Consider the following 137,117-nt stretch of genomic DNA (forward strand, 5'->3'; position numbering starts at 1 on the left):
TGGTGTGTTCTCCCTGTGTCTGCATGGGTTTCCTCCGGGTGACTGTCTGTGAGGAGTGTGTGAGTGACAGGGTGACTGGGGGATTGTGTGTGCGAGTGACGGGGTGAATGTGTGTAAATGGTCACTGATGTGTGCTAGTGACTGGGTGACTGGGTGACTGTGTGAATGACTGGGTGAGTGTGTGTGTGAGGTGATGTGATGGACTGGTGCCCTGTCTAAGGTGGGTTACAGCCTTGCGCCCTATGTCCCAGCGACTCTGATCAGGATGAGGCACTTACCGAAGATGAATGAATGAATGGATGAATGAATGAATGAGGAAACAAGTCTCTCTAGGATGGTACATTTTACACCAGATGTTTAATGACTTTGTTGTCATCACAGTATTGATTTTTCTATCATTGTTATTTGCATACATGCTGTTTGTTATTGTCTCCACAGATCGGTGGAAGTGCTTGTGTGTTAGTGCTGCTGTTTTCTGGCCTTGTGACCGGTTCTGGTGTGTTTGGAAGCCCTATGACAGACGATGTTGACATTTTGGACAAGCTGGTGAGTCTTAGTTTCACTGTCACTCCTTCACTGATGTTAGAAAATGCATTTTGATTTTTTCACAAACCTCTCTGCATTTCTTTTTGTCCGACAGAGTGAGAACCTTCCAGAGGACTACAATATTTCTGTCTGCTACATTTCCAAAGAGGTGGTGAGTCCCACGACTGAGATCTGATGTACTGAACTAGTGTATTAAATTCCACTTGGCTTCACAGCTAGAATGATAGTATGGGCTTGTTTGCTGGGGCCAGACTGTGGTAACAATGGGAGTACTGTATGTACCCTCAGATGTTTGTGCTAAATGCCAGCGTTACCGCAAAATTGCTTCTTATGGTGCCCTTCAGATGCCTTCACATGTATTCTCTGCTCCTGCTGTTGAAGGGAGGCGCATGCTGGCTTCACCTGAACCTGTTCCCTGTAGAGGAAAGCTTAAAGACCTTGGCCAGCAAATTTGGCAACCACTCCTTAAACAGAGAGAACATCTCCATCTTCATCACCATGCTGCAAGGGCTTCGCTCCACCTTCGACCATGAGGAGCTGGTGACTTGCATTTATTTCTTGCTTAACACATTTGGCTTGGACTTTACCATTTACTTTTCTTGTGGGCAGTGGTGCATATGGTGTAATTTATTGCTGTAGTTATTCATTCACTATCCACTCTGTGAGACACTCCTCCCTCGTTGGTCCACCTTATAGATGTAAAGTCAGAGACAGTAGCTCATCTGTCGCTGCACAGTGTGTGTCGCTCGTCCTCTAGTCCTTCATCAGTGACACAGGACGCTGTCGGCTGGATTTTCCACTGTATGGCACCTACTGTGCTCAGCTCTGATCGGCTCCACTCACTGTTTTGTCATTGGTACGGGTTCATTTACCACTACCACAGCTCCCCCCAGAAATGTGTCCGGTGTCGTCTCTAACCCCGTCTCTAAGGGGAACAGTGGTCTTTGGAAACCACAACAACGGCGGTGGTAACGTTAAGCGGTGTTAACTCATGGTGTATCGGCGTGTTGTTGTTGTTTGGGACTGAACACAGCTCCGTCATCAGTTCAGACAGATCAGTAGAGTTTGTTCTTTCCTTGTTGCAGCGTCCAGCTCTCGCTGGATTCTTTCGTCGGCCACCGATCCAAGGAGCGTTTGAACCTCTTCAAAAGACCACGGCGTCATTTTACGAGCTGCCGTCGTGAGTCGGATAAAAACGAACGTGATCTCTGCTGCAGCTGGAGATTTTACAGATGGAGAGTTGGTGCTGGTCGTCTGCGTCGCGTGGCGTAGAGTGACGACTCTCTCTGGACGATCAGCGCTCTGCAAGGTTTACACCCCACGGTTTAGTCCCTACTCGACTCGCTCTGAACCACGAGAGAACAGCCACTAAACAAGAACCCGCTTCCAGAACCAGGACCTGATTCACCTGGTGGAGGACCAGCAAAAACTGAGTGCAGTTGAAGCAAGTCGAGCACAGACCGTACAGTGGAAAAGCTGAATAACACAATACCGCCATATCAGTGTCACTGCAGCACTGAGGATGACCCAACACCCAAATCATAACTGCTCTATCATTCCTTCAAAGGACAGAATGCTCCTGTGTGCTCAGTGGAGCTGAGAGAATGGACAGTGAATGTAGAAACAAGGAGGTGTCTTGGTGCTGTGAATGTTTTGCTAAACAAAGGATTTCTTCTTCTTCTTCACAGGAGGCGATCATGCAGGTTTTCAAGTGTCATTACCGCAATGTGAGCTGGACCAGCAGACGCTATTTTGACCATGTGAAAGAGGTGCTCAAGAGGTCATTTTCTCCAGCGCCTCCCCAGTTTCACTGCACCCTTCCTCCCTGCCCCACGGTCCCGCCCACCACACCGGGTGAGTCCTGCGTGTAGGCACGCAAACACTTCGCAGAAATCATTTACAATGTACACCAGGGCCTCAGTGGCAAACACACCCAGTTGTGTGACAGTCATGTAAACGCCACCGCAGAGTGCAGACCTCATGTCTATACTTGAACACACTGTGACGAAAATGGGTGGTATGCTGTTGTGTTTTGACAGGTCAGGGTAGTCAGAAGCATGCGATTGACAGCGTGATTCCCAGCCTGCTGGCACTGCTCATCATACCCTGCGTTGCCACGCTGGCACTCCTGCTCAGAACAGTTAAGCTTCCCTCTCTGTGCTCCTGCATGTTGCAGTGTTGTGGAGGATGAGTTTCATGCTCCATGTATTTGTACCTCAGGGTTTCAGTCCTGGTTTTCTCATCCCTGTAGGTCCTTCGTCGTGGAGGGTGTCGCCTGAGGAGGAGATGTGTAACAGACGTGCACAGATTTCCCGCAGCCGACGGCTCCGGCTCCCAAAGTGACCCTGAGGACGGTAGCGGAGCCGCCAACAATGACACTGAGACTTCTTCCCTAAACAAACAGTGCAGGTATTGTCTCTTTTAGATACACAGCCGCGGAAGCCTGTGCTTTCACTAACAACAAACCAAGTATTTGATGTCTGTGTTGTAAAGCAAGACGTGACAGATGCCTCCTTTTGATCCTTATTGCTTCTCCTCAGGGCGCAGCAGGATACGTTGGGGTCGGAAGAGACAGCGGTTTAATCCGGCGCACCTGCTGTGTGGAGCTGAAGCATTAAATGGAAATCTCTGGTCGTAGGAAGGACATAAAGAAGGCACTCTAATGACCCTCTAATGACTGTACATGGCTCTGGCTGTTCAGCAGTGGACCTACCATACTTTCATAAAGCTGTTAGCCATAACGTGAGAACCCCAGTGAATATCCTCACTTGTGAGACCCTAACATCTCCAGCCCCCAGCGACGGACGGCACGGCTATAAAGTGAACGAGAAAAGAATGCATCTTTCCGAAGCGTGCGTACACAGGACGGCGTCGTTGAAAACAGACTGGTTCAGCGCCGTGGAACGCTTTGGAGATCTTCTTTGAGACAGGAAACGCAGGGCTTTTTGAAGGCGGCGCTGGTGGCAGAGGCACTTCCGCTGCAGTGCCCGCGGCAGGTCCGTCCCTTTGAGGCCCGCTGCCGGAGCTGCAGGCCACTGCTCAGAGGATAAATGGATTTTTTGTGTGTGCTTGGCCACGGTGGCTCGGGGCCTACTGCATGGTGAAGCAAAACACTGCTGTAGAACAGAGAGCGTTCTTGTCCTGAGGTATGTGCGGTCGAGCCAGTGGACAGCGGTGCCATGCTCTGCTGGGGGATTTCAGCTCATTCATTAAGCTTTAGGCATGGTTTCCGTGCGGACGCCGCTGATGAACGGCGGTTTGAGAGACGGAGGGAGGAGATGGTGACTTTCTCTTTACAGAACGGAGGGAGAGGGAGGGGGAGGGATGGAGAGGTAACTACACACGAGATGATAAACACAGCGCGTGTCTGTCTTCTGAGGAGGACGTAGTGCTTTTAGGACGCAGGACGATCGCTTAGATCTAGGCTCCGCACGTGCAACGTCAACAACAGCAACAACGACATGTCGCAAACCTCGGCTCCAGAAAAGACAGAGGAGTACAAAGAGAAAACACAAAGCAGAAACTTGTAAACCCACTTTAACAGAAACAAGACACAGAAATGTAATGTTTACATCGTAAACAAACTCAGTCACACTCCTGTTTATGATATCATCCGTAAACGAGAGTGTGTTTTGCGATGTAGTTGCAGATCTGTGATTTATTTTGTGGCAGTTTCATTGTGACATTAATTCCTCTACCTTGCAGTTCCCTTTAAATCTGTTGTGCTTTAGATGAGGCCCACAAGGACATGTGTGTTTCTCTGTCACCCACCAGCGCTCAGACCTCTCTATTGGACACTCACTCTCTTTGCGTCCAAAGGGAGAGAACAGGAAATGACATTTCTCCTGCCTTCAGCTCTGTTAGCTTCATGAGTTAAAAATGTTTTTATCACCTCAAGTTTCCAGAGAACAGCACTGATATAAAGAGGTGTATTTTAATATCGAGACTATGTCACACAACGCATTCTTTCATTTAATTTATGTGACTATATCACAGACCTGTTGCTTTATTATTCGAGTGTATGAACACAGACTGTGGCTCTGATGATTGTAAAACATTGGGTTAAATAAAACACTGCACTAATTTAATGCAAGGAGTGCTGTGAAACGTCCAGAAAAGAAAGGGCCTTCACATGTAAAAATGACCAGGCCCTAAATACAGAGCAGCAGAACGGATGGGAACTCTGTTTCCTGTCGCACTGTCAGTTAGCGCTGAGCGCTGAGCTCTGTTTGAGTCTGTAACGAACAACAAAATTACAAACTTTCTGAAAATAACTTTTGAACGACGAGATATTGTGAATCTGAATCTATTTCTGAGACATTTCTGGTGTTCTGTGATATTCTACATGACCACCTTCCCATTGGAAACGCTCACCCTTGATCCAAGATGGCGGCCATGTTTTGAACACAGTCTAAAAGACAGGCCCCTCCCCCGTGACTCACTGGGGTATTCAGATCGGTCATTTTCCCTTTCGTTCTGAAATAAAAGTGTGTCCTGTGACGTTTGACTCACTCTGAACACCAGAAGAACCTTTCGAATGATTGAAGGGTTCTTTGCATCATGAAGGGGTTCTTCAGATTGAGGGTAGAGGGTTCTATACAGCACCTTTTAGAAAAGAGTTCTGTACGGCACCAAAAAACGGTTCCTCTGCTGAAACAAGCTGGACATGGTGCTGTAGAAAACCCATTTCTAAAGGTGCTACATAGAACCATCTACAGCACATTCTCCATCAGTCTGAAGAACCCCTTCATGATGCAAAGATCTTCATTCCCTTTAATCACGCAGAAGGTTCTCCAAGTGTTCAGGGTTCTATACAGAACCATTTTCTTTGCTAAAGAACCCTTGGAGAACCATCATTTTAAAGTGTGAGCAGGTTAAGTTCACCTTCCGCTGCGTAGCGTTATCCAGACTCTTCCCAATGACGTGTCTTTCAGACGGAGAGGCACTAAAAAAACAAGTGTGCTCTGTGATGGATGTCACTACTTCAGATAAACTGATGTCTAAATGTGTTCATTGCTGTAAATTCTACCACTGTTGGCTCTGCCCCTGTGCTAGGAGTGACAATATTGCACGATTGCACTTCAGGAGGCGCCCTTGCATTCAAACAATGTCGACGTGTCTTCCTCGCTGCTCTAAAAGAGCTGGCTCCGTCTGATTATTTTGCCTCAATATGCCTCAGCAATGTTGAATCTCCGAAATAAACCAGATCATAGCTCTCTGACTGAAGCGCTTTAAATATCTCTGGCTCTTGGATAAAACAGACAGCATCCGCCCTATAATCTCACTTCGTACACTGTGAACCAAACTTTGAAGCAGAAAAGAAATATATACTGATGTTTTATTAGTGTCTAGTACTCGTTCAGACTTTTCCCAAACACACCACAACAGGCTCAAACTTCCTTACTGTTCCCTTCCACCTTTAATTACTTCCCAGTGCTAAGACGAGTTCTTCGAGGTGTCAGTTCCACCTTAAACGCTGTAGCTGTTACAGAATCAGCCGAAAAGAGGGAGAATACTAGTGAAGAGTCACGCGGTCACATTTTGGTTCAGGGAGGAGGGCCCCAGGAAGTCTGAACCAGTTCTGGTTCCTATCAAAACTGAACGGAACTAATTCCAGGTCAAGAGTTCATGGTCAAAAAGGCTATGATGACATTTTTTCTGTGCTCATTATTTTAAAACGTAACAATAAACGATGTTAAGTGTGATATAATCACAGTAACACACTCGAGGTTCACGCTCCCATTGTTCTACGACTGCAGACACCAGAGGTAATATCTCCCCTGAATCTTAAGTGTGTTATTGCTTAAATAGAGCTGAAAGATTAATCCTCTTTATACCGAAATCTCAATTTGAAAGAATGTTTCCACAAATATTAAATGGGGATAATTCATCTCACAAAGGTAAAGGCGACGTTCACGATTGTGTTCAAAACACTTTTTATAAAATTCAGATGTTTCCTCATCATTAATGTGTTTACAAAACCCCAGTGACTGTAAATGAGTAAAAACAACAAAGAGGCTCAGTCCGGTATGATAGGTCTCTCGCTCTCTCTCTCTCTCTCTCATTTTCTCTCTCTCTCTCATTTTCTCTCTCTCTCTCTCTCTCTCTCTCTCTCATTTTCTCTCTCTCTCTCTCTCATTTTCTCTCTCTCTTGCTCTCTCTCGCGCTTTCTCTCGCTCTCTCTCTCTCTTGCTCTCTCGCGCTCTCTCTCTCGCTCTCTCTCTCATTTTCTCTCTCTCTTGCTCTCTCTCTGTCTCTCGCTCTCTCTCTCTCTGTCTCTCGTTCTCTCTCTCTCTCTCTCTCTCTCTCTCTCTCTCTCTCTCTTTCTCTCTCTCTCACACGTTCTTGCCCTCTCTCTTGCTCTCTCTCTCTCTCTCTCTCTCTCTCTCTCTCTCTCTCTCTCTCTTGCTCTCTCTCTCTCTCTGCTCATGGCCAAGAGATACCTCCAAACATTAAAAACCATTAGAAGAGATTATAAAGAGGATGTTGCTTTATTCCTGCTCCAAAAGTGGGCACTGGCTTTTCTTTGTTTTTTCAGAATATTTATGTAGGAACCCCACCTAAACCTTGTAAGACGCACAGCTTCTGAACATAAACAAACCAGTGATAACTGCTGTTCCCTACAATCATAGAGGTTCCCTTTAATTTGTGAAAAAAAAAAACATTTTAACATCATTCTGTGAATTAGGCGAAGTGTCGGAAAGTGTAGGAATATTATTTTGTTTTATTTGTGGTTAGCTAACAAACCGTCTAACTTCCCAACCACTGTAATTATTATACACCCTGTAGTACAGCCTCCCCACTCTCTCTGAGTGGTTTCACCTTTATGTTCCATTTCATAATCAGCCTGGATTGTGTCATGTAAAACATGCTAACACATAGCTACTATTAGCATTCCCCTGTAAGAGACCAGCTCCAGGCCACTAGGGGGAGACACAGAGCAGCCACAAAGTAATCAGAGGAAATTTGCAGCACCTGTGTCTGCCTTTTAAAAGCCAAGCTCTCCCACAGCCTCCTGCTCAGTCCTGGTGTTTCAGAGCAGACTGGCTGGTAATTCTGGTAGAGGCTCTCTGAGAGTTTACTCTCAGGCCTCCCCTTCTCTAGACGTCTTTCTGGTGCACAGTCTGTGCTCAGAACTCTATTTCTCACTGATACTTTGTTTGCTCTCATGTTTTAGTTGGTAATAAAAGCAAATGTAAACAAACAAAACAAAATGGACCCTTTGTTCAGTCTTTAAAGGCAACGTCTACAATTGTGGGGAACTACAGTTCTCTCTGGTTTGTTTACGTTTAGAAGCTACTCATCTTTTAAGGTGAAATGGTGTGTTTGAGGAAAAAAAAACAATAGTTTGAAAGTGTTACTTGTCTCTACGCTTTAATTCACTGTTTAAATTACACAAAAACTCATGTGTAACTCGAGCTGTTTGTTTTTTTTTGTAGCGCTTTCAATCTGTGTTTACTTTCATGCAGTTAGTGCTCTCCTGGACTTAGAGTGGGTTCCTACCTAAATCTGTAACAGCAAAAATAGTCAATTCTACTCATCTGTGGAGCAGGAATAAATAATATCCTCATCTCTTTTCATGACTTTCAGCTTTTGGAGTGCTTCTCTTTGCCGTGTTTCTCCATGAGCAGACGGAGGGGAAGCCTAGCACGTCTAAACAAGCCACTTTTTTTTTTCTTAATTATAGCCATTTTCTGACACAGGGCTTGTTAAACACAAGACAAGTTTCCTGCGCGGACTAGTGTACAGTAAACGTGGAGGAAACATCTGAACATCATACAAAGTGTTTTTTTTTCTTTTATTACAGTCATGACTGCCGCCTTTTTAAGTCTGTTTCCACCGCTCTGGTTCCCCTCGTTTCCTCCTTTTGAGTTTTTCACACTAGGTCCGTTCACCTCTGCCCTTGCCCTCCGAGAGAGGCCTTGCTGAGTAAATTCTGGTTTCCCGAGCACAGAGACCTGGGTTCAGTTCCCTTGATGAGTGAGTCGGCACCATACATCCTCGGTTTTAGATCTTCTGGTTACTGCGCTATTGTTTGAAGATGTGAAACGAAAGTTGAACTTGGCATGAAGTCTTGTTCATGAAAGGCACAGACCCCTGGAATCTGCAGCTTCCTGTTCGTGTCGAATCGCGACGAATTCCATTGAAATAAACAGGTTATCTTTCAAAATTGTGCTGACTCATATCGAGGGTGGCCACAGATTTAGACCAATCACAGAGAGCTTTACAATGTGTTGTGTACTTGGCCACAGCCACAGATCAATGACCATCTGGCGTTCAGCACTCTATTAAACCTGGGGTGGGGTTTCAACAAAGCAGGAGTTCTCATTTAGACAATGTGTCCCTCAGCTCTGTTCCTACTACACAAGCTTGGCTTTGGGCTTAACGTATCTCTCTAAACTGAGGCTGTCCCACAAAGTACGATTTCTCAAGTCCAGGACCATGGTTTATAGAATAAATCACAATTTAAGTTTAAATACCCCACAATATACTCCTCACCCTGTTCAGTCTTAATGTAAACTGCAAATTAAGAAACAGAAGAAGCTCTGAGATTGAGCTGAAACAGTGGAATATTGTGATGAGTTTTTCTGTTTGTGGAAACGATGACATGGGGAAGCTGTGGTGTGTAGGATGAAGCAGAAAAGGACTGTCCAGTGTTGTTAAAGTTCACTTCTCTGAGTGCTCATGCTTTGAGAAGGGGTGGGTAGAGGGGGGGGGCAGAGCAGTCGTATACCATCAACACGGCTTTGTAAACAGTAAAATGTGGCACATGTTTGAAGTGTAAAACTATGAGCAGGACAGGTGTATGAATCAGGTGTTTACATACTTCTACAAACACCGTAAAGTGATGTCCAGCTCAGTGATGATATGGAGAGTGTCCATTTAAAACGCTGTAGGTGCATTTCCAATAATCACTTGGATGTAAGGAGCTTTTGGAAAGAGTTACTGTTGAAATATAATGGGAAATTATTATTTTATTTCTGTAATAAAGTGGCATTAATCACAATACAGTGCTGGTGTTTGTTTGTGTACATCCCACTCACAGCTGTTTTTAACATGTACCAAAAAACGGGAGAGGAGACTCAAAGTAGAGATGAGCAGAAGTTTACGGGTCTCTTCCTAAACAAGTCTAAAGTCCCAGTTCGAGTTAAGAACCGTAAGGTGTTCAGGTGAGAAGCTGGTAGCCGCCCAAAGCAGACGGAGTGGTCTTGTCGTCATCAAAGGATTGGGAAAATACACGACCCCCAACACATCATACGTTTCAAAGGGTCGTTTCAACACAAACGAGGGGGAGACGAGCAGAGGGTTCAGAGCAGACTGGCTGGTAATTCTGGTAGAGGCTCTGAGTTTACTCTCAGGCCTCCCCTTCTCTAGACGTCTTTCTGGTGCACAGTCTGTGCTCAGAACTTTTATTTCTCACTGATACTTTTTGCTCTCATATTTTAGTTGGTAATAAAAGCAAATTTAAGCAAACAAAACAAAATGGACCCTTTGTTCTTCTAAGGCTTTAAAGGCAACGTCTACAATTGTGGGGAACTACAGTTCTCTCTGGTTTGTTTACGTTTAGAAGCTACTCATCTTTTAAGGTGAAATGGTGTGTTTGAGGGAAAAAAAAAACAATAGTTTGAAAGTGTAACTTGTCTCTACGCTTTTATTCGCTGTTTAAATTACACAAACTAGTAACTCGAGCTGTTTAGTTTTGTAGCGCATTCGATCTGCGTTTACTTTCATGCAGTTAGCGCTCTCCTGGACTTAGAGTGGGTTCCTACCTAAATCTGTAACAGCAAAGATAAGTCAATTCTACTGTAACTAAGGTCAGTAGTGACAGGGCGATAAGGAAAGTAATACACAAGGGGGAGATATCAAAGGTTACAAGAATGTAAAGTAAAACTCTAAAAAAAATATATATAAATACACCCTCCCACTCTTTTCATTCTACAGTGACTGTGTCATATTAGAAAAACACTATTGTCAATTTAATCAACATAAAAACAACCTAAAAGTGAAGAGTTTATTGGGCGCTGCGTTGGTTCTGAGCTCCATCAGGAAAAAGCTGCAGAAGACTGTGATGGGTTTGTTCTGTTCTTGGGGACAATACTGTGTCCAAACGTCCGTGTGATGATTAAATTAAACATTAAAGATCTGTTTTAGAATTAAAACAGAATTTAATAACGAGCCCCAAAAGTGAGAACTGAATAATAGACATAAGGCATGAAGACTTGGATTTTACAGCTGATGTTTAAAGGAACACTAGGCATTTTCGCTCCTGGACCCAACAGTCACTGGCGCTCACAGCACAGCCTCGAATCCACTGTGTTTCTCAGGCAAAGGGGAAACAGAGGTTAGATCTCACTGTGTCAGTGAAGTGGTCTGGCAGCCGCGGCCCCGGCCTACGTCTGATTAACTCTCGTGAACTAACGCACTTAACTAACTCCAGAAACAATCCCCCGGACATCTGTGGAGGGAAGAGAAAGAGCTGTTTGTTTTCATGACAATGCGCAGAGAGTCAGAGAGCCTGAGAGTGGAGGACACATGATAAAGATGTCATACCAACTTGAGTCATGTCCCATAATCGGATTCTCACTTTGTGCATCTCCCTCTGTCTCTGATGATGGTTTAACCCTCAGTGGCTGGACCAGGGCAGGGTCTGATGTGAGTGTCGTGGGACTTTACGAGGTGGATTTTGGGCCACACAGGGTTAATTCTGCCCATTAAACTGGTGTAAAATATTAGATGAAAATGCTTTAAAACCTTTGTAACACAGTTGTAATTAAACATTCAGCATTCTCCTGCTCTTTTATTTTATGGTAAGAATCACAAAACACTAAAATAAAAATGTAGCATTAATACGCAATAATATCTCTAACATCTCCATCTTTAAATCCCTATCACAGTCCTGTGCAGTGCTTTTTTCCTGATGGAGCTCATAACGAAAATCATTTTCACCCTACTTCATTTTTAGGTTGTAGACCCACGCAGACACAGAGAACACACCACACTCCTCACGGACAGTCACCCGGAGGAAACCCACGCAGACACAGAGAGAACACACCACACTCCTCACAGACAGTCACCCGGAGGAAACCCACGCAGACACAGAACACACCACACTCCTCAGACAGTCACCCGGAGGAAACCCACGCAGACACAGGGAGAACACACCACACTCCTCACGGACAGTCACCCGGAGGAAACCCACGCAGACACAGATAGAACACACCACACTCCTCACGGACAGTCACCCGGAGGAAACCCACGCAGACACAGGGAGAACACACCACGCTCCTCACAGACAGTCACCCGGAGGAAACCCACACAGACACAGAGAACACACCACACTCCTCAGACAGTCACCCGGAGGAAACCCACGCAGACACAGGGAGAACACACCACACTCCTCACGGACAGTCACCCGGAGGAAACCTTGCGCCCAGTGATTCCAGGTAGGCTCTGGACCCACTGTGTCTCTGAACTGGATAAGGGTTACAGACAATGAATGAATGAAAACATGTGCAAAAATCATATTGTTATTGAAACATTTTATATTGACATTTATTGGTATTGAATTATTGTAAAGCCCTACAATTTACCACTAAAAAGACAACAAATCATGCTTTAAAACGTTGTCCACCTAATACCAGAGCCCTCAAATAAAAAAAGCCCCTCCAACAGTGGTTTTCTTGGATGTTTGTAAAGCCCCCATCACGCATCCCATCGCTGTGCAGTCGCTCACTGAGTCAGACCTGGTGTTAGAAAACTGCATTTTCTGTTCAAGAATCATTCAGGTTTAGGAGGAGGAAGTCTGACGATTTTCCCTCATAACACTCTCTCTCTCTCTCTCTCTCTCTCTAAAGCGATCAATGCCAGTGCTGTCCTCTATTGTCGTAAAGCATGACCCTCAGCTCACAATATATGAGGTCAGTAATGGCAGACTGGATATCATCAACCGCAGCAAGGCTTCAACAAAGACTCTTCTCATCAGCGGAGACTTGCCGCTTTTTATGGTGGAGAGAGTGTCATTAGTCATACTTTAGGCTAAGCCCACTCTCCACACACCAACTCGGCTCTGAACAGCGAGACTACACACCAGAGAGAGAGAGAGACACAGAGACAAGGCCTGCACCCTCACACTCTACACAATCAAAACCGTATGATCTTAATCGTACCAGCGCCTCCTGAGTCAGACCCAGTTGCTGAGTAGGGGGGAATAACTCTGTGATTCATAAAGATACCAGTCTGACCTGCAGCATCATAACTCATGTCAAAGAGTCAGAGGATCTAAGGGCAAAAGGGCACGTGCTACAGAGCCGGGATTCCCAAAGTTTTTATGGCTGGGGATTGTGTGACACACCCTGGGTATTTTGCTGCTGTTGAGGGAAAGTATATTATTTTAAATCCAAAACAGGGAGCAGCTCAGATCTGTGCTGCTTGAGAAAGCGCTCGTATTCAGATTTTCACTGCAGCATCTCTTAAGTTCTCAGCCAATCAGAGAGGGTTACAGGTTCTGAGTAATGGTGATATATTTACTGCCGCTCATCCCTTTATTTACGCCCTTATCTCCTGCCTGACACATCTCTGATATCCGCCACAAGTTCTGAGGAGTGGAAGTGGAAACAAGAAATAACGGTGCTTCATGAACAGTGCTTTTACATTTAACACTAAAACCCTGCCATTAAGCTGAGGACGGAAAAGACAGCAGCGCCTTCGGGGCCACTGCGGCGTGTCAGGGTTCTGTCTTTAGTGTGACGTCCTGTGCTTCTGCTGCTCGTTCTCCATGCTTTAGTTGGCGGCAGTTGTGGCCTGGTACAGAACCACCCATGGCCTGGTACTGGTCTGTGATCTGGGGTTTGGGAACCTTTGCTTTAGAAAGTAATTTAGTTATTTTCCCCAGTGGAAGTGGAGAGAATGTATTGAAGGACATTTATTTTCACTAAAGCATTCATTTTCTACAGTTTTTATTCTGATAGTTGTTTAATGCGGTGTATCTACATGATTCGTTACATATTGAGCTCTCTGTTCAACTTGTCCCGTGGATGTTCACATTTAATGTGTGGATCTGGAGCCCACCAACACACACACTGTGAAACAAGACACACCCAGTCAATATTCTGTCAGAAAACACAGGATAAAACGAATCGTTCTGATTCTGCAACACTTCTGACGTCAAGTGCAGAGACTTTAGAATGGCCCCGCCCCCTCGTCTGAGTCTGTCCAATCACAGCGCTGGACCCGTGTTTATGTGAGAGCGCAAAGACGAGGTTAAACTCAGCAAAATAGACACAACGAGTGCGGAGAAATAAGAGCACTGAGTAAAAACGGAGAAGAAAGAGAACAGAGTGAAAACGGCTAAAAACCAGAGCTTCTGCTCCTCGCTCCTCACTGCTGTGCGCTCGGGGTCGGGGTGAACAGCGAGCGGCTCATTATCATTTAAAGAAACAGGTGCTGAAAGTGGGCTCCACATTTAATCCAGAAATATGACATCAGGAGCAACAACTAAGATCAGAAATATGTCCAAAAAATCAACTCAAAAACACAATCTCAGAATTTATTAACATCGCCACACTCCTAAAAAGCTACTGTCTAAACGACTAAAGCATTGACTTAGTTATTGGATATGGACTTAAATAAATGAATAATGAGGGAAGGGTGAAGCTGGTTCTCTCTGAGACAGTTGGCCTGTGCTCTGTGAGGCCTGAGAAAGCTCATCAGTGACGTTATCAGAATAAGCCCAGTGTGATTCAGCAGAATTCTGGTAAATGTTACACACACACTTTTTTATGCAAACAGAAGCTCTTACAAAAACAGAGTCGTCTTATCAAAGCACCAGCGCGATCCAAAAGCAGGGGCCAGAGAATGTGATAGTTTTAAACTTTCATTATCAGTTTGCCTTATTAACACCCGGGGCAAGCCCTGAGGCCGGAGATTATTTGATTAAAACCTGGTCGGAAAATAATAACCATTGTTAATGAAATAATAAATAATGCACACTCAGCAACCTAAAATCATCATGTCGTTTGGTGGTGATAATTTAAGGGGTGTGGTGTATTTGGGAAAAGAGGGAGAAGCCTGGTGTTAGGCAAGAGATTGTAAAGGCTGTAAAGGTGAGAAAAACAGAAACATAATTAATGTGAAGGAAAAGAGTGAAATGGCCCTGAGGATAGATAAACTTTTTCTAAAAAGCACGCAAACCTCCATCTGAAGAGCCAACAGGAAGCGGAAGTCCTTGTACGTGGGGAATAAGGTGCCTTTTGGTTGTAGTGGGATCCAGCTTGGTTTATGGAGTGTGTGTAAAAGTGGGGTGATATCCCTGAATCAGCCCTGAATACTGTGTAAAAATAAGAGCTTCACAAATGCTTTGTTTTTCAACAAAGAACGGACCCTGTTCTCTCTGAAACTGAAACCTGTGTCTGTGTCTTTTACAGGTGTTTTGTTGTTGTTGTTTTTAATTAAAGAGATAACTAAGTCAGTCGTTACTAAGGCAGATGTCCTGTTCGATCTGACACTATCTAAAATATATTAAATAATAGCTACTTCAGGGCGGAAGGGTGGAGTAGCGGGTCACACAGCTGCAGGGACCTGGAGGTTGTGGGTTTGAGTCCTGCTCCGGGTGACTGTCGGTGAGGAGTGTGGCGTGTTCTCCCTGTGTCTGCGTGGGTTTCCTCCGGGTGACTGTCTGTGAGGAGTGTGGCGTGTTCTCCCTGTGTCTGCGTGGGTTTCCTCCGGGTGACTGTCTGTGAGGAGTGTGGCGTGTTCTCTCTGTGTCTGTGTGGGTTTCCTCCGGGTGACTGTCTGTGAGGAGTGTGGCGTGTTCTCTCTGTGTCTGTGTGGGTTTCCTCCGGGTGACTGTCTGTGAGGAGTGTGGCGTGTTCTCCCTGTGTCTGCGTGGGTTTCCTCCGGGTGACTGTCTGTGAGGAGTGTGGTGTGTTCTCCCTGTGTCTGTGTGGGTTTCTTCTGGGTGACTGTCTGTGAGGAGACAGTCAGGAATCATTGGACACTCTCTCCCCTACCTGGAGGACCTCTACAGCACTCAGCACCTCAGGAGGGCTTACACTATTATCAAGGACTGTACACACCCAGGACACCAGATGTCTGAACTGCTGCCCCCAGGCAGATGTTACAGACACTTAAAACAAGGACAAACCGTTTGAGGGACAGTTTTCACAACAGGGCCATATCTTTGCTAAACAAATACCAAATAGTTCAGGTGTAAACAGTTCTGGTTTTGTTTAAACAGGTTTAGTGCAATAACTGATGCTGCTAAATGTTACACTGTGCAATAAGCGATGCTGCAGTTGTGGATTGTGTACATAGGAGAACTCATAGTTAATCATTTATGTTATGCTCTTAAATCTGTTTACTGCTTCCTTAAATAATGTTCTTTTAATTCTTTCTTGTTTTAACTCCTTTTTCTCTCTTAATTGCACCAAGGGGAGGGGGTCTGTAACCCAATTTCATTGTATAAGTAAAATGTACAGTGACAAAGGTTTCATCATCGGAGTGTGGTGTGTTCTCCCTGTGTCTGAGTGGGTATCCTCCGGGTGACTGTCTGTGAGGAGTGTGGTGTGTTCTCCGTGTCTGTGTGGGTTCCCTCTGGGTGACTGTCTGTGAGGAGTGTGGTGTGTTCTCCCTGTGTCTGCGTGGGTATCCTCCGGGTGACTGTCTGTGAGGAGTGTGGTGTGTTCCTGCCTTGCACCCAGTGATTCCAGGTAGGCTCTGGACCCACCGTCGCTCTGAACTGTATAAGGGTTACAGACAATGAACGAATTAATAATTGAATGCTCAAGAGTAAAACTTACAACTCTGTCAGCCACATTCAACCATCACCTTTACTCTGCTAGGAGACGTGTCGTCAGCAAATATGACAAAAAAGAAAGCCATAGAATGCTTCTCATAGCGCCAACCATCTTCAAGAAAACCATTCTCACGAAGTGGAAAACATAACAAAATCATTAATCACTGGGAAAAAAAAACAATGAATGGAAAATACGTCAATGAAAAAACTTTCACAATCCATCAATAACCAAAACAATAACCCAGAGTCGGCCTGGGCATTTCTGGTAAAAAGCCCTGAGGTTATCTCCAAAACATCCAGTCACAAGATAAAAACGCCCCCAAGCCACCCCCAGACTAGTCCCTCACCCACACACACCCACACACACTCACATATGTAAAGCTTGCAAAGGACAACGCTGTAAACTGAGATGTATTACTAGAAGTATGGTGTAGCTCCAAGTGTTGTTCTTGGATTTGTTCTTTTTGCTCGCTCTGTTCTCTGATCTGTTTTTATTTCCCTTCCCTCCACCTGTGACTGTACTTAGTCAAGTAAATAAGTGATATTTTTGTAATATTACAAAATAAATATTAAAGTTCTAAAGTTCTCTGAAGAGGGGTTAGGGGTGATTGACAGGAGCAGGGCTGTCGTGGGGGTTTGGACCGAAGCAGGTCACGGACGTTTCATTAAGAAACAGCACTGTGTTCCTCTGTGGAGACGAGAGGGAATATGTTGAAACAATGTTGGATTCCAAGGTCTTACCCCACGTCTAGAGGCTCGCTGCCAGCGAATGAAATAATGGGAAAAAAACGCAGTCTCTAAAGGCTTTTGAAATTCTTCAGAATTAATTCATCTCCCAGTTCTGTGGGTGTGTGTGTCCCTCTGAGTGAAATCAAACAAATCATAACTCAATAGAAAGATAAACTGCAGCCCAGGACCTTTTGGCCCTCTCCCAAGTAAAATAAAACATCACGAACCCGGGGTTAATGGAGATAAACGTTATAAAACCCTGCCCTCATCAGCTCCTTGGCACTCGACAAAACAATTCAATCAGAAATGTCTCTGGTGCACTATGTAAACCCAGGTCTAGGGCTAGTACTCATTGTAATTACGAACATATCCATGGTCATAGTGATAGTCTGGATCATTGCCGTGGTGGTTATACTGGTCCTGACTAACGTAGTCTTGATGGTAATCAGGATGCTGTTTGTGGTCATAGCTGTGAGTAGTGGGCTCGGGATGGGGGCGGTGCTGGTAATGTTGATACAGTGGCTGCTCCTGAGCGTACGCAGGGTTAAGTCGCTGCTCGTGGAGGTGACTGCTGGCCTCAAGGTCATAGTGGTACTGCTGACGTTGATCGTGCTGGTAATAGCTCTCCGCTGGGGATTCCTGGTCCTGGGTGCTTTGAGGCTGCTGGTCGTAGGTGTGATCGGGAGCTTGGTAATGCTCCTGATGGCTCTGCTGGAGCTCGGCTTCCAGAGCACCGTTCTCCTCCTCCATCGCGGGGAGGAGGCTCATGGAGTGGAGGTCTTTAATCTTAAGAGCGATGTTGCGGTAGATGTGAACTCCCAGGGCAAACTGCAGAATCTGTACCAGGAAGCAAAAAAAAAAAAAGACGTCTGTTAAGATTTGCCAGCCACATACACTCCCAGATAATCAGTCAGTGTTTACTTAACGCCCAAGTAGATATTGAGTATCTATAAAGCGCCATATAAATAACATTCATTATTATTATAACTGAAGGAACATGTGAGGTGTTCCATGTTTTCGAGTCCCGCTCCGGGTGACTGTCTGTGAGGAGTGTGGTGTGTTCTCCCTGTGTCTGCGTGGGTTTCCTCCGGGTGACTGTCTGTGAGGAGTGTGGTGTGTTCTCTCTGTGTCTGCGTGGGTTTCCTCCGGGTGCTCCGGTTTGCTCCCACGCCAAAAACACACGTTGGTAGGTGGATTGGAGACTCAAAAGTGTCCGTAGGTGCGAGTGTATGAGTGAATGTGTATCGCCCTGTGAAAGACTGGCGCCCCCTCCAGTGTGTGTTCCCACCTTGCTCACAATGTGGGACCCACCGCCGCTCTGAACTGGATAAGGGCTACAGACAATGAATGAATGAATTAGCTCTGCAGATGTGCACTTACTTCATCTAGTCAGTATTGTTGTGACGCATTCCCTTAAAGACGCTTTGGATTTTACCTGGATTTACAGTTTTATTTTTGTCACATTCTCTCTCTTTCTCTCTCTCAGTACCTGAATGGCTAGGAGTCCAAGGTCCATGCCCACAATCACCAGGAGATTCTCCTGAAACCAGTCGTTCAGTTTGGCCCCACAGCCCTGCACCGAAAACAACATCACGACGGTCAGCCGCTTTAGATCAGAGTTCAGTTTCCAAACATCATACATGATGTCACTGTGTCCATTTACACAACACCCATTTGAGCTTGTAACACAATCTGGTGATGTTCCTTCAACAGAGGAAGGTGGGAGATCATGTGATCACTCTTTACCACTGCGTAGACTTCTGAGCCCTTTCCAAACAGAGAGGTCTCACTGAAGACGGGGCAGCTGCCGTTGAAGCAGGAGCACGGGTAAACGTCCGTCATGTTCAGGGACCGGATGAGTTTATTCGTCTGCCAGTCGCTGGTGTTCATTCTGCCGCAGCACTGCGCCTGCACACAAACCCTCTCATAACACACTAGGAAAAGAGGAGGATAAAACCCGAGCCAGGCTTTTTATTTTATTACTGTGGGCTGCTTTATGTGGCTTCATTCATTAAAAGATTAAAATAGTTATGGTTAATTAGGTTAATCATTTCTTCTGTGTCCGTTACAATCAATATCACTCATGCTTACAGACTCCTGCGCGCTGTCCAGGAGCCTCGCGGACGTCCCTTGTGTGGTGTTGCTGCCATAGTCGGAGATGATGGTATCAATGCTGTTAGTCAGAGCCACCACAATCTGTGGAAAAGATGAGAGACACAGTCAGCTTTCGGCTCCTTTTTGGTTCAGACTGGTTTAACTGCTCTAACATCAAACAGAATGTAATGGAAACACACGCTGGACGCTGTGAGGGGGAGGGAGAAGTCAGTAGGGGAAGGTGGTGACACACAGGATTGTGCCAAATCTGGGAGAAGGGAGCAGTGGTTTAAGAACCATCCTTGTGAGTGTTTACCCCTGGCATTCAGCAGCAGTTAAATATTAACTCAAATACACACCTGGTTTCTTTTTATCACCAATAAGAAAGTGACGAAAAGTTGACCCAGGACTATGGTAATCAAAAGGCCCATGTACTGGAAGAGAGGAGAAAAGACCATGAGTTAAGGCTTAAAGTAAATAAAAAATACATTCTCAAAGTAGTTTTTTCACATTTGACATGGTCTGCCCCTGAACCAATAGGGTGGCTTTTCCACTGCATGGTCCCCACTCAACTCTCACTCCTCCACCAGGTGAATCAGGTTCTGGTTCTGGAAGCGGGTTCTTGTTTAGTGGCTGTTCTCTCGTGGTTCAGAGCGAGTCGAGTAGGGACTAAACCGTGGCTTGTAAACCTTGCAGAGCGCTGATCGTCCAGAGAGAGTCGTCACTCTACGCCACGCAACGCAGACGACCAGCACCAACTCTCCATCTGTAAAATCTCCAGCTGCAGCAGAGATCACGTTTGTTTTTATCCGACTCACGACGGCAGCTCGTAAAATGATGCCGTGGTCTTTTGAAGAGGTTCAAACGCTCCTCGGATCGGTGGCCGACGAAAGAATCCAGCGAGAGCTGGACGCTGCAACAAGGAAGGAACAAACTCTACTGATCTGTCTGAACTGATGACGGAGCTGTGTTCAGTCCCAAACAACAACAACACGCCGATACACCATGAGTAAACACCGCTTAAAGATACTGGATACATTTTGGGGGCGTCAGTTAATACCCACCCCAAATAAAGACACTGCCTCTAAAGCCCTGTTGGGAGAGGAGGAGCGTCTCAGGGGGGTGACAGTAATGAAGCATTGTCCACGTCTCCTCTGTGATGGACCTCCTGTATCCTGACACAGTTAATATAACCCTGCCCCACACTGATACAGCGTAGAACACCACTCGCCCAAGAGGGAAGAGAGTGTGTGTGAGTGTTCTAGATCATAGTCTACAGTTCTGTCTTAGTTCATCCACCGCAATGAAGCTAGCCTTGTGGGGGGGGGGGTGGGTGTGGGTGGACCTGGGGTCAATGACTTTCTTGCTAACGCTAGCACTCTCCTACTGACACTGTTAATTTTTTGTTGTCATGGCAATGCCACTGACAATCATTCACAAAAATTGGACCCACCCTCACAGCAACAGCACAGATGTTTGGAGTTAGAGGTAAATGTTTATTCTGAGGCATACGTTTTCGATTAAAACACAGCATTGTGTAAAGGTCTTGGGCACGTAAAACTATTATAGTTATTTTTTAAAAGTCATCATCTCATTATACGTGGGGTTTGTATAAAATGACATATAAATCCAATACAAAAACATAAACACTAAAAAGTAAAAGGTTATAATATCACACTCGAATAATCTTATTTAATTTAACTGTTCAGATAAATATCTTTTTAAATCTCGTTTTTTTAAACACAGAACTCTTTGGACAGTGGCAGTAGAGGAACCGGAAAGTGGGGCATATCTTGTTTCGATGCTTAGGATGTGGACATGGAGACCAGGCCTCTTAACATCTTTACTGGAGCACTTACATCACTGCTTACACCATTTAACACAATTTAGCCTCTAATGGATACCTCACGGAAAGCCATTACAAGAAATGTTTCTGAAAACAGTCTGAGGCCTGAGATAAATACACAATAGTTTAGAGATAAGCTTTGTGTTAAAACATTCGTTCAACCATCGCAGTTGTGTCTAGAAATACATCTTCTTGTATAGAGACTTTGCAACCCCTGGTTCTTGGACACATTTCTCTGCAGTAATCTGAGTTTCTGAAAAATCTGAGGACTGTCTAGTGTTGGTAGATTCTCCTTTCAAACATTCTAATACACAGTCTCCTCTCGCCCACTTTCTGTGAACCACTTTGGTCCAAACATTCCCCACAGCAGTGTTCTCCCCCTGTGTAAACAGCCCTGTTCAGAACGCCCGCTTTCAGCACCTGTTCCTTTAAATGATAATGAGCCGCTCGCTGTTCACCCCGACCCCGAGCGCACAGCAGTGAGGAGCGAGGAGCAGAAGCTCTGGTTTTTAGCCGTTTTCACTCTGTTCTCTTTCTTCTCCGTTTTTACTCAGTGCTCTTATTTCTCCGCGCTCGTTGTGTCTGTTCTGCTGCGTTTAACCTCGTCTTTGTGCTCTCACATAAACACGGGTCCAGCACTGTGATTGGACAGACTCAGACGAGGGGGCGGGGCCATTCTAAAGTCTCTGCACTTGACACCAGAAGTGTTGCAGAATCAGAACGGCTCGTTTTATCCCATGTTTTCAGACTGGGAGCACACAGAGAACAGGCTGGGTGGGTCTTGTTTCACAGTGTGTGGGTTGGTGGGCTCCAGACATTAAAGTAAACATGCACAGAACAAGGGATTTTATCATAATTTATCCTCTTTAATTCTGAATTTAAGACGGTGGGTAACGTAAAGAGAGATTAATATCAAGATTTCTGATTTTTTCTTCTTTTTTTTAGCGAACCCTTTCTTTCAATGACAAATCAAAAGTGGGAGAGGCTTAGACCAGAAATGGTTGTGCTTTGCTGGAAGTGGATGTATTTATTGACCTCAGCATATTGCCCTCTAAACAAAGAGCGCCGATGTCAATAACATGCATACGGAGTGTAATTTAGACGGACAATCGCCCGTGTAGACTTTACATCGAGCCTTCCTGCTGACTTACGGACACTCAGAGAAGCTACTTAGCTCCTGAAATTCAGTACTGAATGACAGAACTCAATACACAGGGTCAATTCCATCAAAATATTGAATTTCTCAGCCCCTCTGTATGCAGACCCTGTGTGTATGACCTTACATATGTTGTATTGAGTGGTTTAATACACCTTTGTAGTACTTACAAGTGCGATTAAACATCTGCTTTCCAAGTGGACTCCCATGCAGCCCAGTACAGAGACCCCCACCACCACCAGGCCGATCACAAAAAGCCCTCCAGCCACCACTTTCATATCATCTTCTGTAGGAGAGCAGGAAAATATCAATACGCCACATAACACACAATGGTTCAGTGAGGAGACAGAGGCCTCATACTCAACTCTGCTCGAATCTACCTTCAAAAGAAAAGCTTACCGCTGTTTAAAACAGATATGAAGTTGCTCTTGTCAAACAAGATCCACACAGAGCATCCGAAAATGCTGATGCCGAGAATCTGCAAAGAAATTAAACATCTGTTACGTGTGCAGTGAGTAGGTAATGTACACCGCTCAGCCATAACCTTCAAATGACCTCCTCGTTTCACTCATGCTCCATTCTCTCTGCTCTGTAATGGCTCAGGAGACATCAAGGTGATTCTCCTGGAATTAATTAAGAGCCAAAGAATGAGAGAAAAATATACATGAGACACAGACGATACATAAATGAGATAAAGGAGAGAGTTGGGTTTAGTGCATCTGGCAAATCTGAGCACAGTTTCTGACTTCACTGAAATCTCTCCGCTAAAGGAGGAGTGTGGTGTGTTCTCTCTGTGTCTGCGTGGGTTTCCTCCGGGTGACTGTCAGTGAACACAGTGTGGTGTGTTCTCTCTCTTAAGATCATTGTAAGTAAAATGCACTTGATGTTAAGTATTAACTGTTACATAAATAAAACAAGTATATTTTACTTACACTTTTCATATAATAAACTAAAGCATATCACCTCCATTCAACTTAGTTTCCTATATAATTTCTTAATTAATTCATTTTCGTAATCCTTGCTTAATTTAAATAATTAAATATTCAAAATAATTTCAATATTAACCACAAAATACAAAACTAATCTCAAACATTTATTTAACAAGCAGCAAAATGACTCAAAAACTAGGCACGGTTCAAGTAAAATGTCGCTTTTCCACCTGATGGGTCCGGCTCTAATCGAGTCGACTCCACGCGGCTCGGCTCGTTTAAAGTTGGTCGCTTTCCCACTGGCAGGGCTCCCCCCGCGAAATGGACCCAGTGACGTTGCAAAACCCTGTCTCTAACAGGAATCACTGGCTTTTCAAAAAACCACAACAACAACAGCAGCAAAGTTAGGCGCCGTTTACTCCTCATGTGTTGTGTGTTGTTTTTGTACTGAACACGGCTCCGCCCCCAGTTCTCACAGATCCGTTTTTACTTGTTGCACGTTCAGCTTTCACTGGAAACTTTTGTTGGCCACCGACCCAAATTTCTTAAGAAGCATTTAAATCTCTTCAAAACGCCTCGAGGTAAAGTCACGAGCTGCCGCTGCGAGTCCGATTAAAATAAATGTGAAAGCTGCTGTAATTTCAGAGATTTTAAAAGTGGCGGTTTGTGCTGGATCTGAATGAGCTCTGCATTTCGTGGTGATTGACATGGCTCTAGCCAATCAGAGCTCTGCAGGGTTTACACCTCACCATTCAATACCTACTTGGCTCGGTTAGAACCCAGAGCGAGCTGGGACTGAAAACTTACCCGGTTCCAGGGCCAGATTTGGTCGGTGGAAAAGCAAAAGAGCCACACCAAATCGAGTCGAGTCGAGTAGGTTATATGCAGTGGAAAAGCTCTAAAAGTTACTTAGGTTCCCCGTGTCTTTCTCAGTACGCGCAAAACCAGTGGCACTATAATCCAAATACTCAGGTAAAACATACCATTTGAATTTTTACTACTTCTTTCCAAGCATCTAATAACGTAAAACCCACAGGTATGTGTTAGTCATATTTACTGAACCACAATCGTTTTTCTGCTCAACATACAATCTTCCATCAGTCGTCCTTTACCTACAGGAAGCAGCAGTATGTTCTCAAGCTTTACTCGGACTGAACATGTAGCTACCGAAAAAGCTGCAGGTCCAACGGACTGAACTTAATGGACAACTTTATCTTGTTCTTTTAGGAAGAGAGAAAGTTTCAGGAGAAATGGACTGCACACAAACAAGAGGGCTGTTAAACGTCTGGCAGAAAACCTCATTTTCTCAGTGAGGAATTCAACACCAGGCCATCCTCCCCACACCGAGGATGACCTGAGGAAGTAGCTTTCACTGGACATGACTGGCAACAAACAACGATATAACTCTCACCACAGCTTCAACGCCACCCTCGTCTACTGCCACCACACTCCATCACCACCTGGAGCACCTCCAAGAAAGAGTCAAACCCCTCGACCCCCGGCAAGGCCCCATCACGAGCAGGAGCTCCACACCTCTCCATCAGGTGATAGGGGCAAGGTGAAGTGGTGTTTTTTGGATCATGACTGCTGCAGTGATGATGTCAGCAGTAACATATTTTCAAAACAAGCTTGGACCCTGGGTGTGTGTAATTGGACCCTGGGTGTAACCCATTCCCGTACTTGTCATAGGGAGAAAGAACAGGGAGTTGATGTCCGATACTGGAAATGCAGCTAATCTACAACGTATAAAATATAAGACAGAGATCCTATGGCAAAGTGCATGAGTTACTGAGTTCAGAATCAGAAACGTCTCACAAACAAATCACACTTCATTAATGATTATATTACAGCACCTGGGCTTGAGTTTTATACTTTTAACTGAGGCTTGGCGAAAAATGAATGTAGTGTTGCAACTGTGGTAATGAAGGCAGCTCTTCCTAACTTTCATTATTTAAATGTATCTCGTGCCAGTAGAAAAGCTGGAGGTCTAGCTGCTGTGCGGTTCACAAAGGGACACCTCAGATACAATTAGTACCTGTCCACGGGCCTCCGAAGTACAACGTTGATTTTATTTGATGAATTTACAGAGATTTCTACTGACTTTGACCATTTTGTAATCGCTGGTGACATTAACATATTGACAATCCCAAGGAACTACACGTCATATTGGACTCTTGGCCTTTCACAGCATGTTACAGGGAGTTCACACTGTGGATGTCGTCATCTCAAAGATTCACAACGTATCAGCGACTGTGAAGGATGTGCCTTTGTCAGATCACTACTGTGTGTTCTTTGAAATCACCAGTCATCACAGGCAGACGGGTTAGTGTCAAGAAAAGGATTATAAAAGAAATGCAGCCACAGTTTTCATGAGTAAAATGTGCACTACACCGTGTGAACAATCCGACTCTGTTAATGCTCTGCTGGATTGTTTTTAGTTGTGCCAGTTAGAGTCTTACAAACAGAAAACACCTTGGAGAAAGGCTTCTCTTGTTCAAATCCAAAAGAGGGAATGTCACGAGGCAAAAACCTTCAAAGAGAGGCTAGGTGCATACAACGTGATAATATTCAATACACGTGAACATTCCCAGAGTGTGGTTAATGACTCAGACAGATCTGACTATGACAGCTGTAACTAAAAGGAGAGAAACACTGGCATTCCTCCACTCCACCGTCGACAAACTTGAAGCGGCGGACGATACCAGCGACTCAGTTTTCTATAATTCCCTGTGTCCATGGACCCCCTGGATCTGCCGCCTTTATCTATGAGGGAGCATTAACTACCAAAAGATAAACTAAACTAATGTATTTTTAGCCTAGATTTGAAGATTGCGACTGTCCCGAACATTTTCTCACCCACACCAGTGGACCCTGAATTAGTATCAACTGAGAAAGGTAATGGTGTGTTCTCCCTGTGTCTGCGTGGGTTTCCTCCGGGTGACTGTCTGTGAGGAGTGTGGTGTGTTCTCTCTGTGTCTGTGTGGGTTTCCTCCGGGTGACTGTCTGTGAGGAGTGTGGTGTGTTCTCTCTGTGTCTGCGTGGGTTTCCTCCGGGTGACTGTCTGTGAGGAGTGTGGTGTGTTCTCTCTGTGTCTGCGTGGGTTTCCTCCGGGTGACTGTCTGGTGTGTTCTCCCTGTGTCTGTGTGGGTTTCCTCCGGGTGACTGTCGGTCAGGAGTGTGGTGTGTTCTCTCTGTGTCTGCAAGGGTTTCCTCCGGGTGACTGTCTGTGAGGAGTGTGGTGTGTTCTCCCTGTGTCTGCATGGGTTTCCTCTGGGTGCTCCGGTTTCCTCCCACGCTCCAAAAACACACGTTGGTAGGTGGATTGGAGACTCAAAAGTGTCCGTAGGTGTGAGTGAATGTGCGAGTGTGTTATTGTCGCCCTGTGAAGGACTGGCGCCCCCTCCAGGGTGTGTTCCCGCCTTGCGCCCAATGATTCAGATAATGAATGGATGAATGAATGAGAAAGGTAATGAGTTTTTAACATTAAAATCCAGGACATCAGACGGGTGATTAGTGCATCCACATCCAACAGTGAGTCTGTTTCCTCTCATAAAGACGTAAAGCTTAAAATGTCAGCTCAGTACTGTTAGCAATGGTATTTAAATTGACACAGAGATTCGTCTCAAACCATCCACTCGCAGTCTCCACCCACTACACCCACATATTTAAAGAATGTCAAGTGTATTTTATTGTCCGAGGGAATGGAATGTTAAGTGTAAGTTTCTCTCCTGGAGGTGAGATGTCAGAAAGCCCCTAACATTTTCTCTCTCCGTCCCAAAGCATGAAATTAACGTAAACCAAAACCATATGCTTCACAATATTTGGAAGGGAAAACTACCCATAAATATAGGGAGAGAAAAGAGGTGGAGGAGAGAGAAGAGAATTGGGTGAAACTCTTTTTTGTAATAAACATTTATTTACAAATTAAAACTTGTCTGAGGTGAGTCCTCTTCATTCATCATCATCCACACCACAGCACCACCGAGGAAAGACATGATAGAAATTTGGCGACCCCTATGGGACTTCAGGGCGGGGGTGGGTCTGGTGGGTGCAAGGCAGGGACACACCCTGGAGGGGGCGCCAGTCCTTCACAAGGCGACACACACTCACACAATCACACCTACGGACACTTTGGAGTCGCCAACCCACCTACCAACGTGTGTTTTTGGAGCGTGGGAGGAAACTGGAGCACCCGGAGGAAACCCACGCAGACACAGGAAGAACACACCACACTCCTCACAGACAGTCACCCGGAGGAAACCCACGCAGACACAGGAAGAACACACCACACTCCTCACAGACAGTCACCCGGAGGAAACCCACACAGACACAGGGAGAACACACCACACTCCTTACAGACAGTCACCTGGAGGAAACCCACGCAGACACAGGGAGAACACACCACACTCCTCACAGACAGTCACCCGGAGGAAACCCACGCAGACACAGGGAGAACACACCACACTCCTCACAGACAGTCACCCGGAGGAAACCCACGCAGACACAGAGAGAACACACCACACTCCTCACAGACAGTCACCCGGAGGAAACCCACGCAGACACAGAGAGAACACACCACACTCCTCACAGACAGTCACCTGGAGCGGGACTCGAACCTACAATGTCCTTAGTATATTATAGGGATCATGAGTTAAAATTAATAAACCACTAATTATGAGAACAGAGATGTAAGCATAGAAACATTGGACAGTGGTAAACAATTGCTATGTCACCCGCTATGTGTTTTAATAAGTTCACAATGAACAGGGAACAGAGCTGTTGGGGTGTTACAGAATAATGAAACCTGGTGTGTACTTGGCATGGAGCATAACATGACATTTGTTAAGAATTATGGCTCTGCAAATTGTTGAAAAAATAGCGTGCATCTAGTTATTGACAATTTGATCTTGCTTAGTGTGTTAAGTGTAACCAGATGTTGAAGTCAGCTTTGCTGGGGTTGTGTCATTTCTCCTTCATTTTTCTGTAACGTAAAGTACTGTGCAGAAGTCTTAGGCACCAAAGATAATGATAAATATAAGATAATGTTTCTCTATAAAGCAGTGGGTGAGAGTGAGACTGAAGAACAGTGTTTTGTTCAGATTCTCCTTCATCATTATTTAAAATCATTATTAATTCGCCACTAAAACTAGGCACTGGATGATCACCTCAAATAATACACACTCCACAAGGAGAGACTTGGACACATTCACACACAGAGGACACACTGGAGGAATGTGATTGGGGTTATTCATAAACACTTACTGCTCAGATCAATAGCTTTTTAAATCTCAATCTCTGGTGACTACAACTTTTGCACAGTGCTGTATATGGCTCCTATTTCACTCAGTCTTTACAGTTTGGAAAGGGGGGGGGGGGGGGGGTCTGGCCTCAAACCAATGAAAATGCTCTCTGGAGCTTATCTTTATCATGATTTTAAAATAATCTTACACTTTAAAACTGAAGATAAAACGTTATGGATGATCTAAAGTGTTGGCAGGTATTCACTGATCCTGTGTGTGTGTGTGTGTGTGTGTGTGAGAGAGAGAGAGAGAGAGAGAGAGAGAGAGAAATAGAGGGGAAGAAAGGGGTAGTGAAGACTGCAGAAAGAGGCACTGATGTCACCAGGGAGCAGCTGAATCCTCCCTCAGCAAAACCACAGTGTGTCCACAGCCCCTTCCACAAAATCCTGTATTTAAACACATGCACGAATAATCATTTATAGTTATTACCACTGAGCTGTAATAGCCAGGGGTCACCTGAAGGACAGCGTGAGACTATTACTCAAATTAAGGTTCATTTAATTGCTTCCCGTGTACAAGATACATGAGGGTTTTGTGTTTTTTTTTTTTGTTGTTTGTTTTTTTGTTTTAAACAAAAGCTTGGCAACGTGTTGTTGTCTGATGCAGTTTATTGATGAAGTCGATGCACTTATTTGGTTTATAATTCTATTAAGAGTGAGTTTAAAATGTGGGCAGGGGCTACACTGATTTACACGGAGATGGGAGTCTAGAGCTGAGATTCTTTGCTCCTTTGAAGCGGTGCGTGCACTTGGGAAATAAATCGTTGTCTTGCAACCATTCGGTGACAGTTATTTCTTGTGGGAGTGCATTCTTTTGAGACGTATATAGAACTGTATTTTTTACTTTTAGATAAGATCTTACTAATTAGATAAGCATATTTTTTTTGTTTAGTTACTAGAAAAGAGGGAGTCAGTCCTGGCGCTTCCAGCCCCTTAGTCTTAGTTGATTTGCCTTGTCCCCGGTGTCAGTGTCGTCGGTGGTTCTTGGTTTTCGGGTTCGTTTGGTCTCTTGTGGTTATATATTGATTCGTTCTCTTCTGTTTGACTCCTTTTATTTCAGTGTTTCTTGAGTTTTAATGAACTCTAAGTTACGTTTTGTTATTTGGTGCATGTCCTAGTTCTGTTTATTGTTGCTCTGTTGTGGTATTTCATGGTTTGTCTGTTTCCTTGTCCTAGGTTTTCTTCTGTGTGTGTGTGTTCCTCTAACTTTCTTGTCTTTAGCTTGGGTTTAGTTTGTCCATGTGGTAATCTCTGCCTTATATTTAGTCTGGTTTTCTTAGTCTGTTTATCTGCCTCCATCTTTGTTCCTGTGTTTACAGAAGTGTAGACCTGTGCCTGTCGTACCTGGGTAAAAATCACTGGAAAACAATTAAAGGAATTGCAGAGACAATGGGCATGTTATGGGCATGGATGTTTCTCTCGTATCTCTGTCCTGTCCTGTCCTGTCCATATGTTCTAGGATCCAGTCCTGGGTTCCTGACTGACTGCATGCCGGATGCCGGAATCTGTGTCCATGGTTTGGCTTCAACCATCAGCCATAAAAGAGAGAGTTACGTCACACCCAGGAGGAATGGTTCCTCACTCAATTGTCACCGTTTTCGCTGTTGAAACTAGATTCGTGTTTGAATTGTTAATTGTTGAATGTTTATTTGTGAGTGTTGCCTGTCTGTTGTACATATTTGTATCGTGTACCAGTTGTAGGGAGTGGCTGCCGTGTTGTTTTGGGAACTGGGGTTTGTCTCTGTTTATACACAGCAAGGGAGTAAGGTTAGCACATTGTCTTTGTTTTTGTCATCTTTCACAGGTTAGTTAGTGTACCACAAAGTAGTTAGTGTGGGGTTTGTTTGTTGTTTTGGCCTGGGTCACTCCTGAAGTCACTTTTCTGGTCACAAAACTGTATCAATCACCTCAATATACTTCACAAAACTGTCCTAAATTGTAGGTTTTTTTTGCACTCATCACACTCCGTTATTTCATTTTTTTGTGTTGCGGTCTGCCCTAGACCAGGTCGTAACATTTGGGGGCTCGTCCCTTTTCTTTTCTTGTTCTGGCTAGTGGTTTTCTCTTTTGTGGGTGGGCGGACGGTAGTGGTTGGAATGGCTAAATTTGACTTAGTTGCGTTTGCACTCGAGCCTACCTTAGAAACTTTTGATTTGTGTCGAAAAGACGACCTGCTTTTGGTGGCTGATTTTTTTTCTATTAATGTTTCTCGTTCTGCTCCAAAATATCACATAAAGCGTGTTTTGGAAATTGAACTCATTGGTAAGGGGATCTTACCTGAAAGGGACACTTCCCTGGGTGTTGCTTCAAGTGCTGTTCTGGGTGCGGAAGCGGCGGAGGTCGCCGACGTCCCAGACGCTCGGCCGTGCATGGATCCCAGCAGTTCCCCGTCTCCTGGATTAAATCCCCGCCTAGCCATCCGGCTGAAGGAGTTGGAGTTGGAAATTAAAATTCAAGAGCGTGAAGCAGAATCTCTTCGTCTGCGAGCGTTACAGATTGACGCCGATCGGGAGATGACCAAGTTAAGTTTGGCGGGCTTCAGGCCTGTCCCCCTCCCTCGGAGCACTGCAATCAGAGCTCACTCTGGTGGTCAGACAGCGATTGCTCCCCCGGTACCAATGCCCCGCTCTTCAGTACACTCTCCAACCCGCTCTACAGTCGTAAGTAACTCAGAACAATTTGATGTTACTCGGCAAATCAGCCTTGTTCCCGTATTTAGGGAGAATGAAGTTGATGCCTATTTCACTATTTTTGAGCGTATTGCCACCACGCTTAATTGGCCCAAAGACCTATGGTCATTGTTGTTACAATGTAAATTAGTGGGGAAAGCCCAAGAAGTTTGTTCTACCCTCTCATTAGAACAGAGTTTGGATTATGATGTTGTTAAAACCACTATTCTTAGAGCTTATGAGCTGGTCCCCGAGGCTTATCGACAGAATTTTAGGTCTGTAATGAAAACCCCCAGCCAGACGTTCATTGAATTTGCCCGAGAGAAAACTGTTTTATTTGAGAAATGGTGTACAGCTAGCAAGGTTACCACATTTGAACAACTCAAAGAACTAATTCTCTTAGAAGATTTTAAAAATATCCTTCCTGAGAAAATAGTGCTTTATCTTAACGAGCAGAAAGTGAACAGATTGTCTGACGCTGCTACGTTAGCAGACGAGTTTGTATTGACACATAAGACTGTTTTTACGTCGCCATCTAAACGTAATGTGATTTCTAGTCGCATTGCCCCAAGAACACCTGTTGATGACACTATATCCACGGCATCTGTCCCTGCTGATACTCGTGAGTGTTTTTACTGTCATGAACAAGGCCATCTTATTGCTGCATGCCCAGCGCTTCAGCGTAAAGGCTCTCGCTCTGTGTCACCTGTAAAAAAAGTTAGCGCCGTAAGCACGTTCCCTCATAACCACATACTGGATGAGTCTTATATTTCGGTCTCCTCTGCCATCGAGCCTGTATTCAAGCCTGTATTGAACTTGGAGTACTTAGGTTTCCCTTGCATTCAGTTCTTTTGAGTACAGGAAACTTTGAACGTTTTGTAAAGGTTGCCGTTCATTCTAAGCTGCCTGTTGATGGTGTTTCATTTATTTTGGGTAACGACCTCGCTGGTGGAGAAATATACACGCTACCGGAGGTAGTTAATGATCCGGTGGAGGATCACGCGCTCTCTACTCTTTTCCCCGCTTGTGTTTTAACTCGTGCTCAGGCTCGTAAATTTTCTGATATTAATCTATCAGAAACCTTTATGTGTAATATGGACTCTGATATTTGTTCCAAGTCTGCTGAGGACATTTTTCCGCCATCTGATTATGTGCACACAAATTCTGCTTCCTTTATAACAGGTGATTCTGACCCACTAACTCGAACTGCACTAATCGCCGCTCAAAAAGCAGACGGTACTTTAGATAAATGTTTTAGAACAATCACAGACCAAACATGCCGTTTAAATGGTAAAAATCTGTATTTTATTGAGGAAGGTGTATTGATGAGGTCCTGGGTTCCCTCTAGTTCCTATGGTGAATGTGATGAGGTTCATCAGATCGTAGTTCCCCATCCTTACCGGGCACACGTTTTATCATTAGCTCATGATCACCCCCTTGCTGGTCATCTAGGGATTAGGAAAACATTGCAGCGTATTTTAAAACATTTTTTTTGGCCCTCCATTAGATCAAACGTCACACATCATTGCCGGTCTTGTTATACCTGTCAGGTTGTTGGAAAACCAAACCAGGTGATCCCGGACGAGCCCCCAAATGTTACGACCTGGTCTAGGGCAGACCGCAACACAAAAAAATGAAATAACGGAGTGTGATGAGTGCAAAAAAAACCTACAATTTAGGACAGTTTTGTGAAGTATATTGAGGTGATTGATACAGTTTTGTGACCAGAAAAGTGACTTCAGGAGTGACCCAGGCCAAAACAACAAACAAACCCCACACTAACTACTTTGTGGTACACTAACTAACCTGTGAAAGATGACAAAAACAAAGACAATGTGCTAACCTGACTCCCTTGCTGTGTATAAACAGAGACAAACCCCAGTTCCCAAAACAACACGGCAGCCACTCCCTACAACTGGTACACGATACAAATATGTACAACAGACAGGCAACACTCACAAATAAACATTCAACAATTAACAATTCAAACACGAATCTAGTTTCAACAGCGAAAACGGTGACAATTGAGTGAGGAACCATTCCTCCTGGGTGTGACGTAACTCTCTCTTTTATGGCTGATGGTTGAAGCCAAACCATGGACACAGATTCCGGCATCCGGCATGCAGTCAGTCAGGAACCCAGGACTGGATCCTAGAACATATGGACAGGACAGGACAGGACAGAGATACGAGAGAAACATCCATGCCCATAACATAAGAAAGAACTGAGAAATGAGGGCTCTCCAGAATCACAGTAAATAGGAACTGCGCCCAAGACAAGGAAAGACACCTGAGAATGTGTGTCCAGTGGTGGTCCGAGGACAGGGTTTGGGGCACAGCCTTGGATTTCAAAGTTGAAGAAGAGCTTGTGGTGGGATCTCAGCCTGCTCCAGGAGACATAGAGAGACGTTTAGCAAATCTCCTGGAGGTCCCAGCCATGGACGAGATTCTACAGAAAGCAGGACTTGATCGATATGTAGGAACGGCTGTGTGTGTGAATGTGAGAGTGTGTGTGTCGCCCTGTGAAGGACTGGTGCCCCCTCCAGGGTGTGTTCCCACCTTGTGCCCAATGATTCCAGGTAGGCTCCGGACCCACCGCGACCCTGAACTGGATAAGGGTTACAGATAATGAATGAATGAATGAATGAATGAATGAATATTCAGATTTACTTGACTCTGTCCCCAAATGGCTCTTGTCCAGTGACTCCTGGTGTAAGTGCATTGAATACAACACTAACTTAATGGGACACAATTTTCTGCAGCTGAAGAACAATAAAACAGAGATTATTCTGTTTGGGAACAGCAGTGAGACACTGATCGGCTGCGTATCTGAACTCCAGAGCCCTCAAACCTAAATAACCACCTTGTCGTATTAATGGACTCAGATGGGCTTTAGTCTCATGTTAAAGCAGTTACTAGATCAGCATCTGTACCATCTTAAGAACATCAGTCAGATCAGAGCTCTTCTGACTAAACCACAGCTGGAGGAACGTATCCGTGCTTTTATTTCTAGCACTGATTACTGTAATGCCCTCTTAACTGGACTCCAAAAAAAAGACTTCAAAACACAGCCGCAAAAGGAGAGACACCTCCCGCCTGTTCTCACATCTTTACACTGGACTCCAGTCTGTTACAGACATTAACAGGGTGCTGTTACTGCTCTATAAATGTCTTAATGGTGTAGGGCCAGTGTATTTATCAGATCTGCTCCAGAGATATGAGCCCAGGGCCCTCAGGTCTTTAGGAGCTGGAGTTAGTCCTCCCTCTGGTGGAGAGTAAACACAGAGGAGTGGCGTTTAGCTCCTGAAACAGAACCAGACCGAGAACATTAGAGAAGAGAGTGTAACTGGAGAAGAGAATGTAATGAACCTTTAGGGAACCTTTAACACCACTGCTGTACCTTTTTAAAGGTGCATTACACTGTTTGTAGCTTTAGGAACAATAATGTACCTCTAACATAGCTTTATTTCTGAGTGTTTACATTTGTGAGTTCTAGAAACTAGCTTCAAATCAATGAAAAGTAAATGCCTTCAGAGTGTGGAGCAGGTAAAACCCCCTCAGGGCTGGGTCAGGGGCTGTAGGGTGGAGGCTAATATCCCGGAATCCAGTCACACACTGCGCCAGACTCCGGTTTCTTCATCACACTCGTGTTTCTCAGAATGATTTCGTTTTCAGTTTGACTGCAACAAAACTAATGATAGAAATGATCTGATGTTTTCTTTGAATCCCTCAGTGTCTCTGGGTAGAACTGTTATTAAAAGTCCTGCAGAACGAGGAGATTATAACAAAATCCAGAACCTACAAAAGACCCTCGTAATTCCATAGGCCTTCCTCCAGACGTTAGTGCAGTTTCTGCAGTGCTGAGCTCAGAGTAACAAAGACAGAGACCATGTTACAGCTCAGTGGAGCATCACGATGATTTTGAAGCTGTAATTTTAAGGGAAAAATGCAACCTAGCGTTCTTTTAAACACTTGTCCGTCAAAGGTTTTAAAGCGGTGTGTTTGAAGATGATCAGCGCTGGGTCTGAAAGGAAAAGGTCAGGAAATGTTTAAAGCAACACTAGGAGGAGGAGGAAGACAGGTGTGGTTTCCTACCCTCCTCCGAATGTTATATAGTGCAGTTTCTGCAGTGCTGAGGCCGGAGTAGCAGCTACAGAGGCTCTGTTCTCCCTGTTATAGCTCTGTCGAGCATCACGATGATTTTGAAGCTGTAATTTTAAGGTAAAAATGCAACCTAGCGTTCCTTTAAACACTTGTCCGTGAAAGGTTTTAAAGCGGTGTTTGTGAAGATGGTCGGTGCTGGACGGAAAGGCTCAGGAAAAGCTTAAAGACAGAGTGTATGACGCTGGTGAGTTCTGGATCTGAGAGGAAGAGGTTCATGGAATACTTTAAGGCAACATCTATGAAGCTGATCAGTGCTGAACTGAAAGTGAAAGGTCAGGAAATTTTTAAAGCAACACTAGGAGGGGGAGGAAGACAGGTGTGGTTTCCTACCCTCCTCCGAAAGTTACATAGTGCAGTTTCTACAGTCCTGAGGCCGGAGTAGCAACTACAGAGGCTCTATTCTCCCTGTCATAGCTCTGTGGAGCATCACAATAATTTTGAAGCTGTAATTTTAAGGCAAGAATATTACATAGTCCTTCTTTAAAGTGGTGCGAGTGAAGTCAGCCAGTGCTGTGGGTTAAATCTCTAGTGCCATTGTTTCTGTTCACTCTGATTAATAACAATTCTCCACAGGGTCTTAGTGGCGTCACACCGACTTTTTGGACTGGGATCTGCAGTAAGCTGCTAGAGAAAATATTCAGAGACAACACTTCCAGAAAGTGGTTGGGACAAAATCAGACGTTTCAGAAAGTGGTGGAGACGTGTCCCCAGCATCACTTACGCCTACGCTTTACTTTGACAAGTTAGCACCGCTTACAATAATGTGTCACCAAAACGCACATTAAAAAAAAGACCTAATAAATAAAACTAAATGTTTACTGCCATCGTAAGCTGTAAATGCTTTACTCATTCTGTCTTACCACAAAGAACGCATTGACCAGCATTAGCAGGAATTTCAGAATCTGCAGCTTGTCTTCTGCCCTCATGTTGTTGGAGACTGAAGGAGAACAATGGCTGGTCGCTAAGAAAAAACACAACAGTGGACCTGAGCAACTCCTAATCACAGGACTTTCCTAATGAACGAATAAAGCTTTAAAAGGACTGTTATTGTCACCTTTATTTAGATTTTTACCTGAAGTGGTAAGCTCTGATGTCTTTTTAATGTAAAACAATTCCCCTGAGGCAGGAGTTTTCACAAATTCTTCATTTGCATTCTTCTTTCTCCTTGTCAAGTCTTCACCCGTCCGTCAGAAGCCCTCCAGTCCAACCTTAGACTGAAGTTCACTTCCTCATAACAACACCAATCATTAACCTTTTCCCATCACTCACTGTGTGTGTGTGTGTGTGTGTGTGTGTGGGGGGGGGGGGTTGTGGACTTAAATCCATTGGTCTAAGTGGTTATTATCATCATGGTCATTATCGCCCTTGTGTAAAATGTCTGTAGTAAAGCCACATGAATTTAAATCGGATCACTCTAAGACTCTTATGGGAATTTTGGATTGTTGTTTACTGCAGGCCGCTAAAAAACTGCAATGTGATGGTGAGTAGATACTTAACTAAATACGTGTTTAGGAAAAGAGCTTTACAAATAAGTCAGTTGTATTATACTATTAAAAATACTAAAACCCACCTCAAAGTCCCCGCAGAGTCAAAGGGACGGGATATAAACGGATTTGCTCGGTCCGGAAGGCGCAGATCCAAACCCCTTTGGTATGTTGCTGGTGGTCCCTTGCGATTGCATAATCAGATTCCAGGATGTGAGGTTCTCCTCGCTTAAGGGCAAGCACGTGCTGTCTCTCCAGGTTGGAGCTCCCCTCCAGGGGCTGTGTCTGTGTGCAAAGTCAGGGCACGCGGACCAGTCGAACCACCTCTGGCAAACTACCTACCACCCTATTCCTAGATAAATGAAGACACTGTACAAAATATAAAAACTACAGCAGGGGCCTGGGAGAGGAGGCTGAAGAGTGGAATACAATCTGAGGTCACAATCTGGGTTTTTAGGTCTGAGGGTGCGGTTTACAAATCTGAGATTAAATTTTACTAATCTGAGGGTACACTTTAAAATTTATCTTTTGGATTTGTACAAATTTTACAAATCTAGTGTTAAATTTTACAAAACCAAGGGTAAATTTGACAAATCTGAGGGTAGAGTTTTGCTAAACCGAATGTACAGTATATAGAGCATGAATTCAAAACCGTGGGTACAGATTTTCCTCCTCAAATACTTAGTGACCCTTCCTGGGCTCCAAAATACCCCTTAAACAGTTGAAACTGGGAGATTTTATGGGTTTTGATTGTATTTTTTCATTTTAAATTTAATGCCAGCCTCACGTTTCAGAAGTGTTGGGTCAGGGGTGACAGTAATACCTTTATCTTGTGTAAATCTTAAAAACACCTGTACAAACATCTGACGGCTAATTATGTTAACAGACTAACAATTATGTTAATTGTGTTAATTATGTGAACAACAGGTAAATGTAGAAAATGATAGAATCTAAAAAAAAACATCTCTAAGAGGCTAATCCTCTAGATACAGATAAAGGTTCAGTCCTCTGTGAAAGACAAATGATACACAACAACATTTCTCAGTGTTAAACAGCAGAGTTTAGAAATCTCCACATTCAAGGAACAAGGTCCACAATCAATTTTGACTTTGCCATGACCTGTGCTTTCTTTTGCTGTTTTAAATTAAACGGTTTAAATGATTTGCACATCATTGCATTCTTCTTTTTATTACGTTTTGCACACCGTCTTAACTTTAGAACTTAACTTTGGAAAAGAGGCTGTGATACTTCTCTGTGGGGGTCCCGTGGAGGTCCTGATCATCAAAGAACAGGATTAAAAGGGGCTAATGGTGTATTCAGAGCAGTAGATGAGACTACAGTCTGTAAATGTAGAACAACAAAGTACGGTCAGTGGAGCTCCTAAAAGGGACAGTGAATTATAAATAAGGTGTTTTTAATCTTGTGGCTGATCTGTGTATACACCATTGTGTCTAACAGTTTCATAGCGCCCCCTGCTGTCACTGTCAACACTGCGCTCCATCAGAAACCCCGCTCTGCTCTCCATTACTACTGTCTTCTTCCTCCCTCACCCGCTCTATCTGATAATGTTTGAGGTTGCCAGATCAGGTTTTTTTTACCCCGATTTAGTAGTTACATGGAAAGAATTAAAACCCATAACGTTTTAAAAGTTTTAACTCTACATCTACGTCTTCATTCATTATGCACGGGTCTATGAATATTCATTTGGTCCCCACCACTATCCACACCCTCCTCTCCACCACTCGCATGCAGCTTGAAAACACCTTACTGTGAGTGGACGGGATTGGTTCATTAGGTGTGTGATGTATGAAACCCTGGCTGTTTAAATCCGCGTTTCCTAGACTGAGGGTAAACACTGGATTTACACTGGAGGGGGTTTGCATGTAGTTCCCTTGTTCCACAAAGTGATGAATTGATTCGCCACAGTTCAACAATTAAACCTTTGAAAGCAACATCGAGTTTATCATCTATAATTGGAGTTTATGTTGTTTGAAAGGCTTAATATTAAAATGTGTGGTTATAAAGCAGACCTGTTTTGGATTGGTTTTTGATAGTTATTGTCTGGGGAGTAGGAAGAAGCAATCTGGCAACCCAGGCCTGCTGAGGACCTCTGTGCGGCGGTGGTGAGTGTTTTGGAGCTGGGTTTGGAGCCGCGCAGATAGAGATGTCGACTGCTTTGGAGAGTTATATCAACCGTATCCTTTTATGCGTCTATATGTGGCTCGTTTGACTTTATCCGCTCGGTAAATAACGTTAGCTCCTGTTGCTTTCGCAGTGTATTACTTTCCATTCAGTCTCAGCGCCGGTTAGCTGCCAGTCGTTAGCTGCAGTTTCACTGTGAATTTATATATCACTAGCTAACTATCTAGATACTAAATCACTGGTGGATTTTCCAAAGTAATTTCGGTGTCAAAGAGTCCAGCAAATAATACACAACTTTAGATGGGCCTCCAATGATTTTAAACGTTTTTATATAAACGTTTAATTGACGATGTAAGTAACGTTAGCATCTTTAGCAGTGGCGCGAGTCACCGAGCTGAGTGTAAGCTCACGTACTCATGGATAAACGGCGTATTTCTATTACTTTTACTAAATATAAAATATCCCTTTCTGTAGATGAATATTCTGCAGAGTGAACACACTTACGTTAATCTCTTAATAACGTAATAACCTGAACAGAACTGATGAAGAGTCGACTGCCAAAGAGTCGATACTTCCACTCCGAAACGTTAGTGTGTCGGTGTAGAATCTTGAACAACGATTCTTAGAGTCGAAACGCATGGAGTCGACTCAGTGCCGGTTTTAATTTAGACAGGACATTATTGTATTTAAATATCCGTGTGATATATGGGTTTAATCTTGATCCTCATCTCTGGGTCTGAGAAGTTTCACTTAGATGAAAATGTAACTGAGGAATCGACTCCGGCCTTAGGAATCAATAGGAGCCGACTCTAGAAAACCCGGAGTTATTTATTTCTTGCTGTTTGGGCTAATAATAATCAATTTTCAATGTATTTCTTTACTGATAACCAAACAGACACGTCTCTTAACCGCCGTCTTCGTCCTGGAAGCTGGCTTTAAGCTGACTTCTGGCCTGATTATCAGTTTTAAGGAGATTTTGTTGAGATGTCTATATGAATTGGCTCATAAACCCTCTCCAAGTGAGAGAATGTGTAGATACCTGGACGGTGGTGTGTATATAAAGCAAGATTTCCTTCTTAACGGGAAGTCCCGAGTCAGGCTTCGCCAGTTTAAGGAGACGAGTGTGGTGTATTATTTGCTGTAAAAGTTATGTACTGTTTATTGTTAGTGAATGTCAGGTTTGTGAACTTCCAGCACCAAAAGTGGGTGATTGTGTACATTAGCGGTCTCCCGGCTTCTCTTTCTCAGATCATCACAGACCGCAAATGTAGTGTGTCCACAGCTGTGCTCTAAATGTTCATTGCTTAGTTGTTGTCAAATGTGGTTTGAGTTCGTGTTGAACCTTAACCACTCTCCAAAGGGACCGTGGCCATCATTACATCAGATGGACGAATGATTGTGGTGGGTATTGCAAGTTTTCTCAGACACATGTTTTGTTTAAATACGTTACTCTGCTAAACTACTGTATTTTCGAATGCAAAATTTCACCCCTTGCAAATGCTCACAAATTCATCAAATTTTAAAATGAATTACTTACATTAATAAAAGGGCGACACGGTGGCGAAGCAGGTAGGTGTCGCAGTCACATGGCGCCTGGAGGTTGTGGGTTCGATTCCCTCTCCGGGTGACTGTCTGTGAGGAGTGTGGTGTGTTCTCCCTGTGTCTGCGTGGGTTTCCTCCAGGTGACTGTCTGTGAGGAGTGTGGTGTGTTCTCTCTGTGTCTGCGTGGATTTCCTCCGGGTGACTGTCTGTGTGGAGTGTGGTGTGTTCTCTCTGTGTCTGCGTGGGTTTCCTCCAGGTGACTGTCTGTGAGGAGTGTGGTGTGTTCTCTCTGTGTCTGTGTGGGTTTCCTCCGGGTGACTGTCTGTGAGGAGTGTGGTGTGTTCTCTCTGTGTCTGCATGGGTTTCCTCCATGTGACTGTCTGTGAGGAGTGTGGTGTGTTCTCTCTGTGTCTGCGTGGGTTTCCTCCAGGTGACTGTCTGAGAGGAGTGTGGTGTGTTCTCTCTGTGTCTGCATGGGTTTCCTCCAGGTGACTGTCTGTGAGGAGTGTGGTGTGTTCTCTCTGTGTCTGCGTGGGTTTCCTCCAGGTGACTCTGTGAGGAGTGTGGTGTGTTCTCCGTGTCTGTGTGGGTTCCTTTGACTCTGTCGACTACTTGATATTTTGTGAACTAAATGTAAAGTCTTTATTCCAGGATGCAGTAACACAGTTGTTCCCCAAAACCAGCATTGACTCTGGATGCAGTGTCAGAGCCAGCTCTACGGTGACAAACAGCTGTGTGAACATCTGTCTACGATGCCAGTGTCATGATGAAAGCTTGTGTGGATATTTGCAGAACTATAAACCAGCCGTTTATCTGCACTCCATCCATTTGCGTGGCTCTGGTGCAGTTGTGTTCCAAATGAAGTGGAGTCTGTCTCTAGAAAGTCAGGCCCCCAGAGCGTCTGCCTCAAGAGTCATACCTCACTCCCTCACATCACCTTCCACTGTTTCATTGCTGAACACTTGCTTTTTTTATTACCCAGTGTTTTTGTGCTGGGGAATGAGGTCTTTTTTTTTTTACGTTTGAAGTTGTTGACCTCGTCCTGTCGGTGCGCTGTGTGTGTGTAGTTTGTAGTCTGTGTTTTCATAAAGTCTCAGGACAAATCATTCATCGCTCTCTTCCTTTTCAGGGCACGTTAAAGGGCTTTGACCAGACAATCAACCTCATCCTTGATGAAAGCCACGAGCGTGTGTTCAGCTCCTCCCAGGGAGTGGAGCAGGTCGTCCTGGGTCTCTACATTGTGAGAGGAGATAATGTGTAAGTGGACTCTCACAAAAGCGATGTCCTCGATGTTTACACAGTTCAGAACATCTGCAGTCGGTGTTGTTCGTCTAAAACCTGCGCAGAGACTTCCACAAAAGCTGTTCAGAAAGAAGTGAAAAGGGTTGCTGAATAATATACAAAGGTCATAGATTGCCCCTCCTTTCACTGTAGTTACAGCTTCTCTCTTCAGAGACTGTTTTTTTTACTAGATGTTGGAACATTGCTGTGAGGATTGGATTGCATTGCTTGGTTTATTTGGGAATGGTGACCTTCCAGGGATTGTTCTGTGTTGGAGCTCGAGTTAAAACCAGTGTGATGTCAGTTTTGACCAGTGTAGTGATCCATACACAACAGTCTGTGCAGCTGCAGCGGATTTTAACACCAGTTTTTTTGTCAGAAATGTGTGCATTTTACATTTTAAAAGAGAATTGAGTAAATTTATTAAATGTAGGGTCTTTTTGTACCTTTCTTTGGTTCCTGTAAATGAAACCATGCTAATGATCTCTTTAATTTTGGTTCCGGTTCCTCCTTTTGCAAGTGATCCTTATCTTAAGAACCCTGCTCTGTGTGTGTGTGTGTTACAGAGCTGTGATTGGTGAAATCGATGAAGAAACAGACTCCGCACTGGACCTTGGAAACATAAGAGCAGAACCACTCAACTCTGTGGTGCACTAGTGTTCCCCCGTGTGCACAAGGGAAAAAAAATTAAAAACAGACTCCTCCTCCTTGGGAAATCTTTCAAATTGAGTCCTCCACCCTCCGACTGAAACCAGTGGATCACGAGGGTTTTCCTTTTGCTTTGTTTAATTTTTTTATTATCTGTAGAGAATAGACTTTAGTGCTTCACTTTTTTATGCAGCTGGCAACAAGAGAAAATAAAATGTGAAAGTCTTTGGTGTAAATTCTTTGGAGTTGTTTCTTTTGTGACAAGCTTCTCATCAGTAACTGCTTTAAAATGAATCAGACACGAGGAGATATTTATAACAATAATAACAGAGCAGCGTTCTTCAGGATCAATAATTATCTATTAATTATAATAGAGTACTGTAATAAGAGTTGCGTGAGTCGCCTGTGGTGATAACTCCACACTGAGAGGTCTGGAGTGTTCTCCGTGTGTCTGTGTGGGTTTCTGATGGGTGCTTATGCTCCCCACACAGTCCAAACACATGTTGGTTGGACTCTGAAACTGACCACAGTGTGTGACTGATTGACTGACTCTTCCGGGTAGATTCTGGACCCATCGTGACCCTTAATAGGATGAAGAGGTGACAGAAAATGAATGAATGACTATGTTTAATCTCTTAGTTACTGTTTGTTTATTACCCCATCCAGGGTGTGTTCCTGCCCTGCCCCCTCTGATTCTGGATAGGCTCCTGACCCTGAACTGGAAAAGCAGTTATCGACAATGAATATCTATTTGTTAACTTTATGTAAAGGTCCTGCATGTATGAAAAGTGCAATATAAAGCATGTATTTTTGTTATTATTAATGTAACTCCGCCCTGTGAAGGACTGGCGCCCAATGATTCCAGGTAGGCTCTGGACCCACCGCGACCCTGAACTGGGTAATGGTTACAGATAATGAATGAATGATGTAACTCCATTGATCTGCCAGGTTTTAGAGCAGTCGTGATGTCAGTTGGCGCTCTGGTGGTGGGATGAAGTCTGCCACTCGGACACTGGCCTGGTAACTCTCCCTTCTGCCCAACACCAGGCTTCTCTGCAGGTCACGGTGCTGCTCCGGGCTCAGTTCTGGGCAGTCATGGTGTATTCTGATCCAGGGCCGACCTGTCAGTCAATCAACATGACATTATACCTGACCCTGCTCTAAACAATCACACACATCAGTGAGAGTCCTGAGGACGTCCAGTGGTCAGTGAATGAAAGACTTAGTATCACAGTCATGGGTGGGATTATAGAGACTGGGTGAGTGTGTGAAACAGTGACTGGTAACACAATGTGACTGAGTGATTGGAAGTGGAAACAGAGAAACTGGAGAGCCAATGTATTAATCAGCAGAGACACGACACGATTTAATTCTCACCTTTCCGTATCTGTTGCCCTAAGTCCGCTAGAAGCTCCGCCCCCACGCTGTGGTTGATTTGCTCCCCGACCTTGGTTCGTCCAGCCCCTAATCCGTGGAGCACTGTGGCTATGACCATGCCGTCTATGTCCAGAACTGTCCCTGAAAACCAAACACAGCCATTTTGGGTTTTTAAATGTTCACATCGTGGTCGTGGTGTATGCTAAAGGCTACGGTTTGTCCAGTTACCATTCCTATAAGACGTATGCATTCAATAAGCTCTCTTCTAATTGGCTGCATAAGATTATACACTTTTTCAGAAAACTTAACACCAAAGCTACAGCTGCTACTTTTCGCAGCATGGCGGCAGTGACACAGCGTAGAGCCAAAGGGTTGTGGACCCCTGCTCAACCACCAGCTTCTTCAGACATGGCAGTAAATAAATGACAAACAGCTGATTATTTTGGGTTTCTCTGTACATATATTTTTAAATCTATGTCCAGTTCTTTATGATTCATGTGTGTCTTTGTCCCAGCATCAGATTTCCGTATGATTACTGACTCTGGAATTACCGGCTTTAAAAAATTGAGTAAAGTTGACACTAGTAATGCACGAGGATAGGGGTTAGGCATTGGGCTGATTGTTTTAAGCAGGTATTACAAACTGATATTTGTTGATGCATTTATTTTATACTTGAACAATATTGGGCAGCTCATTAATTTATATTTAATTTACATTACTTTATAATTATTGCTATTTGAAATAGATCCGTTATTTTATTTAACTTTGTTTACATCCATCATCTGTAACCCGTGTCCAATTCAGGGTCACGGTGGGTCCAGAGCCTATCTGGAATCATTGGGCGCAAGGCAGGAATACACCCTGGAATACTTGCCAATCCACCTACCAACGTGTTTTTGGAACGTGGGAGGAAACCGGCGCACCTGGAGGAAACCCACGCAAACACAGGGAGAACACACCACACTCTTCACAGACAGTCACCCGGAGGAAACCCACGCAGACACAGAGAGAACACACCACACTCCTCACAGACAGTCACCCGAAGGAAACCCACACAGACACAGGGAGAACACACCACACTCCTCACAGACAGTCACCCGGAGGAAACCCACGCAGACACAGGGAGAACACACCACACTCTTCACAGACAGTCACTCGGAGGAAACCCACGCAGACACAGAGAGAACACACCACACTCCTCACAGACAGTCACCCGAAGGAAACCCACACAGACACAGGGAGAACACACCACACTCCTCACAGACAGTCACCTGGAGGAAACCCACGCAAACACAGGGAGAACACACCACACTCCTCACAGACAGTCACCCGAAGGAAACCCACACAGACACAGGGAGAACACACCACACTCCTCACAGACAGTCACCCGGAGGAAACCCACGCAGACACAGGGAGAACACACCACACTCCTCACAGACAGTCACCCGGAGGAAACCCACGCAGACACAGAGAGAACACACCACACTCCTCACAGACAGTCACACGGAGGAAACCCACGCCGACACAGGGAGAACACACCACACTCCTCACAGACAGTCACACGGAGGAAACCCACGCAGACACAGGGAGAACACACCACACTCCTCACAGACAGTCACCCGAAGGAAACCCACACAGACACAGGGAGAACACACCACACTCCTCACAGACAGTCACACGGAGGAAACCCACGCAAACACAGGGAGAACACACCACACTCCTCACAGACAGTCACCCGGAGGAAACCCACGCAGACACAGGGAGAACACACCACACTCCTCACAGACAGTCACCCGAAGGAAACCCACACAGACACAGGGAGAACACACCACACTCCTCACAGACAGTCACACGGAGGAAACCCACGCAGACACAGGGAGAACACACCACACTCCTCACAGACAGTCACCCGGAGGAAACCCACGCAGACACAGGGAGAACACACCACACTCCTCACAGACAGTCACCCGAAGGAAACCCACACAGACACAGGGAGAACACACCACACTCCTCACAGACAGTCACACGGAGGAAACCCACGCAGACACAGGGAGAACACACCACACTCCTCACAGACAGTCACTTTTAAAGGTTTTAAGGATCGTTTGAAGTCGTTTATTTAATGTGGAAGTCTAAATAAAATGGCAGTTTGTTTTAAGGCAGAATTTCTGTTAAGGATTGGTCAGTACATTTAGCAGGAAATTTAAGGTGGAAATAGGGCCAGTGAATTTAAGGTGCAATTTTTCTTAAATATGGCGGTCAAGATATTGGCAGTCTTTTCAAGCTGATACTATTTTAAGGGTAGTACCGAATTAATTGTTGTACAAATATTAACTCACAGCTGTTAATCAGTCTATAAGCTAACGTTGCAGCAATGTTAGAAATATGTGACGAGCCAAATTCAAAGTTTCCAGCTCTAGTTTTATTTAACAGTTTATTTGTTGCGCAAATAAATGTTTCATTCATTTAAATGTTAATCCGGCGTATCTTATGTGTCCGCATGTTGTAAATATCAGATATCGGCACTGGCCCAGAATTCCCATATCATTGCATTCCTAGTTCACACAGCTCCAAACTCTGTTTTCCAAAATTCAGTTCTCATTTCATGTCCCTTTCGGCACCAGTCAATGATCTAAACATTTACACAGTGCATCCTGCAGTTTTTACCATCATCTGAAGCCTGAAGCTCAGTCTGGTGGTCTGCGCGTCTGAGGTGTTTGAAGTAATCCGTCTTCTCTGAGCAGAGGGAGTGCGCAACATGTGCAGACACTCCCTGAGCCTCCAGCATGGCCTGGAACTTGCGCAGTGCTTCCCCATTGGTCAGAACCTCCGTAATCATCCTCTGTCCACTCTCTGGAGAAGGGGACTGATCACTCATCCACAGCAGGTAGCCACCTACACACAAGAGCACACTGTGAGTGATCTGTGCACAGCATCCTACCAGTAACCCAGAAGGTGGCGCCATTTCTCAAGTTATAGGCTCTTTTCAAGCACAGATGAGAGCACTTTGAGAGGTCGACCTGTCATGACATGAGGTGTCTGTGGTGTTTACGTACACACAGATTGTATAATCTCTGTAGTAAAGCACTGACCAGTAAAATAACCGCATATGACTCTGTGCGAGTGGATCAGACACAGCAGTGCTGCTGGAGTTTTTAAACCCCTCAGTGTCTGGACCGAGAACAGTCCACCGACCAAAAACATCCAGCCGACAGCGTCCTGTGTCACTGATGAAGGACTAGAGGACGAGCGACACACACTGTGCAGCGACAGATGAGCTACTGTCTCTGACTCTACATCTACAAGGTGGACCAACGAGGGAGGAGTGTCTCACAGAGTGGACAGAGAGTGGACACTGGGTTTAAAAACTCCAGCAGCACTGCTGTGTCTGATCCACTCTACACCAGCACAACACACACTAACACACCACCACCACGTCAGTGTCACTGCAGCGCTGAAAATGATCCACCACCACATCACACCTGCTCTGTGGGGGTCCTGAGCGCTGAAGAACAGGGGGAGAGGGGGGTAGCAAAGTATGCAGAGCCATAGCTGGACTATAGTCTGTAAGGACATTCTTTACCCAACACCACCACCAGGTCTTTCAGGTCATCAGGACCACGCCCCTTCAGGCATTCCAGGGCTTCATACACCTCCAAAGCATTTCCTACACAGCGTCCAATAGGAGCATCCATTCGGCTCAGCACCGCCCCTGTCCTTATTTCCAACCTGTTCCCCACTGTAACCTGCCGAGAGATGTTCAGGAACTGTGAGGACAGTGTTCCCCCTGAGCATCTCCCACACACACACTCGCATATACAGAGGTTTAGGTGTCTCACCAGTGACTGGGTGAGGGTCCGAGCGCTGTCCAGGTCTTTATACAGAGCAGCCCTCCCGAACTTCACATCTAACAGCAGCGCACGCAGACCCTCCGCTCCCTTCTTTGACAGGATAGAGGCTGTTCAGACACAAGAGCAAACACACACTTCAACTGGAGCTGCACATCACCAATGGAAATAAAGTGTTTCATGTAACATACAACTGTAATCCAAAATTCAAACATTCTCCCACTTTAGTAATATTACGGTAACTATTACACAATATTAAATATTCATTCATCCATTGTCTGTAACCCTTATCCAGTTCAGGGTCGCGGTGGGTCCAGAACCTACCAGGAATCACTGGGCACAAGGCAGGAACACACCCTGGAGGGGGCGCCAGTCCTTCACAGGGCGACACACACTCACACATTCACTCACACCTATGGACACTTTTGAGTCTCCAATCCACCTACCAACGTGTGTTTTTGGAGCGTGGGAGGAAACTGAAGCACCCAGAGGAAACCCACGCAGACACAGAGAGAACACACCACACTCCTCACAGACAGTCACCCGGAGGAAACCCACGCAGACACAGGGAGAACACACCACACTCCTCACAGACAGTCACCCGGAGCTGTGACAGAGACACTACCTGCTGCTCCACCATGACGCCCAGGTAATTCTTCATCCATCATGAGGATTGTCATTTTTAAAATGGCACACAGTTACTAGAAATATCAAAATTTTTGAAATTTAAAACATATTTTTACACCTAATAGCTGTAGACAAGTATGAGTAGAGGGCTATAAATCGTATATAAAATGTAAAGGACAGCTGCTGTGTTCATATGATTTAGTAATTTAAAAAAAAAAACTCAAAAAAGGAGACATTTTTTCACTAAACATTTTTTTCATTGGACAGCAATGATGATATACTAATTAGCCAAAAGAAATATGATATGGCTGGTGGTGTATAGTACTGGATCTGCTAAACCTGGTACTGGTTCTTTTCTAAGTACAGGGAGATACATTGTTGTTATGGTAACCGAACGTCCATGAGAGATGCAGACTGACCCGTGATGAGAGGGACGCTGTCCACAGTAGCCGTGGCGTCTCTGCGAGCATACAGCACTCTGTCTGCAGGCACCAGATCCTCCGTCTGACCCACAATGCAACAGCCCACATCCTGCAGAATCTGCTTCACCTACCCATGCACAAACACAAACCAATTATGAAGGAACACTGGGTAATGTTTATTTATTTCTTTATTTTTTGGCTTCTGAGATTTTTTGGCTCCCTCTAGTGTAATTCTTTTTAATCGGACTGTACTGGACTCAAATGGGGAGAGGGAGGGTGGGAAGGAGGCAGGTGTTTTCTTAACCTCTAACAATTACAGCTCAATGAAGCATCAAAAATGTATTTATAGCTGTAATTTTAAACTAGAAATATTTTGTAGCGTTCCTTTAAAGTTAGCAACAACTTTACTATGAGTAACAGCTTCTTTCGAGGCGTCTGATCTGTACCTGATCTACAGGCTGATGGACATTAAACCCAGGGATGGACTCCAGCTTGTCCAATGTGCCTCCAGTGTGGGCCAGTCCACGTCCACTTATCATAGGGACCTGCAGCAGGCGACAGATAATGACCATAGGATTAAACAAGCTGCTTATTACAGGAATAAAGAATAATGGGTAAACTGTTTCAGACCTTCACCCAGTCACTCACACTAACACGCATGTGCCTGTGTCTATGTGGGTTTCCTGTGTGGGTGCTCTGCTTTCCTCCAACCATCCAGACAGTAGATAGAGTAACAGACTGGACTGTTGGAGGAAAGTAGAGCACCCACACAGGAAACCCACACAGACACAGGGTGAACACACCACAGTCCTCTGACACAGAGACCTGGGGTGAGGACTGTGTGACTGGATCCACAACCCTTTGTTTTTTTAGATGATACGTGCAGTGTGCAGATTACCGCGGCCATTCAAATCACCAGAGCCCCATGTGGTAAGAGTGGGAATTACAGCCTGTGGACCTACAGGTCCCTACTCACCCAGAGAGTGTGAGGAACTCCAGACATGAATGTAATGGCATCATTGGTGGTTTAAATGTGTAAAGTTGTATATTTCTAACACTACAGTCATTAAAAAATAAAATACCCCACTCACCTTGCAGCCGCAGGCAGCCAAAGCAGGAGCCAGTGGCAGACTGACCTTGTCTCCCACTCCACCTGTTGAATGTTTGTCCACCACAAGCCCCGCCCACTCCTCAGGCCATTGGAAAACATGCCCGGACACCTTCATCTCTTTGGTTAATGCCAGGGTTTCCTCAGCCACCATTCCTTTCTGCCAGATGGCCATAAGCATGGCACCTAAAAACACGCCACAGCATTTGTGGAAAGGAAAACATCATTAGCAGGTCACGCACATCCATCCCCTCCGCCCTTGTTCATACAACATACACGTTTTCATTTTCATCCTCATAATAATTCATTCATTCATTGTCTGTAAGCATTATCCAGTTCAGGGCGGTGGTGAGCCCAGAGCCTACCCAGAATCACTGGGCGCAAGGTAGGAACACACCCTGGAGGGGGCGCTAGTCCTTCACAGGGTATCACACACTCACACCTATGGACACTGTTGAGTCACGAATCCACCTACCAACGTCTGTTTTTGGAGCATGGGAGAATACCGGAGCACTCGGAGAAAACCCACGCAGACACAGAGAGAACACGCCACACTCCTCACAGACAGTCACCTGGAGGAAACCCACGCAGACACAGGGAGAACACACCACACTCCTCACAGACAGTCACCCGGAGGAAACCCACGCAGACACAGGGAGAACACACCACACTCCTCACAGACAGTCACCCGGAGGAAACCCACGCAGACACAGGGAGAACACACCACACTCTTCACAGACAGTCACCCGGAGGAAACCCACGCAGACACAGGGAGAACACACCACACTCCTCACAGACAGTCACCCGGAGGAAACCCACAACCTCCAGGTCCCTGGAGCTTTGACAGAGACACTACCTGCTGCACCATGGTGCCGCTCTATGTTTATAATAATTTTAAGTCATTAAGGCGCTACTTCAATTGTATGTGTATATACATGTATATTTTTTATGTATTTAATTACAGTTACAGTTTGCCCTTTAGAGCAGCAGGCAGTGTCCCTCCAGGGACCTGGAGGTTGTGGGTTTGAGTCCTGCTCCAGGTTAATTGTCCACGAGGAGTATGGGTTGTTCTCCCCGTGTCCGCGTGACTTTCCTCCGGGTGCTCCGGTTTCCTCTCACAGCCCTAGTGCCCCCTCCAGGGTGTGTTCCCACCTTGCGCCCAGTGACTCCAGGTAGGCTTCGGCTCCACCGCCGCTCTGAACTAGATAAGGGTCACAGACAATGAATGAATTAAATATTGGGTTTACTGACCTTTAAAAAATGTTTCACACTGATCCAATATGTGACGTGGTTTTTGTTTTGTATTTTTGAGGTTAGATTTTTGAGACAGAAACAATGCTACTGTCTGGTTTGGCCCCTCACAGCAGGTAACGGCAGATCTGCCCCCTCAGGGCCCTCCTTGGTTGTGGGTGGGGCTCCAGTAGCCTCAGAAATAACGTTTTACTTTTTTTATCTCATTTTTTTAAATACTCCTTTACTATATAAAACATATACCACACCGAGTCATTCGTGATATGTGCTGTTTATCTGTCTATTCAGAGAGAAAAGAAAAAGGAAAGAGGAGGGCAGACATTTTCTGACCCATTTCCCTCCAACAACAGAAGAGCTTGAAGCGGCCCAAACAGTAGCTACGCTGTATTAATGTAAGCTAGCTCGCTAACTTGCTACATTTGTGGTCATCAAGCTATATAAAGGACTAGTTAACAGTTGAAAACACACAAACACACACACTGGCCAGCATTCCTGCCCCCTTTAGACCTTCTTTCTCGCCATCTTTGTCCACTCTGAACCCACCTATCTGAACTTCCTGAAGGGAGCCGGACTTCACTCCCTCTATAAAAGCAGAGATGTCCTCAGCGCTGAGCCGACCACCGTCTCGTTTGCGTCTGATCAGCTCCTGGAAGCGGACACCAGGCTTCCCTCGCTCTGTCTGTGCCATCCTTTCACTCCCGAAGCTGTTTATGACAAAAGCGAAGACGCGAGAGAAAATAAAACTTTCGAGGAGCGAGTTAAAGTTACGGAGCCCCTAAAACCCCATGCTGGAAAAAAAAAATATTTAGAGACGTTATCCGTTACCTCAGTTTGATTTTACTGATCATATGTACATCAAAATAGCCCATGAAAAATAACAGTATACGCCACGTTAAGCCGTTTCCTTATAATGGGTTTAAAAGAGAAGAAAAAAGCTTATTTTGTTTTACCGGCAGTTTGATTTACAGCTTAAATGTTCCGGCAGTAGTAGGGGGACCTGACCTGAGATGGTGAAGAGGGGGGCACACTCGTTGTATTCTTAGCTGAACCTATGTGTGCTTTTAGGTTCTTTACACCTTTATTTTCTACACAAAACAAATTCATCCGAGAACTTATATTTACGCTTCGGCATAGCTGCTCGAGATGAGCTTTGCCTGACGTAAACGAGGACTACTGACGTGCAGACTGACCAATTAAATGTTTATAGAGAAGGGTATTGACCAATAACGGTAGCTCTACAGTCAGACCGTCCAATCAGAAGATTTTAGGCTACCTCACCACGCCCCCTTCTCACTCAAGCGAACCAATCGGAGTAGGGGAGGGCGGGATTAGTTTGTGAACGAAACTTCTCGAAATTCTATGTAAGCTCTAGAAAAACAAAATGCCGGACGTTTGTGAAATTCCGCCCGGACATTTTTTTAAGTCTAAAATGGCGGATATGTCCGAGTAAAATCGGACGTCTGGTCACCCCTAGGCAGTAGAGAGCACTTATGATCGGTAGCAATTCAGGAAACATTTGGTGCTCCTAAGTCGTTGTTTTACTGCATTGAATCACATTAAACTTTTTAGACTCTCTTGTTTTGACTGCATTAAAAATACACAAGTGTTTAGCTCTCTGAAATACCTTTCCACATCACTACAGTTAACTGTGTAAAAAGAACACAAACTGACCAAAATAAAGCATGAATACATCTCTCGCATTTTGACAACAGTTTATAATGACAATGGATGACGTGTTTTGACGTGTGTTTATAGAGTAGATCAGCCATCATCTCATCTGTGCTATTTATTCCACTGTGCCGCCCCAATTCTCAGAATTATTCTGACTTTATTCTCTGAATCTTTTTTTATTTTCAACACCGTGGCCCTAAAACTCCGTCGTAGGGTTCTGTGCTGTCACTCCTGCTACAGTTTTATATAATAATTAAAGCACAAAGTAAAGGTTTTCAGTGTTGCTTCTAAACAACTTGTTTTATTAGTTATAAACACATTTAGAATCTGACACACGTAACATGCATCAAAAAGGCGTGGGACTGAGCTGAAATAAGGGCAAAGAGTTAATAGAATGTTAAATATTGAGGTAACACTGATGTGGAGGTGTATATCGAGATATTAGAGAGCCATGCGCTGCCATCATGGTCAGGAAGTGCCAGGCCTGATTCTGAATGTTCCAGATTCATCTCCCATGGTGTATCATGGAATATCAGACAATGTGAAAACAATATGGCAACAAGGGCGGCACAGTGGAGCAGCAGGTAGCATCTTTGTCACATCTCCAGGATGGTGTGTTCTCCCTGTGTCTGCGTGGGTTTTTTCAGGTTTCCTCCCATGGCCCAAAACACAATTTGGTAGGTGTATTGGAGACTGAAAAGTGTCCGTAGGAGTGAGAGTGAATGTGAGTGTGTGTCACCCTGTGAAGGACTGGCGCCCCCTCCAGGGTGCATTAGCACCTTGGGACTCCAGACCTTGACCTGGATTAGGATTACAGAAAATGAAAGAATGAAAGAATATTGCAACGATAAGTCTCTTCAGTTCCCAAATGCTTAAAAAGTGCCATTAAAAGGAAAGGTGATTGTAACCATGCCTCCGTCCTGACATTTCTGGCGTGTTGCAGGCGTCAGATTCTAAATGTGTTGAGAGACAACAATAGAAACCTTTGTGCTTTTTTTAGTTAAATAAAAATATTTATTATCGCAGTTTATAAAATGTCTGTCAAATCTGCCCAAGCTGGTTCTCCAAGCCACCAGAGGTCGCACTCACCAGAATAGTAGGGCACTTGCAACACCTGTATCTAATTAACAGCTCATTTATTCAGTTATTTAAGTTCAATGTTTTGTGTTTTAGGTTATTGTTTTGACCTCAGTCTGCAATTCTGAGCGTGATTTCTCTTCATGGTACTTCTGGCCTTCAACACTGTTTTGTCTTTGGTTTGTTTGTGACTTTGGAATATTTCCTTTTTATTACTTTTTCCCTTTGGACTTGATTTTGCTTCTGAAGAAACCTTCAACTGATTCCTATCCTCACTGGAAAAGTCATATCCCTGACCGTGTCCAACTCTTCCAGAAACAATGTGTGTACATCACTTTCCATCCACAGGGTTACCGTCTGTCTGCAGCAGACTGTGCTCAGTAAAACTGCGATATCCTCATTAAAGAAGCTGTCTGCTCAGGAACATTAAGTTAGTTTGAATAAAAGGATGAACACTCACCTTTTTTTTCCTTGAGAGGCAGAAATGAGCAGAAAAAAAAGCTGTGGATATGAAACCCAAAGTACTGTAAAATGTCAAGTTAATAACCCCAGTGGCTTGTTGTCCAATCGCTAGTGTCTCTGACACCCACCCATATGTCACACATTAACCATGATAACAACTGCTGTCCTTCCTGGGGTTACACATGTGGCTCCTACACAGTTCACAAAGCAAGTCGATTGCAGTCACGGCTTTCCGTTGTGACCTAACTGTGGTGTAGACCTAGTATCTGGACCTAGCCCTGGATTCTAAGCGTCAATGTAATTCTAATGAAGTATAATACACTACACACTCAAATCTCTGCCCCTGTTTGCTGCTGTAACACCTCCTACTGCTCCACACTAGGTGCTGAAACACTTCTGTGGGGATTTGATGGTGTTCATCCTCGATTAGTAAAGCCAGGCAGTGGGGCTGGATGATCAGTTGTGGATCATGGCTAAGTCATTCCAACGTGTCTTACATGGGGTAGGAACCAATGCACATGCTTTTGCAGCACTTTTCCTTTGACCAATACATTCTTCTCTCTTTATCATTCAGACGACATACAGACTATATTCAGACTTCTAACCTACTTCTTTAGGTTGTAAACTAATTTTTTGATGAATTTAATTTAAAATGCGGGTATTTTTTTGATGAATAAACCAATTTTGAAAAAATACTATTCAGCTGAGTTTTTTCTCGTAGTTTTCCTCTGAAAAAATGAAATACAAAATGGAACTGTGGCTCCAGCAGAAGCCATTAAAAATTTCAGAGGAGTTTTCTGTTTGTTTCTAAACTCAAAGAGTGTAATATTAATAATTCAATTAATAAAGCACCTTTCACGAACCCAAGGGCGATTAAATGGTGTAATGGCACTTTTCCACTGAAAGGAACCTGCTCGACTCGGCTCTGTTCTTCTGCTTTTCCACTGGTACCTGGATCGGGGACATTTTTACTCCCTCTTCATGCCTAGTCAGTATGGCATGCATTCGGGGCCAAAACTCCAAAAATTATTAAGTCTTAATTCTGATGTCTGTACACTTAAAAATCATACGTGTCCAGATGTAAAATATGTTTATTGATGGAGTGAGAGGTATTTCTTTTACATGTACAGACAGCATGTTTTACATCTGCGGAAGTATTTTTTTTTACCTTAACATACATAATTGTATGTTACTGCTGCATTTGGTGTGGTTTTCAATGCCCACGTTTCCTGTTAGAGACAGGGTTTTGTGACGCCGCTGCCTACATTTCGCAGGGGAGCTGTGGTAGTGGAAAAGCGACCAGGGAAATGCACGTTTATCTGAGCCGAGCCGAGCCGAGCCGATGCCAGGCAGTGGAATAGCCACCAAAGTGACCATTTATAGACAGTGTACACAAGCGTCTTCCTGTGAGTGTGAATAAAACTGAAGATAATGAGAAAAAAACCTTCCAAGTGTCTGCATTATCAGCAAGAAAATAAAAGTCAGAAATAAAATTAACCACCCTCAGCAGTGTGTGTGACTTGCTGTAAAGATCTGGCAAATAACAGCCAGTCACATGACATCCTGATCAAGTGGTGTGTGTGTGAGTGTGTGTGTGCGCCCGCATGCTCCTTTGGGAGGGGGGGACGTCAAGACAAAAATGTTTAAGAAACACTGGTCTTCTCCATATCCTGAGTGTGTTAAAGCTGCAGTAATAAAAGGCAGTGCGCGGTTCCTGGTAAAGTCCAGTGTCTGTGGACAGTCAGGGGCCGTGGAGCTGTGATGAATAAAGCCCTTGAGGCCTGTCCTGCAGCTTAGACTCAGATAACATCAGAATAGCATCAGAGTCTGTCTCATGACATATACCTACAGCCACTCCCTTCCACATCCCCACGTGCACACACTATATAAAGCGTGTGCGCATTAGAAGTGTTTCTAATTCTAAATGCTGTACTGACGGAGGTAAGAGCTTTTTAGGTTTAATTTCACACTCTTCAGATTAAAGTCGACAATGACTTGTACCTGCTGCATTACACTTCAATTTAAATGATTTATTTTACAGTTTTACTGTTCCTGCTTTAATGGTTATTTTGGTAGATTTTAAGTTTAGTCTTTTTACTGTTATTCACAAATATAAATATTTATTGAAATTAATTATACAATAAAATCTATAAAAGAAATGAAACAGAGAAAAGTCTATGAAGATGTTAATTAAGGATTTTTAAAAAAATAATTCCAAGTAAATCCAGCAAACCATCTGTGACATAAAATAAACACATTATATATGACAATAAACACGATAAAATAATACAGCCATAAAATTGAAAAGAGAAATTATGGAAACTGAGTAAAAAATAAAGTCCAAAGCAATTAAAAATTAAAAGCTGAATCTGTGAAAGTGAGACACGTTTAGTGAGGTGTAGAATGATCTGGAAGGTGTTCCTTGTTGCTGAAGCACTGTGAATAAAAGTAGACGGTTTGATCAGTATCTGATTAGTTTCAAATAACAGCTTTACAGTGATCAGAACAATCCACTGTTTTTACATCAATATCTCACTTTAAAAAGTGTGTTTTAGATCCAAAATCACTGTATTTTTATGTCTAGTCTCCATTAACAAAAACAGATTACAAAAATTTTTTAACTGGAGACTGAGTGTGTTAAAAGTCATCAGCGATAAATCTGAATGCAGACTGCTGAACTGATACCCACTTTTCAAGAAGAGAAACTGAAGCAGGCGTAGATTGTTTTCTGATGTAAGAACTCAGAGAAACGAGACCTCAGCAAGAGGTGGATAATAGGTGACATTTAAACTGTGGTTTATTTCATCTAAAGATTGAATAAATAAATAAATAAATAAATAAATAAATAAATAAATATATCTTACATTTACAGATAATTTCACAATGTATTTAAATGCTACTTTCTCATCAAGCGAAATTCTTACTCGGTCCTTAATCCATTCGTGGTGGAAACAGTAAGATATTCATGATCACATTGTGCTGCAGCGAGCGACATGTCTCTAGTCTTTTTTGCATTGAGACTAATTTATGCTAATTGTGTTCATCAGAGCAGAGTTGAAGGCATTCAGTAACGGAACTTGCAGCATCTGTAGGGGAAAAGGCGCCTGTCTGTTGCCTGTTACACCCAACAAAAGAGGAAGCTCTTTTTAGAAAAAGTGAAGAATAGTAAATAACATTCTGAACAAACGTAACATTATGAAGATTTGTTGAACGCAGGAAACTGTACCTAAAGCTTCAGAGAGGTCAATTAAAATAGCAGCACAAGATTTCTTTCTCTGTAAAGTGGAAACAGTATAATACACTACACTCTCAAACCTCTGCCCCTGTTTGCGGCTTTAACACCTTCTACTGCTCCACACTAGGTGCTGAAACACTTCTGTGGGGATTTGATTGTATTCATCCTCGATTAGTAAGGTCAGGCAGTGGGGCTGGATGATCAGTTGTGGATCATGGCTAAGTCATTCCAACGTGTCTTACATGGGGTAGGAACCAATGCACATGCTTTTGCAGCACTTTTCCTTTGACCAATACATTCTTCTCTCTTTATCATTCAGACGACATACAGACTATATTCAGACTTCTAACCTACTTCTTTAGGTTGTAAACTAATTTTTTGATGAACTTAATTTAAAATGCGGGTATTTTTTTGATGAATAAACCAATTTTGAAAAAATACTATTCAGCTGAGTTTTTTTCTCATAGTTTTCCTCTGAAAAAATGAAATACAAAATGGAACTGTGGCTCCAGCAGAAGCCATTAAAAATTCCAGAGGAGTTTTCTGTTTGTTTCTAAACTCAAACAGTGTAATATTAATAATTCAATTAATAAAGCACCTTTCACGAACCCAAGGGCGATTAAAATTGAAAAGAGAAATTATGGAAACTGAGTACAAATAAAGTCCAAAGCAATTAAAAATTAAAAGCAGAATGTTCTGGAAGGTGTTCCTTGTTGCTGAAGCACTGTGAATAAAAGTAGACGGTGTGATCAGTATCTGATCAGTTTCAAATAACAGCTTTACAGTGATCAGAACAATCCACTGTTTTTTACATCAATATCTCACTTTAAAAAGTGTGTTTTAGATCCAAAATCACTGTATTTTTATGTCTAGTCTCCATTAACAAAAACAGATTACAAAAATTTTTTAACTGGAGACTGAGTGTGTTAAAAGTCATCAGCGATAAATCTGAATGCAGACTGCTGAACTGATACCCACTTTTCAAGAAGAGAAACTGAAGCAGGCGTAGATTGTTTTCTGATGTAAGAACTCAGAGAAACGAGACCTCAGCAAGAGGTGGATAATAGGTGACATTTAAACTGTGGTTTATTTCATCTAAAGATTGAATAAATAAATAAATAAATAAATGTATCTTACATTTACAGATAATTTCACAATGTATTTAAATGCTACTTTCTCATCGAGCGAAATTCTAACTTGGTCCTTAATCCATTCGTGGTGGAAACAGTAAGATATTCATGATCACATTGTGCTGCAGCGAGCGACATGTCTCTAGTCTTTTCTGCATTGAGACTAAATTTATGCTAATTGTGTTCATCAGAGCAGAGTTGAAGGCATTCAGTAACGGAACTTGCATCATCTGTGGGTGAAAAAGCGCCTGTCTGTTGCCTGTTACACCCTTAAAACACACTTTACTCAGACACAGACTCAGAGCCACATACAAACGCACGCACCGCAGTCATTTTGAAACCAAGCAAACCAAGATAACATTATGAAGCTTTGTTGAAGGCAGGAAACTGTATCTAAAGCTTCTGAAGAGTCAATAAAAATAGATTTCTTTCTCTGTAAAGTGGAAACAGTATGATTTCAAACAAGAGCATGCACAAGGTGTTGTGTGTTTCTTTAAAATACACAGGAAATCATCTTTTGAAAGAATGAACCTTTAGTGACTGAAATATTTTCACACGATCATTTAGAGACAGAGCTATAGTTAGTTACAGTACTGTGCAAAACTCTTAGACACCTAAGACTATCATTATTTAAAATAATGTATCTTCTCAGTACGTGTGGTGCTTGTTTAAAAATGTATATTTACAACAAATACAGTAAAGATAAAAGGATTATGTTTTCTATAAAATAATATCTGTGCTGTGAGTGTAGGAAAAAAATGGGACGTCTCTCAAAAATTGATGAAAAAATGAAAAACCTTTATTACGGTACCATGTACCATGGGTTCAGCGGAGCTGGACTGAACATTGAGTAATAGAAACACACAACTTATATAGTTTGACAATACCGCCTTCCATCTCAGCTCCTCCTAAGAAACACAATACACATGGAACCCTGTCATCTGTGAGGAACTTAATGTGTATTGAGTTCTGTCACCTTCATGTCTAGACTAGTACCTGTTCATATACTAAATATGTCAAATGATCAACCTATCTCTAGGAAGACACACTGGTTTGGAACATTTGTTATGATATTAATATTGTTGATTGCAGCAAGTTAAGCCAGTCACATTTGGGTCCATGCTGTAATTTCTTACATGAACGAGTGAAGAACAGTGTGTTTCCAAATGTTTCTCCTGATCGTATGGATTTGTTAAATTTAACACAGTGAATGAACTCTAAAACCAGGAATTGTTTGTTTGTTGAGTAAATAAACCATTAATGCCCAGAAAAATAGCTTTTTAAATCTCATTTTCTCAGGTGTCAAAACACTTTCCACAGTACTGTATTTGTCCATTTTGAATTGGATCCCAGCGCAAAGCATTTTAAAAAATATTGGAACAGGAAACAAAAGGCTGGTGAAGTTGTGCAATGCTACAAGGAATAAATACATTTAGATTGAGGTTAATGTAGTAGGTCAATGATATGACTGAGATTACAAACAGCGCCTCAGCGCCTTTCAGAAGTAAAGATAGGATGGGGTTTACCACTGGGTTGGAAAACAATGAAATGGTTCAAGAATAGTGTTTCTCAACTTAAAATAATAAAGCACTTTGTCAGGAACGCGGAGGGCAGACTGACGGAGACGAAAGCACACACTAAAACATAGTTACTTTTATTTACAAAATATAACGAAACAGAGACAGAGACTTGAGCAAAAACCAAAACAAGGAAAAGCAGAAACAGACAGACTTGAGACTCAAAGACGATGGAGAAACAAAACAATGACAGAGGAAACGAAGCGAGGAACGAATGGGACAAAACGAGGAACAGACAGACTGAAGGGAGCGATATGACTAAGACACTGGAAATGAAACAACTGAATACGAAACACTACAAAGGTGAAATGTCCGACAAGAGGACATATTTATACTGAACAATACCAGCATGTAATATTTTTGTAGTAAGATTATAGTGTTACTATTAAATAAGAAAAACTCTTTAAAAACTGCCAAGCATGAATACTGTAAAAATACTATAACCATTACATACACAAAAGTCCAAATCTACATTTAGAATTAAAATCATTAATGCACTTTATTAAAACCAAATATATGCAGAATGTGGACAAATTTCAGGTACATTCAGGTACAACTTTTTATTTTTGCCCCTTGTATTTCAGTAGCTTTTATTGTTTCTAACCAAAAATAATTCACAATATCAAATTACATTATTGCCCTTGATGGATTACAAAAAAAGTGCCCAAATCTTTATAGTAAAACGTTGTTATATTTATATATTTATATATACTTTTGATCTCACCAGATCACACAAATAGTGATCGTAATACATCATGAAAATTTTAATAAAAAACCTGGATTACTAAAACCTCATATTTCAAATATCATCATTGATATTTACTGATTAACCAAGACACACAGAGTCCGTTTAGCCTTGAACATGACCCTTTAAAAAAAGTATATTCAAAGTCCATCAAATTTCTTTAAAAGTGAGCATACACACGGATGCATGGTTCAGGACTTCTCGGTTGCTCTTGACATTGACCATCTCTGGGGTGTCTCTGAGGTAGTCTCTGATAAACACTGCTCTGTGGGGGCAAACGTTGTCATCTTTGAGGATAGAGTTCGGTCCCAGACTGTGGAGATATGGGATTGGCACTGGTTGCAGAATTTCATCTCCATATTTCTGCATTGATATTGCCTCGTTTTTCCAGTGAGGGAGATGCCGACTCACACCATCAAACAAAATAAGCTCATGGGCACAACCCACATACTCGGCTCTACTGCTCATCCCACAAATGCATGTTCCTTATAAATGTGGCACCATTTAAAAGGGAAATTAACAGTAACGGTATAAAGTTTATTAGCAAGAAGCACTGTTACGACAAAGAAATTTGGTGCTTACTTTTGGTGCTATGTTTATTTGTCTGCAATAATTAGAGGAAATGAGTGAGATAAAGGGTGAAATGTATTGATAATTACAGCTAGATAATGCAGCATGTCCTATTTGGTGTTACAAATGAACACTAATACTTTGACACTGTATTTTGTTATGGTTTTCCTAATGTCATATCGTATCCTAGTGGTTCATTAAATCACAGTCAAATATTAAATATGTCACAAAATCCAGAGAAAATATTCAGTCTGTTTTTATTATAAGAGACACCCATCACAACCACAGAAAGTTTTGCTCTATACTTCCTTAAGCCGCCTAAACTCTTACAGCCCCTGGTGTTTTCTGCTGTTGACACAATTAAGGACAGGTACAGGACGCGAAGGTGTTACATGTGGCCACACACACCTCTCAAATTTCTATCAGTTCTGACCATGTTTGATTCTGTAAAACCACCTCCAAATCACTTACAGAAGATCATCATTCTGTTCGACCTCATCGTCAGAGTCTGTTCAGGAGAATAAACTTTTCAGCTGCTCACCTTCTTCTTGCTGAAAGAAAAACTTGTAGAATGTAAAGAAATGAATCCAGAACCATTTCTATTCTAAGGATCTACAGGAGGAACCATGGGGGAGTGTCAGTCTTTAAAGACCAGAGGGATCGGGTTTAAAACACAGCGTTCAGGATTAGGCTCCAATGAAATACTGTGTGTAGAGTGAGTGCTAGAGCTCAGAGCAGAAACATAGCATCTCCAAACTTTCAGAGATATGACAGTTATATCCTGTGTGTGTGTGTGTATTTGCATTTGTGTGTGCGTGTGTGTGTGCTTGTGTGTTTGTGTTGGTGTATGTGTGCGCGTGTGTGTGTGCATGTGTGTTGGTGTATGTGTGTGTGCGTGCGCATGTGTGTTTGTGTTGGTGTATATGTGTGTGTGTGTTTGTGTGCGTGTGTGTGTGGGTGTATATGTTTGTGTGTGTGTGTATGTGTGTGTGTGTGTGCGTTCGTGTTGGTGTTTGTGTGTGTGCGCGTTCGTGTTGGTGTTTGTTTGTGTGTGTGTGTGTGTGGGTTTCTGCTAGTTCCCCATGGCTCAGGTGTGTAAGACAGTTTTGAAGCTGGACGCTACAGAAGTTCAGAGTCTAAAGGAAGGAATAAACATTATTAATTACCCAGATGGACCCGGTTTCATCATCTACAAACAGCTGGACACTCTGAAAGCCTGCAGGAACCAGTGCAAACACCAGGGGGGGCGCTTCATCAGAGATATAGAGGATCTGGACCAAAGGTGAGAGAAGATGAGAGTGTGCCAACCAGTGGCTCTCACTAAAGCTGTGTTTGAACTGGGTCCCTACCCCAATTCCCCTCACTATTAATCACTATTAAGTGCACTATAATAGGGAACGGAATTTAGAAAATTAGTGAACAATTCCAGACACAACAGGGTTTTTATCAAACAGCGCAATGGATTATACATATCCGCTGTCTACTAGTGTACAAGGGTTGTATACTACATTTTGCAGTACATTGTGGGATTGTTTGAGTGTCTGATTGATTAAACAGCACTATAAAAAATATAGGTCCACAGCCTCATTAAAATATTCATCAAGCCACTTGTTCTCTGGCTTTAATAACCTGGAGATCTCAGAAAGGCAGTACCTCTCAGATATGTACAGTGTAATAGTATGGGTTGTAGGGACCAATGAGCTGACATCAGTGTTCCCTCTAAAGCCCCTCCCCCAAATAAAGCTCCTCCTCCAAATAGTGCTCCTCCCTTCAGTGTTCCCTCTACAGCTCCTCCCCCAAATAAGGCTCCTCCTCCAAACAGTGCTCCTCCCGTGAGTGTTCCTCTAAAGCTCCTCCTCAAAATAATGCCCCTCCCTTCAGTGTTCCCTCTAAAGCTCCTCCCCAAATAGTGCTCCTCCTTCAAATAATGCTCTCGCTTCAGGGTTCCCTGTAAAGCCCCTCCCCCAAATAAAGCTCCTCCTCCAAATAGTGCTCCTCCCTTCAGGGTTCCCTCTAAAGCTCCTCCCCCAAATAATGCTCCTCCTCCAAACAGTGCTCCTCCCTTCAGTGTTCCTCTAAAGCTCCTCCTCTAAATAATACCCCTCTCTTCAGTGTTCCCTCTAAAGCTCCTCCCCCAAATAAGGCTCCTCCTCCAAACAGTGCCCCTCTCTTCAGTGTTCCCTCTAAAGCTCCTCCCCCAAATAAAAGTCCTCCCTTCAATGTTCCTTCTAAAGCTCCTGGGAAGAGGGCTATATTTGTTTAGGGGCAGAGCTTTAGAAGGAGAAAGTACTCCTTATTTGGAGGTGATTGTACCAAGGTCCCACTGCTGAAGTTTATATATAAAGCTGCTTATTAAATAAATAAATGAATTCAGTTGCATAAATAAATAGGTAAATTAATAAACAGACCTGAATCTGTGTTCCATGTGTGTAAACACTTCTGTTTGCAGGACGGTGCGCTGCACTAAACACTTTTGGAAGCTTAATGTATCTACGATGAAATATGAAAATCCTCCGGACAGTTTCCTGCAGGATCAACTGGGTGAGAATTCTTTCTTTCATGAATATTAATTTTATATAAAAAAAAAAAGCCACACACCCCAAATACCCAGAGGAAGGAAAAATTAAAAAAGAGATCTACTTCATATCTCTTTAGTCTGCCCTTAACAACATTGAGATCAGATGGAAATACAAAAATGTAGAGTAGAGCCCCCTGTCACCACAGGCTCATCCACGGGGATCTCACTGAGTGGGACAAACCTGTTGGACATGTGGACAAGCAGAGAGTGCTGTATGGGGCTAAATCACTGGCATAATTAATTTAGTCTGTATTTGGAATATTTGGATTATAATTATCTTATATTAATTTGAATATATCTACATGTAATTTTTCCTAGATTTAGTGAATGCCTTTAGCTCAGTGCCAGATAAGGTAACCTGAACCCTGCAGTTCGCAGGGTAAAAAGCACAACTTATATAATCATCTTTATAATTCTTGAATGTCTCAATGCATCTCTGAGCTCCGTATACCGTTAGCAACCGCAGATCCTACCGTTTCTAAAGATAGCACTTTCATCACTGTGCTGTGAAGCCTCTGGGAGTAATCCAGTTTGAAACAACACCTGAAAATCAAGGCGCTCCTTCAAAATCTATGTTTTATTTTACTCTCATGAAGGATTCTAATCATATTCACTATAATCATAACTGACGACTCTGCTCAGGACAAGAACCACGGTATTTTTTTTTTTTTTATGGCAATTGTCTAAGTGCAACCAGGAAGGAGGACCGCTTCTCAGGCCCGAGGAGAAATCAGAGAAACAAAGACACAGAGTCAAGCATTCTCTCAATCTCTCCCTTTATTGAAAAAATCATGCAGTATATATATGACCCCAGTCATATACACCATCATGTGTGCCATTTGGGTGTTATTACATCATGTCTCACTCCATCAACACAAACATTCCCTTATTGGTGCCTCGTTATCTCCTATTTTATTGCTGTCAGGAAAAATGGTTGCGGACGGTGAGGGATGTCCTTCAGTTTGTTGACTGCCTTTCTTCCACTCTATCTAGTCTCCCATTCTAATCTCAGCAGCACTTTCCTCTTCCCACAGTCTCTGCTATCTCCTGGGTCACAGTAAAACAATGTAATAAGTCCCTTCAGGTCCACACACTAAGCTGCACACTAAGGCCTACATAATCTAGTAAGATTTAATCAAGATTATTTAATACAATTACTTCCCTGAATATATTGTGTCATTAGATATCATTAACCATTACTCATTGGTGTTAATCTGCATTTTCCCATCACAACTTTCAGTTTCGTTTTGACTCAAGTGACGTCAACCCACGCTGTCTCCCTATCATTGATTTATAGTTTTTCAAGATTGTTGTAGGTTTCACTTCAAATAATATTGCATTAGATCAACAGATATAAACTAAAAAGCTTAAATAATACTTTACTGTGTGTATTCTAAATAAATAAGTATTATTTCATCATATTTTTAAAAGATTATAATAATAATAATAATAATAATAATAATAATAATAATTGTTATTATTATCAGCAGCTGAGAAAACTGCCAATGTGTCAAAACATTGTTTATTTGTTGAGATATTGTCCATATTTGCCCTGAACTAAATTCCTGAAAGTCTGGGCCTGCTGTGACTGTCAGATCTTTATCAGTCATACATCCCAGAGCTTAGAATATCAAGAAAAATAAGTCAGTCTGATGCTACACATTTATTTTGTCACAGTAATATGCCATTTAATGAATTAGCATCAAAAATGCTCATTTTTCAACCAACAGACACCTCACACTAACAATCTGTGTCCAGATTTCTGAGGTGGGAGTGTGATTTCAAGGAAAACTTGTACAGGAATGATTCTTACAGTACTGGAGAAGACCAGTGAAGAGTGTAGGTAGATGGTATGGTGCAGTGCTAAATGATACCAAACAAGCTGTGGGACTAAAAGCTGAACTGGTGAAGGCTGTTAATAGCATTGATAGATTGTGTTTGCCAGAGAAGTTGAAACTGTGGTGTCTACAATTTGGCTTACTGTGGCCATTGTCTGTTTATGATCAATCACAGAAGTAGAGAGGATAAAAAAAAGGATTTTTAACAAGGCCATAAGGAAGTGACTAGGGGTGCTGCAGTGTTTAATCAGTGTGGCATGGTATGGGAGAGGGGTACTGGGTTAGCCCGAGCTACCTCTCACAAGTTTAGTTGAGGTATTTAAATGTGCAAAGGTGAGTTGCGAGATGATTTTGTCAGGATCGAAAGATGCAGTGGTTAAAGCAGCAGCACCAATCACAAAAGCAGGAAGGAGGTGGAACCTACATGTGGCAGTGCAGGTAGCTAGGAGCTCATTAGAGCTAAGGGATGTGATTGGCCAAGTGCAATGTGGAAGAGCGGGCCTTGGGTCAGGTGATTCGTGGAAAGCATTTAATAAAGCCACATCACCAGAAAGAAAGCAACAGCAGCATCACCGGCACAACAAGGCCAGTGGTTTCACTGGGAGAATCTAGAGAAGTGGAAGATCACTTGGGCAACGGAGGCAAGTCATATTAAGTTTGTGTGGAGAAGGCACATGTAAGACCAGTGGAGATAGAGTGTGCAACCACATAGCACTTTATGGTAGAACATGTATGAGCATGTGGAAACAACAGAAAACAAGATATTAAATATTCAAAAATAATAATGATAATAAATAAATATTAATTCAATAAATGGGGGAATTTCCAATGCCATGAAATGTTAAATAAAATGACATTTTTGCTAGAGAACTCTACTGTAATCTTGACTCACAAAAAAAATTATTAAATATACTGACATAATTAAATTAGGGGCAGCCTAAATATGTCAGTATATATAATAATTTTTTTTAGTGAATCAAGATTACAGTAGAGTTCTCTAAAGCTCCTCCCCCAAATACCCCCCCCCCCCCCAAATAAAGCTCCTCCTTTGAGTGGTTCCTCTAAAGCTCCACCCTCAAATAAAGCTCCTCTCTTTAGTGTTCCCTTTCGCCATTAAAGCTGTGTGTGTGTGTGTGTGTGTGTGTGTGTAGAAGTGTTAAGGTGTGATGATGGAGGTTGGGCGCTTTTGGAGTTGGACCCTCCAGATCCATGGAAGACTGATCCCCGACCGGCAGAGGAACTACAACCTGGAGAAGTTACGGTAGTAAAAACACGTACTGAACATGCACACACACACACAGATATTAAATCCAGGACCTGAAATATCAGAGCTCTCTGGATTAGAGCTGGACAGAATTGGCTTGAGTGATGGTTCTAGATAGGTGTAATTACAGTTATGTTTCTAATATATTCAGAGTTAGGGTTCTAGACCTGTGCAGTAACCAAGTGTGGTTTCATTCCAGAGTGAAGGTTTGGGACTTATATAATTAGAAAATGAGTGTTCTAGATGTTTATAGTAACAGAATGTGGGTTCTAGACTGTTATAATAAGAGAGTGAGGGTTCTAGATTGGTGTAAAGCAAATACAATACAGACTGCCCAGCTTCTTACCAATGATGAACAAACAGAGCTCTCTCTCTCTCTCTCTGTGTGTGTAGCTGATGTATTTAACCCATGCCTGTGTGGAGCTTACGGCTGGGGGGCTGAGATTCATGTTCGATCCCTGGTTGGTTGGTCCTGCGTTTGCTCGCGGCTGGTGGCTCCTCCATGATCCTCCAGAAGACGCCATAGAGAGACTCATCAAAACTGACCTCATCTACATTAGCCACTCCCACTCAGACCATCTAAGGTCAGTACACACATACACACACACATACACACACACACACACACACACACACACACACATATTCCTTTTTATACTCGTATAAAAAAAGTACTGGATCTAGACTGCTTCCATCAAAGTGTATGGGTCCAAGGAAAATGACGCCGTGGTCTTTTGAAGAGGTTCAAATGCTCCTTGGATTGGTGGCCGATGAAAGAATCCAGTGAAAGCTGGACGCTGCAACAAGGAAGGAACAAACTCTACTGATCTGTCTGAACTGATGACGGAGCTGTGTTCAGTCCCAAACAACAACAACACGCCAATACACCATGAGTAAACACCGCTTAACGATACCACCGCCACTGTTGTGGTTTCCAAAGTCCACTGTTCCCCTTAGAGACGAGGGTTAGAGATGACACCAGATTTCGGGGGGGAGCTGTGGGAGTGGAAGGAAGAGAGTAGAGTCCCATAGAGTAGTCACCACACAGTGGAAAAGCTACAATAGGCTGTGGGTTCTAGATTGATGAACAAATAGAGTGTGAGTTCTAGTGTAGTGTATTTACAGAATGTGGGTTCTAGACTGAAAACAGAAAAACACTCCACACAATAATGTACTGTGCATGTGTGAAATAACACATGCTTATGTTACATTTTTAATTTAATAATAATATAATGATTGTCTAATAGTTCAGAATTTTTTGCTTCATGTTTCTTGGGAAAAAATATGTTCTCTTTTTTAAAACTTCATAAAAGATGTAAAAACTAAAGTAATAAAGGCAGATGACTGGTGCTCTTGTTTACTGACATGTAATAAATGCGTGATGTTGTGTTTTTGCAGTTATCCGACTCTGCGGCTGCTTTCAGAGAAGAGACCCGATGTTCCGATTTACGTCGGACAAACATCCAGACCCGTTTTCTGGTGGGAGTTTTAAAGCAGGTTTTATATATCAAAGACATCATTTAAATTACAATTAAACCCTGGAGTTCTGTGGGCATTTATCACTTTATTAAACCAATATTATACATGATATAAACAATAAACACCATCGGCACAATGTTTAGAACGTCCCTTTTTCAAATTTCTTTTGATGTTGTGGAGTGACCCATGGGACCAAAGATGCTAAAGGGGCAGAGTCATGCAAATGGCTCCAAGCCGGCCCCTGTAATACTTAAAATTTTTTTTTTATTAATTTGGCTTGTCAAAGCCAAATTACTGTTCTTCGAAATATTCTTCTTACTAGTATTCTATTTGCAAAATGTAAAATGCTACTCCTCCTAGGGTTTTCATGCTACAGCCATGAAACTTCACACAATCATAGATCATAGAGTAATAGGAATGCATTGGCCAAAATTTCAACCTGCTCTAACTCGGTCAATTTTGAAGCTACGGACACGAGATTTCAGACGGTCGGACCTGGGCACACCTAGACGCATCTTTTCGGAAATCAGACCTCTCGCACTCATCCGTCCTATTTAATCCCTCCTTCAATATCCCTCCATTCACTTGAATGGGGGATGGCTAGAGTGCGTGATGTCATCGCACTCCTCTGCCCTCACTTTTCAGCTGAACATTTCCCCATAACTTCCTCATACTTTCACCTACAGACTTCAATTAAATTTTAAATGGTAGAGATACTTCCCCATCCCAGCACCTGTAAATGTGAGAACATTTGAAAATCCAGTTTTTGAGTTATGAATTTTTGTTTGGCACTAGGGAAGTTTTCTGCTTCCATAGAGTTCAATGTATTTTCAGAGCGGCTCAGCGCGTAGTTTTTCAATAATTTGTTCTTTGATTAACTCGTCATAACACGATCAATTCTTGCTCAAAATGAAAAATGTTTACACTGAATCGATCCTCTGAGTGTCCTTGTTGTAATGGTCTATTCAGTTAAGCCATTTGGGAAAAGTTTTCCAAGCTATAAGCATTTGTTTGGAGGGTGTGTACACTCCTATAAGTATGTATTGAAATTAATATCTCTAACGCTATTCAATTTTCAGCCAAACATTTCCCCATAACTTCCTTATACTTTCACATTTTGAGTTATGAGTGTTTGTTCGGCACTAGGTAGGGGCCCAGGCCCCCTAGGCTTCAATGTAATTCTTGACTGGGTGAGCACACCTTTTTTTAAAATGTTTGTGTGTTTTTACACGGCCATAACACAAACAATTCTTGCTCAATCTGCACAGTTCCTGCAGCAAATCAATCGCAAAGTTTTTCAATGTGGTGTACGGTTTTCGTGCAGCACTCATTCAAACAGGACATGGTCCTCTCATAGGATGGCAGACCTTTCCGGAACATTGACATTTAACTGCCACTCTAACACAGACACTCATAGACAATACACATAGACTCATGCTGCATATCCCACTGACTTAAGGAAGCCACAGATAAAGGTGGCTGGATTCTTAAGGTTGAAAGCCAAATTCCAGCAGCAGTTTTTTGAACAAAGTAGTTTAACAAAAGTCTTTTTAAGGTGGTAGGGTGTTTTTAAGGTGACTTTGGCAAAATCATCTACTTAATGTGGAAGCCTAAATATAATAGCTGTTATTTTAATGTCGAGTTTTTTAAGGTGTTCTGCAAAAACTAATGAGAGTATTTTTAATGTGGTGTTTATTCTTATGTGACAGTTTCTATAAATTTTAACGTCATATCCATTAAGCTGCAAATAAGCTAATGTGGCAACGATGCTAGCAATACTTGGCAAGCCAACTTCAAAGTTTGTTCATGAACTTTCCCCCTCTAGTTTCACTTGTCTTTGATAATGAAAAGTTAATAATGCTTCCTGCTTTATTTCCAGTTTTCAGTTTCTCTAAGTTTCCTCAAAAGGGATGAAGGCTTTAAATTTCTTTGAGTTTTGGGAGTGTTCTGATATCTGACTTTATTTTAAGATCTGATTAAAAATAAAATTAGGAAATGCTGTTATCATGAAAAATGCTTAAAAACCTAAAGCTTATAACGTCAGGAATTTACCTTCTGTACTCTTCAGTAAAGCTATAGTTATGAAGGGTGGCATTCAGCTAGATAGATAGATAGATAGAAAGATAGACACCACAGCAACAGCTGAGTCCAGGAAACAATTACTTTTTGTTATTTATTGTTAAGGACCAAATTTTGAAAGGAAAGGTATGAAATCCATTTGTTAGATGTTTTCTTAAAGAGTAGCTCTTTAGGGTGGTTTCTAATAGAACCATATCATCTTTTCAATGGAAAATCACAGTTCAAAATGCTGTGTTATAAATAAAGGAGCTATAAAGGGTTCTTTGATAGCAATTTTCAGACCAAAGAACTTCTTGAACGGGTTCCTTTCAGGTTTACATCGGTTTTAGTGGAAACAACCACAGAATACATCATCAACAGCGGGCGGTGCACAATGGCAGCTAACAGAAGTTGCTCCTGTACACCTCGACACTCCCACAGATGTCCTCACTGGTGCTATGCTTCGGTTCCCTCTACGGACAAACTTTTCGGGTTCAACCTAATTACGTTGATGGAAATGCGTTGAACGGTTCAAAATTAGGTTCATGAATCGGAACGGAGCCCGTTCCAAGTTGGTAGAAAAGCACTAAGAGTGATGCCATAGAAGAACCCCTTTTGGTTCCATAAAGAACCATGTTTGTCTTAAGAGATGTGTGAGTGTGAAGAACCTTTTAAAGGTTTAAAAGTCCATCCATTAATAAATTAAGAACCATAAGGTTCTTTATCCATTAAAAAAGTATTTGCAAAAGAGGTTCTTCTATGACATCGCTCTCAGCACTTTTCCAACAAGGAGCAATCTTCTCACTTCTGTTTATTGCCACTGTGCAGCGCCCCGTGTTGATAACGTGTTCTGTGATGTATCCTCGGTTTCACTAAAACTGGTGTAAACACACCTAAAAAGGCACCAAGGTTCTTATAAACCTGAATGGAACCAGTTTAAGGAGATCTTTTGGTTGAGTGTAGTTATAAAGTTAAAATGTAAACTGTTTAATTACTGACTGTTTCTGGCATTTACCACTTGGTCCTAAAAACTGAACTGTGTAAAATCTCTGGATTCTGAACCAGAAAGAAAAAGAACAGAATAAACACAGTGTACTTTCCTTCAACAGTGTGTGTGTGTGTGTGTGTGTGTGTGTATCTGTAGGTATCTAAACCGAAGTGGAGTGAACCTTACGAACATTAACGTTGTTCCCTTCGGCGTTTGGCAGAACGTGAGAACCTTCACTTCACACCTTCAACAACGTTAACAGAACAGTGTTCTGCAGTTCCTTATTAGTTTGAATGAATAAATATTGATGTTGCGATGTATAGGGAGTTGCAGTTTATTGTATCTTTGTCCATAAAGATGTAATAAAGCTTATCCAACCTAGCAACAGTAGCTATGGAGGAACACATTTGTGAGAGAAGCCTAAAGAGACCAGTTAGTAATTACCCCAACTTCCGCCCACTTAAATTACGATGTTGGAAATCTTAGCTAACTGTAAATAAATAGAAGTATTTTACTCACTCAAACCAACATTTTTCAGGAGTTAAATTTGTGTAGATTAATGTCCAAGACTTGCTTGAATTTGAATCAAATATGTTTTTAGATAAAAACACTTTTGTTTAAGTAGGTGCCAATACTGCTAAGATTATGAGCGCCCCCTAACTTCGGCCACCTCCCCTGCTTGTGACAGTCAAACGAGACAGTTGCTACCACATTCAGTGGTTTTGAGAGGTTCACAATAAGATTACGTTTGTCCTGTGTTGGTATCCATACTCTACATGTAAGGATTACAATGGTGGTAAATTTTCCCCTCAGGGAAGCTAACCGGTAAGCTAACTTTTACAATGAGGGAAATATCTGTCGTGAAATGGAAATGTGTTGTGTTCAACATGCAGTTTTGCACACAAAGAATTACAACACTGTTAGAGACACTTAAATATTGTTTAGATGTGTGATTTTTTGCAAGATTGATGTTTAAATGCCCTACTAATGCTGGAACTTACGTTTTATTGTTTTACCCAATGCGATTGGCAAAGAGAGAGCGGAATTGTACCATATACGGCAGTGGCCGGAATTGGAGGATAGCCGGAGTTAGGGGAAAGACTGATAAATTCATTCAATCATTCGTTTATTTACTTACTTTATTAAGGTGGATAAACACTTGCGGTTTATGATCCTGATGGACGGAGTTCACCCGGAGCTGGACACATGTTTAATAGTGGAATATAAAGGTGAGCTCCTAATTGCAGATGGACAATCATTTACAGTGTGAAACATGTCTTATTTCCACCAAGGAGCAGTTGGTTCAGTAAAGTTAGTTAACTCTGGACACAACCCCAGGTCACATGATCCTGAACACAGTGGACTGTACACGGCCGAATAACGGAAGGCTTCCCGTTGGTGTTGATGTGATGCTGAGTGACTTCGCCGGCGGAGCCTCTGGATTTCCCATGAGCTTCCAAGGAGGAAAATACACAGGTCAGCTAGCTGCTAGCCTGCTAAATATCTAATTGCACAGTCAATCTGGCTGTAATATTAATATTAATATTATACACTAACCTTAATAGTGTGAGTGCAGGGTAGTAAACAAAATATTAACACAACACCATTTCCTGCTAACAGTACATAAGCTGTCGCTATGACAACGTAGATCACACCAAGCCGCAGCTGTAACACTGTCTGCCATTTTGTTCAAAGGCTGAAACACAAATATCTCCCTCCACACTGCGAAGTGCACAGTGTGTGTCATAAAATAATCTTTTCTGCACAAAAATATTGCACTGTACGTCAAATAATAAAACAATTATATTCAATAAAAGCTCCATGTACCTCTGTCTAATATTTAGTGCACTGTAGAAGTAGTACATTTATAATTCTGTTCAGTGCACTTTGTAGGGTGTAGAGCACAATTTGGGACACATTTTCCAGACTGGAGAAGCTCATTCCTTCTCGTTTCCCGTTGGATTGTATCTATCATTACCGATCTGGTTCTAACTGTGCACTGTGAGTTTTTTCAGTACTCTACATTGACGCTTTTAACTATACTACACCCTACACACTCAAACACTAGTATTGAAAGAATTAGTATTAAATGAGCAATTGGGACGCAGCCTCTGTGATTGGATGTTTCCACTGTGGCATGTTTTTGTGTGTTAGGATGTGACCTGGATGTCATTACAGTTTCTAATCTAAATATACAGGGTTATTTAGTATTATCCATGCTACAAGGCTATCTGCTAACATATCTTAGCATGTCATTAGTTATTCCAGTCACAGAAAAACATGGCTAATGTTTGTATCAGCATGGTCATCTTCTGATTGGTTGATACGTGGTTCTTAACTAGCATAGTGGCTAAACCACTCTGTGAGTGGCCCCTAGTGACAGAGAGGTATGTGCTCAGTGTGTTTTCTGTTGTTAAAGTGTGTGCTTTTCCTGCAGAGAGCTGGAAATCTCATTTCATCAAATTGGAGAGGAGGAAACTTCTGAATTATAAACATCAGCTGGTGAAGAATCTTCAGCCGAGAGTTTACTGCCCATTCGCGGGATACTTCACTGAGGCCCATCCGGCCGACAGGTGACCTTTACCCATGCAGCACCTTTATTTATAATTTATATATTTATAGCAACACTAGGCAGTATTTTACATTAAAATTACATCTTCAAACAAATGTGATTATTTTGAAAGACACAAGAAACCAGGAAAAAATCCTGGAAAATAAAAATGTGAGTTGCCCTGGGTTTAGCTACAGTACTGGGGCAAGAAAGAGCTCACACTCATTTCTGTGTTCTAATAAAAAGGTTAGTAAACCCTAAATACTTGTAGTGATTTAAATTAACAGAATAGAGCCTCTATTGTTGCTATTCTGGGCTCAGCACTACAGAAACTGCACTATGTAACTTTTGAAGGAGGGTAGGAAACCACAACCCCACCTTTTTCCCCACTCCCCATTGGTTTCAGGACAGTGCTGTAACAGTATATGGCACTCTACAACTGCACGGGGAGCTCAGGAGCAAACATACCACGCCTTAAATAGTTTCCTCTCATATTATATTTTTATAAAATCAGATTAAAAGGGGTTTGATTAAGAAATGTTTAAATAAATCTACAGATACATTAAAGAAATCAACATCAAGAACAGCCCAGAGGGACTGAACAAGCTGATCCAGAAAGACTGCCCGAACACATTCACCTGGACACCAGCACCCGGGGCAACACTGGACCTGGCCAAGGCCCTGAAACATCAACGGTACAATTACACACGCACACCTCCTGCCACATAGACAAACACACAAAAAAACACACATTCACACACACACATACACACGTGCAAACCCACACACACACACACAAACATCCATACCACATACACACACACACACAAAGCACTCTCTCTCTCTCTCTTGCCTGAAGTACAAGGTGAAAAAAAACTTTAAACAATGTTGCACTTTTTTTGTCTCTTTTGTGGCTGTGTGGCGGCCAGTTTGCACAAGTGTTTGCACGTGTCCAAGAATGTTCAGGCTCCGTGACATCGTTGATGGACAGCACCCTTATTATTATATAAGAGCAAGAATAAGAGCAAGGAAAAAAATAAATCAGGAAATAAACGAACGCAAAAAAGAAACTGTTATAAATATAAATGAATAAATAATTAAATTCATACATTGAAAGAAAAAATGATAAAATAGAATTGAAATATTAAATTTTCTTATCATTATTATCATTATTATGGAGGAAATACATTTTATTGAGTCATTTATTAATTTATTTATTTCATTTTAATTTTGACAGGTTTGGTCCTCCATACAGTGCTAGCATGGCATGCTAATTCTTAGCACCTAGCTCCTCAAAATTTGTTTGCCCCTCTTCAAATCTGGTATAACACGCTACATGTTAGCCCCAGGTGCACCTCACTAGTGGGAATATCATTTTGAGGAAGAAATTTTGCTATGCTTTTAATGGCTAAAATAATACAGGAATGTCTTTTTCAGCTGTTCTTGGTGTGTAACACCACACACTGATATTTATCGCTAAAATCCAGTATTTGTGGTATTTACGTGTTTTTACGTACTCTGAATAATTCTGGCTCTGGGTCAATATTTAAATGCTGAACAGTTTATTTGTAGATTTTAACCTGTTTTTTTTTCTGTGCAGTGATGCAATCTCAAAACACGGTTCACCGCAGTTTAAGGAACATTGGGAGTTTGATGTTTACATTGATGAAATAAACGCTGCAGTCCATTCTGAAATATTTAAAAACAGAAACTGGATTCAGTTTTATTACAAATGGGCCGGGTTCCATGACTACAACCTGGTGATCCGGGTAAATCACTTTAAACCACATTAAATCACTCTGAAGCACTTTAAAACAAATTTAGCTTCAGCCTCACATTACCACACACATTAAATTAAACTTCGTCACGTCAAAACACACGTTGGTAGGTGGATTGGAGACTCAAAAGTGTCAGTAGGTGTGAGTGTGTGAGTGAATGTGTGAGTGTGTGTCGCCCTGTGAAGGACTGGCGCCCCCTCCAGGGTGTGTTCCTGCCTTGCACCCAGTGATTCTGGGTAGGCTCCGGACGCACATCCGCCCTGTACTGGATAAGGGTTACAGACAATGAATGAATGAATGTAAGAGAATCAGAATGGCACATTAACCCTAACCCTAATCTGAACTAATATGAGTTTATCTGAAATTATCTGAACTAATCTGAATTGAGGTGTACATAACAGGAATATAATCCAAATTTTTATAAATATTAATAATCTCTGCTCTAAAGAAACATCTAATCAGAACCTGAGTGTGGCACTTTAAGCCTAATCTGAATATATCTGAGCTAATCCGATCTAACCCAACCCTAATCTGAATTAACACTAACCCTAACTGTAATCTGAAATAATCTGGATTAATCTGAGCTAACCTGAGTTAATCTGAACTAATCTCATCCTTCGTTGTCGGACAGATGATTGAGACCGATGATGGGTTTGAGACACTGAAAGGAGGCTACGATTATCTGGTAGATTTTCTGGATCTTTCTTTTCCCTCTGTCAGGCCTCAGAGAGAACATGCATATGTGGAGGTAAACAACAACAAACAACAAAAACAACAACAAAACAATGAGGAAGAACAGTGTGAACATAAATCAGCTGTTTGGGGATTAATGGACTACAATTGTGTTGTGGGGGTGGGGTTGATTATTGATAACTGAACAGATCTGGAACAGGCTGAGAACTGGGGATGAGGAGGAAAGTGGATAAATGAATCTGACTGTAGTTTCTGTTGATTATTGATTATTGATCAGATCCGGAACAGAGTGGGGGTGATGAGGAACGTGGTCCTGAAAGGTTTGCTTTGGGACGATCTCTACATCGGCTTCAACAACAGAATCAGCAGAGACCCGGATATCTACCATCACAAGTAACACACCTAATAAACACATACACACACACACACACACTAGACGCTGTATTCATTTGTACAAACAAGGCTACTGTGATTTTATACAACTGTGTGTGTGTGTGTGTGTGTGTGTGTGTTTTGTTTAGGTTTTGGAATCATTTCCAGTCAAACTTACCACTGGAGGCACCAGATTGGGATGATTTTCTCCAGAACCTTCCAGAATCTACAATAACACACAAACACACAAACACACTCATGCAGCGCCTCTGGTTCTCCGGGATCTCCCTGTGTTTGTGGTTCTACTCTCAACTACAAAACCTGTGCCGATATGTATGGCAGGGTCGTGTAAAAGAATAAAGAATGTAATAAAGTTTACACATGACCACGCCCATATCCCACCCAGACAACCTAGTGGAGTTTAGCCACACCCACATTTCCCCAAGAAATTAAACTCATGAATAAACACTGCATTATACTGCAGTTAGTTATAAAATGGCCACATAATTTAATTGGTTTTGAAGCATTTTAACAAAACACCAGGTGATATTTAACTCTGTTTATCCTTCTTCTTAATATTTCTGACCAGAACATAACCTTCAGTTCATGTTACACACCAATCAATAGTATTTAATTTATACTGAGAATATAATAACAATCATCTACCTCTTGTTTTCACAGTTATAAAAACATGAAATGTGTGGAGAAATGTATAGCTGCAAGCAGTGTTTGGATTCCTCAGTCCTATGTCATGCTCTGACCCTGTTTTATGGTGAAAATACAGAGATTTGAGATTCAGCTGTAGTTGCAACTCAATAGAAGATGGAGCACAGAGCTGCATTAAGCTTGTTTTGGGCTAAAATACATCTATCTGGAGTACAAAGTCTAAGAAGATTATTGTTATTAAAAAGTATATATCTTCTCTATAAGTGTGGTGCTTGTGTAAAAGTATAAACACAAAAACATAAATAAAGGATGTTGGTTCTAAAAGCAGACGCTGTGTTGTGAGCGAGTGAAGAACAGTGTGTTTCCAGATGTTTCTCCTGATCGTATGGATTTAAATCTACAGCACACTTCATTTAACACAGTGAAGTATTTATTAACCTCTGACACTAGGCACTGGACGATCACCTCAAATAACACTGAACTGTCACCAGGAGAGGTGTGGAAAGGGTTAATCCAACATTCATACACACACTATCACACTCACTGTTTGTTTTTATTATAATTTTACGATATTTCTTGTTTGTTTTATTTGAACACTTACTGTTCAGATAAATATCTTTTTAAATCATTTCCTCAGGTGCCTTAAGTTTTCCACAGTACTGTAGTTAGGCCACAAAATATAATATAATATAATATAATATAAATACGTTGTGTGTTCTTTGTGGCTACAGTAATGAAAGTGCTGTGGTGTGTTAGAGATTGAGCTGCCACCTGCTGGCGAAGGAAAGAAATGCTGCCCTTTAACACCGCCTGGCCACTAGAGGGCGCACGGTGATCATAAAACACAATTAGCCAAACCACACCATCTGTTCTTCTTCACTGCTATGTAAATGAGTCCTCAACTGATTGGTTATCAGCATGGTTCTGAACTACTGATTTTGATTCACAGCGGTTACTGTTAGAGGTTGAATTATTGAAAGAGGAAATCATTTTCTCCAGTTCCGTTTGAGGAAAAGCGTAAGTATTAACCTTAGACTTGACTTTATTGATCCCACATCTGGGAAATTCACTTGTTATAGCAGCACACAATCTTAGGCATCGGACAAGAAGTGGGGAAAAAAAACCTTACAGTGTTTCTTCTATAACTATGTTTTTTGGTTGTGTAAATCATTTCTCTTAATTACTACACATTATCAATATTATGAATTAAATATTTTGTCTAGTTACCAGTCTGAGGCCATAATTATTGCCTCTTCACACACACTGACTCACACCTACGGACACTTGAGTCCCCAATCCACCTACCAACGTGTGTTTTTGGAGCGTGGGAGGAAACCGGAGCACCCAGAGGAAACCCACGCAGTCACAGAGAGAACACACCACACTCCTCACAAACAGTCACCCGGAGGAAACCCACGCAGACACAGAGAGAACACACCACACTCCTCACAGACAGTCACCCGGAGGAAACCCACGCTGACACATAGAGAACACACCACACTCCTCACAGACAGTCACACGGAGGAAACCCACGCAGACACAGAGAGAACACACCACACTCCTCACAAACAGTCACCCGGAGAAAACCCACGCTGACACATAGCGAACACACTACACTCCTCACAGACAGTCACCCGGAGGAAACCCACGCAGACACAGAGAGAACACACCACACTCCTCACAGACAGTCACCCGGAGGAAACCCACGCAGACACAGAGAGAACACACCACACTCCTCACAGACAGTCACCCGGAGGAAACCCACGCGGACACAGAGAGAACACACCACACTCCTCACAGACAGTCACCCGGAGGAAACCCACGCAGACACAGAGAGAACACACCACACTCCTCACAGACAGTCACCCGGAGGAAACCCACGCGGACACAGAGAGAACACACCACACTCCTCACAGACAGTCACCCGGAGGAAACATTTGCATCACATTTCCTTTTCTTTTTGCTCATTCACTACATAGGTGTTGTTCGTTTCTGTAAGTTTATCCACTATAATACTTTAGCTGTGATTGTATGTGTTTGTCTTGTTCAATGATCACTTACACAGTGTAATTTCATCACAGAATTACTTTACCGTGACCTAGCCCCAGTATGTTCCTCCATCACCTGATTTCCTTGAAATGCTGAGGATCAGAGAGGACCTTTGGGTGGGGTGAGTTAGTGAAAGTGAAAGATGTGCTGCAGCTCACATTCTGTCTTTGAGGCTTTAACTCCAACAGCATCAACGGCATCTTCCGTGGTTAAACTCTTCTGTTTAAAATGGCTCATAAAGGTACGTTCTTTTTTAATTTAAATTATAAGCTTGTGTATAACTGATAATGGGGGAGTCATTAGAGACAGACACTGTTACTGAAGGCATTGTAATAAGGTTTATAAATATTATAAATCTCTGCTACTGATATGTGTGTATCTCTGTCTGAAACAGATTGGTTAGTCATTGGTTTATTAAATAACCCCAAACGATTCCTTTTAAAAAGCTTTATTAATATATATATATAATTTATTTTTTTGCACAGACATTGTATCTGAATATAAGATGTATCTGTCAATGTATTTATGAACTTATCTGTAGCTATGGTAGTTACAAATATAATAGGTGAATAATATAACAATTTCTAATAATAATTCTTCTTCATTTGTTTATCTTCCATTTCCCTGTTTTTTCCTTCTGATGTTTAGTGCACGTCATGACTTTGGGAAACACTTTGAATTCTCACAGGACTTTTATGGAACGCCTCATGCTTTCGTCCAATATCTGTGAAGTGGAATCTGTGGATAACTGTCATTTCATCTTCGCTTTTGTCCCCACCGTGTCTCGCACTGAAAGAGACATTGAAGCTGCTCTTCAGAAGATTCCTGGTAAATAGGGGACCTTAAACATGATCTAAAAAGTGCTGAAATCTACATTAGACGATTCTGATGGTTCTGCAGATAATTTATCTCTCTCTTTCTCTGTCCTAGCGATCCGCCCCGTGGTCCTAGTGGTGCTTCACCACACATTTGATCCATATTTCCTAGTCCCAGACAGCAGACTCAGTGTAAACAGGAGGGACATGTTCACTGTGGACTGTCTGCACGATGAAGACCGAGGTCTGCTGAGATGTCAGCGCAACGACGAGGCTCTGAGAGCTGTAACTCAGTATCTAGCAGAACGAAGTACAACCATTCTGAACCCTGGACAGAGGGTAGGCAAAGGCTCAAAGTGCTGAGTCATTAAAGTCCTGCATGTTTGTGTACAGCGGGCTTTCCCCAATTACTCACTAGAAAGTATCTCAAGGTTGAACTGTCGTACGTACTTCATCTGATTTTAAATTTCACTCCCTTTTCCCTTGCCTTTAATTTAAGGATCCATGGGGGAGACAGAGAACACCATCCTCTGGTCCACAGACAATCCCAGGTCCTTACCTTCACTGATGCCGTATTTGGTGAGTTTCACTTACGTAGAATCACTGTCACAAACTTCATATCTACAAATTATTTTCTTTACATTGAATGAAATGTTTAAAATAAACAGACCAATGGGGTCAGGAGTTTGTTGCACTGAAAAAAAAAACGCTACTTTGAATTTACTACTCTTCTTTTTTACATCAAAATGTTGCATGAAATGAAATCATCTCTATCCAGAGATTTAATCTGATAGATAGTTTTTTATTTAAAAAAAAAATGCAAATTCAAAGTGGCATTTCTTCAGTGTAGAGTGGGTCCCCCGGGTTTAGACCAGAATCTCTGACACATCCAGACCACTAGGCGTCAGTATAACATCTATTTCAGAACAAGATGAAGAAAGTCACTGATTGTATTTTACCTTCTCCTGTAAATCTGAGTCTTGTTCGTCCAGCAGCAGAGTGAATGTTTTTAGTTCTGTACAAATGAGCTGAACTGTTCTTGTCCTCCTGCAGAGCCAGAGATGGTGTAACTAATTTGGCTGGGCATTTGCTGTGCTGACTATGAGCCTCACTTCTCTGGAGTATTTTCACTTCACTTGGTTCGTTCCCTGGCTGCTGCTCCTCTTGGCTGTCGTTCTGGAGAGAACTGGCTACGGAAAGTGGTTATTTTCATTGTAAACATCTTGGTGTTGCTTTTCTCCCTCATTAGCCCAAAGGCCAACAACACTGAGGCGTTCACACCTTCAAACAAACTTGATATGAGAGCAGCTGATAGCAGTGCTTTGATTGCTGAACGACTGTAATCATGGAAAAAACTTTCCTGCAGTTGTACATGAACAAACATGACACCAACATGATCACGACGTAATCCTACATTAATGGTTATAAACGTTCATTCCAGTAATCAAAAGTACTGAATCGGGTTATTTTGCTTTTTTTCATATTTTTGTTAATATTCTGAACCGTTTTATTTTCTCTCATTGCTTGAATGTTGGAAGGCAAAATATGTACATTATGTAAATTTTTATTTCTGGCTGTAAAACTAAAAAATGACTGTTTCAAAGGGGTATGAAAACTTTCTAAAGGCACTGTATATATATATATATATGAATTTACATATACACACTTTCAATCTCTTGCGATTTATACAAATTTCAGCCAAAATGCAGCATTTCAGAAAATAATTAATTAATGTTTTTAAATGTATTTTATTTATATAAATTTATTAACTGTCAAAGGACTGGCGCCCCCTCCAGGGTGTATTCCCGCCTTGCTCCCAAGTAGACTCTGGACCCACCGCGACCCTGAACTGGACAAGGGTTACGGATAATGAATGAATATTTACTGTCACCAGTTTCACTTGTCAGCGAGTGTCCCCTGATTGCACACAGTGCCACAAGCTCCATGTTACAGCTCAGTGAAGTGATTTTGAAGCTGTAATTTTAAGGTGAATATATTAAATATTAAGTGTTACTTTAAACTCTGTTTTGTTTACATAGTTGCAGAGTACAGTTTGAGTTATTTCTGTAATTTTGAGACATCTGTTTCTAAAAACAGGCTACGGTTTTGGTTTTCTGACTTTTTCCCTGATACCCGTTTTTGACTTTTGGACTTGTACTAGGGATGGAAGGAAGAGGAGGATTTATTTAATCAAAACTAATAGGAGCAGGGAGGCAAGAATACAAACTAGAACTCAGTGGAACAAAACTAGGACAGGAACATAACTGTGAACTGGTGGTAATGTGAAAGAAAATAGACAAAGAAACACATCGACACACACAAGAACCGACTAGGGAACACTGAAACAAAGGGACTATATACACAGAGCACTGACAGGGAACACCTGGGGACAATAACGAGAGGGCAGGACTACAAAGGAGACTCTGACGAGAGGGCGGAGCTAAGGCGGGACTAGGGTGGAGACAGGAAGAATAAACAGAGCCATGTGCTAAAGGAGCACATGGTGAGGAAAACAAACACAAGATGTGACAGGATGGGGGGTGTCCACATTTTTCATACCATCTCAAAACAACTGACTCAAGTGACTCTCATCCTCGGTGGGTGATTTGTGACATCTACTGAACCGTAAAGCGTGTATGTGAATGAATAGTAGTTACTGATGACTCAAATACATCATTTTGTTAATTCATGAAGTGATTACTTACAATCTAATAATCTATATTGTTGGTTTTAGGAGAAACATTTTCAATTGTTTTAGTGAGGAGACAGTTCGTTCATCTCCTATCAATGGTGCCACTGTGTGTGGAGTGGAGAGCTGTGTGGAGCAGGGAGATTTGTTCATGTTACGGTTTTATTCACACATAAACCAAAAGGAACGGCAGATTTTCATCATGTAGTGGAGTAAAAAGTAAGATACTGGACTTGGAATTAAAGTAAAATTTCTGCCACAATGGAAATACTTCAGTAAAGTACAGATACATGAAAAAGTCCCAGTAAACATTTAGCCGTTGATTCTACGTTGAAATAACGTAATGACTGCCGTCTAATCAACGTTCTCTTAAGGTTGAAAATGAAAGTTGAAAGACGTCCAAACACAGACATTGAAAAGATGACTATTAGACGTATTTTAGATGTCCATTGACGTTATTAATTGGTCCCAAAATACATTACTTGTATAAAACGCGTTTTGGACGTCCACTGACGTTATCGATTGGTCATCACTTGATAACTAACTTATTAAGATGGATTTTGGACGTCCATTGACGTTTAAAATATGTCCTTGATGGACAGACTACTTTTAAACCTATTTTGAACGTCCAGGGACGCTCCTTGTTTACTGGGGTACACTAACAGATTACATTTACTTCGTTATTGTCCAACACTGGTGGTCTGTAAGCGAGAGATGGTGGGAGAAGGGGGTTATTCTACCCATCCACGAGTGAGGTAAAATATTTGCGTCTCCACTGCTACACAGACTTTATATTCCTTAAACAGCACACGGAAAGCTATCAATAAAGCAGCTGGCAGTAAATATCCCTCATCTAATCTGCATCTGTGTGTTTTCTGTGTCCAGGAACAGGAGAGATGAAAATCTTCATGATGGTAAAAGGGACAACCTTTCATTCTAACGTCTCTTAGAACGTCTTTCTCTAAATGTAGGAGTTTCAGAAGAACACAGCGACGTAATTATTTTTTTGTTGCAATTGTATCTCGGGGAAGAACCAACATTCAAGCTGCTCCTGAGGAATTTCCATAAAGTGAGAAAATTCCTTAGTGCAATCTGCACATTACTTCTGCTCAGAACATACTGTGGTGCTTAATTTTTTACTAGTGCCACTCTTTATTTTTGAGCTGTAGTGGAGATGAACAGATTATTAATTTTTAATGAAAGATATTATACTTTTTGGGGACTTAATACGCAGAAAGACCTTTCACCTCTCAGTGAGATAATACCCAGAGCAGAGTCGTAAAACCTCACTCCAGGACGGTTTATGACCCAAGGTTCCAGGGTCAAGAGGGGAATCTTTTGGAGACACTCACAAGGGTCAGTTTATGTTCGTGTTAAACTGTTTAATTAAGAACTTCTCAAACTATAGAATTAAACCTTAATTCCCATTGGTTTAAAACGGTTTGAAGTACAACTGTGTGAAATTAATTCCCTTTAGACAAATCAAAATGGGTGGAATTAATTTACATATGTTTTAAATCACCTTTTTCTATGAACTTATGTAGAACCAAGGTAGCCACATACTCTGTGTGTTGTTTGGTTAATAATTATGTAAAACATGGTTTGTCTTAATGATATTACTTTGTGTAACATATAATCTTTTATATTGCAAAAGTATGATTCAGAATTCTGGGATGGTCATTCAGCAGGGATCGTCTTCAAGTCTTTGTCTTGTCAAGGGTCATACATTTTATGTGATGTCACTACCAAGGTAAAGGAAACAGCCAATCAGGGGCAAGAGATGCTCCAATCCTCAACCCCTGGGATCAATCAGGTATTCAAGGCCGGTTTTGTAAATTCTGGTTAAAAACCCAGTGGCGCGAAATGACGCTCACTTTTTGAGGCTTTTTCAAGGCCTTTTTGAGAATTTTTGGAGAGAGAAATGACTCTGGCTTTTTCTGAAGAACAAGGAAGAACGTCTCTCTCCTGCTTCCAGCAGACAATGCCTCTCAGAGAGGGTAGTCAGTTAAGAGAGAGCCCTGGCTCTCTCTAGAGCTCTCCAGCTCTCTCCAGCTCTCTGCAGGTGTCAGCTGCTCTTATGGTTCTCTTAAACAGTCTTGGGCCCCTCAAGCGTGGTCCAGAAGTTCTATTTTAATTTTATCTCTAGTAGAAAACTATAGTTAAAAGGACTGTGGTTTAATCCAGCAAAATTCAACGCCACACCCAGAGCATTGAAAGAGACCTCAGACCTCAGACCTCTGACCCTCAAAGTGATGACAAAAGCTTCAGGATCAGCGACAGAGAAGACAGCCACACACACCCTCAGAATGACCTTCTGAGATGAGGCCCAGGTGAGACCTGCATGGACATGTTTCTCACAAGACGGCAGATCAGCGACGACAGAGAATTCCCACTGAGAACTTCAGAAAACCATCTGCTCCAACGGGGTGGTCCCCGTGTCCCTGGCCAAGTGATAGAAGAGGAACGTCAGCGGCTGCAGTGCTACAAGGCCTGCGGCTGCAGTGCTCCAGGACGCCGCGTCGGAAAGCACTGCGCATAAGCGACATACTCCCAGCTATCTCCAGTCCATCTGCAGGGATACGTAAGGTCACATGGTTTCATGTCTTTCATTGCTCAGGAACGGTGCTGAATGCTTGCTGGGATCAACATAGCCTTTCTAGAATTTAGGGTAATTATCAGAGAGAAATTCCCTCATATATAAATCTCCCTGTTCCCTCATGTATCGCTGTAATCCATTTCATTATATGAATGTATAATCATTCATTCATTCATTCATTATCTGTAACCCTTATCCAATTCAGGGTCGCGGTGGGTCCAGAGCCTACCTGGAATCATTGGGCACAAGGCAGGAATACACCCTGGAGGGGGCGCCAGTCCTTCACAGGGCAACACAGACACACACACACATTCACACACTCACACCTACGGACAATTTTTTTGAGTCGCCAATCCACCTATCAACATGTGTTTTTGGACTGTGGGAGGAAACCGGAGCACCCGAAGGAAACCCACGCAGACACGGGGAGAACACACCAACTCCTCACAGACAGTCACCCGGAGGAAACCCACGGAGACGCGGGGAGAACACACCAACTCCTCACAGACAGTCACCCGGAGGAAATCCACGCGGACACGAGAAGAACACACCACACTCCTCACAGACAGTCACCCGGAGGAAACCCATGTGGACACGGGGAGAACACACCAACTCCTCACAGACAGTCACTCGGAGCGGGAATCGACTGTCTGTCTGGTGACTGTCTGTGAGGAGTGTGGTGTGTTCTCTCTGTGTCTGCGTGGGTTTCCTCCGGGTGACTGTCTGTGAGGAGTGTGGTGTGTTCTCCCTGTGTCTGCATGGGTTTCCTCCGGGTGACTGTCTGTGAGGAGTGTGGTGTGTTCTCCCCGTGTCTGCATGGGTTTCCTCCGGGTGACTGTCTGTGAGGAGTGTGGTGTGTTCTCCCTGTGTCTGCATGGGTTTCCTCCGGGTGACTGTCTGTGAGGAGTGTGGTGTGTTCTCCCTGTGTCTGCATGGGTTTCCTCCAGGGTTCCACGGATCAGTAACAGGGAGAATAGCGCGTCTGTGGCTGCTGCACCTGGTCCTCTTCTGGTTACTGCTCTAAGCAACTCCTGTATCATGGGGTGGAGGACTCTGTGAGAAATGGGAAACACTTTACGGCACATATCTCACGGGTGGTTACTTGGCTACAAGAAGAATCTAGTATGGTATTCCTGGTATGGACTTTATGACAGAGAGAGCAAGGAGGGGGTGAGAGAGAAAGAGAGTGGTGTGTGTGTGTGTGTTTGGCTGTAAGAGAGACAGGGAGAGTGTGTGTTAGTAGAAGCCCAGAGAGCCAATTGTGTTTATGTGTGTGAGGGGGAGAGAGAGAGAGAGAGAGAAAGAGAGAGAGGGTGACTGTAAACATGAATTATACTCAGCAGCAAGTAGGGGGAGCTCAAGATACAAATAAAGCCAGTTCCATCCATTCGTCCATTGTCCGAGTTGCAGGGGAAGCAGTCCAAGTAAAGAAACACAGACCTCCCTCTCCCTAGTCACTTCTTCCAGCTTTTCCGGAGGCTTTCCCGGGCCAGTCAGACATATAACCACTCCGACTTGTTCTGGGCCTTCTGTGGCCTCCGACATGGAGAAGCAGCAGCTCCACTCCGAGTCTCTCCCTTACGTTTGAACTCCTCACCCTGGCTCTGAGGGAGAGTCCAGACGCCCTGTGGAGGAAAGTCATCTCGGCCGCTTGTACCTGAGATCTCATGCTTTCAGTCACTACCCAAAATAAATGAAGGTGTAGTTTCTACGTAAATCTGCACACCACCTGCAAAACAATGAGAAAGAGATGATTAAACAGATTCCCCTGAAGATTCTAGAGATGAGAACGAGATTATAATGAATTTAAGATTAAGATTGCACTAGAATTTAACTGGATATTAATTTGAGTTTAAGTAGTGATTAAGTCGAGATGACACCGAGTTTAAAGTGTAGATAAAGCAGATTAAACTTGGACCAAAGTGAAGATTAAACTGAGATTAAACTGAGATTAAACCTGAGATTAAACATATGAATCTGGAAGTGAAACAGATTAAACTGCAGATAAAACAGAGATTACATTTAGGACTATACTGAGATTAAATTAAGATTAAACTGTATCTTAGTCCGAGATCAAATCTGAGATGAAACAAAATGAAACCCTAGATTAAATTGAGATTAAGATGGAAAATAAATCGGAGATTAAAGTGAGATTATACCAAGGTTAAAGTGTAGATTAAACTGAGATTAATGTTTACTATGTGATAGTCCAACAATAAAGTCCCACTGCTCTCCTCTTATTGGACAATGCCAGTTCTGTCTGCTGTCTGTCTGTGTGGTTGTTCATTAATATGTGGACAGGTTCTGCTCGGTGTTATGCCCCATGTTATTTTGGAGTGTTTGTTTTTTCTTTCTCTTTGTTGGAGATTTTAGGTGAATGCTCTTGGGGCTGATTTGCTGCCTGTTGCTCCACCCACATGCTTCACTTCTCATTGGCTGGCTCTGATGGCGGGAGATTTAAAAAGGACCATTGTCCTGGAGTTGGAGAGCTGCTCCTTTTCTTCTATCCAAGCCGGGCCCTTGCTTCAGCGGGCTGCCCAACAGTGTCAGACCAAAGTTCTTTTGATGTTGTATTCTGTGGTTGTTGTAATTTAAACAGGATTTGTAAGGGGACCTGCCATTTTGTTTATGCTTTTGGGCCCTGTTTTTGGTGAGAGTAGACAGGGCAACTATTTGTATTTTCTTTTCTGTAAGTTTAGTTAGTGGAATTGGTTTATTTTTAGTCATTGTTAGTTATTTTGGCCTGTGGTCCCCCTGAAGCTTTATCCTGTTTTCTAAGAAGCTTTTAAAGCTGTCATGAGGCAATATTGAATGCTAAAAACAATAAAATATTGCCTTCAGTATCTGTTTCTTTTTTGGTGACTTTATTTAAGAGTTACTTTGGTCTGAGGCTGAGTGGGCCAGTTTTTGTTTTAAATAATTTATAAACTTTTATTATGTCCAACCCCTACTGAGTAGAGTCAGAGTTAGTACAGCGTTAGGGTTAGAGTAGGTCCAGGCGAAGTGTTAAGCCCCGGTCGCACTGGGTTTTTGCATTTGGCTTCACCTCATGTCATGTGCGAGTCTAGAGCCGGGACAGGAACAGTGCTGTAACCCGTCCTCCTCCTTGGTTCGGCAGAAGACCTGGAGTTGTAGCAGAAGCGGTGAGTTCTCCGAGGAGTTTTTGCTTTTACTGTGACTCTCGCTGGTGTTGCATTATTTAATCAGCACAAAAATAGTTGTATAATAACTGGCACTATAATAAGTGGCACTGTTGGTTAGGGACATGAATTCACACCTAAAAGTTCACCAAAGCTGAATCATGCAACAGAGCTACTGTCAGGGTCTGGTGAAGTTTCTTCTGAGCTACAACATCCTTCCTGTTCATGAGGAAGCAGGTAGTCACACACACACACACACACTGACTGAGGATGTTTACCTGTGGAGATGTTCTGGTTCTGTTTCTCCTGAACACAGCGATGTCTCTCAGCTCGACTCCGAGCATCAGCGACAAGACCTTCATCGAAGAATGTGTTCAACAACACAATCAGAACAGATCGACCGTCCGCCCAACTGCATCCAACATGTGGTACATGGTGAGAGAGAGAGAGAGAGAGAGAGAGTGAAAGAGAGAGAGAGAGAGAGTGAGCGGTAGAGAGAGAGAGAGAGTGAGCGGTAGAGAGAGAGAGAGAGTGAGCGATAGAGAGAGAGAGTGAAAGAGAGAGAGAGAGTGAAAGAGAGAGAGAGTGTGAAAGAGAGACAGAGAGAGTGTGAGAGAGAGAGTGAGAGAGACTGTGAGAGAGAGAGAGACAGAGAGAGAGAGAGAGAGTGAGCGATAGAGAGAGTGAGCGATAGAGAGAGAGAGTGAAAGAGAGAGAGTGTGAAAGAGAGACAGAGAGAGTGAAAGAGAGAGAGTGTGAAAGAGAGACAGAGAGAGTGTGAGAGAGAGAGTGAGAGAGACTGTGAGAGAGAGAGAGTGAGCGAAAGAGAGAGAGTGTGAAAGAGAGCGAGAAAGAGAGAGTGAGCAAGAGAGAGAGTGAAAGAGTGAGAGTGTGAAAGAGGGAGAGAGAGAGAGAGAGAGTGTGAAAGAGAGCGAGAGAGAGACGGAGAGTGTGAAAGAGAGAGAGAGAGAGAGAGTGAGTGAGTGAGAGAAAGAGATAGAGAGAGAGAGTGTGTGAGAGAGAGAGAGAGTTGGTGGAAACAGCCCTGAACTTCTATATTTAGAAACTAAGCAGAAGAACAACTTGTAAATGTTTTTGTGACGTTATGCACAGACTCATTTACAGTCATGTTATTTATAGGCTTTTTCACAGAAAGCATTTGTGTGTGTGTGTGTGTGTGTGTGTGTGTGTGTTAGACCTGGGACGAGAGCTTGGCGATCGCTGCGAGAGCCTGGTCCAGAGGCTGTTTGTTGGAACACAATACTCACCTGAGGAAGGAGGGCAGGGTCAACCCGGTGTTCCGGTCCCTGGGGCAGAACCTCTGGGCTGGGACACACTTCACTGTGAAGGGAGCGATTAAGAAATGGTTTGATGATGTTGTGCATTACAACTTTGACACCGGGGCCTGCAAAACTTTCTGTGGACTCTACAAACAGGTAGGGGAACGTGTATCAGTCCTAACCCTAACTCTAACACTAACCGTTATACGGTCTAGTAATGAATGTAATGAAGGTTGTCTAACACATACGCACACATGAATGTACATATAAGAACCCTGTGTAGTTCTACAGTTAACCTGTAGTCCACTTTATACTCTGCATACTTTATCCCTCTTTTACCTTGTGCTTCAGCGGTCAGAGCTTTCTCACTGCTGTGTCTGATCCACTCTACACCAGCACAACACACACACCATAAGTCTGCTGTTTCACACAGAGAATTAGGAATAAAACAATTTCAGTTACACAAGCATGTGTGGTCATTGCTGATTAAAGATATCTCTATTGATTATGAATCATTTCAATCAACAAATTCCATCACATTCCCCCCTTAGATTCTTAATCAATCATTTTTACAGATTATCTTCATCAAACAAATGTTCCAGGTCTTTATCTACTTCATGAGGTTTAGAGTCCTTTGTGATCTGCAGGAGCTGGTACCTCGGTTGAACACAATGAGACAAAGTTTCGACAACACAATCACACAGCAATGGTCCGCAGCAAAGCAAAATCACCAGCAGTATGAGAATAGGCAAGAAGAATATGCTACGTAAACTAGCGAACATAGAGCCCCAAACCCCAGGCCATGAACTAACTCAACACTCTTCATCCCTGAGTTTAGCAGCTACAGTACGCATTTGGCGCAGAACCGTTCTGATGTTACCTTCCAGGGCATCGTTAGGAGGAACATAAGTACAACAATGTTCACCAATCACGCTACAGACTCCTCCTTCCTTTGCCAAGAGTAAATCGAGTGCCACGGTCCTGTCTGGTCATTAACCTTAATGCTGTTAGTTCAGATCTTACTCCTTCTAGTCCTTTAATGGTTTGGTTCACGGATGTAGCCAGCTTTTAGTGGACTCTGTTAAGATCCCTGCCACTCCATACATTGGGAATAATATTTCAGCAAATCGTTCACATTCAGTAGTTAGTTTGTGTTCATGTGTTTGTGCGGAGGCGGGGGTGTATAGACTACAGTGTTATGTGTGCACTCAAATGTACTAAAGCGCAGTGACACCGCTGTAATTTGGGCAGATACAACAACAATCTATGGCCACAATACCAATAACAATCAGGTATCCAAATGGGTCTGTCCTGTGTAAAAGTGGTTAATCTCCCAGAATCTCTCACCAGATTCACTGTGCTGTTGCATTGACTAGGCTCTAAACCCCTTTGCCAGCTACTAGTCTGATTAGCTGTTAGTCTGGTACAGTTTTCACCCCCAGCCTCCAATTCGATGCACTCGTTTTGTATTTCCGAATCTGTGTCAGTGTTTTTTTCTCTGTCGAAGCGTCTGAAACAAATTGAAGTACACCTCATCAGAGCCACTAAAGTCATGTTTAGGGTTTAAAACACAGTGTCCCTATGATGGCCAGTAGACAGCCCAGTCCTATTGCCATCATCACTAGTCCTTTGGGGTTGACCATTATTATCACTCTTAAGTTGTTGTTTCTTCAGGTGAGGTTGGAGCCTTCTTGCAGTGAGTATGATGTACCCACGTCCCTCGTCCTTCCACTTTCACAGCCGTGTGGGTCACTAGGAGCACCTGGTGTGGTCCAGTACACTTGGGTTGGTTCCACCTTCGTCTGTGGCGGTCCCGTATCAGCACCCAGTCACCTGGCTTGTGGTCGTGGAAGGGCTGGTCGGCTGGTTGCGGCAGCACTGCTTAGATACGGGCAGAAACGTCTGAAGACGCAATACGCTGTGAGAGAGTGATCAAGCAACTGGTTATCAAGTGGAGGTAGACCTAACCTCGTGTTGGGAGGCCTGCCAAACACTATCTCAAAGGCACTGAGACCAGCTCTTTCCTGTGGTCTGGTTCTGCTTTGCCAGAGGACCAGAGGGAGGCACTTAACCCATTTACTGAACATGCATACACAGACCAGGAGAAACCACTTCCCTTCTGCTGGTGGCAGCTACACATAATCAATCTGCCAATGTTGGAATGGCTCTGTCGCTGGGGGGTGACCTACAGGTTGTTGCGACAGGGGTTGTGTGTGCCTGTGTGTGTTTTGTGCACACGTGAGGCATGCTGAACAAAAATTTTGTAGAGAGTCCTGATGCATAGTAATGTCTAGCTATCATATCCATTATTCCCCCCTTTTGCTCATGTGATATCTCCCATGAGCAATAGCAAGTAACCCTTTCATGTATGTTTTTGGGAGACATGGTCTGTTCATTGCAGTGTGTACCCATACAATATTTTGCTTAATGCACCCTGATTTGGACCACTGAGCTCGCTCTGCTCCAGTAGCAGTGGATTGAATATCCTGCAGAGTGGGTTTCTCTTGATCTGTTACAGGAAGTTGTGGTGGTGGCGACCGGAGCTGTGAAAGCTGTGTGTTTAGCTATATGAGTTAATAATTATCCCATGCCAGGGAGGTTATTAAAAAGAAGCAGCCGAAAATACGGCCTGTGTTAAAGAGCGATCTGCTCTTGTCAGCTGTTCCAGTTAGACTGAATGCAGTTTCAGAAAAGGAATGACCCCCTCTGAAGGGGCGGAGCTGAAACTAAGGAGGGAAATTCAAAACGCCCCCAAAACAGAGGAAGACTAATTCTGAGGCAACCTAAGTGTTTAGCAGCCCTCTGGTGTTTAAAAGTTATCATTACAGGCGAAATTCTTTTAAATTACCTTAGTGTAAAATCTCTGTTCCCCTTTTAAAATTTAATTTTTATCTTTGATAAAGTATCTGAGCGTTTAAAATCTTTATTCCATTTTAGATTTTAATTTGATAACGCCCTCTAGTGTTAAAACTTCCCGCTACAGTGGAAATTCCCATTTGTGTTATATTGTGTCTGCTCGTGCCGTGTTTATTAGGATTTCCACCAGCGCCGACTGGTGTCCATTGCTGCTATTGCATTATAACTTGCTTGTCGCCCTCTGGTGCCCCAGTCTGGAATTACAATTTAAGTTCAACTTAAATACTGAAGCTTACTGTTGCCATTCAGACTTACCTTCAGTATCCTCTAGTGGAGAAACTTGCTATCGCAATTGAAATTGTCGACCAGTTCACACTGATAAGACCTGGTATTACAGCTCTAGTGGCTGTCTCTAAACTCTGCACATCTGAATAATTACAAGTAAAGGCTTGGAAGCATAGTCAGCTGATACAGCTACAGCAGACAGTGTGCAGTAATTAGAGATTGACACTTTAACTTGATACCAGATCACAAACGCAGTTAAAAGAGAGAGTCTTTTAATTTCACTATTCTTAATAATTCTTTACTTCGGAAAATCCTTTTTACTTTCATAATTCCTTAATTGGAAATTATTTCTAGTAATAAATCTTGCTTAATTTTAAAATTCTTTAATCCAAATTTTTCGACAATTCTTTAATTCAAATTTTTTTTATAATTTTAATTATTGAAAAAAAAAAAATTCTCTTCTTTTGCTCACTTGCATATAGCACCTTTCACTCCACCCTCTGCTACTAACAGACTTCCCTTAGAGATTCACAAGTGAACTCTAACACCATACATACTAGCAGTTACACTTAGAGCACGCGGTACAGGTAAATTTAGTTCGGTTTAGTTAGAAAAGGATTAACGGAATTAATCCTAACTAAATAGAAGTGAATTACACCTCGCAGTTAAAACACAGCTAACATGGCAGAAGAGACTTTTCCCTCAGAAGTATATGTAGAAGGTTTGTGGGATGAGGCATTCTGTGTTCTGACCAGCATCACCAGTGATGTGATGCCGGGACTCGCAGAAACTGTGCAGAAAACCTCACAGGCCCATCGTGACCACATGGTGGCTAAGTGGGTAGAGAACCACTTAACCGACATCCTCAAGGGCAAGCCCCTAACTGAGGCACTAGGGCAAATAGCCCTCCTCGCTGTAGTACAACTCAGGGCCAGTAAACGTGAGCTCGACATATCACGGCGACAGCAGGCAAAGGTAGAGGCAGAGCTAAGTCGACTTCAAAGCGAAATAGCTGAAGGGAACACACTGCCCCAGATCACTCCTGACGTGCCACCTAGTGCCGCTATAGTAAGACAGGACCAGCAGGAAGATAGTGAGGATCAGGAACCAGACTCAGGGACCGTAACCTTTAGAGCTGCTGCAGCACCTCCTCTGGTATCAACGGGTATTTCACCTTCCCCTGTGTCTCCTGTCAGCCGTCCCTTACAACGCCCTGCTAGACCCAGAGCACTGCAACCCAGTGTCTGGTCCCCTCAACCTTTACCCTCTCACGGTCCCTCATACAAGGACCTAGATAAAATCGCGCGTAATATAACCCGCTTTGATCCCAAACCTGACGGGTCTAACGACATCTTTTCTTACCTAAAAGATATTGACTTCTACCTCCAAAGGTTCCCCGGGATCACCATAGATGACAGACTATATGTGATTAAAATGACCTCCAATCGAGACGTCAGCAACTTCATTGAACGTCAGCCAGACTATGTAAAAGCGCGATACGATGTGCTGTGCCAAGCATTGGAGGAAGAATTCTCCAATCACCTGTCACAGACCGGACTGGCCGCTGCTCTGAACATAAGACAGCAACGCCAGGAATCCCCTCAGCAATATTATAACTGACTCAGACAGGCATATTTCGGACCTAGAAATGACTCTGGAATGGAGGAAGAGTTAAATTTCAAATCACTATTTATCCAAAACCTCCATCCCCACACCAGTCATCAGCTGGGAGTCTCAGCTTGCCCTCGCACCCTGTCTAGCAGACAGCTGCGTGATTTAGCACTCAGGGGTTTCCTAAAATCCCAACAAATTCCCAACAGACGGTCCGAAACACCCCAAGTCTTTAATGTCGACTCCAGCTCCCCACATTTAGAGTTGGAAGGTTCCACACAGGCCGATACACCAAGATCCACCCTGGACCCTTCCTCCACTCCGTGGACTAGTGAGGGCCCGAAGCCTCATCTGCCCTCACACCAATACAAGCGCTACCCTCCTCGCAGGCCAGACAGAAATCGCGACAAAGATAAACTGTGCAAACACTGAAGACCCGATGATACAGGGGGGTGACTCGCAACCACCCTCCAGTGCTGTTTTGGTTGTTCAGTTAGACAGTAAAGAAGGTTTAACGCCAAATGACCCTTCAGTCATTGAAGGCGACACAGCAGTCCGACAATTCATGGGACACTTAACTGAGAAAGGAGTTGCACGCAAATTCTATTTGTCCACCATTGTGGAGAGAAGGCTAGTACATGAGGCCCTATTGGACACTGCATCAGATATCACGCTCATGTCTTCCGCCTTGTTCCACCAGGTTCGAGCCATTGCGCGGCGTGAAAATCGCGAGATACAGCTCCAAAACTGTTCTCTTAAAATTCAGCCGTATTCACGTGCAGGCCTCACTATCCAATCTATGGCACTAATACACTTAGCCATTGGACCAATGACTTTAGTGCATCCAGTTCATGTGTCTCCTCTCGAAACAATTCCCTTCCTCATCGGCAAAGACCTCCTTAATCGCTTCGAACCACTGATTGACTTCAAAAAGTCAAAGATCTGGGCACAAGTGCGTGAGCCTCTGCCCATCTGCACCCCACACCACCGGGAAGCTCAGTGTTGCCGTCTCGAAATCCGGCCTGAGTCAATAGGAGATCCACCAAGTCAGATCCCTCACTTTGAGGAAGAGGAAACTGAGCCCATGGCGGCCACGCTAGAGACTGCAGTCTCTTCCTGGCCCCCTAGCGCCATGTTAGAACAACGGAACACATTCCTGTGCACTTTCACTAAACCGTCCACAACAGACGCTCCCGGCCTTCCTGCATTGTCCACAGATATCATGTGGACAATGCAGCTCTGGCTCTGTGGACTGACAAGTCCGCCATAAGCCAAACTCTCTTTAACACTCTGCGCCTCACTCAACCAAATATTCCTTTGGTGAGCAGTCCTTGTCGCTTTCCTCTCAACCCGACATCAAAAGTAATGTCACCCACTGATGGAATTTGCGCTTTAACTATCCAGTGGAACAAAAGGGTACTCACCCACTATTTCTTGGTCGTCCCTAACTTGCCGCACGACGCTTACATTGGAAGTGACTTCTTGGTGCGCCTCGATGTCCACGTAGACACCCTCAATATTGTGCTGTGGTCTTTGACTGATGTTTCAACGGAAACCTGGTCCTCAGATCTCAGCAACCTAGGCTCAGGACAAACTATTCCCGAGGTATGTCAGGACACCAACCAAGGTTCACTTGTGGTACCTGCGAACACCGCAAATGTACCCATCCGCTTAGTCATGCGACCTGGCCAACACTTAAGCCACGCGCATGCACTTTTCCAACTGTCACCTCAGTTCTTCAAACTAGGCCTCACCCTCGAAGCCACACCTTTGGTGGAAACACGAGCAAGATCCACCTATCTGTTCGTACGGAACGAAATCACTCAACCCTTGACGATCCCTCACTCATCTCCTCTGGGTTGGTTAGTCAGTATGAAATTCCATGACTTTGAGTTGTGAATCCCGATCATAGGACCAATGCCTGAATCCCTGCTTCTTGATCATCCAGAATCAAAGGTGTTCAACACTCATCCGACACGAGCTGTTGCTCTCTTCTCAGCTCTGGACATGAGTAAAGACGCCATTTGCAGGATAGATCTCGCTGACGACAATCAAATGACGGTCATGGTTCTTTCCTTAGATTCATCCCCGGAATCCTCCCGGGAACCATCTCTTCTTCCCAAAGAGGGAGAAGACACTCCAAATTCACATACTTCAAAAGAACTATCTGACTCCGAATTCCATATCCAAGTCGAACAAGTTCTAAAGGAGGCCGATGCCCTCCAAAGCAAAGAAGAACATGAGAAACTCTGTGAAGTGCTTCTTAAATATCAAAAATCTTTTGCCAAAGATTCAACGGACTGTGGTCTCACTGACATTCATTCGGTGCGCATTCCCACTCGTCCAGGAGCACCACCCACGTTTGTCCGCCAATACAAAATTCCGTTGGCATCCTATGAACCGGTACAAGAAATCATTGATGACTTGCTGGAAAAGGGCATAATTCGACCCTGTAACAGCACATACTCGGCACCACTATGGCCCGTCATAAAACCAAATGGTAAATGGCGCCTAACCATCGACTATCAGAAACTAAATCAACAGGTTCCCTTATCTCGGTTGCCGATGACACAATGTGTCGACAGTACACATTCACTCGGTGCCCCTTTGGATATGCCAACTCACCCGCGGAGTTCAACATTTTCTTAAACAAAGCATGCCCTGATGCCCGTGAGCGAGGCACCCTCATATATGTGGACGACATACTCATGCGTAACCACTCCCTACAGGCACACATTGACGAGATTGATCATGTTCTTGACCAGCTTACAACAGCAGGTGCGAAAATATCACTCTCCAAATGTCAGTGGTGCAGAACAAAAGTGAATTACGTCGGTCTGCTCGTAAGCACTGATGGTGTTTAACCACAAGTGAGTCAAGTGCAAGGGGTAACAAACCTCGCAGCACCCACCAATCTTAAGGAACTCCGCAGTTTCTTAGGAGTATGCAACTACTCACGACAATTCATAGAAAACTATGCGGACCTAGCTCGTCCACTTTATGACCTCCTGAAAAAGGATACTCTGTTCACCTGGGGCGAAGCCCAGGAACACGCCATTCAGGCACTGAAATCTAAACTGTGCACGGCTCCATGCCTTGCCTATCCTGACAGTAGCAAAGAATTCTACCTAGAAGTAGGGCTCTCGGACCACTGTCTCAGCTCCGGTCTGTATCAATTACACGACAGAGACAAACGTGTCATAGCCTACGCTAGTAAAACTATGCTGGCTGCCGAAAACAAATACAGTGACTGCGAAAAAGCACTACTAGCAACAGTGTGGGCAGTCAAACATTTCTCCAACTACCTAGGTGGTCAAAAGGTGATTGTTGAAACTCATCATCAGCCAGTCACTTTCCTAAACAGCCAACAAATTCGAGAGGGTGTAGTAACTAACGCTCGAGTAGCATCCTGGCTAATGGCTCTCGAAAGCTTTGACTTAGAGGTACGTTACGCACAAAACTACAAGAGCCCCCTAGGCACAGGCCTTGCTTCCTGCAGGCGATGCAAAGGAAACATTCCTTCCCAAGTGCCACAAGCTCCAGAAACCCTCTTACCTACCGTGGCTAACCCCCACTATTTCGACCCTAACACATGCAAAGACCTTGTCACTGCTTATGTAGATGGTTGTTCGTTCCGCCGAGAACACACCCTGATGGCAGGGGTGGGTATTATCAGAATAAACGGATGGCCTCACGAACCCCTAAGTTTCAAATTGGGTGCTCAGTCCTCCCAATATGCTGAAATAGCAGGAATTCTCATTACAATCCAGTCTGCGGTCCAGAAAAGCGTAAAAACGTTGGTGATCTGCACAGACTCCAACTACGCGCGCCTAAGCTTCACATGCCACTTGATACTGTGGAAAATCAACAACTACACCACGTCAAACAAAAAGTCAGTTAAACACAAAGAGCTTTTCGCGGCATGCGAACACTTGGTAGACACACATGGCCTGCAGATCTACTGGAAGAAAGTGAAGGGTCACTCCCGAGTCCCGGGAGATGACAAAGACTTCAATAATCAAGCAGACGGCTTAGCCAAACAAGGCACATCGTGGACATTTGATCCCTCCCTTTATCCAAACCCACCCGACATCGAAGTTCTAGCTGTCACACGGTCTCGAACTGTAACGAAGGCATCGTCTGACAATGCTAAACCTACCATTGTCTCTATTGAACCTGCTTTTTCTGACACTGACTTAGTTACTCTCCAAGCTCAAGACCCATCCATTTCTAAAATGCTTAGCCATGTCTCTGACCCATCTACATATCCCATCACAGCCCAAGATCTTGACACCATACCAGGCCTTAAAGACCTATACGGCGCCAGAGCATCCCTCCAAGTCGTCAAAGGCTTGCTAGTTCATGCCACTGACTCGCACACTTCACCTACGTTCGTGGTTCCTCAGTCCCCCGGGGGGGTGATGCTGATGCACGCCCATGACTCCCCATCTGCGGGACACAAAGGGGTCAAAGCAACACACCATGCGCTCAGGCAGGTGGCATATTGGCCCCACATGGTAAAAGATGTGGCTGACTACATTAAAGACTGTCTGGTATGTTGCCAATTTCAACCCTCGAATCCTCTTCATAGAGCCCCCTTACAAAAGAAAGGATTATCCTTCCCTTGGTCAAACCTCCAGATAGACTGGGTTGGACCATTCACTCGAACAGTAAGAGGTAACAAGTACTTCCTCACAGTCACGTGTGCATTCACTAAATGGGTAGAATGCCTCCCCGCACCGAATGACACAGCGCTAACCACTGCATACTTACTGATAAACCATGTCTTCTCACGGTTTGGCCTACCCAACCGTGTCGACTCCGACAGAGGGACACATTTCACAGCTGAGGTCATGCAGCAGCTCTGGCAACTCTTAGGTGTAAAAGCCAGCCTTCACATTAGCTACCATCCTCAAAGCTCGGGTCAGGTAGAGCGAGCCAACCGAACTGTTGTTACCATACTGAAAAAGTACGTAGCAGCAAACCAAAGAGACTGGGATGTCAAGCTACCCCTTGTACTGATGGCCATACGGGCGACCCCACACGATGCGGTCGGGGTCTCACCCTTTGAGTTGATGACAGGGAGACAGATGACTCTGCCTCTACATCTGTTATATCAGCCAGGTGAAGCTAGCATAGCCGTAGCCTACACCACTCATCAGTACATGGAGGATCTGCAGAAACACCTCAAGGCCACTTTCGCCTTTGCCCAGCAGAAACTGGGAAAAAGGTCGCAAAGCGTACTATGACCACAAAGCATCCCACGACGAACTCCAAATAGGGGACAAGGTATGGTACTACATCTTTGTCCAACCTGTTGGAAGGTCGTGAAAAACGGGGGGGAATTTGGCCCGCAAATTCCTACCCCGATGGTCCGGTCCCTATAAGATAACAGACAAACTGTCCCCCGTTGTTTACAGGATCAAAATAAACAAAGCTCGGGGCAGTACTGAACTCAAATGGGTCCACCGCAACCAAATCCGACCACACACAACCCCCATGGGACTTGTAGGGGATACTAACGCTTGTGTTAGATCATAAACGGCAGAACCAAAGGCAGGAAGGGTGTTGGTTAACAAACAACTACAACCTTCTACTCACACCTTAGTTCTCCTATCCCTTTCCCTTTTTCTCTCACTCTTTAGCAGGCAACGAGCTTCTAACCAGACTGAGGACACTCAGGGTGCAAGACCCTAGTCCCTCATCGTCGATTATTGTAGAGTGTTTACCCTAGGAAACTTTTATAAAAGGGGGGTATCGTGAAAAATTTAATAATTTGTCTAAACAACTCGCCGTAAATACCCTAAGTCTAACCATGAGCATCTCTTCCGGTAGGATGGCCCCGCTGCTCATTCTCCTGATCGTCGGCTCCCTAGGAACCGCCGTGCTCCCTGAAGTGATCGAACCGGGTCCTGACTCAGGAATAATACTGAAAGACCAGCCGGGACTGCTAATCACTAATTGCCACCTCCATACCCAGAGAGTATTCGTACGGCTGAATCCCGCTGAAGCGTGTAGCAAAAACCTACCGATAACCACTCTGCAGACTGGCCGGAATGGAGTTAGATGGACTGAGGAAGCTATCAGCCATGCTGAAGCCGACGTAACTCACATGCTCTGCCAGCTACAAAAGTTTACCGTGACGCAATCAGAACTAAATGGTTTTAACAAACGACCTAAACGCTTCATAGGCGGATTGCTAATGGCAGCTGCAACTGTGGGATCACTACTGAGTCTTGGAACGTCCGCCGTCAATGCCGTCAATGTAGCCACTGTCAAACGTCAAGTAGGGGAATTGCAAGCTGAAATTCCAAACATTAAACCCAATTAGACAAACAGCAGCAGCACCTGCAAACAATTGGGCAAACCCTACGTGGCACCGTCGTTGTGCTCAACGCTCACAGTGTCGTTTTGAACAAAACGCTCCAGACGGTTAACTCTATGCTTTCAGTAGTGCAACTTGACCTTACCCACATCCAGCTTGTGAATATGTTATTGTCTGATATGCTACAAGAAATCAGCTCCTCGTAGATAGCCTAGCCATGGGGAGAATTCCTCCCTACCTGGTGCCCCTATCCTTAGTACAGGAGATTTTGTCCTACAGCAACTCGAGAAGTAGTTACTGATCTCCAGGCCCACCTAGCCTATACCTTAGGTAGCGCCATCCCAATTTATGTTAATCCTCAAGACCGTGAATTAGCATTCATCATTAACCTTCCCATAATGGCGCCTGAAAACATCTACCGTTTGAAAGATGTTGTCAACGTTGGCTTCTGGCAAGATTCTGCCTACGTTCGTGTAAAGACAACATCTCTTGTAGCATACCAAGACGATAACCCTGACCTATATCTGGTACCCAATTTGCTTATGTGCACACTCACTAAAGACATTCACTACTTGTGCCCTAGCAAACCTTTCATTCGTGACAGCGCAAATGGGATCTGTGGCCTCAAGCCCATGATGAGTAATACTCAATGCCCGGTAGTCGTCACACCCCGACGTTTGGTAACTAGTACTCAAGCTGAAATTGTTGGAAACCGTTGGTTGGTTAACACCCCCTTTAGAGAGGCCCTACTAACCTATGATCAACATGACACCTCAGAAAGGGTACTCCTTCCTAGCCAAACCTTCTGGGTAGACGTCCCCTTAAACGCAATCCTACATGTAGGAGACCTGGCCCTGTATCACCTAAACCCTGACCAATATGAGAGCGACATAGAATTCTCAGAGTTCTTCTCCAAACACACCATCGAGCTAGATACCAAAACACTAACTCGCCTAGAATATGAGGGAACCCAAGTCATTGATCTAACCCCCATAGATAACACTCTTAGAGAGCTGTTGTCTCAGCCCCTATGGCCAGTTCAGCCTGTCACCTATGCATGGTCCACTCCGGACACCTTACTAGTTACCCTGGTAGGATTAGGATATCTTTTCACTTTTGGTATAGCCTGGTTCTATTTCAAACGCACTCGAGCCCTCCAGAGCAGGTTAGAAACTTGGTCTAATAAAATGGTCAAATTCGTTAGACATAAAAGAGCCCAGAGAGGTGAACCCCCAAGTTTTAGATATAAAGCCGAAGGCCATGTCAAAGAATCAGCTCTCGAGGTTGCATTTGAACAAGACCTACCCCTAAATAATTAGAATCCCTTCAGCATGCAGACATCAACACTCCATATGCACCCATACACTAATAGGAGTACATCAGCTCTGGAAATGTGTTTGAATATGCTTGCTGATCTCACCTTCCTCCACAGCAAAAGTTCTTTTCAGCTCCATGCTCACTGCCGAACCATAAAACTGAAAAGAAAGGGGGGAATGTAGTGGAGTATAGACCAGATAGCGAGATAAAAAGTCAAATGAGGAAATGACAAGTTTTGAATTAAAACTTTTCATTCTGACCAGGACCTTCGTCTGGTCCAGAATCCAACATTCCACAGGATTGTGTGTGTGTCTGCGACCAAGTCAGCATTCCACAAACCGCGGGGTTGCCAAGACCCCACACACACGCACACACATAAGAGCCTCTGTATTCAACGAGTGGTGAGAATCGACGAAAAAGTAAGCTAAACTTATGCATCCCCAGAGCTGAAAATTGAATCAAGTCTCTTGATAAATTTTTGTATTAATTAAACCTCAGTTAGCAACACTTTAGTCACAAGCCAGCGCGCCTAGCTTATCTTTAAGGTCAAATCGGTTTCCCCTGCAGTGATGCTGTGAGATTACAAGGTTATGCTATGTTAATTAAATATCCTTCTTCTTCGTTAATAAATATCTTTATTATTTAAAATTACAGTGTGCACAGTTTGTTCATTAGAATTCCTGAAAATCCTGAAGTACTCACTTAGCTTGACTATTATCCATTCTCAAACTAATTATTAACGTTTGCTTAAGCCAATTATAAACCTTAATTAATATCATTAAGTCAAATATCAGAGATCATAAGAGTTTGGATAAGGTCAACGCTATAAACACAAACTATAAATATAAATATAAAAATATATTTATATTTCACGGTGTATGACCAACATACGCTACAACATCATGCTAAATGCATATATATGTTTACACCAGAGCTCCGGGGGATTCCATTCAGTCTTTGGTAATCCCTTGAAATCACATATTTCAGATCAGCACATAGATCTACACATAGAATAGAAGCATTTTTATATTTTTCCCTAATAAGTACTTCACATAAAATCCCCTTTATTTATTATTTTTTATCATTAGTTTCTATAACGTTATCTGATCTGCAGATTTATAGTAATTATGTAGTCAGGCAGTTGACTTAAGTTTTGAGAAGAAGAGAGTACTTCCCTTTTCGTTGTGTCAATGGGTCCCATCTCAAAGCGTCCTGCCTCTCCGCCACCCTTCACTTCTCGCAGTGTGCTGTTTCTGGCTTTTCTTCCTCCAGAGTCTATTGCTCCGGGCAGTCCCTGACAAAATGTCCCTGTTTGCCACAACTGTAGCACCGATTCACCCATGTATCTCTCTGAAAAGACATTTGGCTGGAAAGCTGGCCCATTGCCTGTAAATCCTCTTCCTCTGCTTTACCCTCGACCCCTCCCTTGTCATCTTCCTCTGTCTCCTTCACGTGAAACGTTGGTTGGGTGGGGGAGGTCGCAACTTGCTTTTACCATCATCAACTTGCCCTTTTCCGTCGTCAACTTGCTTGATCCAACGTGTCTGCCCACTTTTTTTTCTTTCTTTTTGCCTTATCTCGTTCTCAGTTGGGCGACATGACTTGCAAAAATCCTCAAATTCTTCTCTGAACTTCCATCCTCCTACTTGTAGAGGGTTGGACAGATCAGAGGTAACTTCTATCATGTCCTTTTCAGTCCAGTATCAATGTACCAACAGGGGTTCTTCTGGGCCAGCCACCTCGACCATGGGGAAGGAGCCGCTTGGGTTCTGGAATCATTTTCCCTCGTCAGTTCCACCTGAAGTCTTTGTTCGGGCGGAGACAGGTGGAGAGTGAAAGCCGGCTCCCCACTGCTCTCTTTCCACTACTTCGATTTCCCGCTGCAGATTGACATAGGGGCCGGGTGCTGGATGCGGGTCCACTGAGGCCGGGTGCTCCGGTGGTGGAGGCCACTTGCTTAGGTGCTGCTGCGGCTTGGTTGTTCTCTGGTGCGGTTCTTTTCGGCCAGGCGGCATCGAGGTCAGGATCGGCTGGAAATGGGACACACTGAGACACTGGTTTAGTTTTGGCCCGTCCCTTTTTTTTACACAATGTTTAATCACTGCTTGTGGGCACCACACAAGTACTATTTTCTTTTTCTTTTACACAGTGTTTAATCACCGCCCGTGGGCACCTTACGGGTGGTTGTTTCCCCCAGTCCTTGATCTTATTTAAATATTTCACACTGAAGTTCCCAGTAGTCGGGAATCTGAAATATTTTATCCACAATGGGACATATGTTACACTATCAGTGCCACAATCCTGGCTCATCTGACTAAAAAGAGTCGCAGTGTGCATCTTTGGGTTAAAATATAATTTTTTTGTTAATTGGGATCTTGTTCTCATACTTGATTTAGTGACTCAGAGAAATTTAGCCCCTACAATAATGTCTCACCTCCTTTTACCTACTTAACACTATTAGCACTCCTTCCCAAGGTCCGGACCTATTACTCTAGAGACGTGTCTATCAATAGAGGCCTCACTGTGAGCAGGCTACTCTTTTCCTTTTGTTACCCTAGTGATACATCTACCACTAGGGGCCTCGCTATGACCAGGCTAGTCTTCACTTGTTACACCGTCATGTAACTAAAGTTCATCCAGGACGGAGTGTTTAAAAGGAGGTGGAGTGGAATAGATTAAACTATAATTAATCTCAAATAATTAGACTGTCACTCACCACCAATGTTTGTAGATGAGGCTTGGATCATTAGCGGATGGATGATCAGTCACACGTACCCCCGTGGTACTTTTTTTGTTTTTTTTTTTCTTCCCTGTCTTTGGGTCCAGTCTCTGCCGGAGAGCGTCCACGGTCCGTGTTCACTGCTCCTCTCTCCGCCACAATCCGTTGCTCATCCTGCCGACTACACCAAATTATGGTGGAAAATTATGACAGAAATAAGAAAGCTGAGTCTCTGGGTCAGCTTCAAGTAAAAGAACAGTTTATTTAATTGAGAGAGGATGCGCAACACTGTTACCTCTCTGTCTGACCGTTTCTCAACTAGCATCTCTTATACCTGGAACTCCTTTTGAAGTTACCATCTGTTTGCTCTTTTACATTTCAATCATCTTTCAATGTATCCTGCCCCCAGTATGAGTCCTTCCAACTCTTTTACCATTTGTTTTTTACTCTCTTTTGTATTTCTAACAACATTTGGTCTCAGTTATCTCCCCTCTGTGGTCTGGAGACAAGAGGAGTTGATTGAACGGAAGGTGTTGATATGCTGTTATTTGAAACACACACACATAAGTCTGCTGTTTCACACAGAGAATTAGGAATAAAACAATTTCAGTTACACAAGCATGCGTTGTCATTGCTGATTAAAATATCTCTATTGATTATGAATCATTTCAATGAACATATTCCATCACACTTATAATAAGTGGACTCCTGCTACAGTATAAACACACTCTCCTTAAACAGGTCTGTGTAAGTGTTTGGCGTGTGTCTTAGATTTAGTGCTAGTGCTAATAAGCTAACGTTGCTAATGCAGGCATATTTATTAGTCTGTGTATCATAGGAAGATAAACAAACTCCTTATGTTATTCATCCTGACATTTCTGACACTGTTGATCCTGTTATTTAATATCCATGGTATTAGCACATAGCATTAGCATATAGCTAAACATTGTAGCTGTGTAAACAGTTGATTATACAACCACAGTTCCAAAAAATATCTCACCTTCAGCATCTGATGTGTGTTTTACTGTGAAAAGACTGTGAGTTTTTGCTGTTATTACATGTTATTTACATTTTACACAGCATCCCAACTACTTTGCAATGTGGACTGCATTATAATAATATTGTTTATAATATTAATATTTAGTTTATGTGGTGTATTATGTTCAGGTGGTTTGGGCAGATGCATATAAAGTTGGCTGCGCTGCCCATTTCTGCCCAAATGGAGTCAAATCTACATCCTTTTACCCCAGACCTGCCACCATCTTTATCTGTAACTACGCAAATGGGTAAGAATGCCGTCCCTGTGTTTCAGAATACATTTAGAACAGTTGACCCTGAGCTACCGCAAAAATGCTAAACTGTGCTAATGCTAAGCTAGCTAATAAACAAGGTAACCATAGGATGCACATGCGCCATTAGATGACTTTATCTGAATCACATTATAATCAAACTGTAATCAGACTTTCCTCAGACAATAGTCAGACTATTGACTGTATTCAGACTGATCCGACTGTAGTCAGACTGTGATCAGACTGTATTAAGAGTGTTGTCAGACAGTGATTGTGTATTAAAGCTGTAGTCAGACTATATTTAGAGTGTGATCAGAATATTAACATTGTAATCAGACTGCATTAAGACATTAGTCAGACTGTGATCGGACTGTATTAAGCGTGTTGTCAGACAGTGATGCATTAAGGCTTTAGTCAGACTGTATTTAGACTGTAAACATAATATTAACATTGTAGTCAGACTGCCTTAAGACTGTTGTCAGACAGTGAATATTTATTAAGGATGTAGTTAGAGTGGGATCAGAGTCTGTGTAGACTGTGATCACAATACATTAACATTGTAGTCAGACTGTTAAAACAGTAGTCAGATTTAGATTGTAGATTGAGTTTCAAATATTTACACTGATCAAACTGTAGTCAGACTATGACCAGAGTGAGACTGTAGTCAGACTGTAGTCAGACTATAAACTGTAGCCTGATCTTTTTGTAGTAAACCTGTAACCAGACTGTATTAAGACTGATCAGATTGTAATCAGACGGTGATCAGACATTTTATTATATAAAACTATAGTATTAAACTATGTATTAAAACTATAGTCAGAATGTTATAAGACTCTATTAAGACTGTAGTCAGATTGTGATCAAACTGTGATGAGACTGTAGTTAGACTGTAGTCAGACTGATCAGATTGTATTTGTGTGTGTTGCTCAGAGCGAAATCCGGAGGAATGAAGCCGTACAAAGAGGGACCACCCTGCAGCGACTGCTCTGGAGAAACGTGTGAAAACAACCTCTGCCGTAAGAAAAATTTAATATTTAAAAATACTTCAGCACAGGGGCTGCTCGACAAAGCAGGATTCCTCCGTTTAACCAGATAACTTAAGCCTGGAGTCAAATGTGTCCAATAGGAAAATAGCTGGTCAGTTCCATCGGACAGTTCTCAACCCTGGGCTTTCATTGTCACGAGTCCTGCTTTAGCCCCTGATGAGTGTTGATGATGTTTGTGTTCATTGTTTACGTTTATTTTCATGTTTAATGCATTTGTGCTTGTTTTTTGTTTATTTACTTTGTGACTTTTTTATTATGTTTATTGTACTTTGTGTTTATGCAGGTAACGCCACTCGAGACGAGGAGAAACGTGAGTGATGTATTTATTGTGTTCAGTTGTGTCACATGATGATTACAGCTCTGTGATGATAACGGTTCATTCCCTCAGCTCCACTGACCACCATCTGTTCCTCAGCGCTCAGGACCTCCACAGAGCAGGTGTGATGTGGTGGTGGATCATTCTCAGCGCTGCAGTGACACTGACGTGGTGGTGGTGTGTTAGTGTGTGTTGTGCTGGTGTAGAGTGGATCAGACACAGCAGTAGCTGCTGGAGTTTTAAATCTTACCTTCTCTGTGTGGGTCCCGACCATGAAAAACGGGGGAGGGGAGTGGGGTGTATGTGACTGTATACATTTATGCAGTATATGCTATGCATATGTTTGTGTATTTTTATACTGTAAAAGTGTATGTATAAATGTGTGTGTTTGTGTGTCTGCAGGTTATAACTGGACTCCAGATTGGGACACAGTGGGCAGGGAGTTCTGTAAAGCATAAATTCAATGGTAACTTGAGAGCTTTGCTTTTCGGCTCAGCTCGCCCTGCAAAAAACTGGCGCCCCCTCCAGGGTGTGTTCCCACCTTGCCCCTAGTGAATCTGAGTAGGCTCTGGACCCACCGCCGCCCTGAACTGGATAAGGGCTAAAGACAATGAATGAATGAATGAATGCTAAGATCTGTCCTTTTTTCCTTTGTTGCTACTGAGACCATTCATAAGCGTTATCTGGGCTTATTTAACTGAAATAATAGTTTCAATGTGGGTTTGAAATGAGCTTGACTTATTTGTTTCTTGCAGCATGCCGGCGACCTGCTGTGAGTCAAAGGACACGAGCACAGGGGGTTGATGGGTTATGTAGTCCTGAGTGTGTGCTAAAGTTAGTACCATTCTCCATTTTAAGTAGAGGGGGGAGGGCGAGTTCTCTCAAGTTACCTGCTTGTATGTTTTTTTGTTATGTTATTGCATAAACGTTTTAATAAGGGTTTGTTTAGTTATAACAGCATTGAGTATTAAAAGTGGTTTTAACTGAATTAAGAAGCAAGGTTATGGTTAAACCCTACAATTTGTAAACTCACCTGTATTTGGGCCAGGCCTATAGCCTAAAGGTATTTAAAGGGGAACTCAGCCATTTTCAGGCTGACTGGCTGGGGGTGCAGACCGTAACGTTGTGATTGATAGTATATTATATTAAGTTTTGATTATCTTTAATTGGTGAAAATAAACTTCTATTGCATTTGAACTCCTGGTTGTGAATCAGTTTTCGACCACCACTCAGCTATCCTGCAACACTGACCCATACTCAAGCTCAGGAAGTCCTCCTACATCCGTGTTCTCACATCAGCTGGACATTTAATCAAACCCAAGGCAGTAAAGGGAAGGTGTAGTTTCTACGTAAATCTGAACACCACCTGCAAAACAATGAGAAAGCGATGATTAAACAGATTCCCCTGAAGATTCTAGAGATGAGAACGAGATTATAATGAGATTAAGATTAAGATTGCACTAGAATTTAACTGGATATTAATTTGAGTTTAAGTAGTGATTAAGTCGAGATGACACCGAGTTTAAAGTGTAGATAAAGCGGATTAAACTTGGACCAAAGTGAAGATTAACTGGAGATTAAACTGAGATTAAACCTGAGATTAAACATATGAATCTGGAAGTGAAACAGATTAAACTGCAGATAAAACAGAGATTACATTTAGGATTATACTGAGATTAAATTAAGATTAAACTGTAGATTAGTCCGAGATCAAATCTGAGATGAAACAAAATGTAACCCTAGATTAAATTGAGATTAAGATGGAAAATAAATCGGAGATTAAAGTGAGATTATACCAAGGTTAAAGTGTAGATTAAACTGAGATTAATGTTTACTATGTGATAGTCCAACAATAAAGTCCCACTGCTCTCCTCTGATTGGACAATGCCAGTTCTGTCTGCTGTCTGTGTGTGGTTGTTCATTAATATGTGGACAGGTTCTGCTCGGGTTAGAGTCAGAGTTAGTACAGCGTTAGGGTTAGAGTAGGTCCAGGCGAAGTGTTAAGCCCCGGTTGCACTGGGTTTTTGCGTTTCGCTTCACCTCACGTCATGTGCGAGTCTAGAGCCGGGACAGGAACAGTGCTGTAACCCGTCCTCCTCCTTGGTTCGGCAGAAGAGCTGGAGTAGTAGCAGAAGCGGTGAGTTCTCCGAGGAGTTTTTGCTTTTACTGTGACTCTCGCTGGTGTTGCATTATTTAATCAGCACAAAAAGAGTTGTATAATAACTCCAGCAGTGGCACTGTTGGTTAGAGACATGAATTCACACCTCAAAGTTCACCAAAGCTGAATCATGCAAAAGAGCTACTGTCAGGGTCTGGTGAAGTTTCTTCTGAGCTACAACATCCTTCCTGTTCACGAGGAAGCAGGTAGTCACACACACACACACACACACACAGACTCACTGAGGATGTTTACCTGTGGAGATGTTCTGGTTCTGTTTCTCCTGAACACAGCGATGTCTCTCAGCTCGACTCCGAGCATCAGCGACAAGACCTTCATCGAAGAATGTGTTCAACAACACAATCAGAACAGATCGACCGTCCGCCCAACTGCATCCAACATGTGGTACATGGTGAGTGAGAGAGAGAGAGAGAGAAAGAGAGTGAGAGAGAAAGAGAGAGAGAAAGAGAGTGAGCGATTGAGAGAGTGTGAGAGAGAAAGAGAGAGAGCATGAGCGAATGAGTGAGAGAGAGAGAGAGAGTGAGAGAGAGAGAGTGTGAGAGATAGAGAGTGAGAGAGAGTGTGTGAGAGAGAGAGAGCGTGAGCGAATGAGTGAGAGAGTGAGAGAGAGAAAGAGAGAGAGCATGAGCGAATGAGTGAGAGAGAGTGAGAGAGAGAGTGAGAGAGAAAGAGAGTGTGAGAGATAGAGAGAGAGAGTGTGAGTGACAGAGAGAGAGAGAGTGTGTGAGATAGAGTGAGTGACAGAGAGAGAGTGAGAGTGTGAGAGAGAAAGAGAGAAAGAGAGCGTGAGCGAATGAGTGAGAGAAAGAGTGTGAGAGAGAAAGAGTGTGAGAGAGAGTGTGAGAGAGAGAGTGAGCGAATGAGTGAGAGAGAGAAAGAGAGAGTGTGACAGAGAGAGAGTGTGTGAGAGAGAGAGCGTGAGCGAATGAGTGAGAGTGTGTGAGAGAGAGAGAGCGTGAGCGAATGAGTGAGAGAGTGAGAGAGAGAAAGAGAGAGAGCATGAGCGAATGAGTGAGAGAGAGAGAGAGAGTGAGAGAGAAAGAGAGTGTGAGAGAGAGAGAGAGAGTGTGAGTGACAGAGAGAGAGAGAGAGAGAGAGAGAGTGTGAGATAGAGTGAGAGAGAGAGAGTGACAGAGAGAGAGTGAGCGATTGAGAGAGAGAGTGAGAGTGTGAGAGAGAAAGAGAGAAAGAGAGCGTGAGCGAATGAGTGAGAGAGAGAGTGTGAGAGATAGTGTGTGTGAGAGAGAGAGAGAGAGAGAGAGAGAGTGTGTGTGAGAGAGAGTGAGCAAATGAGTGAGAGAGAGAAAGAGAGAGTGTGACAGAGAGAGAGAGTGTGTGTGAGAGAGAGAGCATGAGCGAATGAGTGAGAGTGTGTGAGAGAGTGAGAGTGTGTGAGAGAGAGAGAGTATGAGAGAGAGAGAGAGAGAGAGAGAGAGAGAGAGAGAGTCAGAGAGAGAGTTGGTGCAAACTGCCCTGAACTTCCATATTTGGAAACAAAGCAGAAGAACAACTTGTAAATGTTTTTGTGACGCTATGCACAGACTCATTTACAGTCATGTGTGTGTGTGTGCGTGTGTATGTGTGTGTGTTTAAGTGTTTGTTGAGTGTAAATGTATGGAAGGTGTGTCTAATCTGTGTGTATTTGTATAATATGTGAATAATGTCTATGCATTTAGTGAAGTGTGTGTATTATCTCTATAATGTGTGTATAATTCGTGATTTTATAAACTCTGTGTGTGTGTGTGTGTGTGTTAGACCTGGGACGAGGGCTTGGCGATCACTGCGAGAGCCTGGTCCAGAGGCTGTTTGTTGGAACACAATACTCACCTGAGGGAGGAGGGCAGGGTCCACCCGGTGTTCCGGTCCGTGGGGGAGAACCTCTGGGCTGGGATAAACTTCACTGTGAAGGGAACAATTAAGGGATGGGTTGATGAGGTTGTGCATTACAACTTTGACACCGGGGCCTGCGCAGACGTCTGTGGACTCTACACACAGGTAGAGGAACGTGTATCAGTCCTAACCCTAACTCTAACACCAACAGTTATACGGTCTAGTAATGAATGTAATGAAGGTTGTCTAACACATACGCACACATGAATGTACATATAAGAACCCTGTGTAGTTCTACAGTTAACCTGTAGTCCACTTTATTCTCTGCATACTTTATCCCTCTTTTACTTTGAGCTTCAGCGGTCAGAGCTTTCTCACTGCTGTCTGATCCACTCTACACCAGCACAACACACACTAACACACCACCACCACGTCAGTGTCACTGCAGCACTGAGAATGATCCACCACCACATCACACCTGCTCTGTGGGGGTCCTGAGCACTGAGGAACGGGGTAATAAAGTATGCAGAGCAACAGATGGACTACAGTCTGTAACTCTTGAACTACAAAGTGCTCCTGTGAGAATAGACAGTGAGTGTAGAAACAAGGAGGTTGTCCTAATAGTAGACTGTGTATTACAACCACTTAATGATTACTGCAACTTGTAATTTTCTAATTATCCTCTTAACTGTAAGTATACTGAACAAACCGGTCGACAGATGATGAGGAACGAATAAATGAATCAGTTATGACTTGTGAAAACATTATTATCTTGTTCTCCTTGCTTCGTCATCACTTCTGTTCCTTTGTAATACGTTTCACAAACACACCACTTAGTAATTTAAGCCTCGTTCTGTTCCTGTTTTTTTTTAAGTAAAACTTCCCTTTAAAGTCGTAATCCAGCTCTAATAACAGTACACAGTTACATCAGTTGTTAAGGAACTGGCTAAAGAACCTGATGGACCCTCAGTGGCACAGTTTTAATTTGTATGGAGAAAGGGATGAGGGCCGGGTGGAGAGACAGGAACAGGGTAGAAGCACAAACATGAAACTACTTTAGAAACAAGCCCAGAAAACCTCAACCCACAACTACCAATGTTTTTAGTGACTTTGCAGGAAAGAGTTGCTTATAATAAGTGGACTCCCGCTACAGTATAAACTCACTCTCCTTAAACAGGTCTGTGTAAGTGTTTGGTGTGTGTCTTAGATTTAGTGCTAGTGCTAATAAGCTAACGTTGCTAATGCAGGCATGTTTATTAGTCTGTGTATCATAGGAAGATAAACAAACTTATGTTATTCATCCTGACATTTCTGACACTGTTGATCCTGTTAATTTAATATCCATGGTATTGGCACATAGCATTAGCACATAGCTAAACACTGTAGCTGTGTAAACAGTTGATTATACAACCACAGTTCCACAGTGTTTTCTACTGTGAATAAAATATGGGTTTTTTCCAAATCATTTCCTTCTGTTATTACATGTTATTTACATTTTACACAGCATCCCAACTACTTTGCAATGTGGACTGCATTATAATAATATTGTTTATAATATTAATATTTAGTTTATGTGGTGTATTATTTTCAGGTGGTTTGGGCAGATTCATATAAAGTTGGCTGCGCTGCCCATTTCTGCCCAAATGGAGTCAAATCTACATCCTTTTACCCCAGACCTGCCACCATCTTTGTCTGTAACTACGCAAATGGGTAAGAATGCCGTTCCTGTGTTTCAGAATACATTTAGAACAGTTGACCCTGAGCTACCAGGAAAATGCTAAACTGTACTAATGCTAAGCTAGCTAATAAACAAGGTAACCATAGCATGCACATACGCCTTTAGATGACTTTATCTGAATCACATTATAATCAAACTATAAGTAGATTTTCCTCAGACAGTAGTCAGACTATTGACTGTATTCAGACTGTGATTAGACTGTGATCAGAATATTAACATTGTAGTCAGACTGCATTGACTTTAGTCAGACTGTAGTCAGACTGATCAGTATATTAACAGTGTAGTCAGGCTGTATTAAGACTGTTGTCAGACAGTGAATATGTATTAAGGCTGTAGTTAGAGTGGGATCAGAGTCTGTGTAGACTGTGATCACAATACATTAACATTGTAGTCAGACTGTTAAAACAGTAGTCAGATTTAGATTGTAGATTGAGTTTTAAATATTTACACTGATCAAACTGTAGTCAGACTATAAACTGTAGCCTGATCTTGTTGTAGTAAACCTGTGACCAGACTGTATTAAGACTGATCAGACTGTAATCAGACGGTGATCAGAGTGAGACTATGATCAGACTGTAGTCAGACTATAAACTGTAGCCTGATCTTTTTGTAGTAAACCTGTGACCAGACTGTATTAAGACTGATCAGACTGTAATCAGACGGTGATCAGACATTGTTGATATAGTAAGAATGTTATAAGACTCTATTAAGACTGTAGTCAGATTGTGATCAAACTGTGATGAGACTGTAGTCAGACTGATCAGACTGTATTTGTGTGTGTTGCTCAGAGGGAATTACATAGGAATGAAGCCGTACAAAGACGGACCACCCTGCAGCGACTGCTCTGGAGAAACGTGTGAAAACAACCTCTGCCGTAAGAAAAGTCTAATATTTAAAAATACTTCAGCACAGGGGCTGCTCGACAAAGCAGGATTCCTCCGTTTAACCAGATAACTTAAGCCTGGAGTCAAATGTGTCCAATAGGAAAATAGCTGGTCAGTTCCATCGGACAGTTCTCAACCCTGGGCTTTCATTGTCACGAGTCCTGCTTTAGCACCTGATGAGTGTTGATGATGTTTGTGTTCATTGTTTATGTTTATTTTCATGTTTAATGCATTTGTGCTTGTTTTTTGTTTATTTACTTTGTGACTTTTTATTATGTTTATTGTACTTTGTGTTTATGCAGGTAACGCCACTCGAGACGAGGAGAAACGTGAGTGATGTATTTATTTTGTTCAGTTGTGTCACATGATGATTACAGCTCTGTGATGATAACGGTTCATTCCCTCAGCTCCACTGACCACCATCTGTTCCTCAGCGCTCAGGACCCCCACAGAGCAGGTGTGATGTGGTGGTGGATCATTCTCAGCGCTGCAGTGACACTGACGTGGTGGTGGTGTGTTAGTGTGTGTTGTGCTGGTGTAGAGTGGATCAGACACAGCAGTGCTGCTGGAGTTTTAAATCTTACCTTCTCTGTGTGGGTCCCGACCATGAAAAACGGGGGAGGGGAGTGGGGTGTATGTGACTGTATACATTTATGCAGTATATGCTATGCATATGTTTGTGTATATTTATACTGTAAAAGTGTATGTATAAATGTGTGTGTTTGTGTGTCTGCAGGTTATAACTGGACTCCAGATTGGGACACAGAGGGCAGGCAGTTCTGTAAAGCATAAATTCAATGGTGACTTGAGAGCTTTGCTTTTCGGCTCAGCTCGCCCTGCAAAAAACTGGCGCCCCCTCCAGGGTGTGTTCCCGCCTTGCCCCCAGTGATTCTGAGTAGGCTCTGGACCCACCGCCGCCCTGAACTGGATAAGGGCTAAAGACAATGAATGAATGAATGAATGAATGCTAAGATCTGTCCTTTTTCCTTTGTTGCTACTGAGACCATTCATAAGCGTTATCTGGGCTTATTTAACTGAAATAATAGTTTCAATGTGGGTTTGAAATGAGCCTGACTTATTTGTTTTTTCCAGCATGCCGGCGACCTGCTGTGAGTCAAAGGACACGAGCACAGGGGGTTGATGGGTTATGTAGTCCTGAGTGTGTGCTAAAGTTAGTACCATTCTCCATTTTAAGTAGAGGGGGGAGGGCGAGTTCTCTCAAGTTACCTGCTTGTATGTTTTTTTGTTATGTTATTGCATAAACGTTTTAATAAGGGTTTGTTTAGTTATAACAGCATTGAGTATTAAAAGTGGTTTTAACTGAATTAAGAAGCAAGGTTATGGTTAAACCCTACAATTTGTAAACTCACCTGTATTTGGGCCAGGCCTATAGCCTAAAGGTATTTAAAGGGGAACTCAGCCATTTTCAGGCTGACTGGCTGGGGGTGCAGACCGTAACATTGTGATTGATAGTATATTATATTAAGTTTTGATTATCTTTAATTGTTGGTGAAAATAAACTTCTATTGCATTTGAACTCCTGGTTGTGAATCAGTTTTCGACCACCACTCAGCTATCCTGCAACACTGACCCATACTCAAGCTCAGGAAGTCCTCCTACATCCGTGTTCTCACATCAGCTGGACATTTAATCAAACCCAAGGCAGTAAAGGGAAGGTGTAGTTTCTACGTAAATCTGAACACCACCTGCAAAACAATGAGAAAGCGATGATTAAACAGATTCCCCTGAAGATTCTAGAGATGAGAACGAGATTATAATGAGATTAAGATTAAGATTGCACTAGAATTTAACTGGATATTAATTTGAGTTTAAGTAGTGATTAAGTCGAGATGACACCGAGTTTAAAGTGTAGATAAAGCGGATTAAACTTGGACCAAAGTGAAGATTAACTGGAGATTAAACTGAGATTAAACCTGAGATTAAACATATGAATCTGGAAGTGAAACAGATTAAACTGCAGATAAAACAGAGATTACATTTAGGATTATACTGAGATTAAATTAAGATTAAACTGTAGATTGGTCCGAGATCAAATCTGAGATGAAACAAAATGTAACCCTAGATTAAATTGAGATTAAGATGGAAAATAAATCGGAGATTAAAGTGAGATTATACCAAGGTTAAAGTGTAGATTAAACTGAGGTTAAACTGAGATTAATGTTTACTATGTGATAGTCCAACAATAATCTCTCACTGCTCTCCTCTTATTGGACAATGCCATTTCTGTCTGCTGTCTGTGTGTGGTTGTTCATTAATATGTGGACAGGTTCTGCTCGGGTTAGAGTCAGAGTTAGAACAGCGTTAGGGTTAGAGTAGGTCCAGGCGAAGTGTTAAGCCCCGGTTGCACTGGGTTTTTGCGTTTGGCTTCACCTCACGTCATGTGCCAGTCTAGAGCGGGGACAGGAACAGTGCTGTAACCCGTCCTCCTCCTTGGTTCGGCAGAAGAGCTGGAGTAGTAGCAGAAGCGGTGAGTTCTCCGAGGAGTTTTTGCTTTTACTGTGACTCTCGCTGGTGTTGCATTATTTAATCAGCACAAAAAGAGTTGTATAATAACTCCAGCAGCGGCACTGTTGGTTAGAGACATGAATTCACACCTCAAAGTTCACCAAAGCTGAATCATGCAACAGAGCTACTGTCAGGGTCTGGTGAAGTTTCTTCACTCTGAGCTACAACATCCTTCCTGTTCATGAGGAAGCAGGCAGTGACACACACCAACACACACACACACACACACTGACTGAGGATGTTTACCTGTGGAGATGTTCTGGTTCTGTTTCTCCTGAACACAGCGATGTCTCTCAGCTCGACTCCGAGCATCAGCGACAAGACCTTCATCGAAGAATGTGTTCAACAACACAATCAGAACAGATCGACCGTCCGCCCAACTGCATCCAACATGTGGTACATGGTGAGTGAGAGAGAGAGAGAGAGAAAGAGAGTGAAAGAGAGAGAGAGAGTGAGAGTGTGAGGGAGAAAGAGAGAGAGAGAGAGAGAGTGTGAGTGAATGAGAGAGAGAGAGAGTGTGAGTGAATGAGTGAGAGAGAGAGAGAGAGAGTGTGAGTGAATGAGTGAGAGAGAGAGAGAGTTGGTGGAAACAGCCCTGAACTTCCATATTTGGAAACTAAGCAGAAGAACAACTTGTAAATGTGTTTGTGACGTTATGCACAGACTCATTTACAGCCATGTGTATTTGTGTGTGTGTGTGTGTGTGTGTGTGTGTGTAAGTGTTTGTTGAGTGTAAATGTATGGAAGGTGTGTCTAATCTGTGTGTATTTATATAATATGTGAATAATGTTTATGCATTTAGTGAAGTGTGTGTATTATTTCTATAATGTGTGTATAATTCGTGATTTTATAAACTGTCTGTGTGTGTGTGTGTGTGTGTGTGTGTGTGTGTGTGTGTGTGTTAGACCTGGGACGAGGGCTTGGCGATCACTGCGAGAGCCTGGTCTAGAGGCTGTTTGTTTGAACACAATACTCACCTGAGGGAGGAGGGCAGGGTCCACCCGGTGTTCCGGTCCGTGGGGGAGAACCTCTGGGCTGGGACACACTTCACTGTGAAGGCAGCGATTAAGGGATGGGTTGATGAGGTTGTGGATTACAACTTCTACACCGGGGCCTGCGCAGACGTCTGTGGACACTACACACAGGTAGGGGAACGTGTATCAGTCCTAACCCTAACTCTAACACTAACAGTTATACGGTCTAGTAATGAATGTAATGAAGGTTGTCTAACACATACGCACACATGAATGTACATATAAGAACCCTGTGTAGTTCTACAGTTAACCTGTAGTCCACTTTATTCTCTGCATACTTTATCCCTCTTTTACTTTGAGCTTCAGGAATGATGAGGAACGAATAAATGAATCAGTTATGACTTGTGAAAACATTATTATCTTGTTCTCCTTGTTTCGTCATCACTTCTGTTCCTTTGTAATACGTTTCACAAACACACAACTCAGTAATTTAAGCCTCGTTCTGTTCCTGTTTTTTTTTAAGTAAAACTTCCCTTTAAAGTCATAATCCAGCTCTAATAACAGTACACAGTTACATCAGTTGTTAAGGAACTGACTAAAGAACCTGATGGACCCTCAGTGGCACAGTTTTAATTTGTATGGAGAAAGGGATGAGGGCCGGGTGGAGAGACAGGAACAGGGTAGAAGCACAAACATGAAACTACTTTAGAAACAAGCCCAGAAAACCTCAACCCACAACTACCAATGTTTTTAGTGACTTTGCAGGAAAGAGTTGCTTATAATAAGTGGACTCCTGCTACAGTATAAACTCACTCTCCTTAAACAGGTCTGTGTAAGTGTTTGGCGTGTGTCTTAGATTTAGTGCTAGTGCTAATAAGCTAACGTTGCTAATGCAGGCATATTTATTAGTCTGTGTATCATAGGAAGATAAACAAACCTCTTATGTTATTCATCCTGACATTTCTGACCATTTCTGACACTGTTGATCCTGTTATTTAATATCCATGGTATTGGCACATAGCATTCGCACATAGCTAAACACTGTACCTGTGTAAACAGTTGATTATACAACCACAGTTCCAAAAAATGTCTCATGTTCAGCATCTGATGTGTTTCCTACTGTGAATAAAATATGGGTTTTTTCCAAATCATTGCCTTCTGTTATTACGTTATTTACATTTTACACAGCATCCCAACTACTTTGCAATGTGGACTGCATTATAATAATATTGTTTATAATATTAATATTTAGTTTATGTGGTGTATTATTTTCAGGTGGTTTGGGCAGATTCATATAAAGTTGGCTGCGCTGCCCATTTCTGCCCAAATGGAGTCAAATCTACACGCTTTTACCCCAGACCTGCCATCATCTTTGTCTGTAACTACGCAAACGGGTAAGAACGCCGTCCCTGTGTTTCAGAATACATTTAGAACAGTTGACCCTGAGCTACCGGGAAAATGCTAAACTGTGGAAATGCTAAGCTAGCTAATAAACAAGGTAACCATAGCATGCACATACGCCTTTAGATGACTTTATCTGAATCACATTATAATCAAACTATAATCAGATTTTCCTCAGACAGTAGTCAGACTATTGACTGTATTCAGACTGATCCAACTGTAGTCAGACTGTGATTAGACTGTATTAAGAGTGTTGTCAGACAGTGATCATGCATTAAGGCTGTAGTCAGACTGTATTTAGACTGTGATCAGAATATTAACATTGTAGTCAGACTGCATTGACTTTAGTCAGACTGTAGTCAGACTGATCAGTATATTAACAGTGTAGTCAGGCTGTATTAAGACTGTTGTCAGACAGTGAATATGTATTAAGGCTGTAGTTAGAGTGGGATCAGAGTCTGTGTAGACTGTGATCACAATACATTAACATTGTAGTCAGACTGTTAAAACAGTAGTCAGATTTAGATTGTAGATTGAGTTTTAAATATTTACACTGATCAAACTGTAGTCAGACTATAAACTGTAGCCTGATCTTGTTGTAGTAAACCTGTGACCAGACTGTATTAAGACTGATCAGACTGTAATCAGACGGTGATCAGAGTGAGACTATGATCAGACTGTAGTCAGACTATAAACTGTAGCCTGATCTTGTTGTAGTAAACCTGTGACCAGACTGTATTAAGACTGATCAGACTGTAATCAGACGGTGATCAGACATTGTTGATATAGTCAGAATGTTATAAGACTCTATTAAGACTGTAGTCAGATTGAGATCAAACTGTGATGATACTGTAGTCAGACTGATCAGACTGTATTTGTGTGTGTTGCTCAGAGGGAATTACATAGGAAAGAAGCCGTACAAAGTCGGATCACCCTGCAGCGACTGCTCTGGAGAAATGTGTGAAAACAACCTCTGCCGTAAGAAAAGTCTAATATTTAGAAATACTTCAGCACAGGGGCTGCTCTACAAAGCAGGATTCCTCAGTTTAACCAGATAACTTAAGCCTGGAGTCAAATGTGTCCAATAGGAAAATAGCTGGTCAGTTCCATCAGACAGTTCTCAACCCTGGGCTTTCATTGTTACGAATCCTGCTTTAGCCCCTGATGAGTGTTGATGATGTTTGTGTTCATTGTTTATGTTTATTTTCATGTTTAATGCATTTGTGCTTGTTTTTTGTTTATTTACTTTGTGACTTTTTATTATATTTGTTTATTGTACTTTGTGTTTATGCAGGTAGCAGCACTCGAGACGAGGAGAAACGTGAGTGATGTATTTATTGTGTTCAATTGTGTCACATGATGATTACAGCTCTGTGATGATAACGGTTCATTCCCTCAGCTCCACTGACCACCATCTGTTCCTCAGCGCTCAGGACCCACACAGAGCAGGTGTGATGTGGTGGTGGATCATTCTCAGCGCTGCAGTGACACTGACGTGGTGGTGGTGTGTTAGTGTGTGTTGTGCTGGTGTAGAGTGGATCAGACACAGCAGTGCTGCTGGAGTTTTAAATCTTACCTTCTCTGTGTGGGTCCCGACCATGAAAAACGGGGAGGGGAGTGGGGTGTATGTGACTGTATACATTTATGCAGTATATGCTATGCATATGTTTGTGTATATTTATACTGTAAATGTGTATGTATAAATGTGTGTGTTTGTGTGTCTGCAGGTTATAACTGGACTCCAGATTGGGACACAGATAACGTCCTTGAGACACTGCCAGAGAGGCCACAGGGGCCAGAGGAGCCAGACAGCGGGCTGTTCTGTAAAGCATTTCTGACCTCTCGACTCATTTCTCTGCTTATAATCTTTGGTTCTGTTTACGGCATTCAAACCCAGTACCCCAACATCTTCGCCTACACCAACTGATCTACAACTGAGACCCGATCCAGAACCAAGAACAGACTCAGAACCGTTGTGTGGGTTGTGTTCATGTTCTCTGAAGGGTTAAATGAGCTCATGACAGGGTGGTGCTGTAATTGTGGCTGAATCCTGCGAATGTAAAAAGAAATGTTGAAATAAACAGATTTATTCACTGTTTTTCTCTTCCTCAGTTTCCCTCAAATGTTTTCTCAGTCGATTACAGTTAGAACTGCTCATGGGGTTCAAGACATTAACATTTAATTTCATTAAAATACACAAATATGATCTTCACAAGTAAACAAACTACAGTGAACTACATCAGTCACAAACTACACTGTACACACACAGCTCCTCGCTCCCTCTACAGTGAACTACATCAGTCATAAACTACACTGTACACACACAGCTCCTCTCTCCCTCTACAGTGAACTACATCAGTCACAAACTACACTGTACACACACAGCTCCTCTCTCCCTCTACAGTGAACTACATCAGTCATAAACTACACTGTACACACACATCTCCTCACTCCCTCTACAGTGAACTACATCAGTCATAAACTACACTGTACACACACAGCTCCTCGCTCCCTCTACAGTGAACTACATCAGTCATAAACTACACTGTACACACACAGCTCCTCTCTCCCTCTACAGTGAACTACATCAGTCACAAACTACACTGTACACACACAGCTCCTCTCTCCCTCTACAGTGAACTACATCAGTCACAAACTACACTGTACACACACAGCTCCTCGCTCCCTCTACAGTGAACTACATCAGTCACAAACTACACTGTACACACACAGCTCCTCTCTCCCTCTACAGTGAACTACATCAGTCACAAACTACACTGTACACACACAGCTCCTCTCTCCCTCTACAGTGAACTACATCAGTCATAAACTACACTGTACACACACATCTCCTCACTCCCTCTACAGTGCACTACATCAGTCATAAACTACACTGTACACACACAGCTCCTCTCTCCCTCTACAGTGAACTACATCAGTCACAAACTACACTGTACACACACAGCTCCTCACTCCCTCTACAGTGAACTACATCAGTCACAAACTACACTGTACACACACAGCTCCTCTCTCCCTCTACAGTGAACTACATCAGTCACAAACTACACTGTACACACACAGCTCCTCGCTCCCTCTACAGTGAACTACATCAGTCACAAACTACACTGTACACACACAGCTCCTCTCTCCCTCTACAGTGAACTACATCAGTCACAAACTACACTGTACACACACAGCTCCTCGCTCTCTCTACAGTGAACTACATCAGTTATAAACTACACTGTACACACACAGCTCCTCTCTCCCTCTACAGTGAACTACATCAGTCATAAACTACACTGTACACACACATCTCCTCACTCCCTCTACAGTGAACTACATCAGTCATAAACTACACTGTACACACACAGCTCCTCACTCCCTCTACAGTGAACTACATCAGTCATAAACTACACTGTACACACACAGCTCCTCTCTTCCTCTACAGTGAACTACATCAGTCACAAACTACACTGTACACACAGCTCCTCACTCCCTCTACAGTGAACTACATCAGTCATAAACTACACTGTACACACACAGCTCCTCTCTCCCTCTACAGTGAACTACATCAGTCATAAACTACACTGTACACACACAGACAGCACTAGAGTTCAGATTCACACAGATGAATAAATAGAAATGATGTGTGTTAGAAATATAAACTGCACTGTTAACATCTAGATTCAGTCGTTTCAGGGCGTGTGTAGTGCACTACAGAGGGAGGACAGAGTGATTTGTGATTAAACCTCTTTCTCTCATTCCTCATGGTGTCTTGATGTCTCTCTTTAAGAGGCACTGTGGCCCCCTACTGGACTGGAGTAGAGACACTGGGGACAGGGATATTTATGGGGATCTGTGAGGACGGGGACTTAGACTCAGCTTCAGAAACTAACAAAACTAAACCAGAACAAAGTCTTCAACACGTCGGACCAGAACATGACACTTTTAATGAAAATGATCTTTACATAAAGGAGACAATAGATTACAAAACACACACACATACACACCCCTCTCCATCTCTCACACACACACATTCTTAAAAATACAAGCACACTTCTCGCTGGGTTCGTGAATAATGTACAAGTTTTTAGAAGATATTTCTCTGCTGATCTACTGCTGAAACATTAGCTTTTACTCATCGTCATCTTCTTCTTCTTGCTGTCAGCAGGGGGCGCTGCAGGGGGTGGAGCTCCAAGCTTCTTATTCTTCGCTTTCTTCACTTTGTCTTTAATCGCCTGGACGTCCAGTTTCTCTTCAGCTGGAGCTACAACAACACACACGAACACAGCACATACACACAGTTAACCTTCATGCAGAATACACACGAACACAACCAGCACGAACCACATATACACACGGTGTTCACCTGCAACTTACACACTAACACAGTATACACACATTATAAATACACAAACACAGTATACACACGACGAGGCCATGGCTGTTCACTGAAAACCGTTCCAGGTGACGACCTCTTGAAGCCGACTGAGAGAACGGAGAGAGTGTGTGAAGCTGTCATCAAAGCAACAGGGGGCTACTGTGAAGAGTCTAAAGTATAAAACATACTCTGCTCTGTGTGTGTGTGTGTGTGGGGGGGGGGGGGGGGGGTGTAAATGTAACTGTGGATTTACCTTTCTGCTTTTTCTTCACAGCAGGTTTTTCTTTGGGAGGAATGAATGCTTTCTTCCTCTCTTCCTGTTTCCTGCTCACAGCTTCAGCCTCTTTCTCCTTCAGGAAAACAACAACTGGTTTATTTCACAGAACGAGCTGAAAATATACATCTTCACCTGAGCTGAAGCGTGGAAATTTAACCTAAAGATCTTGAGCTCATCGACTGACTGCAGACAAATCAGAAGCAGCCAAACACCCAAGAGTTATATTCTGTTTCTCACCTTGATCTCCTTCATCTTCCTCCTCCTCTTCTCACTCTCTCTCAGGAAGAACTCTCCAGTGGCCAGCTCTTGGTCGATCTGAGAAACAAACACCACCATCAAAATACAGCGTGTTTCCAAAGTAAAGAAACAGAAAAAGAAGCCGATATTATTGCATTGCAATGTATCCGATGTCATCTCTAAGGGGAACAGTGGGCTTAGGAAACCATGACAACGGCGGTGGTAACGTTAAGCGGTGTTTACTCATGGTGTATCGGCGTGTTGTTGTTGTTTGGGACTGAACACAGCTCCGTCATCAGTTCAGACAGATCAGTAGAGTTTGTTCCTTCCTTGTTGCAGCGTCCAGCTCTCGCTGGATTCTTTCGTCGGCCACCGATCCGAGGAGCGTTTGAACCTCTTCAAAAGACCACGGCGTCATTTTACGAGCTGCCGTCGTGAGTCGGATAAAAACAAACGTGATCTCTGCTGCAGCTGGAGATTTTACAGATGGAGAGTTGGTGCTGGTCGTCTGCGTTGCGTGGCGTAGAGTGACGACTCTCTCTGGACGATCAGCGCTCTGCAAGGTTTACACGCCACGGTTTAGTCCCTACTCGACTCGCTCTGAACCACGAGAGAACAGCCACTAAACAAGAACCCGCTTCCAGAACCAGGACCTGATTCACCTGGTGGAGGAGCTGAAGGGAGTCTAGTAGAGTAGAGTAGGGACCATGCAGTGGAAAAGCATGGTTAATCTCCAGTGGATTCACGGTAACTGAACTCAGCTTTAGCAAGTAACAGCTGGATCTGTTTCTATCCACCAGGAGGCGCTCTCTTGATTTTTCGATGAGGAGGTAGTTGAGATTATTTGTTGGTTTTCATGGAGTGAATAATTTTTACAATTATTGGTTTTAAAACAAAAAACATATGAGGTCATATCGCCCCCTACACTTCCTGCAGTGAATTACACTCTGTCAGAATGACCACACAGCGATATATTTACAGGAATCAGTGAGTGAGTCCCAGCTGTAGTGTGTGTGTGTGTGTGTGTGTGTGTGTACCTTGCTCTCAGGTTGTGGAGGAGGGAAAGGTGTGTACTCTTTCTTTGTTTTCTTTGGTTTCTTCTGTTTGCTTTGTTGTCGTTTGCTGACATGTTTATGTTTGAATTTCGGGAGAAATCTCTCCCAGTTCTGAACTCGTAACTCCGGATCATTCGCCAGCTCCCTCTTTATCATCAGCGTCTGCACAAACACACCCACACACACACACACAGGTCAGTTCCTTCTTCCAAGGCAACAGTAGGTAAATTTATGAATGAGAAAAACAAAGTATGAGGTAAAGAGGAGATTTACTTTGATGTTGTAAATTGGGTGAATGTTCTTCATTGTGTCCAGCACCACTTTTCTCACCTGCAACACAACACAAACACAATGCACAAAAAACACAAACAACAATAAACACACACAACAAACAAAGACAGACTCAGACGACAGGAACCACCTACACTTCCCCAGTCTGATTAAAGAGAAGCTTTACTCATTTCAGTTTAAAGGTCTTGCAGTTCTCATTATTTGTGTGTGTGTGTGTTTTTTTTTTTACCTCTTTAAGTCCACTGTAGGGACCCAGAGCTGAGACTGTGTTTCCCTGAACCAGCACATAGCAATTAGTGAGCAGCTCCAGGGCCTACACAAACAATAAACAACAAACACAAACAGTAAACAACACCATAAAACAACCCAAATTAAACTAGAACCTTTAGGTCTAACACATTACAATACTAATCTATGTGTAGAGCCCTTAGGTCCAATATATTACAGTACTGATCTCTGCATAGAGCCCTTAGGTCCAATATGTTACAGTACTCATCTATGTGTAGAGCCCTTAGGTCCAATATGTTACAGTACTGATCTCTGCATAGGGCCCTTAAGTCCAATATGATATAGTACTGATCTATGTGTAGAGCCCTTAGGTCCAACACTTTACAGTACTCATCTATGTGTAGAGCACTTAGGTCCAATATATTACAGTACTGATCTCTGCATAGAGCCCTTAGGTCCAATATGTTACAGTACTGATCTATGTGTAGAGCCCTTAGGTCCAATATATTACAATACTGGTCTCTGCATAGAGCCCTTAGGTCCAATATGTTACAGTACTGATCTATGTGTAGAGCCCTTAGGTCCAATATATTACAGTACTGATCTCTGCATAGAGCCCTTAGGTCCAATATGTTACAGTACTGATCTGTTTGTAGAGCCCTTAGGTCCAATACATTACAGTACTGATCTATGTGGAGAGCCTTTAGGTCCAGATCTCTGTGTGGAGCACTTAGGTCCAACATATTACACCGTATTGACCTCTGTGTATACACAAAAGTCCAATAAAAGAGCAGAAATCTATGCATACCTTCAGTGTAGAGCCCTTAGGTCCAATCAGTCTTTGTCTGCGTTTGACAAAGCGTTCTCTGTTACGCACTAGAGTCCCGATCTTAATGATATCACACGCCATGTCGTCCTGCAGGATCCTCACGGCCTGAAATACAACACTTTCCATGAGAAATACGTTCAGATTTTCAACTTTTTATAAAACCAGACTCTGGTGATAATCCTATCCGAGTCTGTTCTTTCACACACAGTTTAACACCGTGGCTACGCAGCAGGGATCAGTGGCAGTTTGCTGTGAGCACATGATCCATGTTATTCAGTTTATTAAACATTAATTATGGCAGCCTGTGAGTCTGTTTCCACACGGCAGCTTGATCAGACACACACCAGGGTGGAGTGAGGACTCTGAATGTGGGGCGTGGTGAGGACTGCAAAGGCAGTGAACTGACCTGTTCGAAGGGGACACTCCTGGACAGGAGTTTGATGAGGTCCCTGGCCCTGAGGATGGCGTATGGGTCGAAGGTTTTCTTGGTCGTGCTCACAGTGATGCTGCCCTCGATCAGATCCAGATTTGCTTTGATAAACTGCAACAAACAAATAGAAATAACTATGAACAAAAGAATACAAATTAAGTTTTGAGGCACCTGAGAAAATGAAAGTTCAAAAGCTATTCATTTCTACTCTAAAAAACTAACATCAGAATAAAAAAATAATAGCATTATCTCATTCCTTCATTGTCTGTAACCCCTGTCCAGTTCAGGGCGGCGGTAAACTTACGATTTCTCCGAGGGCTTTCTGCACCAGAGGCCAGCACTCTCTGAGATACGCCTCGCGATATTTGGGGAACAGAGTTGCGAAACTGCTCTCCTCCAGGAGACCTCGAGGGTTGTCTTCGCGACTGAACTGAGGCTCCTTCCAGCCCTCGGGAACCGACAGCAGCTCAGCCTCATCTACAACACACAACCAATAAACAGTTCATAATCAGTTCATAACCTCAGATTTACCACACTGCAGAGGAATGAGACAGGGCTAATGTTCACTGTTCTCTCTGCAGCTCAGCGAGTTACTGCTTTTAATCACTAAAAAGGCCTCTGCATCTAACAATCCATTCCTCCTTAAATGGTGCAGCGGCTATCCTTTTGTTTCAGGGACGTGTTTTATTCGCTGTGTATTTCCCTGCTCTTGTGACCAAATCTGTAGGAGTTATTCACACAGACGACTTACAAGCTTCAGTTATCCTCTTATTTCACTCATGTTGTGTTTCAGTTACGTAAACACCACAGAGATTTAGAGCCATGGCACTGAAGAAAAAAACAAGTTTCTGAGAATAAAGTGGGAATAATTCTGAGAATAAAGTGGGAATAATTCTGAGAATAAAGTGGGAATAATTGTGAGAATAAAATGGGAATAATTGTGAGAATAAAGTGGAAATAATTCAGAGAATAAAGTGGGAATAATTGTGAGAATAAAATGGGAATAATTGTGAGAATAAAATGGGAATAATTCTGAGAATAAAGTGGGAATAATTGTGAGAATAAAATGGGAATAATTCTGAGAATAAAGTCGGAATATTTCGCTGCACGTATAACGGGGCAGACACAACCACAGTATAATTGAGGAATGCAGTGTGTAGCTGAAGTCGTACTAGTTATAGATTTCAGGAATAAATCACTCCCCTGCCACATCAGGACCAGAGTGTGATTAGTGTTTAAACCCTGAATCAGTGCATGAACCTTTTTGTCGTGTGAACGTGTTTAATAAATAATTCTGTTCACTTCACTGACTGCTTCTTTCAGAACTCACTCTACAGGGTAAAGACTGTGAGTCTGTCTCTCTACACTTTAGAATCAACAATAACCCAAACAGTGTTTCTCTAAATATTCAGACTTTATTCTCTGAAACATGCTGACGTTTTTCTCAGAATGTTTCCGACTTTAATCTGAGAACTATTCCAACATTAATCTCAGAATATTTTTCCCCCCAATGCTGTGGCCCTAAAACACACATTATTTTGTCTCATTTTTTCCCCCTCTTTTCAGGGTAAAAACTCTTTTCCCACTGTCCCTGAGCTCTGAGAGTTGAACAGATTACTGGAGGAAAATATTGTACCATGACTCTGTCTACATTGTTTCTCTGTTTTGGCTTAAAGCTGAATGAAGTAGTTCTGAAAATATGAGATCACTGGTGATGTTTTCATGCCACAGAGAAACAATGGGTTCAGCACTCACATGCTGCGTGGGAGTGTAAAGCCATTTATATTCAGCTATAGACAGATTGATCTAGTGCACTGTCTGAGTGGTACTCCTCTTAGCCTCTGAAGTGCACTATGAAGGAAGTATGGCGTTATTTGGGACACGGCTCGAGCGTCTAAATGAGACCCAAAGCTGTGGAAAGAAAGAAACCTCTGACTCTGGGTGAAAGTTGTGTTTATGAAAAATGGGTACTTTTTCAGTGACGTCACACGAACCTCATGGACCGTGTGTTTAAGGTGGAACAGAAAAGCACAAGGAAAACGCAATTCCAGTGCCATAAAGTAACTGCGTCGTTTAAGGAGGCCCTTAAGGTGGAACGGAAAAGTTCAAGTCTCAGTTCAGCTAAAGATCTAAACATTTAACGTGGACAGGAGTTAAGAGCTCAGAGGAAATAAACACTGTTTAATGATCTTGTTTATTTGTGTGTTTTGTAGCGAACGGCAATTTAATCCGATTTTTAACAACATTCAAAACTGTTACCAGAACTGAACTCTCTCCACCATCACCTCTCTCTCTCTCTCTCTCTCTCTCTCTCTCTCTCTACTCCATATCTGTCGTTCTTAGTGTGTGTGAGAGGTGTGAGTGTGTGTTTGCGGTGTTGTTTACCTGTGTCCTGTTTGTTTTTGTTTAGTTTGTTGTTTCTCTCTCTCACGCTTGTCTCTGTGGACGCCGCCATTTTCAGGTTTTACTTCTTCTGTTTTCTCAGCGCTGTGTAACTCAGTAGCGCCCTCTAGCGGAGGGAGGGGGGAAAGAGAGAGAGAGAGAGAGAGAGAGAGAGAGAGAGAGAGAGAGAGAGAGAAAGAAAGTGAATGGGATGGTGGAGAGAGTTCAGTTCTGGTAACAGTTTTGAATGTTGTTAAAAATCGGATTAAATTGCCGTTCGCTACAAAACACACAAATTAATCTGATATACCTGAATTAATCTGAATTAATCGGATAAAATCTGAAGGACATCACTAACTTTAATAACAACAGCTTTGATAAAAACAAGAGCAAAATTATTATGTCACAGAAATCATCAGCAATTTCCGTGTAGCAGCAAATACCAGAGGAAAACAAAACACTGGGGAAAGAGAAATGGCTTCATCATGAACACAAACCTTCAAGAAAAGAACTAAAACTTGGACAACCAGTCGATCCAGATCTGAGAAAGACTGTGAAAACCCTAAAACAATACACACATTCAGTCCAAGTTAAAAATGGTGGACCACGTTACCTAATTACGGTCTGATAAAACATACATTATATTTGCTAGAATGCTCCATAAAGGTCTATAAAATCCCTCATTGTTTCATAACACAGATAACACAGGAAGCACTGTGTATGTGTGTTGTATTGTGTAAGATCCGCCACATGGGGGCGCTGCCGTTGTGTGAAATAACCAGAGTAAACAATGTTTAACACCGAGGAGCTGTTTAATAAACACATCCCCTTATTGTTACTGAGTGTGTTTGTCACGTCAGTTCAAATTTATTTGTACAGAGCATTTTAAAACTTGATGATGTTGTGAAACAGCTTTACAGAGATGTTGTGTAGAGTTGGGGCTGGGGACACAGTGCAGGACTGGGTTTGGGAGTGGACGGGTGTCACTGGACTCTAGAGCGGTGTAGATGTGTTCTCTGGAGTGACGAATCACACTTCTCCGTTTGGCTCCGCTGGATGAGTCTGGGTTTGGCAGTCGCCAGGAGAACAGGACTTATCTGACTGAACTGTGTTGAGTGTGATGTTTGGTGGAGGGGGGATTGTGGTGTGGGGTTGTTTTCCAGGTGTTGGGCTCAGCCTCTTAGTTCCAGTGAAAGGAACTTTTAATGCTTCCGCACACCGAGAGATTTAGGACAATTTCACGCTCCCAACTTTGTTTGGAGACGGCCCCTTCCTGCTCCAACATCACTGTGCCCCAGTGCACAAAGCAAGGTCCGTAAAGATATGGATGAGCAAGTTCGGTGTGGAGGAACTTGACTGTATATATCAGGGGTCACAAATAGGGGGCCTGCAGTCCGAGTCCGAACCCAGACGCTGACCTGGACCTCTAACTGATAAACTACTGAGACTATTGTTAACTTTTGAACAGAGTGCGTGATTGACTCTTCTAGTCGTTACGGTGCAGGTTTAGCGCTCCAGGAAACTCACAGACCAATCACACGTGTTTCTGCATATCACACGTGAGGCTCCTCAGCCAATCAGATCTGTGCATTATGATGAGCGCTGTGACTCCACTGAGTGACACACACAGGGCAGGGTCCAGACGCCGCTGTCCTGGGGTCAGTAAAAACAGCCGAGGGACGAGATCAAAGCTCTTTTGGGACACTTTCAGGACGACAGTGTGGTGTGAGATAAAACCAGAGACTTTAAAAATCAGGGAACGATTACAGGTTGAAGTTCTCATAACGATGAACATTGATTCCCGCCCCTCAGCAATAAGAGCCAATCAGATTGCTGTTAATGTATTAAGTCCCGCCCTCCAGCAATAAGAGCCAATCACATCGCAGGTTATTGTAAAGCAGTGAGTTAACTGACGTTATTTACATAAGCCTTTTTTTCAAAATCATTACTTTATTTGGAAATTTTACTTGAAATGAGAAAAGGACATTTTATTTAGAGTATTTTTTTATAATCTTTATAAATCTTGTTGTATTTCCGAATGCTACTGAAAGTGTAATTTGATTTAACATTCAGTTGTTAACGACATAAAATCTTGCTGTAACTATAAGGCCACTTCAATGTGCAGGACATGGCACTGGTCTTATGCAGGTTACACATTATGTTCCGGTCTATAGAGTGTATCTTGGTTGCGTGACATGAGACTGATTCCTCAATAGTTTATCATTTGGGTCAAGCCTCTTTTAAGGTGGCATTGGGCAGATGATGAGGCCTGTGGTAAACTGCCTCTGAAGTTTGTTTGTCTCAAGAATTTGATTAAAAGATATGGCAGAGCTGCATCACGACCTACACTGTGCGCTTCTGGTTTATTGCAGAGTCCACGCCTGACGATTTATTGAGCTTAATGTCCCTAGTTCATTAATTAATTAATTAATTAATTCATTGTCTGTATCCAATTCAGGGTGGTGGTGGGTCCGGAGCCTACCTGTATTCAATGTGCGCAAGTTAGGAACACAACCTGGAGGGGACGCCAGTCCTTCAAAGGGGGAGACACCCACTCACAAATTCACTTACACCTATGGACAGTTTTGAGTCTCCAATCCACCTATCAACGTGTGTTAGGGAGAACACACCACACTCCTCACAGACAGTCACCCAGAGGAAACCCACGCGGACACAGGGAGAACACACCAAACTCCTCACAGACAGTCACCCGGAGGAAACCCACGCGGACACAGGGAGAACACACCACACTCCTCACAGACAGTCACCCGGAGGAAACCCACGCAGACACAGAGAGAACACACCACACTCCTCACAGACAATCACCCAGAGGAAACCCACGCGGACACAGGGAGAACACACCACACTCCTCACAGACAGTCACCCGGAGGAAACCCACACAGACACAGGGAGAACACACCACACTCCTCACAGACAGTCACCCGGAGGAAACCCACGCGGACACAGGGAGAACACACCACACTCCTCACAGACAGTCACCCGGAGGAAACCCACGCAGACACAGAGAGAACACACCACACTCCTCACAGACAGTCACCCAGAGGAAACCCACGCGGACACAGGGAGAACACACCACACTCCTCACAGACTGTCACCCAGAGGAAACCCACGCGGACACAGGGAGAACACACCAAACTCCTCACAGACAGTCACCCGGAGGAAACCCACGCAGACACAGGGAGAACACACCACACTCCTCACAGACAGTCACCCGGAGGAAACCCACGCGGACACAGGGAGAACACACCACACTCCTCACAGACAGTCACCCGGAGGAAACCCACGCAGACACAAGGAGAACACACCACACTCCTCACAGACAGTCACCCGGAGGAAACCCACACAGACACAGGGAGAACACACCACACTCCTTACAGACAGTCACCCGGAGGAAACCCACGCAGACACAGGGAGAACACACCACACTCCTCACAGACAGTCACCCGGAGGAAACCCACGCAGACACAGAGAGAACACACCACACTCCTCACAGACAGTCACCCAGAGGAAACCCACGCAGACACAGAGAGAACACACCACACTCCTCACAGACTGTCACCCGGAGGAAACCCACGCAGACACAGAGAGAACACACCACACTCCTCACAGACAGTCACCCGGAGGAAACCCACGCAGACACAGAGAGAACACACCACACTCCTCACAGACAGTCACCCAGAGGAAACCCACGCGGACACAGGGAGAACACACCACACTCCTCACAGACTGTCACCCAGAGGAAACCCACGCGGACACAGGGAGAACACACCAAACTCCTCACAGACAGTCACCCGGAGGAAACCCACGCAGACACAGGGAGAACACACCACACTCCTCACAGACAGTCACCCGGAGGAAACCCACGCGGACACAGGGAGAACACACCACACTCCTCACAGACAGTCACCCGGAGGAAACCCACGCAGACACAGAGAGAACACACCACACTCCTCACAGACAGTCACCCGGAGGAAACCCACGCAGACACAGGGAGAACACATCACATTCCTCACAGACAGTCACCTGGAGCAGGACTCGAACCCTCAACCTCCAGGACCCTGGAGCTGTGACAGAGACACTACCTGCTGCTCCCATGTCCCTAGTTGCCTCTAGTGTTTCTTCAACAGTGATGTGCACCTTGTCAGTGTTTAGATTATTGGCTACGGGTGGAATTGCTGGGACATTTTCAAGATGCAAGAAACAGACACTGAAGAAGTTGCTAAAGTAGGTCTTCCTGATGCTCATGAGATCAGTTGGAACGATATACTTTGAACCATCTTTCTTCTTGACCCTAGAGAGCCTGCTGTTGTGCTTCCTGCTACTGACCTCATTTACCAGCTCCCACATCATTCACGGTTAGATTTCTCAGCCCCAGACCTTTTCACAAACAGACCCTTCAGCTACTTAACATCATCACTGACGAGTGACTGCTCCACTTGCTTGTTTTAACCCTTTAAGTGAGCCTCGGCTGCCAGTGCAGGGTGTTGTTGGATCATAGGTGTCAGATATGGTCTTAATCAGATCAAAGGTGGCTGCCGTTATCCAGCTCTATCACAAACCCTTTATCACATTAATCTCTGCTGAAAAACCATTAAAAATAGTTCACTTACATTAATATTTATTTCTACTCTGAGCCCTCTGTACATTTTTAAATATTTCTCACAAGGAATCTCTCAACAGTAAGAGACAAGAAGAGAAGAAAGAGAGAGAAATATACTGAGAGAGAGAAGCTGATTTATACAGAGATTCTGAGAATGAGAGAGTAGCTGTGTGTATATATATAAAGAGAGAGAGAGAGAGAGAGAGAGAGAGAGAGAGAGAAAGAGAGAGAAAGAGAATAAGAGAGTGGGATGTTGCTATAGTAACAGTAACTCTTCTCTGTGATGGTTCAGGGTCCATTCAGTGATTAAAGCAGCGAGGAGTTAAAGGTCATTAATGAGAGTCAAACACGAGTAAACACTGACTTACATTCAGCCTCAAAATACACCACTAAATACACAACAAACACAGTTTACAAAAACCACATCAACACCAGGTAAAACAGGAATGAATTATAAACGCTGTATTAATGCTGGATAAACACACGCAACATAAATGCTGTGTAAAGGCTGCAAAAACACTGTAAAAACTCTGTATAAACAGTAGGAAGTGTTTATATCGTATTTACACAGCGTTAATATGGTGCTTATATTGTGCATCACATAAACACTGTATAATACCATATACACACAATATAAACACTGTCAAACACAGTTTAAACATCATATAAATAACACACAACCACTGTATAAACAGTTTAACATCATAAAACCATCACATAAACTCTGTATAAGCACTGTCTCAGGTGCTGGATTTTAACAGGCGGCAAGTGTCTTTCTGTATCTTTAACATCAGAAACTGACCACAACACAGAACACAGCTCTACATTGCCACCTGGTGGAGATTATTTGACAGACCATGGGCATTAAATAGGAGCATGTATAAAGTAATACATAATTCATTTACATATTCATTCATTCATTCATTCATTCATTCATTCATTCATTCATTCATACCTTATCCAGTTCAGGGCGGCGGTGGGTCCAGAGCCTACCCGGAATCACTGGGTGCAAGGCAAGGACACACCCTGGAGGGGGCGCCAGTCCTTCACAGGGTGACACACACTCACACATTCACTCACACACTCACACCTACGGACACTTTTGGGTCTCTAATCCACCTACCAACGTGTGTTATTGGAGCGTGGGAGAAACCAGAGGAAACCCACACAGACACAGAGAGAACACACCACACTCCTCACAGACAGTCACCTGGAGGAAACCCACACAGACACAGAGAGAACACACCGCACTCCTCACAGTCACCCGGAGGAAACCCACGCAGACACAGGGAGAACACACCACAGTCTTCACAGACAGTCACCCGGAGGAAACCCATGCAGACACAGAGAGAACACACCACACTCCTCACAGACAGTCACCTGGAGGAAACCCACACAGACACAGGGAGAACACACCACACTCCTCACAGACAGTCACCCGGAGGAAACCCACACAGACACAGGGAGAACACACCACACTCCTCACAGACAGTCACCCGGAGGAAACCCACGCAGACACAGAGAGAACACACCACACTCCTCACAGACAGTCACCCGGAGGAAACCCACGCAGACACAGAGAGAACACACCACACTCCTTACAGACAGTCACCTGGAGGAAACCCACACAGACACAGGGAGAACACACCGCACTCCTCACAGACAGTCACCCGGAGGAAACCCACACAGACACAGGGAGAACACACCACACTCCTCACAGACAGTCACCCGGAGGAAACCCACGCAGACACAGAGAGAACACACCACACTCCTCACAGACAGTCACCCGGAGGAAACCCACGCAGACACAGAGAGAACACACCACACTCCTTACAGACAGTCACCCGGAGGAAACCCACACAGACACAGAGAGAACACACCGCACTCCTCACAGACAGTCACCCGGAGGAAACCCACGCAGACACAGGGAGAATACACCACACTCCTCACAGACAGTCACCTGGAGGAAACCCACGCAGACACAGAGAGAACACACCACACTCCTTACAGACAGTCACCCGGAGGAAACCCACGCAGACACAGAGAGAACACACCACACTCCTTACAGACAGTCACCCGGAGGAAACCCACACAGACACAGAGAGAACACACCGCACTCCTCACAGACAGTCACCCGGAGGAAACCCACGCAGACACAGGGAGAATACACCACACTCCTCACAGACAGTCACCTGGAGGAAACCCACGCAGACACAGAGAGAACACACCACACTCCTCACAGACAGTCACCCGGAGGAAACCCACGCAGACACAGAGAGAACACACCACACTCCTTACAGACAGTCACCCGGAGGAAACCCACACAGACACAGAGAGAACACACCGCACTCCTCACAGACAGTCACCCGGAGGAAACCCACGCAGACACAGGGAGAATACACCACACTCCTCACAGACAGTCACCTGGAGGAAACCCACGCAGACACAGAGAGAACACACCACACTCCTCACAGACAGTCACCCGGAGGAAACCCATGCAGACACAGAGAGAACACATCACACTCCTTACAGACAGTCACCCGGAGGAAACCCACGCAGACACAGAGAGAACACACCACACTCCTCACAGACAGTCACCCGGAGGAAACCCACACAGACACAGAGAGAACACACCGCAGTTCTCACAGACAGTCACCCGGAGGAAACCCACGCAGACACAGGGAGAACACACCACACTCCTCACAGACAGTCACCCGGAGGAAACCCACACAGACACAGAGAGAACACACCGCACTCCTTACAGACAGTCACCCGGAGGAAACCCACGCAGACACAGAGACAACCTCCCGGACCCTGAATCTATAATGTTTTTGC

At 43.2% G+C, this 137,117-nt stretch overlaps 9 protein-coding genes across 13 annotated transcripts in view; 6 read left to right on the forward strand and 3 right to left on the reverse strand.

The window, feature by feature from the left end:
• kitlgb (kit ligand b) overlaps positions 1-5,143 on the forward strand; it is a 12,536-nt gene extending 7,393 nt beyond the window's left edge. For both annotated transcript variants that reach the window (XM_066669232.1, XM_066669233.1), the window contains exons 2-8: positions 439-546; positions 641-697; positions 928-1,086; positions 2,235-2,400; positions 2,586-2,686; positions 2,798-2,955; positions 3,087-5,143. In XM_066669232.1, coding sequence (XP_066525329.1) covers positions 439-546; positions 641-697; positions 928-1,086; positions 2,235-2,400; positions 2,586-2,686; positions 2,798-2,955; positions 3,087-3,129 — 792 coding nt within the window. In that variant the 3' untranslated portion in view covers positions 3,130-5,143. The remainder of the gene's footprint in view (positions 1-438; positions 547-640; positions 698-927; positions 1,087-2,234; positions 2,401-2,585; positions 2,687-2,797; positions 2,956-3,086) is intronic.
• Positions 5,144-17,410: 12,267 nt separating this feature from the next.
• si:ch73-139j3.4 (CD82 antigen) lies at positions 17,411-24,473 on the reverse strand. Its single transcript, XM_066668901.1, has 8 exons — positions 24,438-24,473; positions 22,564-22,642; positions 22,335-22,450; positions 19,522-19,596; positions 19,160-19,264; positions 18,815-18,976; positions 18,558-18,641; positions 17,411-17,905 (listed from the first exon to the last, which is right to left on the reverse strand). The coding sequence occupies exons 1-8, from the start codon at positions 24,471-24,473 to the stop codon at positions 17,411-17,413; spliced, it is 1,152 nt and encodes a 383-aa protein (XP_066524998.1).
• A 14,288-nt stretch (positions 24,474-38,761) lies between these two features.
• Positions 38,762-42,492, forward strand: lsm8 (LSM8 homolog, U6 small nuclear RNA associated). The gene is made up of 4 exons (XM_066669303.1): positions 38,762-38,903; positions 40,211-40,251; positions 41,522-41,649; positions 42,240-42,492. Exons 1-4 carry the CDS (start codon positions 38,873-38,875, stop codon positions 42,328-42,330), a joined length of 291 nt encoding a protein of 96 aa, XP_066525400.1. The 5' UTR covers positions 38,762-38,872; the 3' UTR covers positions 42,331-42,492.
• A 147-nt stretch (positions 42,493-42,639) lies between these two features.
• tymp (thymidine phosphorylase) lies at positions 42,640-52,082 on the reverse strand. 4 transcript variants are annotated; one of them, XM_066669299.1, is made up of 10 exons: positions 51,905-52,078; positions 51,498-51,658; positions 49,687-49,889; positions 49,042-49,140; positions 48,593-48,722; positions 47,538-47,656; positions 47,282-47,444; positions 46,366-46,593; positions 43,699-43,839; positions 42,640-43,442 (listed from the first exon to the last, which is right to left on the reverse strand). In XM_066669299.1, exons 2-10 carry the CDS (start codon positions 51,640-51,642, stop codon positions 43,273-43,275), a joined length of 1,398 nt encoding a protein of 465 aa, XP_066525396.1. In that variant the 5' UTR covers positions 51,643-51,658; positions 51,905-52,078; the 3' UTR covers positions 42,640-43,272. The 4 variants fall into 4 exon arrangements, with proteins under 4 accessions (XP_066525396.1, XP_066525397.1, XP_066525398.1 ...); XM_066669300.1 differs by having other exon boundaries at positions 51,957-52,052; XM_066669301.1 differs by lacking the exons at positions 51,498-51,658; positions 51,905-52,078 and adding an exon at positions 50,179-50,341.
• A 4,016-nt stretch (positions 52,083-56,098) lies between these two features.
• cmah (cytidine monophospho-N-acetylneuraminic acid hydroxylase) lies at positions 56,099-77,990 on the forward strand. Its single transcript, XM_066669695.1, has 15 exons — positions 56,099-56,105; positions 62,498-62,703; positions 63,871-63,962; positions 66,989-67,098; positions 67,495-67,685; positions 68,500-68,580; positions 71,783-71,849; positions 72,774-72,855; positions 72,965-73,102; positions 74,064-74,199; positions 74,735-74,872; positions 75,778-75,946; positions 76,587-76,703; positions 76,926-77,041; positions 77,170-77,990. Exons 2-15 carry the CDS (start codon positions 62,504-62,506, stop codon positions 77,378-77,380), a joined length of 1,848 nt encoding a protein of 615 aa, XP_066525792.1. The 5' UTR covers positions 56,099-56,105; positions 62,498-62,503; the 3' UTR covers positions 77,381-77,990.
• An 11,249-nt stretch (positions 77,991-89,239) lies between these two features.
• Positions 89,240-109,207, forward strand: LOC136695482 (GLIPR1-like protein 1). Its single transcript, XM_066669595.1, has 6 exons — positions 89,240-89,410; positions 90,172-90,411; positions 106,536-106,654; positions 107,588-107,673; positions 107,987-108,013; positions 108,422-109,207. The coding sequence occupies exons 1-6, from the start codon at positions 89,246-89,248 to the stop codon at positions 108,475-108,477; spliced, it is 693 nt and encodes a 230-aa protein (XP_066525692.1). The 5' UTR covers positions 89,240-89,245; the 3' UTR covers positions 108,478-109,207.
• A 1,224-nt stretch (positions 109,208-110,431) lies between these two features.
• Positions 110,432-116,116, forward strand: LOC136695483 (GLIPR1-like protein 1). Its single transcript, XM_066669596.1, has 6 exons — positions 110,432-110,589; positions 111,954-112,193; positions 113,620-113,738; positions 114,555-114,640; positions 114,953-114,979; positions 115,387-116,116. The coding sequence occupies exons 1-6, from the start codon at positions 110,473-110,475 to the stop codon at positions 115,440-115,442; spliced, it is 645 nt and encodes a 214-aa protein (XP_066525693.1). The 5' UTR covers positions 110,432-110,472; the 3' UTR covers positions 115,443-116,116.
• Positions 116,117-117,382: 1,266 nt separating this feature from the next.
• LOC136695580 (GLIPR1-like protein 1) lies at positions 117,383-121,630 on the forward strand. The gene is made up of 6 exons (XM_066669732.1): positions 117,383-117,579; positions 118,082-118,321; positions 119,426-119,544; positions 120,444-120,529; positions 120,846-120,872; positions 121,279-121,630. Exons 1-6 carry the CDS (start codon positions 117,415-117,417, stop codon positions 121,476-121,478), a joined length of 837 nt encoding a protein of 278 aa, XP_066525829.1. The 5' UTR covers positions 117,383-117,414; the 3' UTR covers positions 121,479-121,630.
• Positions 121,631-123,483: 1,853 nt separating this feature from the next.
• Positions 123,484-129,804, reverse strand: krr1 (KRR1 small subunit processome component homolog). Its single transcript, XM_066669567.1, has 10 exons — positions 129,665-129,804; positions 127,584-127,756; positions 127,256-127,390; positions 126,829-126,954; positions 126,022-126,105; positions 125,775-125,831; positions 125,484-125,663; positions 124,447-124,524; positions 124,186-124,282; positions 123,484-123,818 (listed from the first exon to the last, which is right to left on the reverse strand). Exons 1-10 carry the CDS (start codon positions 129,732-129,734, stop codon positions 123,679-123,681), a joined length of 1,140 nt encoding a protein of 379 aa, XP_066525664.1. The 5' UTR covers positions 129,735-129,804; the 3' UTR covers positions 123,484-123,678.
• Positions 129,805-137,117: the final 7,313 nt, after the last annotated feature.

Source organism: Hoplias malabaricus, chromosome 4 (genome assembly GCF_029633855.1).
Source record: "Hoplias malabaricus isolate fHopMal1 chromosome 4, fHopMal1.hap1, whole genome shotgun sequence".
Lineage (NCBI taxonomy): Eukaryota > Metazoa > Chordata > Actinopteri > Characiformes > Erythrinidae > Hoplias > Hoplias malabaricus.

Coding starts and splice junctions, on each gene's coding strand:
- LOC136695483 (XM_066669596.1), top strand. CDS start 110,473: ATGTCTCTCAGCTCGACTCCGAGCATCAGCGACAAGACCTTCATCGAA. Junction 110,590..111,953: donor CATCCAACATGTGGTACATG/GTGAGTGAGAGA, acceptor TGTGTGTGTTAG/ACCTGGGACGAGGGCTTGGC. Junction 113,739..114,554: donor GTCTGTAACTACGCAAATGG/GTAAGAATGCCG, acceptor TGTGTTGCTCAG/AGGGAATTACATAGGAATGA.
- LOC136695482 (XM_066669595.1), top strand. CDS start 89,246: ATGTTTACCTGTGGAGATGTTCTGGTTCTGTTTCTCCTGAACACAGCG. Junction 106,655..107,587: donor ATCTGTAACTACGCAAATGG/GTAAGAATGCCG, acceptor TGTGTTGCTCAG/AGCGAAATCCGGAGGAATGA. Junction 108,014..108,421: donor CACTCGAGACGAGGAGAAAC/GTGAGTGATGTA, acceptor GTGTGTCTGCAG/GTTATAACTGGACTCCAGAT.
- cmah (XM_066669695.1), top strand. CDS start 62,504: ATGGCTCAGGTGTGTAAGACAGTTTTGAAGCTGGACGCTACAGAAGTT. Junction 75,947..76,586: donor ACTACAACCTGGTGATCCGG/GTAAATCACTTT, acceptor GTTGTCGGACAG/ATGATTGAGACCGATGATGG. Junction 77,042..77,169: donor CCGGATATCTACCATCACAA/GTAACACACCTA, acceptor TGTTTTGTTTAG/GTTTTGGAATCATTTCCAGT.
- lsm8 (XM_066669303.1), top strand. CDS start 38,873: ATGTCGACTGCTTTGGAGAGTTATATCAACC. Junction 38,904..40,210: donor TTTGGAGAGTTATATCAACC/GTATCCTTTTAT, acceptor CACTCTCCAAAG/GGACCGTGGCCATCATTACA. Junction 41,650..42,239: donor ATTGTGAGAGGAGATAATGT/GTAAGTGGACTC, acceptor TGTGTGTTACAG/AGCTGTGATTGGTGAAATCG.
- si:ch73-139j3.4 (XM_066668901.1), bottom strand. CDS start 24,473: ATGTCCAGTGAAAGCTACTTCCTCAGGTCATCCTCG. Junction 22,643..24,437: donor ACTTCCTCAGGTCATCCTCG/GTGTGGGGAGGA, acceptor ATTTCTTTGCAG/ATTCTCGGCATCAGCATTTT. Junction 22,451..22,563: donor CATATCTGTTTTAAACAGCG/GTAAGCTTTTCT, acceptor GCTCTCCTACAG/AAGATGATATGAAAGTGGTG.
- tymp (XM_066669299.1), bottom strand. CDS start 51,642: ATGGCACAGACAGAGCGAGGGAAGCCTGGTGTCCGCTTCCAGGAGCTG. Junction 48,723..49,041: donor TCCATCAGCCTGTAGATCAG/GTACAGATCAGA, acceptor GTGCATGGGTAG/GTGAAGCAGATTCTGCAGGA. Junction 43,840..46,365: donor GCTTCAGGCTTCAGATGATG/GTAAAAACTGCA, acceptor TTTGGTTTTCAG/GGACAGTTCTGGACATAGAC.
- LOC136695580 (XM_066669732.1), top strand. CDS start 117,415: ATGTTTACCTGTGGAGATGTTCTGGTTCTGTTTCTCCTGAACACAGCG. Junction 117,580..118,081: donor CATCCAACATGTGGTACATG/GTGAGTGAGAGA, acceptor TGTGTGTGTTAG/ACCTGGGACGAGGGCTTGGC. Junction 118,322..119,425: donor TCTGTGGACACTACACACAG/GTAGGGGAACGT, acceptor TATTATTTTCAG/GTGGTTTGGGCAGATTCATA.
- krr1 (XM_066669567.1), bottom strand. CDS start 129,734: ATGGCGGCGTCCACAGAGACAAGCGTGAGAGAGAGAAACAACAAACTA. Junction 127,391..127,583: donor AGAAAGCCCTCGGAGAAATC/GTAAGTTTACCG, acceptor TGTTTGTTGCAG/TTTATCAAAGCAAATCTGGA. Junction 126,955..127,255: donor GGAGTGTCCCCTTCGAACAG/GTCAGTTCACTG, acceptor GTTGTATTTCAG/GCCGTGAGGATCCTGCAGGA.